Genomic DNA, 142,326 nt, shown 5'->3' on the forward strand with positions numbered 1-142,326 from the left:
ATCTACCTTCGGCTACGAGAGCGAGCCGTCTATCATACCCAAATAGGTGCTATTCCGATCCTATCACTGTGCGAGAAGCCCACTATGTCTTCTGATTGGGCATAAAATTAAGGGAGCGGCTTGCAGGCTTGGCTTATGTTAGAGGTAAAAGTGGAGATTAATAAATATCAAGCACTAGTTCTGTCAGAACTTTATTATTCTAGGGATTGTAGAAGATATTATAGTATCTCCTGACGTCCTAGAATCTCCTAATATCCTAGTATATCCTATTGAGCATCTTCTACAAAGTACTACCCACCAAATGGCCTATTATTCCAGCGACACGCCTGATCTAGTCGATTTGACAGGGCCATATGACGATTCACCATCCTCCTCCTCCACCTATACTACTGGCCAAGGAGCAGCACCGACAAGACCCCCCTCAGCTTATACCGAGCCATGACCTGCTTCCTAACCCTATAGTATAATACACCAACGAGTGGCAGGTAGAGTTCGCAAGCGAGAGATAAAGAGGACTAGACCAGGACACATTACTAGGCCTGAGCCACCACAGCAGGCCCCAACTCTTATCCACTTCTGTCTCTGGCGAAGACCATCACTGGAGAGAAAATCATGGACGTTTGAGGAGCTTAGTGAGTTAATATATCGATGTTATTTAGTTTAATCAAGGTAGGTTTCAATTTGCTAATAGACACTTCAATATAGGTGATGTTTCCCAGTGGGTTCCTCCACAGACAATTTACGGCTTTAACGACTTTATTACAAAACATCTTCTGCCTGCGCTTAGTCCTGATCTCGGGGTATACTCAGAAATGTCTACTGATCGATATCAGTTAGCTACAGGCCTAAAAGGTCAAAAGGGCAAGAGGGAGCCATATATCCTATCCGCTACTGAAGATTACATGCGATGTACTACAAATCTCTGCGAGTGTTTTGATTTGGCTGGTGGAGCTCGTCAGATTTATGTTGTTATTATACGTGAGGAGGAACAGCTTCATATCAAACCTGAGCCTATAATGAGCCGCGAATCGAGCTTGGCCAGCGACATTAGCAATTGCACGACCCTCCCACCACCAGAACAGCCGGCTACTGACGCTAGGAGAGAGGCTACTTTAAGGGCTACTCCTCAGCGGCAGGTTACGCCACATCAGGATACACCGCAGCTAAGAGATCCTTCAAGTACGCTGCGACGTGGTGGTGCAAGACGCAGTGGCACCAGAGGCCCTCGGGTAGAAGCATCACCGGCTATATCACCACCACGTACGCGTAGTAGGGCCTCTAGGGGTATGAGGGCAGGTTAAAACTATTCAGAAACTGCATATTTGGGCGATTTTGAGCACCTACAAACAATCAGAGTTAGTTAACTCATAGTATAGTAAATGAGAAGGCAGGATTTTAAAGATATAGTTTTATGCATCTAGAATTCCAGAGGCCTTGGTCTAACTCTGTCATGACCTCTGAATAGAGGCACACTTTTTGCCCTTCTCCAGAAATACTTGCTTAACATATTTTGGCAGAAATATACAAGCCTAGGGTATGAACCTTCCATATTAGGGCTAGTGACCTTTTCTGCCGGCATTATTTGAATTTTGGCCCCAACCTCTCTATCGTCTGCCGTAGGTCGGAGGGCCACCCGTGCTGGAGGGCCACCCGTCTCCACAGACGCGTCGCGTGTAGCAACCTCCTTTTTGCAACCATCGCGATGCCACCAATTCGCCATGAAAAGCGACAAAAATTGATTGAACAAGAGGGCAGAATGGAATTGGCCATCCAGGCCCTAAAAAACAAAAAAAATTTCATCTATTCGTGAAGCTGTGCGGGTTTTCGGTGTACCGCGTACAATGTTGCAAGGACGGCTGAATGGTCGTACCTATTACCTAATTGCACGTATAAATAATATGAAATTGACCGTAATTGAAGAGGATTTATTGGAAAATTGGATACTGGACCTTGATTTACGTGGTAAAGCCCCCTCGTATGCTATAGTAAAGGATATGGCTAATATATTGCTTGTAGAGCGGCCTTACACTAGTAGTATTATTACTATGGGCAAAAAGTGGGTATACTAGTTTGTTAAACGTTGGGATGCCCTTAAATCTAGGTTTTTACGTCGATATAGTGTATAGTATGTCTTATGTAAAGATCCGAAGGTTATAAAGGAGTGGTTTTGCCTTTTGGCCGATAAAATTGCTAAATATAGTATACTCGACGATAATATCTACAATTTTAATAAGACTAGGTTTGTAATAGGGATTACTAGTACTTTAAAGGTTATTACTAGTAGGGATTTCTATAGGAAGTGAAAACTCCTATAGCCTAGTAATCGTGAGTAGATAACTACAATTAAATATATCAATCTAAACAAAGTACTACCTCTAACTATTATCTTTAAGACTACAAACTTAATATTAGGCTAGTTTAATACCATACTAAGAGACTGATACTTTAAAGTTAGTAATAATAGATAGATAACTAATTCTATAGGTCTCTTATAGCTTAAGGATTGCTTTATTTTGTATATTATTAAGAGGTAATATAGTACCTATTCGCTACTAGTTATAGATAGTTATAGGAGTTACCTTACCCTAGAATTTAATATAATCTGCATAGTAAATAATATTATTATAATTTATATGCCTACGCACTTATTATATCTATTATAACTACTAGATATTAGTTATTTTAGTATATTAAAGCACTTCTATAGCCAATATATATAGGATATAGTCTGTGTAAGTACTACCTATATTAATAAGCTTAATTTCCTTAATATCTATCCTATATTATATATAGTAACCTATAGAAGCTCTGTTATTATTATAAGCTTTACAGACTCTGGTATAATACTATATTTACTAGAGAGAGTACTACAAAAGCTTAATATACGCCCTCCAATACCTATACTACCACTATCTCGAGGTAGTAATAGTAGCCACGAATTTGTGCTATATACGTTATACAAATCAGTCTATTTTAGACGTTAGATATCGTTAATTTAACAACGAATTAAGCAGGCTTTATTTATATATGATAATAAAATACAACGACAACTAGAGCAACTAAGCAGGGGGGGCACAAAGTATAGTAAATAAAGTAGCTATTATAGTAGCTAATTATATGTATGTAATAGCTGAAAATGCTAGAAAGCAACGCAATTATACAAAACCTAGTACCCAATTAGCCTATGAAGGTAGTATTACTGTGGAGAATATGCAAATCTGTCTACAATTAGCACATAAGACCAATATAGCCACACTATTGGCACCTCCACACACAGCGAGACCGGCCAATGAGAGGGTGCCACAGTGTTGTGGTAATTGTCGTGTGGAAGGGCACAAGCGCAATAGGTGCCCGCTTAATAATAGCACCTAGTTTTTGCAATTTAATTGGCGTTGGTTGATTTATTCGTATAAAATATAGTGGTGGTGGAGATGGGTGGCCCTCCAGCACGGGTGGCCCTCCGACCCATGAAACACGTTAATCACCCCCGGCACTTCTAAAATACTAAAACATGCTTCCAAGCCGGAATTTTTATATTGACATATATGCTGCGGCCTTTAGAACGATTCCCATGGCAGGCGTCATGGGAAGTATGTTTGACATTACCCTCAGTCGGATCTGGCTGTGTTACGTCAGTATTGCGCTTTCAACTTTGGCTACACCTTTTACATTTACGAGAAAAGCTAGCTTTATCATTAAATATTGTTTTCCTTCCAATTAATGCTCTTTTAGCAGAGGAGAAGGTACTTTTGCGACAACCGACGTCATGATGAAGTTCACTCAAGTAGACACACTCAAACACGATGTGGGGGCAGTTTTGCTGAATTTATACCCAGCTGTTACCAGAGCGCAAATTTTTGGCCTCTTCAAATTATTTTTCCCGACACCCTACCAAATATTATCAATCACGCCAAGGCTGCTCAAACCCACCGAGACTTCAAGTTTGTCAGACTTCCGGACTACCACGAGGTCCTAGACAAGACTTTCTAAGCTGCCAAAGCTTTATGCTAGTAGGCCGAGCATCATGGAAATTGCTACTCAATCCAACATCCAAGAGCTTGAGACTGAGGGGATAGTTTACGAGGAGTCCGAAATGGCTCTATTTCTCGCAAAACTCTCATATTATTCCACAAGAGATAGATCTACGGCGCCCGTGAACGGGAACGTGAAATCGATTTCAGCACAGCAGGCAGAAATATTGAAGTCCTGGGAAAGAATTCAGCTATCTATTCAAATGATAATTGCCAGAGGACAGCGTCCTTCTCAGCTCCAGAAAGTCCAACTTGCCCAGTATCAGTGGAGGTTTCGCATCCTAGAAGGCCTTCTGGAAAACCAAGGAAAATCCCCAAATATTTGATCGACTAGCGCAGATCACTGACATTCCTCTTTTATCAGTTAATTTTAGTCCTTCCTATATCTATCTTTCAGGTCAATTTGAACTCTTCTCTAATCCTAGATACCAATGTCACAAATTTGAAACTCATATTGAGGCTACAAGGGCAGAATTTATGCGTTCCCTGTCATTTCTTTAAGTATACCTGTTTATAGGGCCTTTGGAAATCAAATCGGACACTGATTATTGCTTTGAATATTCGAAAAGTGGTGGATTTGAGTATATCTACTCGTCCGTCGTTGTGATTTGAGTTCAATACTTACTAGATTCATTAATATTATACTAAAGGGAACGACTTTCTGATGATAGATTTGATCAGTATTGATTAGAAATGTGAATTACAAGATGAATCAAAAGTGTGGGTTATAGTACGGCAGTCAAAGAGGCTCTCGAGTGATCTCTAGACATAATCCTATCTATCGCTTCTCGTCTGACCTCGTGCTTGAATAGTATTGGAACCCTATCATGGGAATAGGTCGAGGGTTCGGCAAATGACTAAATAAATGCATGAAATTTCAACAGAAGGAATTACCACAATCGACAATTCTAGAATTCTGGAATTCTGCTTCAATGTAACTAATGTTATGAATGCCAAAACATATACTGCTAGAGAATCATATATGCGCAGATTGTGCCAATTTCAATCCACCCAGGGATTTTGATCACCGTAGAGATGTTACTAACTGCTTTTTAAAAATTAATACGTTGACATTGTTGAGTTTGAAATCAGCCTTCGTCTGTCGTCTGCCTCATAGATCCCGCCACGGAAAATCTCATTGGCTATCTATGGTGCCTGGAATGTAACATAAATGCACGTAGAAAGGGGTTGAACAGCATTTCAGCGAGTCGGAATATCACATTAAAGTGCGCGATTATGTTCGGATCCATTGCCGGTCCGCCGCTGTGAAACAGTGAAAATACCTTGCGCATAGAATTAGCGTATCGGAATGGCCGGGTAAAGTCCCGTAGAGATTTGTCAAAATTACCGCGGCCGTTGTAAGTGTAACCTGCTGGAGGTTGCGTCTGTCACTTGGACCGACATGTAAGCTTTCGGGTTCTCGAGTTTTCTGGTTCTAGCATGTAGCCAAGACCAATATATAGCTTGTTTATAAAATCCGTCTTTGATTTATCTTGCCATGGGTCTGTCATGGTATGTGATACACCTGACTTTCTATTGACAGTGTTTTAGCTAGACATGCATCTACTCTTGTTGATTGACCTCGCTACCCTGCAAAAGTTAGTAGTAATTTTGAAATAATGTAGTACATGTATTTTCCATGCCCCTTCCAGATTTTAGTAAAGGCACTGAAACTAGAGTGCAAGAACCCGCCTTGCGTAACTTCCATCTACCACAGCCTAGCAGGCTATATCTCTCGATAAACAATTACAAATCGACCTGGGGGCTGTTAAAGACGGAAAGCAAAATCTCAATGACCCCTCAATCCCAGCCATTATCACGCGCCTATCCTACAGCAGCATCCATCGACTCTCAGAGCCATATTATTGCAAGATTCAGACGCGCAGTGACTAAAGCTGGTCAGGCTATCATTACAGAAACAGTAAGAATCTATTTCAGTATTGTGAGCATGCCAATTCGTGGTCCTGGTTCTGTCCAAAGCTTTGTTATAATGATCGCTTTGTGTGATAAATCTGCGAATCCTCTTGTCGTCCATATCGGTGGTCAAAGCTCCCACGGGTTTATGAGCTTTGTTTCACAACAGCTATTCAAACCGAAAGCCTTTTCAGACATCCTAACAAGTGACTAGGCGGGAGTTCTAATGAATAATATTCAAATTGCTCGTTAAAATGTTTGTAACCTTGTCGCGGATGATCCTGACGTACTCCCTTTGGCTATTTCAACGGTATTTGGTAAGCTTCGTCGCTTCTGGTGCGCTTTCCACAAGCTACAAGCCCAGAATAAGATATTCATCATTAAGCGTGACCTGGAGGATGAGGAAGTTAAAGCACCGACTAAGAGTCGGAAAACACTCCAATCACCCAAATCAGCACCAACGGGGAGTCTCCCGTTACAGAAAAAATTCCTGCTAGTACTACCATAGTTATCTAGTAGCTCCTGGTATCTCCTAGCGTTTGGCGCTACAATAATCAAGCGGCGGCACTGGAGACTTTCAAGGTTCTGGTCTGATCCAGGTGCAGCTAGACTCCATGAACAACCTTGGAATTTTACTCAACACTACTGTAGGCATCTTCGAAGATCTTACTTGATTTCACAAGGTCTTAATGTAGGAACGTGATAGCATATGAAATGGCTGTGTCTTCGCCGAATTGGTTGTTCCTCGAGCCAGCACTGACTTTTACAAAGGGCTTCACTTTCCGTCGTTAGTGTTCCTACACAAGCGCGTGGTTTGTACAAGATAAATAGTTTTCGACAACTCTATGATGGTCATCAACTCATATCACGGCCCCCTTGCATGACTTGATACAGCCTTTTAGTGCACACTATGTCACCTTGTGACTAGGAGATGAAAGAAAGATTATTGGTGAAAATTTAGATTCACAGAAAGTCTTTGCTGTTTCTGCATTTCTCTCCATATAAAAGATAAGCTCCATTATTACCCCTCCCACGACGTCAGCAAGGATTCCAGTCAGTTACAGTACTCTCTTAGGCTAAAGATCATATCTGTGCTACTAAATATGCTTCTATCGGCCGGCGCTCACTTCCTCGTTTCTTTCTCTAGGGGCCACGGGGCAGAGATCAAGTGGGGCGGTGACCTTTGTTCGATGAAGAAGCAAAGGGAGACAATAGGCTGCCCAAGGCCCCGTAGCATCTTGACAGCACCGCGAGTGGCAATACTAGGCCAGTCTCATAAGTGGTCAAGAGGTCATATAGAGACAGCGATCATTGTGCGTTTATTTCAAGAAGAGGTCTCAATAAAGTGTACGCCCGATGGGAAAACCCGATTAACGTTGACCGAGTCCGATCAGGCCATTTAATTTCCGGTGCATGTCATCAATAGTCTTTTGATTTGATGAACAACAACAATAGACAGAACCTGATCTATATTGAGAGGGAGGGAAATAGTAGGATTGATTCTTGCTTTTCCTGCGGTGAGTTTGGTCTCGGTGTCCGTGCATGGTGCATCCACCTGATTCATGAACCAATCCGGAAGATGAGAGTCAATATTCAAAGATTAATATTTACCTTGAATGAGCCAGCAAATGTAAATTTACATTCAAGTTCCATCCCAGGTAGCTAATTCTCGTTCGGGGATGAGGCTTCGGGAGTGTGGTTAGTACTCACTAGTAGCTCTCTCATTCGAACGAGCGGAATATTTCACCAATTGCCACAAGATTCATTTGTTGTCAAAGTATTTTAAAAATGTGGAATAGTCGACCCCATGTGCCTTTTGGGCGATTCAGCAAGTATTGGCATTGCTAAGTTGGTTGGTCCAAGCTAATAAAGGTTTGCTCCATACTAAAAGACCAGTTGGGCTATGCTATAATGCTATGATCTATTATTTTCCAATACCAAGAATGGTAGTGTAAGTGCGAAAAGGCATGCTCTAGGTAGATTCAGTCAACCTCCAATTGACTCGTCATCGAATTAGTCGACCATCCAGACTGAGATCTCACGAATCTGCAGTCTATGAAGACAGCTATTGTTGGCTTATTCAATTTAATACACTCCATTGAGCCACATAGTTCAATGACTATTGTGGAATAACTAAGAGGAGGTTGCTACTTTTATCCACCTAGGCAAAGGGGGGGGTCTCCAGTGAGAAATCACTACATATAAGAGAGACAAGTGACTCTCGCATGACTTGTTGCAGAATACAACATGGAAATTTAATATCTCTGATCGAGGCTATTAAGCCGCCCATCCGAAGGACCGGCAGGAATGAGCCATGCATCTCATACGCGCGAATTGATGATCAGACAAAGGGTGCACGTTGCAGATAGTGCAGATCACGAATTCTCTACATACCGATCGACACAAGCCATGCTCGGAAATTCCCCTCAACTTCACAATGTCGGTGTGAATCTTTAGACAATCTCGACAGGGGGCCTCTTGTTGGCCAGGGATGTGATGAGCCTCTCTTAAACAAGTAATCCCTCTGGCATATTTTGTCTCTCATTGAGAGTCACAACTCTACTGTCTAAACTCTCCTACAGGCTGTGACTGATGAACAGTGGATCTACATATTTAGCTTTTTGTGTCGTACATCTTATCCCTGTTACTGCAGTGGTCGGGGGTGGTACGCAATTTATCTGACTTTGTTAGTGTCTCAAACTCTGGTGATATGTAACGCTAATCTCTCCGGATTTCCGTATCAAGGATATGGTCACACCGTACCCTAGCATATGGTTACATCTGTCAGTTACAATCACTCTCTCCCTAGAGGTTTTCACTTGGTTTTAAAGCGATTTAGTTCATCAACAGTGACACATACCCGGAGGGTTTTCAAATCGTACTCAATAGCACACCGTACGAATCGTTTGCTCAATTCATGCTTTCCTCGGAGTAACTTTTTACATGGTAACCTCCTGACACCTCATATCGAGATATGTTTTAGTGAAATTCAAACCTTCTATCATACCTTCCTCTTAATCATTGTTTGCTTGTACTGTCAATCAGGGCTCGAAGCTTCAAAAGCTACCTCGGTAATTGTCTTCGTTTATAAGGATGAAAAATGACTGCTATATTGCCCGGGAGTTTGGAACCAAATCAAAATGGAGTGTGAAGTATTATAGGTCCCAGGTCTAAGCGATCTACTCATTTATATATCATGTTTTTGTTATAGCAATTGCTAGTGATGGTGAAGTTGAATCTTTATGACAGATTGGACTGAAACTCCCAGTTCAACCGCACACTGCACAACCACGCTTCTAAATTAGTACAAGAGAGAAGAGGGCTCCATATAATAGACCTCGTGATTCCCTTCAATACAGGTACATGACGTAGCCGTAGCATACAAATGTTCAATATTTGCGATCACAAGCACTATCCTTCTTTAATCTCGCTACTGAGCTAGGTAGCTGGTCAAACCTCTCTCATATAATTCAGTGAATCTGAGCGTGTTTGGTCTGTCACATACAATTTGTCAATTAGAATCAATGTAAACATCAGGGATTTCATATACGGGGAGAGCGGAGGAAAATACCTCGATGGAATTGATAATTCTTATTCATAAACTCGGGATCAGTCTGGTTCTATTATAACATATTTTCTGACAAGAGATGCAGCCATTCAGCCGCGTAATCGCCTTAGAAGATTCCGGGATTCTTTCTCTATCACTCAAAATCTAGGCCTTTTTATGGGAACTCCAATACGCAGGAACATACGGCCCTTGCAAGTAATTATCTACGATCGAAATCTTACATTGAATCATACATGGGTTTTGGTTCAAAAATTGAAATCCGGTTATAGTGACACGATTATGATCGTAGTGTGAGTATCTTTTGTTGTATCTACAAGATATTAACATCAAGGATCCATCATTTATTCTCCGTGCCCTTTATATCAAGGCCTGATATGATAGAGCCACTCGGATTACAATTAGTAACAGCTAAGTCGAAACTATCACAGATACATCTCAAGCTCTAAATAGGCTGAAAAAAACCCCAAATTTCCCCTCCCATTACTTTCAACCTGACGACAGTATCGGACTCATGAGTCGTAACAGTAATTGAAATTCAGTTCATTAGTGCTCTTTTCAGTTTTCAGGAGGGTTGCTCGGGCACTTGGAAAGTTTCAGTCTCTGCTCGTCCAAAACTCTTCCTCACAGCCAGAGTTTCCCATGTACCATTTTAAAGATTCTGGATCCCCCAGTAAGGTAGAGTGAACAAGACTGGCTGTTATACTGTGTCAAGGCAACAATGTAAACAAAGCATTCATTGGAAAGAGCAACCTAGCTCTATATCTCTATGAGATTGAAAATATGGCTAGTAAGCGTTCATCTCCGTGAGTCTTCTGGGGGGGTTCGGCATCCCATATCATCATCGGCTAGTCTAGAAGGACTTGGGGTATCATTTCTTTCAAGTTAAACAAAGGAAAGCAGATAGATATCAATTTTACTGGTCTGGATGGTTACTTCTACCCGAATCATCCAAATATAGTCGCTCTTACAATTGTTATTCGTCCTTCGTGGACATGTGAGCCAAAGTTAAATCCCTTCCGCCAGTTTAGTCATATCTACCGTATTTACTCGCCGAAATGTCCAAGCCAGGATCAGTTGGCCAGCTCCTCAAAAAGGCTTCAGGAAGCCACGTTAGCGAGCCTTTCTCGGTTTGACGGAAAGTTGTCTACAGGCTTGGCCGCACTTACCGCCCATTAGGCCATTATGATCAGATTTGTTCCAAATGACAAGTTATCAGTGTCTGCAGATTATTTGAATAGTTCCAAGCCACACTTGAATACGACAAGATATGTTCGATATCTAGAGCTACAAGAGCCATGAACAAGATGTGGCATCATCAAGCCATCTCCAGGGCCCGCATAATTCAAAGAGGGCATAGAGAGAAAGCAGAAATCATTAGTATGTCAAATTGAAATCCTAGAGGAAATTTACAATAATCCTTTGTATCATAGGTCAATTTGTGTTCTAGAGCGGGTTTATTGCAACCGATCAGGAACCAGCTGAGCTAAAACCCGATGAGAAAGCAGACGAACATTTCACCACTCAACCCCAGACATTTCGAATATTTGCGTAAACAGCCAGTCTGGCGAAACGCGAAGAAGACATATGAATCTGAGATAAAAATTATAATCCAAGTTAAAAATTAAAATTGCCGAAAGGGCTATGGACGTCTGAATTGTCCTCGGGGACATTTCAGCGTCGTGGCGAATTTCTAACGTTCCGAACATCCGCAATCGCACCCGTCCTGGTATGGTGTAATAAATCTGCATTTTCCTGTTATCAAAGCCCGACCTCTACACCATTGCCTATATACTTGTATGCTGGGAGGACATTCTGTGTGAATCCTCACGTCTGGAAGTGGGTCTCTCTTCTGAACATCTTATCTCGGATTCCCAAGTTGTGTTACCTCAACCTTAAAAGAGAGAATGGCTCAAAAGGACAGCAGGCCACTCTTTCTGTATCAGATCTGAGTTTCTATGTTTGAATAAACTCTAGAAGCTGTATCTCAGCCACAGGCTCATGTTGCCTTAGCATGGACGCTTTGTCTATTTATACAGCCAATCTTCCAATTGAAACAGGATAGCTCGAAGTATGAAGCTTTTTTGTCTGCCATGCCTGCTAATAATCCGATGACCTCTCAAAGGATTTTGAATGTGCTTTAACATATAATGAGCGATCTTGTCAGTCGCTCTTGTTGTGTCGCTCCTTGGCTCGTGATCTAATAGACAGGAACACCCGTATAGATAAGGATATCCGGCATGTGGCTTGAAAAATTAATTCAACACATTTAGCACGAACTTGCGATCAGAATCCATTAAGTATTGATAACAAACCATAAGAATAAGCATTCAATCCTTTGGAAATTTCAATCATAATATCGTTCTCCGATACTGTTGTGTTGTTTGTAATTGCAATATTTCATCCCTGAGGCCGATGACCAGATTCCTAGACTCGTCGATTAATGTCTGACTGACATTTCCATAATTGCCGATGCGTCGCTGGGCTACAACTGCAGCATCCAACTGTCGTGACTTAGATTCGATTTTCGAACAGATAGCGCATTTCTTCAAATCATATTCGGTCCCATGGATAAGTTTGATACCACATCTCTTTCCTATGCGATATTCGAAATAGCATTGGTTAACAAAGCTTGTCCAAATCCAGTCACCACATAGGAAGATCCTTTGATTGAAGAAGCACATTACGGGGAAGGTATAAAGGTATCTGATATTAAAATGCCAGCCGAGTCGTATTTCAAATTGGTTTGTTAAGATAGGCTGCCTTTGGGAGCTAAGCTTTTACCTAATAGTCCTATGGTTAAGGCCTGGTCCGATAGACTAGACAGAGTCGTATTATGCGTTTCGAATTTCATGGAGGAACCGTCTTTTTAAATCTGCTTTCTTGTTGACTGTAAACCACCCACTGCGGATAAAGTGCAGTACGCAAGCCATTTTAATTTGCCATCAAGCGATCGTGCTGAAATTCAAAGAACCAGATTGCGATTCTCTAGATCGACTAGTTCTGATTGGTTAATCAGTCGTAAAGAAATAAACTTAGACCACGCCACAAAAAGGTTCGGGCCCCAGGAAGCGTTCTATTCATTTGAAAGCATCGTATACTTACTGGGATTTCATTAAGCTCCCATACTACGTACATCAACCCTTTGGAGAGCAGAGAATAAGAAAATATTTGTCACTCTCAATTTATCTTTCACTCATGATCCCCAAATTAAAAGCTATGCTGCTGCAAGCAGCCGAAGATATTAGCTACCTGAGACAATATCCGTGCCACCGCCATCGTGCCGCCCTTTATTTCACTACGTGACAAAGAAGTAACAGCCTCTGGATGGAAACCAATCTATAGGTTGCCTAGAGTTTGATTACAGGATACCAGCCTCCGGATACAGCTAGTTTGATTGTCTTTGAAGACATATCTCAAAGTTCTATCTTAACGATAGATTATGTAAACGAAACAGCCATTGAACTATTGATTTTCTACGCTTCTGCAAGCGAACTTTCAGAGCAATTGAGAACGAAAAAATGGCTACTCAGCTACATTTTAATTGCCGCAGGCGACGATGATGTCGTTTTGGAAGTACTTAATATGAATCTAGAGTGACCTTTGGCTACATGCACACGAAGTTGAATATTTCAAGAATTGCCCTCTGGAATGAAACCTCCGAATTCATCAAAGAAAGAAATAGTCATACGAAATCAATAACAGATAATAAGACAGTTTAAACAGCACGTAGTACTCGTGTGCCGGTAAGTCTTGAGAGTATCTGTTAGTCTCAAGTAATATTCTCAACACATGGGGGTTGAATGATGGGTGGATGACTTTAATGCCAGGATTTGGATTGAAGTTACTGAAAGCTCTGTTAATGAAACCAGGATTTCTTACATTCTGTCAATCTTTATGCGTCCCGAATAGTAATTTAACTCAAACTCAAAATACCTGCCTAATCATAGAGAGCTTTCTTCTCGGATATTTCCCACGACCTAGTATACATTATATATCCCATCAACTTTCCACACATACTACTCAACCTGAATGGCTCTTTATCGAACTCTTTGTAATACACCCACATACCTCTCAATTAGTATCACAGAATTACAGACTCCAATTGGGATAGAAGTGATTGAGAACAAGAGTCAATATGCGCAAGGGTATATTATAAAAAGGCTTGACCGACAGTTGAATATCATGATTATCTATCGATTATCCCCGGTTAGCTTATAAGTTCGCATTGCAAGATTCAAATACCGATGCGAAAAGTAACAAATAGCGTAAGAGGGCTTTCAATTATACGGTATTGACATCCGAGGCCTTTAGAGGCCGCGCTCAATTTTCCCAGTGGCGACCATTAGATGACCGCCTTGATTAAATATCTCTTGCTGGCTCTGCTGTTTTCGTTTTTCAGTCACATGTAGAGTTCACCGCAGACTGAAGTTTCAAGGTCACGATGTGTGACACCGGTGATACATCACCTCGCTTACCTGCTTGCATACGCACACAGGTATCTCTTTAAAAGGAGGAGCTGGATCCTCTTAGGAGGACCAGCGATTAGTCTGAATATCATCATACCCATATCAGGCATATCTCACATTCTTCACTCGTATCCTTATCGTATCAGGACGCCCTCCGGGGATTGTCCTAACATTCTAATCGCTTCATCTCGGATGCGACCGTCGAGTTGAGAATGCCTTTCACCCGAACCCGTGCCCGGCGTGCATCAGTGGAGGACGAAGTTGATTCCTCGCACGCTCGATCCATCTCGACACAGCCAGACACCCCAGAGGAACCCATCATCGCAGTGGCCCCTCCGCCGAAGCGTATCACTAAGCGCGACCTGAACAAGCAACGAGCGGATCTCGCGAATTGGGACCGCTATGTGAAGGCTCAGGAAAAGATACGCGAAAGGCAACAGAAGGTGCTGGATATGCGCGAAGAACAACAGAGGCAAGAGGCGCGACTGGTAGCCATGGGCCCTCTTGTGCCTGTGCCCCATGGATCATCGTCCTGGGACCCGTCGTGGTCGCAGGAAGGAAGTACTACACTAGTACCACCTGCTCGAGTTCCGTCTCCGCAGCCGACGGAGTTTTCGATAGCTCCAAGCACCATAACCGGGCTTAGAACTCCAAGGAGCGCAGCGTCTTCTACAACCACGAAAGATAAAGTGCCGCCGCTACCCTCTATCTCTCCATTCACTGCCAAGGACCTTGCAGACTGGATGCGTTTTAAGAACCAGATGGTGGTGCATTTCCTACGTCATGAGACCTTCTACCAGCTAGACCGAAGAAGGGTCGACGCAGCTGCGGGGCTTCTAGATGAAGAGAGAACGAGCCAGTGGTTAAACTACCGAGAAAACCTCGCTCGTGAGAACCTCACCTGGCGAACCTTTGAAGATTGGGCTACCTCTCTTGTTGCAGACCCCAATATGGTAGCGAAGGACAGCGTCGACGAATGGTACCGTACTAAGCAGTACAAGAACCAGAGCGTCACCGAGTACTCCACTAAGCTAGTGCAGCTGGAGAGACTCATGCGGCCGGAACGCACGCGTGAACAGAAGATTGAGAGGCTAAGGTCGGGTCTTGTCGAGGAAATTAGCGTGGAAGCTCGCAAGTATGTCAATAAACCAGCAGAAAGCGACGCGTACAATGCCTGGCTGCGTTTCTACGAAAAGATCGAGAAGCAACTCCCGGAAAGGCAGACTGCTATCAAGAAGAAGGAGCACACCTCATATCAGCCTGCTGAGAGGCCTTCGAACCCTCAAGACCAGCACAAGAATGACCGCCAGCACTCCGTCAAAAAGGGTCGTGGAGGCTTTAAGGGGTCGTCCAACCGACCACCGCGACCAGAGGAAGTGCCTAACACGGGTGAAAAGAGGAAGCGGGACGACGCGGAAGACAGGAAGCACTGCACACATTGCAAGCTAACTGGACACACTGAGGATGTCTGCTACAGGAAGCATGGATTCCCTGCAGACTGGCCTCACAAGTCAAAAAAATAGATGACCTAGCACTGCAAACCGCATCAGTACTAGGTCTCGTCGTCGCACCGTGGCGGAATCTTTCCTCTGCCCTCGCATGTGAAATCCTCGTGGCTACGCCCGCAGGATGGCAGTGCGTGTGGGCACTAGTCGATTCAGGAGCTCAGAAGAGTTTCGTCAGCCAAGAATGGGCAAAGAAGCATCTGCGCGCCGCGCAGGAAGCACCCAGGCTCGTCACTGCAGTGGACGGCCACCAGATCAAGTCGTACGGAAGCAGGGACATGGAACTCCAGCTTACCGACGCGTCAGGAGCCATGTGCAACGAAGATGTGACGTGCGAAGCAGTCAAAATGCAGGGATATGTCATTATCCTGGGCTATGACTGGCTGCAGCACGCCAACCCAGACATCAATTGGGCGCTAGGCACCTGGCTCTGGCGATCTCCGTCTTTGTAGCAGAAGGAGAACACTTTTATTGCATTTTTGTCGATGCCGGCAAGATACGCAAGGAGGTTCGTCGAGGAGGAATGCTTGGCATCCTATGGTGCCAGCCTTGGGGTGATTCCATCCACCTTAATATGATATATGAGGGAGAGGCTCTGCCACCAGAATATGAAGAATTCGAAGACGTTTTTGATTCGGATAATGCTGACAGATTACCAGAACATGCCTCTCATGATCATGCTATTGACCTGTTCCCAGGCAAGCAGCCACCACACAGGCCAATCTATTTATTGTCACCCAATGAGTTAGAAGTGCTAAGAAAATACCTGCAGGATAATCTCAATCGAGGTTGGATTCGTCCATCTAAGAGTCCAGCAGGTGCTCCTATCCTCTTCGTACAGAAGAAGGATGGCTCCCTCCGACTATGCGTCGATTACCGAGGGTTGAATGAGGTCACGATCAAAAACAGACACCCGCTACCACTGGTACAGGAGAGTCTTGATCGCCTCGCAGGCGCGAGTATCTACACAAAGCTAGATCTCAGAGACGCCTATCACCGCATCCGTATCAAGGAAGGTGATGAGTGGAAGACCGCGTTTAGGACGCGGTACGGACACTATGAGTACTGCGTGATGCCTTTTGGATTGGCCAATGCACCAGCAACCTTCCAAGCTTACATCAACCGCGCTCTCAGCGACACACTAGATGTGTTCGTAGTGGTGTATCTGGACGACATACTCATCTATTCAAATGATGAGGAGTCGCACCGGCACCATGTAAGAGAGGTACTATCCAGGCTCAGGCACTATCAGTTATACGTAAAGCGTTCCAAGTGCCTGTTTCATACCACAAGTGGAATTCCTGGGGTTCATCGTCACACCAAGAGGTGTTGAGATGGACAAGAGCAGAATTGACAGCATCATAAGCTGGCCTGCACCTCAGAGTATTTTTGATGTGCAGCAATTCGTTGGCTTTGCCAATTTTTATAGGCGTTTCATACGGCACTACAGTGTTAAGATAGCTGCATTGAACGACCTCATCAGGGGCCCTGATGTACAGAAGAAGGGGCGGAACAAGAAGCAGGAAGGTTTCATCTTCACTCAAGCGGCCCAAGAGGCCTTTGAGGAGACAAAACAATGCTTTAAAGACGCCCCTGTGCTAGCCCACTTTGATCCATCGAGAGATTCACAGCTAGAGACAGACGCATCAGGGTATGCTATCTCTGGAATCTACTCACAAAAGCAAGACGATGGCCAGTGGCACCCAGTCGCTTTCTATTCAAGAAAGTTGATCTCCGCGGAGACGCGCTATGAGACTCATGACCTGGAGATGCTAGCTATCGTCAACGCTTTCAAGACGTGGCGCCACTACCTAGAAGGGACGCAGAAGCCCATGGTAGTATGGTCAGACCATGCAAACCTGAGGACATTCATAAGCACCAAGGAGCTATCGAAGCGGCAAGCACGTTGGGCCGAGCGCCTCGCTGCCTTTGATTTCGTTATCCTCCACAAACCAGGTCTCAAGAACCCCGCGGACGCGCCTAGCAGAAGGCCAGACTATGCTCGCGATGCGCCCTCGCATCAGGTCGACCCATACCAGCAGAAGCTATTTGAGAAGCTGAAAACCAGCCTCAAACAGGGACCACTCGCAGACGATGACCCTGAAGCGCCTACAATGGCTGCTACCCTAATACAAGGCCAGGAGTGCCAAGCTGTTGGTGGTATCGATAGCCTAGAGCTTCTACCCACCCGAGCAAGGGCCAGACAGGCCCTAGCAGGAGAGACAGCGCTGAATGCCACGTCTACCGCCTCTATGGTTGAATACATCCGCGGAATGCAAGCTCAAGACCCGCAGCTGCAGCAGATTAACCACAAGATAGGGGCAACAGGCGGCGCAGGACGCTTGGGAGGCACTCCCTGGAGCAGGTCAGAAGAGGGACTACTACGGTTTGACGGCAGGGTTTTCATCCCCCGTGAGCCAGCCCTTATTGCTGAGATCCTAAAGGTGCACCATGATGACCCGTACGCGGGCCACTACAGGGAGAAGCGCACATATGAAGCTATCCGGAGCAAGTACCACTGGGATGGTATGCGCCCACAGATCCAGGAGTATGTGAGGCAGTGCCACACCTGCCAGCTCGATGCGGTGCATCGACACAAGCCATACAGCTTACTGGAACCACTGCCGGTGCCTCAGCAGCCATGGCAGTGGATGAGCGTCGACTTCATCACCGGCCTGCCATCATCCAAGTGGGATGGAAAGACCTACAATGCCATTATGGTCGTGGTCGACCTCTTCACAAAGCACTCATTGTATGTGCCTACCACCAAGGAGCTAGACGCCGCAGGCCTAGCAGACCTATTCTATGAGAAGGTCATGGCCCATTACGGTATGCCTGAGAATCTCGTCAGTGACAGAGGAACCCTGTTCACGAGCGAATTCTGGTCATCCTTCTGCCACCAGCTGGGCACTCGTCGTCGCCTATCAACTGCCTACCATCCACAGACAGATGGGCAGACAGAGCGACAGAACCAGACGCTGGAGTATTACCTGCGACACTACGTGTGCTGGAGGCAGAACGACTGGGCAAAGTGGCTGCCCCTCGCACAATTCGTATATAATACGACGATCCACAGTGCTTTGGGCATCTCACCTGCTGAAGCTCTCTATGGCGCACGACCGGAGCTACGTACCTCCGTGAACAATCCTTCTATGCCTGTTCATGCAGATGCGAAACACCGCACCACAGCTATTCAAAGCCTCCGCAGAGAGCTGGAGCACCGTCTCCAACGCTCAAAAGAGAATATGAAGAAGGCATATGACCGCAAGCATCAAGAGATGACGTTCCGCATCGGAGATTGGGTGATGGCTGATAACAGGCACATGGATCGGGACCGCCCGAACGAGAAGCTTGACCACAAGTATATGAGACCCTTCCAGATCGCCGGCCTAGCTAGTAAACAGGCTTATAAGCTCATCATAATACCCCGCTACCGCAATATCCATCCGACCCAGCACGTCTCGCGTCTTGAACCGTACCAAGGTCCTCCCGTACGGGATGAGCACACTGACCCTGTAATGGTTAACGGTGTACCTGAGTTCTACGTAGAGTGTATCTTGGAGGCAAAGCGGTAGGGCTGAGGAGTACGATATCTGGTCAAATGGAAGGGTTACAGTAACAGCGAGAATACCTGGGAGCCACGCTCTAGCATGGAGGATACAGAAGCACTAGAGATATTCGAAGGGCAACAGGGACAGTCAAATATGAATCAACCAAGAACCGAAACTGCAAAACCCCCCAAATGGCCACGAGGACGGCCTAGAAAGGATGGTGAACTGCCAAAAAGTGCACCAAAGCGACGTCGGGGACGTCCACGCAAGCACCCAAAGCTACCGGTATAGGCTCATCCATCTTTCATCTACCATCCAACTACCAAGCACTTCGGGTCGCAGCGCTACGAAGAAGGGGGATAATGTTACGCCAACCATACAATGAGGTGTAGGAGATGCGGAGGAGGTGCCTATCCACCACCGGAGCCGCTTGTTGATACATCACCTCGCTTACCTGCTTGCATACGCACACAGGCATCCCCTTAAAAGGAGGAGCTGGATCCTCTTAGGAGGACCAGCGATTAGTCTGAATATCATCATACCCATATCAGGCATATCTCACATTCTTCACTCGTATCCTTATCGTATCAGGACGCCCCCCGGGGATTGTCCTAACAGAACTGAAGGAGTGGTTAAATACCACTAATACCTTTTGGGATAGGATGTTCATCATCCGCTCAATTCCCCTAGTATTCGTATGGTATTCGGGATAGACTCGGAGTTATGGTGTCGTAACACACCGCATCGGCATGATACAGACTCTCGAGGGCGTTCAACTGCTCTCATAAAACCTTCAATCAATCATCTGATTCTATTGGACATGTTCAGTACTAGCCAGTACATTAATTCCTCATCCTGACATAACCATCAAGAGATATCGCGATTGAGCAAGCTGAAGACATCAAGGTCCGACCTTCACTGTCAAGAGCATCAAACAGAAGGCATAATCGGCTCGAAACAGTATTAGCACTTGGTATGGAGTCCTGGAAACTTGCTGACCTCATCATAGCCTTAAAAAGAAGGTTTTCGAGGAATGTAAATGGCTAGCAGGTCGATATAATCCAATCCAAGACAGGTTCCTCAATTGGGAGCTTCTTTTCCTTGGGTATCCATGAACCTAATGGTCCTTGGCACTCTGAGTGGCCGTCCTGAAAGATCTTGGATGTTTGCTGTATGTGCTGTTTCAACGCTGTGGTTGAATACCGTGTTGATATTCTTGTATTCCTGCTGTTCGGCCCTCCTTTCAAATTGTATGAGTTAGGAGTCCTAGACTTCGGCAAAATGGGTTATGGGTCGAAGGGTTGGACCCATAACCCATCGCCAAGAACCCATCATTTAGAGTTTAAGCATAAAAATGCCAAGACTTGCCTAATTAGGCCTCCTTATACAGGTTTTATACAGATTTTATGCAGGATGGGTTTTTGATGGGTTTTATGGGTGCTTGGCATGCCAAGAAATGCCAAGAATGGGTCCAAAATATGGGTTCTGCCGAAGTCTAGTTAGGACCGACGCTAGTTATATCACATGAGGTAGCGTCAATGCGACCCTCCGTTTAACTTCGTCGCATCGATGCCCCTGCTAATAAATCATGGATCAACGTATCTGCTACGATAAGCCCAGAATGAATGCCCGATATGTGATGTAAGAGACATCTGCACCGCCCTGTAATACCGCAGCCATGCAACGTCAGCAGATCCCCGCCTCGGACCGGACCACTACGAACATCCATTCGATGCAGAGATGGCAGCAACAGAAGATTTACTAGGCCGAGGCGCCCGTAGACACCGCCACCCAGTTGCTGCAGTATAGAGAACGCCTCGACTCTGCTCCGCAATTGCCTTCGCAGAGCCCGGCTCCGTCGCAGCATGACCTCTCGGGCTCCATCCGACGCCCCGCCAGTGACTGCCATAACTATTGTCACTAGTGATTGATTATAAACTACTACCCACTAGACCGGGTACGGATTCGTATTATTGTCTAGTGGTAAACGAAACCTGGCCATCCTCGTCATGGGCTAGCTAACTTTGGCCAGGTGTTACGTTTGTAGAGACCGCCACAAACGTGGGAATCAGGTGCATACGGGCGCGCCTGTCTGGGCCTAGCAGCTAAAAGCTAGCCGATTCTGCATAATCAGGCATCTGCGAGTCATTATCCATGCATGCATTCCACCACCTATCTGGGCATTGATTAATACCGGGTGGTACGTTCGTTCGCCAACACACGTCATGGACTTGTCAGATGCACATTTGATGTATCTTTTGGGGCAAATTATTTTCCTGTCATCTATTAAACCCCGGGGCTTTCCAGAACTTCTATGTTTGCCCAATTCCCACCACCTTGATTTTTGATTTTGAAGTCTATCTACAGCCTACATCATCTGTGTACACTTACTTCACTACCGCTGCCGGATCACCGGATTAGCCATAACCAGGAGTTGAACTCTCTTGCATATTGTGAAACGTAACTGATTGCCAATTCCACATAACATGGCATCAAATGCAGGCGAGAAGAGCATTTCCGCTTATAGAGAGGCTCGCTCTACATTGGAGGGGAAGCCTCTTGACGCCGAGCAAGTTCGCAAGATGGATGCATATTTCCGGGCTAGCATGTACCTTTGCCTTAGAATGCTCTACATCCGTGAAAATCCACTGCTCAAGGAACCACTCAACGTGGAGTATCTCAAAGCTCGGCTTTTGGGGTATTGGGGATCCGATGCTGGCCAGTCTTTCACTTGGACTTATATGAACCGCCTTATCAAAAAGTACGATCTTGATGTCCTCTTTTTCTCTGGCCCCAGATATAGTGCTCCCAGAATTATCTCGCAGTCCTATCTTGAGGGCGTCTACTCGGAAATCTATCCTGATAAGGCCGAGGATACAGATGGTATAAAGAAGTTCTTCAAGCAATTCTCATTTCCTGGTGGTATTGGTAGTCATGCGACTCCTGAGACTCCAGGAAGTATCTACGAGGGTAGTAAGCTAGGATATTCGATCTCACATGCCTTCAGATCCGTCTTCGACAATCCCGATCTCATTACGTTGACCATGGTTGGAGATAGCGAGTCGGAGACAGGTCCACTAGCGACCAGCTAGCACAGCACAAAATTCCTGAACCCAATCACTGATAGGGCCGTTCTCCCTGTCCTTCATCTCAACGGATACAAGATCAACAACCCCACAGTGCTTGCACGAATTACTCATGAGGAGCTGTCATCTTTGTTTGTGGGCTACGGGTGGAAGCCTTACTTTGTCGAGCGATTTCAACAGCATGCACCAAGCCATGGTAATTACACTCGACCAATGCATCTTAGAGATCAAGGAGTACCAGAAGCAATCTCGAGAATCCGGGACACCATTCCGACCCCGCTAGCCAATAATCATTCTTCGTACTCCCAAGGGATGGTCGGCCCCACGCGAGGTCGATGGCCATCTACTCGAGGGCTTCTGGCGCACGCATCAGATTCCAATTACCGACATTCGCACCAATCCGCCTCATCTTAAATTACTAGAGACATGGATGTAGAGCTACAGGCCAGAGGAGCTCTTCGACAAGAATGGCAAATTAGTTCCGGAACTCAAGGAGCTCACACCCACCGGCAACTCGCGGATCAGTGCCAACCCCGTCAGCAATAGGGGTCTTCTACGCCAACCACTCAAAATGCCGGATTTCCGAGATTATAGGTTCATGGATATTGTCCCAGGCTCAACCATCAAGGGAGGAATAGCCAATATGGCCAAATTCCTTCGTGATCTAGTTGCCCAGAACATAAACAATTTCCGGCTCTTCGGCCCAGACGAGACCAAATCCAATAAGCTTGCCAAGGTATACAAAGCAGGCCAAAAAGTCTGGATAGCAGAGTATTTTAAAGAAGATAAAGACGGAGGAAATCTGGCCCCCAATGGCCACGTGATGGAAATTCTTAGTGAACACACTTGCGAGGGGTGGCTAGAAGACTACATTCTTTCAGGGCAGCACGGACTACTCAACAGCTATAAGCCCTTCATCCACGTCATCGACTCCATAGTTAACCAGCACTACAAGTGGATCAAGAAATATCTTAATATGGAATGGCAATCTAAAGTTGCCTCTCTTAACATCCTCATCACCACAACTGTCTGGAGACAAGACCACAATGGCTTCACCCATCAAAACCCAGGATTCCTCGATGTGGTCGCAAACAAGAGCCCTGAGGTGGTTCGAATCTACCTCCCACCGGATAGAAACACTCTTCTCTCGATCATAGACCACTGTCTCGACAGTGTCAACTACGTGAATGTCGTCATCGCCGACAAGCAGGAGCACATTCAGTTTTTGAACATGACCGAAGCTGTCCAGCACTGCACCAAGGGCCTCAGAATCTGGGACTAGGCTAGCAATGACCAAGGCGCAGAACCCGACGTCATAATAGCATCTTGCGGTGATGTCTCAACTCACGAAGCCTTAGCCGCCACCACGCTCCTGCACAAGCACCTTCCACAGCTCAAAGTCCGCTTCGTCAATGTGGTGGACTTATTCCGACTGATCTCAAGCATACACCATCCACATAGCCTATCAGATAAGAGGTGGAAAGCCATCTTCACCACCGACAAACCCATCATCTTTAATTTCCACTCTTACCCCTGGCTTATCCACCGACTCACGTACAAGCAACCAGGCCAGCATAACCTACATGTGCGAGGCTACAGAGAGAAGGGCAATATCGACACTCCGTTTGAGCTGGCTATGCGCAATCAAACTGATCGATACAGCCTTGCTGTTGACGCTATTGACTTGGTTCAACATCTCGGCAACACGGCATCTGGTGTGAGAGAGAGGCTGATCAATGAGCAGCTAGCGGGCAAGGCCGAGGCGTTCAATAATGGACTCGATTCTGAGCATATTCGGAACTGGAGTTGGCCTTGGCCGAGAAAATAAGATGTTTGAGGTGATGGAAATGTTATGGGCAGAAAGTGGCAAGAGATTGAAGTGAAAGAGTTGTCAGCCAAAGACGCTTTTGATAAACAGGCATGATGTCGATCAACGATTGGAGATCCATATTGTTTCGAAACGACCGAATGTGCGTATATAAATGGTTTTTTCACAATAGCGTCAAATAAATGGAGATACATAGCCTTCGAGACCAACCTGTACCCAGTCCAGTGGGTAGTGTTTTATAATTAACTAGAGTCGCGGGTCGGGTTTCGACCCTGGGCCCAAAATACGCCAGGGAAATTAACTATCAGTGATATATGCTATATTACAGGGCTTGATATATGTTGTAGGTCGTATTACAGATGTAAATAACCGGATATCCTTCTATATCTCTTCGCCAAGGGAATGGCAAATGCCCATATTAAATAGCATTCATGAATATTCTCCCAGTCAGCTCAGGGCTGGTATTCTTTTGCAGAGTCCGGGTTGTCACAACTTGTTAAAGAAATTTGAGACTACTGATTTAAAGGGATATTGTAAAAAGAGATTGTAAACTTCCGACATATCAAAGCTAGACAAATAATAAGTGCTTCGGAATCACACTCATGCCAACCTCTCATTCCAGAGTCAACTTCTGGCTATATCCGATTGGACCTGTGGTACACCATTGGTGTATGCGACAATCCAAACTTCACTACACAGACCATATCAACATTAACATCAAATTTTCATCAAATTTTCATCAAGGCAAAATCAAATACCGATTCTTACCCTGGACGAACTAGCTCCTTTGATAGCCTGAAAGTAGCTGTTTCTTTCACAGTCTCCGCAACGCCAATAAATTCCATTTCCTTCCAATCCCGAGTAAGGAAAAATCCTGTTTTCGGGGTGTCAATGTTCCATGACAGCTGCCAAGTTCGTTTCGATTTCATAATGGGGTCATTAACGACAATACCAAGGGCGGCAGGTGCAAGTGCGAGGATGGAGAGGAATGAGAGATGCATTTTTGGTCTGAGGATACAATTTAAAGGTAAACAAGTCTTCGTGCTGCTGCTGAATGTGTCGTAGGAGCGGGGATAGTGGGAGTTCTTATAGTGGTCATTCAAGTGCAAGCTAGCTTCCTCCAGACTCTCATCATGGTCTCGTTCTTGGTACTTGTACACCTGCCACGTAAGTGTTCGCGGAGTAGGTGATATCTAAAATGACTTATATTAGTTGAACCCTGCATCGAGTGTACAAGCCAATCAATCATATAGAGTCTACATGTCTCGTGTGATACTCTGTGCATTCAGGATATGCAATAAACTCACATAACACGATTGGGCATAACTAGATAGAAGTTTATTGGTCTAAACCTCGGCTCTTTTATTTGATACTAGATTGTATAATAGTAGAACATAACATGAATTTCGCTTACGTGCATACATGCATAAGTTGTCGGCTATTATGCCCATTTTAGAGTCATCGCATGATAATGGCATTGCTTTTACATATCTTGTCTGCGATTGACATATAAGTAGACCTCGAGATAGAACCGCAAGACCCGCGTACCGCCCCGCCCCGCCCCTCAGAGAGGCGGTTCTTGGTCGCGAAGTTTAGACCCACGGGGCGGTTTGAGGACGATGAGAACCGACCCTCCAAGGTTGCGGGTCGACCCGGCGGGTCTATAAACATATCAAACATCTTAAGTCCCGTAATATGTATATCTTATACAGAACGAGCCTGTATTTTTTTGTATTTTGTTTTCAGCCTTATACCCAAAAGTCAGAATCATGGTCTATGCCCATAGCCCTATATGCGTATTATAAAAGGTTTTATTTAGACTAATCCTTTAATAAGAGTTCGATAATTTTTACCAATTTCTGCCGAGCTAGCTAATATGATTCCGTGTTTCTGCTAGTTATATATATAATCCTCATCCCGTCTTGAGCGCTTTGGAACGCGCCTAGATAAATGCCGCTGGGTGCTACTTTCCTCTAATAAGTAGTTATTATTAGGTAGAGGAACCTCATTAGTATCATCCAGTTGGATAAGACTATCGGATATGAACTTGGCTCTTCTCTTCCCAAGTGTACGCTCACTGACAGACGTAGTAGAATATTGCGTGGCTTAAATATCTTTAATAGTAAGAGAATCTTCCTCGTTATCACTGATTGAATTAAATCCTTCGTTTTTCTTTCTCTCCGCATCATTTCGCTCATTCTCTGCTTGCTTTTCTTGTGTATAAAGGTACTCATCAATCCAAGTAAGCTGTTCTGATTCGACATTAAATCTTGCTGTACACATAAACATCATCAAATCTTGGATTGTCTGTGGCTTTAGTGAGCCCTGTTGGTAGTGACAGATATCGCGGGTAGAGTTAAATAACCGCTTAATACTAGAACCACTAGCTAGAATAGTGAGGATGTCTTGGGCGAGGCTTGCTAGAATAGGAAATTCCTTTTCGTGTTCCTTCCAGTACACTAGAGGAGTTGCATGTATAGTACCTAGTAAGGTTAGTATAAGGCAAACCGCGGGAGTATATAAGAAGATAAAGAAGTGGAGGGATTGGCTTACTACTTCCAAGATACCGCATAAACTTATCTGTAGTAGTTGTTTCAGACTGAAGAGATTCGATAGGTGTTACAAGGATATTAATGTCAGATATATTGTTTCTCATGGACTGGACGGTTGACGGAGACCGTTTATAGCACTCTGGGTAAGGTTGAATGTAAGTCTCTAGGGACTTCCTGTAGCGTGGCGCCCAGTGAGGCTCCTAATCCTTCCCTAAGAAGAATACTAGCTTATTCCTCGGCCCTAGGATAGTGGCAATTACATAGAGATTGCCAGGAACATTATCAGTTTTCCTATAATACTCAGCCAGCTTATCCCGTACATAATCTAGCACCAACTTCATTATTTTTTTCTAACCAACTCTCTTCCGTGCTAGCTGGGCTTTTACCTTATTAATATAAGTAAATAAGGTATTGTAGATACTGAAGACATTATGAATAGTAATATCCGTAGTTGCTGAGAGAGATAAAGTGAATTTAAAGAAGGGATAGGGAATTGAGAGAAATATAATTAACCTATCGCCATTCATCTTTATCCATCTTTATGTCGGTAAGGTTGAATTCAGCATAGAATGTATTAAAGGCAGACTGTAGCCACCGGGCATGTCGGAGTATTAGGAACGTTGAATTCCAGCGTATCCGAATATCTTAGATTGGCATAAACTTTGGCTCTTTTGTCTGAAGTTTCACAAAACTCTTACGACGTTGTAGACTTTTGTTGATGTAAACGGCAATCTTACAAACCTAAAGATAATAGATAGTTAGTAACTTAGCGTATGGAATAGAAGAGAGGTAAGAGAAGACTAGACCTTATTAAGAGTAGCCACGATCTTTGTATTCTCTTAGTGAGCCCTAGTGATAGTATCAGTCCCTTTATCGGCCTATTCTATCTCTTCCTAATCGTTCTGTGGGTTTGCATCCATCTGACTAAGTAGCTCTTTCAGACTAAGCTGTATAACATATGTGATATAGGGTATCCGAACAATCGGGATATGGCTAGGTAGCTCTAGACATCTAATAGCCTCTTGAAGACTATCTAGCAACGTACTGTTGTTAGATGTGTTATCAGTAGTAATAGTTAACACCCGGTTAGTAATCTTATACTTCTCAAGAAGATTCAGAAGAACGGTACTTAGATAGGCCCCCGTATACGACCTATATAGTGGCTTAAAGCCAAGTAAAATCTCACAGTAGTTCCATTCTTGGTCAAGAAAGTAACCTGTTACCGCTATAAAAGACTGTCGAAAAGGGGAAGTCCAGCAATCTAATACAACAGAGAGCTTTACACCCTAAGGGAGCTTATAAAGAAGAGTATACTGGTGTTGTTCCACTATCTCTTGGAGATACCGGCGGACTATAAATGCGGAAGGGATTTCGGGCATAGACGGAGCAAGCCGTGCTATTTCGATTAGGGTATAGAATTCAGGATGTTCAATAAGGAGGAATAGTAACCGTGAGGCAGTAATAAATATAATTAACCTCTCTATCTAGGCTTACTAGATAAAATGTAATCTTTGGGGTGTGTGGTATACCTAGTGAGAGATTTCGATAATATTAGTAAGGAAAAGAAATAAGGATAGGAGTTCTCTATACCCTGTTTAATATTATCTGTCTAATATCTTACGACCGAGGTGCTAGCTTCCGACAATTAACCCCTTATATATAGTGCTTGTTCATATAGGTTGTTCCCCGGTGGTGATCGGCAGAATGAGCCAGGATATAGTTACAGGTCTTACACATAACCTTAGGAGTTCTATCTTAAGGAGCTACAACCTATTCAAAGTGATCCTAACACCCTAACTAGTACTTAACATCGAAAATATTCCGTTTTATTTGACTTCCAAACTCAGTCTGTAGCTACTATATAATAAAATCATCATTCATCATCTCTGTCCAGAGGATATAGATCTTCTGTTTAGTAGGGCCAATACATTAGAGTGTCTTAGGGATCAGAGAAGGAACCGCCGGTTAGGTAAAGTTTATGTTAGGGGCAGAACTTAGCATGTCGTGCCCGTTGAGATTGAATGGACCATTAGATAGAAGTAAGGAGAGGGTATCTACTGGGTTATCGCCAAAAATCGATAGGGGATAGTGATCAGAGAACTGAGAGGTCTGGCTCTGTGGCATTTTAACGAAATAAGTATAGAATAAAAGGGGGGAAAGGAAAGAAAGGAGCATAAGAGATGTGCTCGAAAAAAAATAAGAATCAGCTACTATAGAGCAAACAATAGGACTTAGGAGATTTAGATAGATAAAATCTATTTCTATATAGTAATTGGATAGAAAGACCCACTATATTGAGGTTCCCTGCGGTCCAAACTGCAAAGAACCACTAAGAACCTCGTATAACTACAGGAAGAACCGCAAAGGACCTCATATACCCACAATAAGAACTGCAGAAACTGCAGAAAGACCCTCTATATAGTCTATATTACAAGTAAGACCCTCAAATTTCACTAAGTCCGTTCTATAAAGAGAAGAGTACAATCGTTCGACATAGATTACTAGCTTATATTTATTACAGAAGATAATATTTTTTTAATCTATCTATTATTAGAGAATGTAAGTTTTAAAATAATATATAATATAGTCTGTTTAAATCCTAAATAGAGTTTTAGGTATAGACCGAATATATCTTATGAAAGATGGTGGTAGTGCACTTAGGTTTAAATATATATTTCCGAGTGTGTATACCGAATAAACTATACCTTCTATTAAAGCTCACAATAATGTTAGTAATATACTCTATCAACAGGGCGAATTAGTAATTTAATAGTAAATAATCTATATACAATTAAATTTTATCTAATTTCGAAATGGTTGGTAGTTATTTTGGATGAATAGAAGGGTTAAGACAAAACTATGTTTAATAATAGTAGATAATAAAGATGATTCATCAAATTATGCGTCCGAAAGAGGAAACTTATAGCAAAGTTATCTATTCGCAGGTCTATGAGGGTCGATCCGCTTCCGAACTGTATAGACCCGCGGGGCGGTGTGGTTCTACGAGGGCATAGGTTGCGGGTCTGTGAGGGGCGGTTTGTGGTTCAAAAATTTAGAACTGCCCCGCCCTATCTCAAGGTCTAGTACCAATGTAAGGATTATAAAGAGTATTCGAAGTTGAGCTACATTACCCGGTTTTCTATAATTTGAATAGGGTAGCACCTAATTATATTGACCTTAGTGGGTCTATTTAGCTATACTACGTTATCGACAGGACGCCCAGGAAAATTATAATTTCGCAAAATCGACAGATTAACAATTATAAATAATATTTATTAAAGGCTAGGAAAGCAAGACTCTTAAGTTAATTATTTTTTAGTGGGGATTTCTCTCGAAAATTCTCTACAGAGCTACCGTAAAATAATAGAGTGTCTGTTAAGGTAAGTGGCTACTAAATTTGCGCTCTTTAGTGAATGGACGGAGAAGGGCCTCGCTCAGTAATCTGTATGCTAAGTAATCTTATTTAATAGAGATTTCACTACCTAGACCTGCTCTTCATGGTTGGGCAGGTACAGCATATAGGTGAGCTAAAATAAAAAACAGGACTGAGATATTGCCAATAATTACAGAGACTTAATGGATACTTATGGAAAATATATATTAAAAAGGTATATGAGAAGCAGTAGTACTGTACCATAAGCTCTCCCATGTGAAGATAGCTTGTGGGGTGTCTAAATTATTGTTTGGCTTGAGAAAGAAGGGACTCTTATATTAGAAGAGCGAGTATAGGGGTTGTATGGATAATAATATACAGACTTATAGCTTTTGTTTATTATCTGTTATTCCAAATATAAACTAGGACTCCTATAAAATACAGTAATAAATCAGGGGTAAAAGAGTCTAAGCCTAAATATGGAAGGTAATCCTAGGTGGGGCTGTATTAATAACTATGGCTAACTTCAATAAATGTAAAACAATGACACCGGCCTTTAGTTAGACCTGAAACCAGGTAGGATATTTATTGTAATATAAGGCTGGTGCAGATCAGGAACCAAGTTGAACTATCGAAATTAATCCTAAGATATCTATACAAAGAATCAAGTTAATTCCCAATCAACTTATTCTTCTCGTTGTTTATATATAGCCTAATGTTTCCCTCTGAACAATAAGATAATTTATACCTCAGAAACCACAATAATAGTAGGTAGTACCAACAATCTTACTATCCATCCCACCCTAGTCTAAAGAAGCTAGAGAGACCTTTAGATACTTAGTAAATTTTCAAGTACAGGTTTATAGTTCTCTGTGCAGTGTAGGTAAAGATAAGTTGAGTAGTACAGTATCCTAAGATCGGGAGAGGGTTGATTATAGCTGAATATGTACTTAAATTCCATACTATATTCAACTCTATGATTTTCCTAGTAGATCCTTTGTATCAGGCTTGAGAGTATTCTATTGGCTAATTTGGCTTCGTAACCGAATCACGATTAGGATATAGATCCTTAAGTAGGGGGGGTACTTTAAGACTTTCAGGGATCCTATCAGAGCCATATATATTTCTCAATCACTTATTCCAGTATTACTCTTTCTTTCGCAGTCTCTATCCCTCTTTCAAGCAAATAGTATATAGAGAAGCTATAATATATAAGGTGTGAAAGTCTAAGCAGTCACACCCAGACAATAGTTCGACAAAATTGGGCCCTTGTAAGTTTACAGTAATCAAGCGAACCTTATAACATCCGATAAACCTAATCAAGTTTATATTGTTTATTATAAAGTCATAGAAGACCGCTTTAGATACTATGATTTAGCACAGCTCTAGATACTGAAGATCTAATTTAGTACTAGCAAGCACTTGTAATAGTGATCCAGATCCACTTAAACGAAGACTCGAAGTGTATTTAAGTAAATCATAAAAATGCGCCCAGAATTGCACTTTTGAATCTTGCCTAGATGAAGGAACAAAGGGCAGTTTAAGATTTGATAAGTGAATTAAGTGTACAGAAATACCACAGTCCCTCCTAGCCTTCAATATATCTGAAATAACTTGGAGATAATGCCGAATAGTGTGCTCTGAAATAGTCTGATCTATATAAGATGCTACCCAGTCATCCTTTTTCAGAGTTAGGCAGAAATCCAAGTATAGCTCTTTTAATTAAGGAAGTCTCCTAAAGGTATTCAATAAGGAATTTGAGTCCTTACAACTTTCTATAATTGTATACTGCTCCTGGTATATACACTTAAAAGTATTATACACCAGCAAATATAGAATGTGTACCTCAGACAGATGATTAAAGTTGGTCTCTTTTTTAGCAATTTCAATATAGTCGTCTGGGTTCAACATATTTTCCTTGAAAAACTTTAAGTCCTATATTTCTAGGAAGATATTAGTGAATTCACAAATATATATTGTAAGGTGTGTACTAGGATACAGTAGCTCTAGGACCTTATATGTAAGAGATACTATATAACAGCATAGGTCAGAGAGTAAAAACTCTTGTAATACGTTAAATCTGGAACGAGAAAACTGAAACCGGACGTTTCGGAAGATGTAGGGCAAAGAAATTTCTCTCAGTTTTCTGCAAACTAGTAACAGATTTTTCACGTGCTTATTACGGAGATAATTCGTGACATATATCTTAATTTCTGTAGAAAGAAGTTCGATAGTAATGGCAGGTAGGCTTGATCTTTTCATAAATGCGTTTACAATTGATATATAAGATACCACTGAAATTTATGTTAATATATCGAAACTTTTTATAACCCCGATATTGATGGAATCTCCGTTTATCAGCTTACCGATTGAATTTTAGCTGATGAATTAAATACTATTCTGTTGGAAAATTTATAGAAATCTTTAGGTATCTAGCGAATTGTAGAAGCAGTTGAGATTTGGTGGAGGGGTATGTTGGCGTAGGAATATCAATTGATCCTAGATAATATCATAATTCGCCAAAAACTCACTGATGTATATACTGACTAAGATCGGCTGTGATCAGGATCCTATCACCCGTTTTACAATAAACATCACCCAATGTAATAATAAACGCGGGACGTATGGCGCTTAATACTTCCTTTGATCGAAAAGCCAAGGGCTGTTGCCAACTTGGTATTCTGTAACAAAAACATTTACTCTGTTATCCCACAGAAACTAAACCTTTAATGTTAGATGTTGTGATATAAGGCTTATGCAGGATAGGAACAAAGCCATAATATCGGAAATACTCCTAGGTTGCCTATACAAAGAATCAAGGTGATTTACAATCAACTTAGTCTTTGTATTGTATATATAGCCTCGTGTATCACCTTAAGAATAAATAACATAATTCATACTTCTAAACTTCGACAATCAGCAGCTGGTGTAAGATGAGTGTTTGCAACTTACATTATTTGCTGTCTAGATAAGAATCCAGATACCAGTCACAATACAGTATTCCCGATCGAACTCAATGGAACGGCTGAGCAACGGCTACCTTTCACTACCCCTTTATGTCGGCGAGATTCCTAGTAACTGAGAGTGATAAAGACTTGCTGCAATATAGTCCGTCATCAGCACAGCCAAAAAAGAGACGAAGTAACAGGCATCAGCTTAAGCATATGTGCACGAGGACCTGGGATCACTTAGTAATACGGGGAATAGATATAGGCCTTATCCTTTAATATATAGCAGTTTCGTCTTTGCTGTTCGTGCGACAGGCATATCTTCAACAATGTCAGGATAAAGTATTACTGGAGGAGAGGTTATGATATCTGGTATAGATTAAACTAGGAACTAACCTAAAACGACTGCTCTTGCGGTAAGAGAGACCTGGTAGACCAATACTGCAGCCAGGCTTGTCGCTTACTCAGCTATAACCAAGGCTTGACAGTGCTGGCTCTCAGCCTGTCGCCAAAAGCTCGATTTATTGTTGATTGATATATATTATTCCCGGGCAAACTGTGGTCTTTCTTGGTGTTCGTCGATGCTACTATTCTCTTTATTGTCGCTGGATGCTGTGATAGCTCACTCGGCCTAGTATGGGACCGGATGATGTTGTCGTTGAGGCTTCGAATCGGATACGGGACTAGAGGTACATGGCCGTCAGGATACGGAAGCTAATATAATGACAGTTAATCTTTGGTCGGACAGTGTGAACCTGGGAGAGATGAAAACATGCTGGAAGCCTACTATCTATGAAACTTGTCCTATGACTAGAAAGAAGTACTAGTAATCTTTTCTGATGAACAGAGAGGACGACAGGATAGAATATTAAGTATATAATATCTACACTGAGATCCAAAATGCATCCCCGGCCATGGAAGTAGGCTGAGGCAACGTACCATGGTCACTTAGAGGAGATCGAGCGGCTTGTGATCGAACGTTTGCCTTCTTATACAGGGAGTCGTTAGTATAGGATGAATACTCTCTAAATTGCTGCTGATAAAAACTTAGGTAGTTAGCTATTGGTGTTCGCTGCATTCTGGCATGATTGAAGCGACTGCGTAAGGGATGACTTCAATCTATTATTAATCATCAGTTGGCAGCTTATGAAGGCACTTTATAACTCACCGTGCTCGCAGTTTCGATTATTATCGAGATCATCCAAAGTGCGTCAAATGGTTTCCTAGAGGGATAGTAGAGGAAGACTGATACTGAGCATTTTCTATATCAGTATGATTTCTAATGACAAGACAGCTATACTTACTTACTGTTCAAAGACGTCAGTATCGAGAAGATATCTAGTATAGTACCAGAGGTCAGTTTAATTACAAGTGCAAGAATTCAAGGTCAGTTCATACTAAAGAATAGGCGGCATAGATAAAAGGTGTTCGAAATTCTTTGAATCAGAATGAGAAAAGAATGACTGAGAACCACTGTTTTGCTAGTGAGGAATTCGGGTATTTATAGCATTGTAGCCCGTCATTCTGCTTACGTCGACGCAATGATCGCTGTGAATTGTGAAGGCACAAACACTGACAAACCTTCAATTGCAGCTCGTTCAACATTACATTATTGATTTAACGCTGCGTTCGGAGGTATTGCAATTTATTTTTTGGTAATACAGTTTATAAAAACCCTTTCTCGCTATTGGAACCGTTTAAACAGTCGTAGGGACGCCGCAGAAAAGTATCGATAACACATTTCATCAGTAACCATCATAAGTCCGTACCTTATTGCGATGGCCAGGGCGGCAACAGATCATATCATTTCATTTCACTCACCGATGATGAGCGCTTACTTTCACTCAAAAAACCCCTCATCAATATTATATACAACTAGCTCCTTACCTATTTGGCACACATACTTCTTTATCTGGGAGCCCTCATCATTGGGACCTACAGTATAATTCTGTCGGGATTAACTATTTGATATTATCATCCAACAATTCCTAGGGTGTTCTGTACACGTAACTCTTCATTGCACATTACGCAATAGACTTTAATTGGCAGGCCTTGGAAATACACGAAGGGGAAGGTGATCAACTAATTTTCTGAGCGAGTTATCACGTCGATTATGTTTCGGTAGAACAATTGTTTCTGCCATCAGCCTCCTCTTTGCGTAGTACAATACCCACATCGATCCCCAGGGAACTAAGTGGATACAGGAAGGTAGATACTACTACAAGGGAATATTAGCCAATCAGTGCCATGAATGGCCCACAAGTCTTCAGTGAAGTGATTGGCTGATATCTGACTATAGCTCCCAGGAGCCTATAGGTGGTCAATATTAATGTTATAATTAGATACTACGAATACGATATCTGCCAAAGAATAACGAGCCAATCGGTGCCATAAATAGCCCACGCGCACAACATAGCCTCGGTAGATATAATTGGTCCAAGTTTGGCTATAAGCTCCAAGAAGCCTGGGGCTCCCATTCTACCTACCATAATTCGATAGCGCTAATACAATAATACCCCCAACGTACCCATATCTCCATTCTTATAAGCCCGAGATAGAAATGACATCATAGTCTAACCGTTCAGATTCATATATAGCTTGTGCGGATATATTCAAATACGAAGATTATGAGTAGACAAGATCAAACTCTATCGGTACTTTTCATAGAGAAACTTCAGATCCTTGGTGCTCTCGAGTCATATTTGCTCATACTGTCTTCTACATTTATTATTATTTACTCCTAAGAGTATGTTTTGGTTTCGATCATAATAGAGCTTCATACACCTACCTCAGGAGTAATAATTTAGCGGAATCAGGTCTACATATACTACTACCTATGTTTTTCGGTGGAAATAACACTCCGCTAAACCCTATACCTTGTAAAAGTACCCCTGTGACCAATAATTCAATGATCATGTGCACTCAGCAGAAGTTATTTAGAAAACAAGCTTTATTTCCGCCACAGACGGCTTCAAGCCCACAGAAGCCACTTCTATACAAGAAACTTCAGAGATATCCGCGGTCATAATTTGCCCCTCTGGAATATGCTGGACCATATCATCATCGACCATGACTTCTAAGCCGTTGCTATTTCCCCATAGGATACAAGCGATAAGTCTTGGGTCAACCAACATCTTTTCACAAAGCTTTTCTTTGAGATCAAGAGATGTTCGTTCCGCTAAGTAAATTACATGATGGTAGCTCGGGGCCAGCTTTCCATTCTGATTAATCTGGACATAAAAGCATGCGACTGTGACAAGGTATGGTAAGTAAGAGGCAACGAAATATATTCTGAAGTAGCAGTACGAACCAGCTATAGATGACAACGTTACAGGAGATACAGAGTTCTACATATCTCCAGCAGGGATACCTGGAAATTCAAGCGGATATTATATACTGATAGGGCTTTAATAACGATAAGATCGCACATTCAGCTCTATCGAATATCGAATTGGAGCCATGGTTACGTCCTCCATATGTTGATTGTCCATGTATTCATTTTTGATCAGATCATCTATTCTACGTGGTAAAGTGACAGAATATAAATCCGGATCATCTTGCTCGGCGCCACAAAATCCTAGAACACTCACTTAACAAGCCGATGAAAATAATTTATATATTAGAGCCAATTCGAAACGAAGGTTTTCGGTCGTCGGGGGTTTCCACGGTTTCATCAACGACTTGCCCTTCCGAGGCCAATAATTAAATTACCCACAGTTCCTCAAATTGTTGTCGTGAATTAATCTGACAAAGTCCGAGCCTAGTTCTCTGTCGGTGATCTATTGATTAAGCTTTTCGATTTTTTTCTTGATGTGTGCCACGTCGTTCGATAGTTTTCACTCAGCACCATGGTCCCGGAAAAGCTTTATCGCACAATAGCACATTTCTGAGTCATGCTCCGTGGTTCTTTTCACGCCTTCTAGTCGTAGGAGTTCCGTTTTCGTACATAGCCTGACTGGTACTCCTTTAACCCCTTTTAAGCGACTGAAGTCAGTTGACAAGAAATTGAACCTTAGCGGGATAAGGCATTCGGAGACTTTTCTCATTGGATCAGCTGTCCAGGTGACACAAAAACCATCAACATAGGTCTTTTCGAGCCAAATCTGGTGATACCCCTTACACCCAGCACTGTCCTAAAGAGGATCAATATATTCAACGGCCAAGAGCTCACTTCGGCACTTATTTGCTTCATTGCGGCCTCTACCATCTTTCCACAGTTGCCAAGATACAACTAGGTCTGACCGCTGATCTTGTTCTTCAAAAGAGACTCGCACGAACATTCTATATTGAACCAACGCAATATCCCTAATAGGTGGCTTAGAATCCGCCACCTTAAGGCTATAGGTTTGGCCCTTATTGAGGTAGGTCACCGGGTATTCATTAATATATCGAAGCATTGCTATTGGTGCCTGCAGAGTAACAGTGTAACGAAACCTATAAAGAAGATAAGTAAACAGAATAAATAATATACTGACTATTCTCGTACTTTCCCCCGTTATCATATAGCGAATCTCCACTCAAGTCTACCTCGGGGGTAGCTAAGTCAAATTCTAGAGTTTTTTGTTAGATAATATCACTTGTAGGACCGGAATAATCGAGGCTATCTACTACAGTATAATCTGAATCGTGTTGTAAGAGAAACCCTAGTGTATAGTTCGGGTATTCTTGTCGAGTTGCTTCCCCATACAGCCAATTTTGAGTCTGAGCCAACAGGGTAAAGCAGCCAGAGCCTCCCCAAAAAGTCGGCGGATCATATTGAATTAATGCGTCAAGTAGCAGTGCCAGTGTTGTGTTCCACTCTATCATAGGGGAGTGGAGGTCACCCGCTTTATTGTAGAAGACCGCGCCAGATCCTGGTAAGCTACAATTGTAAGATGTCTTCTGTTTCTTGGAGACAACTGCGGGGGAGAAGGACTCAGGGGTATTTGAAGAAATAGAGGAGTTGTTCGTTTGCCCCAATATTTGTCCAGAATTCACATTGTCTAGCTGCATAGGGCCAAAAAGCCCAGTGTCTTTAGCATAGCTAACAGGTAGCATTAGATCTTCTGCATTAATAGGAGCGCTCCCCTTTCCAATTTTACCATCGCAGCTCAAAAGTAGGTCACCAAACTTCTCCTTAAACTGGTCGATGAAGCTATTGTCTGGCTTGCGCATGATTTTACAATATGGTTGCTGAGCAAGAAGCAGCGGAAATAGAACTGGCCTAGATAGGCAGTTTTAAATGGCAAGAATGATCGGACTTGAAATAAACACCGTCGGTTGCACTAGGGGTATAACATAATTCTTAGCACAGAAAAGATTGGACAGATTTTTACGGAATTACCTTCCATCCAATAGTAGTGAAGCTGGAAAAGCAAGATGGTGACTAATGAAGGTCATGTGATAGCATTCTACTTCCAGTTAGGCCTCAGCAAAACCCGCCCGCGAAAACCCAGCCTGTTGGTTTATGTTGTTTTATTAAGTGATGCTTCAATGCTCATGTTATTGAGGGGAGTTGATTGTGTGTTGTGTTGTTGGATGTGTTATCTGTGTTGTCTAAGATACAAGTAGACTGAGTCAAGTATATATGTATGCACGTGATCCCAGCTTATCATTATCTCAGCAACCGGGATATTTCAACACTCCCACTCACTCATAACCTCCGCCAGAAGGGTATTGGCGATATCTCATCACGGTTGCCAGGCCCCATTAAAACCTCCCAAAAACCAATGGTAAAAATAGGGGTGTTCACGATAAAACGATAATGCGATACGATATCGATATCGACGATAATTATCGTGCGATACGATATTATCGTTACGATAATTGTCACGTGCGAGTGCTGGCCAATAAGAGAGCACTATTTGTAGCACTACCCATCTCCATGTTCAATATATATATCTGGTGTTGCTTGCCAGTAGTGAGTGCCACTGTGTCTTTGTAGTGAAACTTTCTACTGTGTACCATATAAATTTGTCTGGCAAATGGGGGAAAGTAAACCCTAAAGAGCATCTATAAACTCGCTGATCTCCTACAACCTGCAATTCGACAGATTTTATCGAATTCATGGTAATTGAATACTTTATTGGTGACCTCTCGCAGTCAGGATTAGACTGCGGCATATCGTACGATAACGATAATAGATCATTATCGTTATCCGCTGGAGCGGATAGTTGGATATCGATCTATTATCGTTATCGTTTTGCGGATATCGTACGATATCCAACAAATATCGTATGATATCCAACAACTATCCGCGCTAGCATAAATTTCGCTTATTTACCTATTGCAAGGTAGTCAGGGGATAGTTATGCAGCTGACAAACTCTTGGTTTTTAAGTGTTTTTTAACATGTTTTGATTTGAGTGGTATGCAAAGCGTCTTTACTATACTCTACATATGAATAATCCAAAATTTCAATTGTATTAATAATAGGAACATCCGGTAATAATGATTAGTTACATTCATTTATGTAGAATCGGTTGCGGTTGTGGCTAATTTGGTTTTTACATTTGGATACAGTTTGATTTATTGAAGATATATTTATCTTACAACCGGACTTAGACACTTTTCCAAGTTAACCATAGATCAATAAACTTCAATCTATCACGTGGCGGATAATCGGCCGATATCCAACAGTTATCCAACAGAATATCCACTTTTATTAATATGCAACCAATTAGTATCTCCAATAAATTTGAACACGTCGAAATCGTGAACATGTAGATGTTTGCCTATGCCCCCTTTTTTTCGGCTAAAAAATAGTGAGTCTCTTATACTGAGCACATCTTGATCCTATCTTTCCTTCACCTTTATATCTTGGACTCTACAATGTCTTATTCTCAGGCATCAAGCTCCCAATATAACGTGTCACAAGATACTGATTTATTATTTGACCCAGAGCTCCTTGCATCAGACAGTCTCTCTGAGATACCAAGCGACCAATTCCCAACAAGACCTACCTCAATTTTTGCATCTCCCTCTCTTCCCGTACACCCTATAGTACCAGATTCACTACAGCGTGTTGGCAAATCTCTGCAACAATCCTATATCCTTTACCCGGGAAACAACATAGATCCAGAAACAGCACGTATTCGACAGCAGTTTGTTGAATGGTGGCAACAAACACAGTATGGCCAAGACCAGGAGCTTCAAAAATATGTTGCATGGGACAGCAAGCAAAAGAAATCATATGTATAGGATTCATTTGAACAGGTTACTTATGCAACAACAGGAGAGCCTAAGGTCATATGTGTTCGTTGCAAAAATTTTGTTGTTCATCCAGGATTTCGACGTTCTAGTCCTTCGCCTATGAAAAATCATCTGAAATCTGGCCGCTGCAGACTGTAGTCAAGATCTCTACGAGGTATTAATGAGATATTACAAGAGATAGTAAGATATTATCTATTATCTATGATTATATACTAATATTATTCATTCGATCTAGCCTCAACGAGTACCAGCTACAAAGTTTGATCACAATACCTTCCAACATAAGATCCTGAAATTTGTGACAACTACAAAACTCTCATTCCGGCTTATTAAGCATCCCGAATTCAAGGAACTGATAGAATATACTCGATTTGCTGATCCGAATACCGACCTATTGATACCCTCTACACGTACTATTCGGCGTCTTTTGCATAATGAGGTCCAAACAAAGCAACAGAGCATTCTCCAACAACTGCCTCCTTGTAGCAATATAGCGATTGCTTTTGATTGTTAGACATCTCCATTTCAGCAAGCTTTCATGGCAATTACAGGATACTTTATTGATAAGGACTGGAACTATCGTGAGGTTTTACTTGGGTTTGAGCATATTCAAGGGTCCCATACAGGAGCTAATCTTAGTAAGGTTGTGCTTCGGATTTTTGATGAGCATGGTATCACTGGTCGGGTATCATCAATCACGACTGATAATACATCAAACAATGAGACTATGGTTCAAGCTGTTCAGGATATATCTCAGTCACTGACCTCAAATAGAATACCCGTCTTTCGAATTCCATGTCTAATACATATGATGCAATTATGCCTCAGAGATCTCCTTACTACTATCAAGGTAAATCCCAAAAATTCAGAGACTAAATCAGAGTGGTCAGATATACGAACAAAGTCTCTTCAAGCTACTCTGGGACAACATACAAAGAATATCGCTATGACATTAAAGAAGGTAAGTACCTTCCATCCTTAACCCAATATTTCGGCCAAAATATTATCTCTTCTATTTTTTGCCTTATTGTTAAACTGAATCGAATTATTTCTAGATCCGAGAGCTTGCTATCTTTGTGAATACAAATCCCTAACGTCGAGATGCATTCAAGGAGCTTCAAACTAGTGGTTCTACACTTCTGTTGATGCAGGATGTGCGTACACGCTGGAACTCAACATTTCTGATGTTGAACCGGGCTCGGAAGCTACAGAAGGATATCTATCGATATTGCGAGTATTATCAATATCCTCAATTTCTACTTGATACAGATGAATAGCGTCAAGTTAAATATCTTCTGATAATCACTAAGCCCTTCTTTGAGAAGACCAACATACTATCAAAGACTCGGGATATAACAGTTCATTCTGTATTCAGTATATATAATCAGCTTTTTACTCATCTTGATAAGACAAAAGAGAAGCTAGAACAGAAGGCTGTGCCCTGGAAAAAGAAGATGCTCAAAGCGATCTATTCAGCACAGAAGAAGCTTACCAAATACTACACAGCAACAGACAATAATCCATACAGTTCAATTTATGCAATTGCGACTATATTATGTCCTTCTAAACGGCTTCGATACTTCGATAATGATGACTGGCGAGGCAGTAACGATGATAACATCCAGGTAGACTGGATGAAGAAATATCGAGATATTCTACAGAAAGAGTTTGATCGATACCAAGAGCGGATCCAGCCTCAAAGATATTCCACTACTGAGCAAGCCCAGCAAGGTATAATTGATAAGAATGATGATCTTACTCTTCTTATTGATCCACACACAGCTCTACAGCCAGATGTTGATCAACCAGTCGATGAGGTTGCTGATTATCTATCACAAGGTAAGTTCTCTAACTATACAACTATTTATTATCTACTCACTATCGTAATAGGGCCTTCAAAGGGTAATCCTCGCAGATTTTGGAAAGAGCATAAGCATAAGTATCCAATGGCACGAGATATTCTCGCAACGCCTGCTAGCGGTGCAGGTGTTGAGCAACTATTCAATTATGCTCGCGATATCTGTCACTACCAACGTGGACGTCTCAAACCAGAAACCATTCGAGAGCTGATGCTACACTCCTTCTCATCTAAGTTTGAGCTACAACAAGCTGAACTTAATAGGATCAAGGAGCATCTTGAATTCGGAGATGCTCTTCTGCTGGAGGAGTCATGGAAGCCTACAGTACTATGCAATGAGATTGTTCCAATAAGCGACGATGAGGAAGAGGGTTGTAAAGAGTCAGAGATACAAGATGATTCCGATATTGAGCAAGATGCATCCTCAACACAGCCTGCTACTCAGGGTCAACAAACACAACGAAAGCGATCATATACTGCAGTTACACTCCATGATCTTAGTGAGGATGATCAGCCCCATTCTTTGTCGTTGGTTGAAGATACCCAGGTTCGATCAGGGAGGATCGGGAAACAGCCAAAGCTGCCAGCTGGTTTTGAGATTGATAGGTCATAGTCAATTCTGCAGAATTGATTTCTTTGAGCAAATCTATATATGAAATAAGGGACCAGCTTCCTGTATATATAATATTAGCCTTCATAAGTTATTCAAAGAATGCATTAGTGAACCCGAGGAGCCAATCCCTTGATCCAAGATATTACACAATGAATACCACTCAAATACCAGAGAAAATGCATAATCTGTGCAATCCAAATTAAGCAGTGCTTCTAGGCATGTTTGTCCTGTTTATTATCCGACGATTATCGTACGATATCCGCAGTCCAAAAATCTATTATCGTATCGATCGTCTGCGGATAGTTGGATATCAAATTACTATCGCTATCCGCAAAATATCCGACGATAACGATAATTATCGATCGATCGTACGATAGTGCCGCAGTCTAGTGAGAATGACGAGCGCAAGGCAAATTTTTATCCGACTTGAGAAAGAAAGCGACGTGCCGGCAATAGAAGAAGTCACCTCAACCGCATTTATGAATGCCGAGCACACAGACCACAACGAGCAATTCATTGTCCGTGGCCTCCGCGAAGCGAACCATCTATCAATCTCGCTAGTCGCCGAAGACGAAGTCACACATACTATCGTTGGCCATGCTGCAGTCTCACCTATAAATATCTCGGCTGGCTGTGAAAAATGGTACGGGCTAGGGCCAGTGTCCGTTTTACCTCAATATCAAAGAAATGGCGTGGGGTCGTTGTTGGTAGAGCGCGCGTTGGCAAATCTTCGGAGTCGCCATACGGCCGGTTGTGTTGTATTAGGAAACCCGAAATACTACACACGTTTTGGTTTCAAGGCAGTTCCTTCTCTGCAACTACCTGGGGTGCCACTGGAATATTTTATGGCTCTCACCTGGCGTAAGCCAACACCTACTGGGACTGTATCATATCATAAAGCTTTTGAGGCGTCGGCATAGCTAGCATTAGTGTGCTCTTTAACATTTTAAGAGATTTACAGTCTTCTTTCAAGAATATATTATATACTAGTTAATACAATTTGGGCTACTTGTACATCATTGCTGTATGGCTTGAGAAACAAACGGTGAGTGTCTGAGGAGTAATCTGTTTTCAAATTATAGTGTTTGGCCAATGGACGTTTCGGCAAGTATGGTCTGCCCAATGCCGGAAACTGTAATGACGGTAATTTTAGTGATCTACAAGAAATACATCAAGAAAAGATGGTGGGACTTTCTCTGACCCAAGTCGGTTTAGTGTGACCTGAGTGGGGGGGCACTGGGACAGAAAGCGTGAGTGTCCAAGGGGGTAATGGCTCCGGATGTTTACCCAGAGATGAACCGGCAAAAGGGATTAACGGAAAAAAATCGCTGCATAAGTGCTTGCTTGGTACTTTTCGAGATTTCAGATCGTAGCGAGGTATTTTACATGAGAATATTCACAGTGACGCAGATAAGTTCCGCACTGTCTATCGTTATCTACTTGCTCTCCCTCTATTCGCAATAGGCTTGACCGTGCTGATCGCTGGAAATATATTTTCAAAAACCAACGTTATTTGCAGGGCCTCTGGAATACGATATTTTATACAAACCAACACCTTGACAATAGCATGTTAGACAGAAATTGATGCTAGTGGAAGCAGGAAAACAAAATATCCCAACATCAAAAGCAGGCTAATCGATAAGTCTGCATACCAATTTATCCATACGAGGTTGGGTGTTAATATTCATCACCGAAATGATCAATTATCATCGTTGAGAAAAAGTTAAATGATACCGCAGAATTTGTTTTGAATAGTAAAAGCTCATATTTATGAAAGTTGACACAATGCGTTGTTGGTGTTTTGATTTGCTAGCTGCGTCACGAAGGTTGAAGCGAAGGTTGAAGCGACGTTGAAATCCAGGAATAAGACTTCGGAATAGTTTTCATCGAGATAAAAACTGTTAATCCAACAAAATTAGCACATAGTCAATTTAAAACGGTTCAACAGGCTACAATCTGAGGGAAAACTCGGTCGGGCTCTCGGTCACAGCTGCGCGGGCGACAAGGCGACCCCAGCACTACAAATATATCTCACAGACCTCAGCACAACGATCTCTTCGAAAACACGCCGCAGTCAGCCCAAGATAAAGAGTTGAGAATTTTCTCTTCCACCTTCCTATATTTCGTACTGACAAGATTGAATCCTGGCCTATGCCATGTGCCAAGACGAGATGGCACCCAGTAGCACAGGTCTGCACCGGAATTTAGCCTGCACCTCGGACCTTCTCTCTGTGGTACGGACCGAACCTAATCTCTCATGCTTGCGATCGTATTGACGCTCACAACACCGCCTCTAGCTTGTATATGCTCGATAAAGAAGTACGTTCATAGCAGGTATGTGCATCAACCCTAGCACTTGACACCATGCTGACGGGAATATTCCTTGAGAACCATGTCTGTTTCTATTGTTCCCACGAATAGAGTCGATGTCTCTACCTTCCCTGGATTTGCGGTCTTACTCGGGTTGTGAGAATAGTGAGTGAAGCAGAATCTCCAAGTAATCTCTACTGACTATTTATGATAGATCGCGCCGAAAGCAGCCTCGCACGTTGATTGAACGCTGGCATAATAAACCCAATTACTCTGCGGAGCTAGTGGTAGGATCTTATAAGTGGGGCTTCGTGGGTCGGGCATCCCGGGCTGACGATTCGCTAGGTAGGAAATACTTCCGGAACAAGCTTCGCGCGGTTGGTCAATGCTCCCGATCCTTTCCACTGTCACCAACAGAATCACTCGCGGCAAAGTCCACGCCGGCACATTACCATCTTTGTTGCCTATATACATGGCCATGAAGTTGGATATTGGTTCCCAGTTAAGACTTTGTCTATTATAACCTAGAATGAATTCCTAATGTTTCTTTTTCTCTGCAGGCTCAATGTCACGCCCGACGCGACCGAGCCGGGCACGACGTGCTGCATCGCGTGAAGTCACCGCATTGCCATACACCCACCCGCCTTGCTCGAATCTAAACCTGCGGCGCACGAGCCCAATGGTGCCGGCCATTGACGCTTTGTACAGTCGCGCTCCCACCGGCCAACGAAATTTGGTTGGAACATAACCGCTCCGGTCGGCATGTTGGGCCTCAATTCAGGAAGGCTCGATACTCTTCGACTGGCTAAAAGGTAGTACTGCCGAAGATGTATTTGCGCCCCATGGCCTTGCCTTTTCAATATGATATTAATAGCTATCATACGAACAGCCACCCGTCCTTCGCATGGCTCCCGACCATTTGCCGTCCCTGCGTCCGATGAAACCCTCTTTGATTGACCGGATTTGCCTCCGTCTTGGACCGAGTGAGCTGCCATCCGCTTCATGACTATTCTAAAGAACTAGTACCGAACTGCAAGTAACAGTCAATTAAGTGGGTAGAAGGCTATACCCGTTGGATACTGAACTGAATGGAATGCCAGTGAACGTTGGACAGGCTACATAGATGGGTTGATTCTAGTATACAGACGGACGTCTACCATCGACCTTGTCCTGGCTGCGGAAAACTTGACAGAATCTATGGTCAAGTGTGCAATACACGGGACAGAGCACGGCTCGGACCACCGCGCTATTGGAACCATTTTCGATACCCCGTGGCCGGTTCCACAACACCAAGAACTACTTCTGCTGGAAAATGCGCCATGGAAGGAAATCAATGCCAGGATTGCGAGCACCCTGGCCGTAACTCCGTCGAAAGGCACAGTGCTGCAGAAAACGGACCGACTCACGTTTGCGGTATGGGAAGCGGTGCACGCCCTGACTTCAAAGGCCAAAACGTCACCACACGCAAAGTGATGGTGGGCAACTGACCTGACACAGCCCCGTCACGTATACATGTACTGGAGAAATCACGCCCGCTCTGAGCGCCGGGCGGAGCGAACGTACCATACCTGGAAAAGATGGCCGAAGGTGCGGCCAAACAATATCACGATGCCATCCGGCAACAAAAGAAAAGCACTACATAAGTTCCTCGCAGACAACTAGAATATAAGGAAAGCCGCGAAACAACCGAAGTTGGGAGAGTGTGCAGCACTCGGGAAGGTACCGCACCTCACCAGAGCAGATGGAGCTACCACCACGATCATAAAAAACAAGCGGAAGAAGATTGTTGGCCAGATTCTTCCTGCCCATGCCATATGACTTTGACGATGAAGGGACTAGACCACAAGGAGCGCCAGTAGAGGTGCCTGCCATCACTATGGAGGAGGTAGAACGGCCGCTGTTGGAGGCAAAATCTTGGAATGCGCTTAGCGAAGACGGTCTACCGGCGATAGTTTAGAAGAAATATGGCCTACGATCAAGGATAGGGTCCTTGAACTATTCCAGGCATCGCTGGAAGAAGACAGGTTACCCAGGCAGTAGAGACATGCGCAGATCGTACCGCTCAAAAAGCCGAACAAGGAAACTACCCCATTGCCAAAGCATAGAGGTCGATTTCACTCCTAGCGACACTGGGAAAGATACTGGAATCGGTGGTTGTAGAAAGGATCTCACACGTAGTAGAGGCTTACGGCTTGCTCCCGACCAGCCACTTCAGAGCCCGAAAGTAGCAATCAGCGGAGCAAGCACTCTTGCTCTTACAAGAGCAAATCTAAACAGTGTGGCGTGGCCAACGGGTGTTGAGCTTGATCAGCTTCGATGTCAAAGGAGCCTACAATGGGGTTGGCAAAGAACGATTGATCCAGAGGATGAAAGTGCAAGGGATCCCAGAGGTCCTGCTCTGGTGGGTCGAGGCGTTCTGCTCGGAGCGAACGGCGACCATCCAAATCAATAGGCAAGTATCTGAGGCCCAAAGCCTCCCACAGGCTGGACTACCTCAGGGTTCCCCACTGTCTCCAATCCTTTTCCTCTTCTTCAACGCAGATCTCGTGTAGCGGCAGATCGACGGCCAGGGAGGAGCAGTTGCTTTCGTGGATGACTTTACCGCGTGGGTGACCGGACCGACCTGTTGTAGTTCAGAGTGTTGTAGTTCAGAGGCATGAATTGTGTTATCATTCTAGTGGGAAACATGAGGCTATATATACAGCGAGAAGATCAAGTTGATTTCCAATCAACTTGGTTCTCCGTATACATACTTCAGGATTAATTCCGATGGTTTGGCTTGGTTCCTGATCTACACCAGCCTCATATCAACAAAAGGAGCTAAGGCAGAGAGTTGGGGATGCGTGTAGTAGCGTATCGGGTCTGCTGGGAGGCTCAAAAAGATGTAAAAAGGCAAACCAGACAACGTCTCGAGGGTGAAGACGGTCCAGGCCGTATTGGACTTCGCCGATGCGTCACAACTGTTTCGCAGCCGCCCGCCACAAGGGCAGCCTAAAGATGGGAACGGCAATTAGGGCCACGGTAGGCCGTGACGAGGCTCTAAGTTCGTTATCAAGACATTGAACACTCTACATGTACGCAAAGGGATATATATAGTTGTATGCTGCATATCACCGTCGAGGTGAGGGGTCAGGGTTAAATCATCATCATCATCAGCGAGTGCATAATGGCTGGACATTTAGGGTATGCTGTATGCCATTTGAAGAACATATCATCCAAATTATAATCCATTGATCTGTTTTGCCGTCCGCGTGACCAATTTATTTCACAGAATAAACTACTTTAAAACGGTGATGATTGATTAGTCTGTGCTTTTCTTGCGCCCGCATCCGCACCCGCGCCTGCACCCGCACCCGCACCCGCACGTTCGGTTGCAGCGTGTTCCTTGACCCTCTGATCCTCCCTCCAGATGCTAACGCATCTTTACTTGAGGCAACCACCCACAGCTACCTTATGTGAGTAGAATATGTATATATAAGGGCAAAATAGCACGTAGTCTAGCCTTGAAGCATTGCCGCCCTCTCACCAGTATTATTACGCAAATTTCTAGTAATGATTAATGATCCGCACAGTTTCATCCCTGCTCTCGCCGGGAACGTTGCCATAATAACAGGTGGCCACACAGGACTGTATGACACCCTTCTTAACATATTTGATTTATTTTCTCTTATATCTGGAGATATGGCCCTAACTTCTCTGATGCAACAGTGGCTTCGGCACCAGCATCGAGCTTGCGAAACACGGCGTCCGTGTGTATATTGCCAGTCGATCCGAGGCAAAATTCAGAGATACGAAGCAGGATATCATTGCCGAGCATCCGGAGGCAGATATCCGGTTACTAAAGTTAGACCTGGCCGATTTGGACAATGTTCGTGAGGCGGCAGAATAGTTTTCTCAGTTAGTCATTACCTACGGCAGACGATAGAGAGGTTGGGGCCAAAATTCAAATAATGCCGGCAGAAAAGGTCACTAGCCCTAATATGGAAGGTTCATACCCTAGGCTTGTATATTTCTGCCAAAATATGTTAAGCAAGTATTTCTGGAGAAGGGCAAAAAGTGTGCCTCTATTCAGAGGTTATGACAGAGTTAGACCAAGGCCTCTGGAATTCTAGATGCATAAAACTATATCTTTAAAATCCTGCCTTCTCATTTACTATACTATGAGTTAACTAACTCTGATTGTTTGTAGGTGCTCAAAATCGCCCAAATATGCAGTTTCTGAATAGTTTTAACCTGCCCTTATACCCCTAGAGGCCCTACTACGTATACTTGGTGGTGATATAGCCGGTGATGCTTCTACCTGAGGGCCTCTGGTGCCACTGCGTCTTGCACCACCATATCACAGCGTACTTGAAGGATCTCTTAGCTGCGGTGTATCCTAATATGGCGTAACCTGCCGCTGAGGAGTAGCCCTTAAAGTAGCCTCTCTCCTAGCGTCAGTAGCCGGCTGTTCTGGTAGTGGGAGGGTCGTCTAATTGCTAATATTACTGGCCAAGCTCGATTCGCGGCTTATTATAGACTCAGGTTTGATATAAAGCTGTTCCTCCTCATGTATAATAACAACATAAATCTGACGAGCTCTACCGGCTAAATCAAAACGCTCGCAGAGATTTGTAGTACATTGTATATAAACTTCTGTAGCGGATAGGATATATAGCTCCCTCTTCCCCTTTTGACCTTTTAGGCCTGTGGCTAACTAATATCGGTCGGTAGGCATTGCTAAATATACCCCGAGATCAGGACTAAGCATAGGCAGAAGATATCTTGTAATAAAGTCGTTAAAGCCATAAATTGTCTGTGGAGGAACCTACTAGGAAACATTACCTGTATTAAAGTGCCTATTAGCAAATTGGAACATACCTTGATTAAATTAAATAATATCGATATCTAAACTTACTAAGCTCCTCAAACGTCCATGATTTTCTCTCCAGTGATGGTCTTCGCCAGAGACAGAAGTGGATAAGAGTTGGGGCCTGCTGTGGTGGCTCAGGCCTAGTAATGTGTTCTGGTCTAGTCCTCTTTATCTCTTGCTTGCGAACTCTACCTGCCACTCGTTAGTGTATTATACTATAGGGGTTAGGAAGCAGGTTATAGCTTGGTATAAGCTGAGAGGGTCTTGTCGGTGCTGCTCCTTGGCTAGTAGTATAGGTAGAGGAGGAGGATGGTGAATCGTCATACGGCCCTGTCAAATCGACTAGATTAGGCGTATCGCTGGAATAATAGGCCATTTGGTTGGTAGTGCTTTGTGGAAGATACTCAATAGGATATGCTAGGATATTAGGAGATTCCTGGACGTTAGATAATACTAGAATATCTTCTACAACCCCTAGAATAATAAAGTTCTGACAGAACTAGTGCTTGATATTTATTAATCTCCACTTTTATCTCTAACATAAGCCAAGTCTGCGAGCCGCTCCCTTAATTTTATGCCTAATCAGAAGATATAGTGGGCTTCTCGTACAGTGATAGGATTGGAATAGCACCTATTTGGGTATGATAGACGGCTCGCTCTCGTAGCCAAAGGTAGATCTCCATATATGGGTGGGTGCCATCTCGTGCTGGTGGCCTTTCAGGGTCAAACTGTATTTGTAGCAGCTGAGTATGGCACTATTCTATAGTATGTATGGGGAGATATTCGTTAGCATCCCAGCCATCCACGTTATATTGTATAGCACTAAGCAAAGTAGGGTCAAGCGTATGCTGGTAATTCTTGATATCCTGTCTATCAGTATCCTGCCCTGGATAGTAGTAGTTTATCTATGGCTTGCCTGGAACACTATAGGGGCGTCCTTTCTGCTTCCTTATACAATAGGAGTTCCATATCAGTATAAATTCTGTGTATGTGTCCTTAATAGAAGGTATATAGACAACAAGAAGAGTAATCTGGTTAGGGATAGTCGCCTGAAAGTGGCCCTGGTCCTGTAGCCAAATAAAGAGCTTACGCCACACGAAATTCATAGAGCTTGTAAGCTGTCCCCACTAGGACTCGATGCGTTGATTTTAGACACTACGGCTATACCAAAAGCAGTCAGAAAACTGAAGTATTGGATCAATATCAATGGCTTTCCATAATGTATAGTGAGTATTGGCGATCAGCATCGTCTCAGTGCCTAGGTTGGAGCGGATAGTGCGCAGTTGGAAGCCAGTAGCCAATAATGTATCTATATATTGACGGAGAACGCTGAAACTAGTTCGCGTGCTTATACCTAGGGTAGACAGTCAGATACTCAAAGACCTTAGAATGACCCTATAGCGGTGCGTATACCAACATAGAACCAGGTAACATAACGCGAATATCCATCAATCACAGTATATATCTCGATCCTATAAGGCTCTAGCTTCATATATCCATCAATGTGCTATACAAAGTTTGGCCTAGGGCATTGATAGGCACCACGTGACCTCTGGAGATTGGTCGAACGACGCTCAAGAGTATCAGGGCGCAAAGAACACTAAATATCGAAGATTCGGTCTCTTGCATAGATATGCCTATAACGGCGTAAGTGGGCATAAAGGTGACCCCGTCCGTACTCTTCAATAAGCCCAAAGCCTTGTTCCTCCTCCAGTACCTCTAGTATCTTGTCCTTCTGCTGACGCTGCTCGTCCTTATCATCAATGCGAAGGCGTATACTAAGCCGCCTATGGATTTGCTTAAGTGAGTTATTAGAGATAGGAGTGCCATCACGGGTGAGAACTTCGAGTATCTCTTTCGGAGACAGATTACCCTTACAGATGAGTGTCTTGACGCGTATTTGTAAGGGTCTGTTATTGGTGATGCCTGTGGGTGCTCGTCGCTGGATACACCAGGCCTGCGTACGGCGCTTGAATGTTCTGGGAGAGATTTGGAGACCATGATTTTGGTGCAACATGTCTAGTATGACATTAATAGGCGTATTTTGGGTCAGGAGAACAATGACTTGGTCCTTATAGGGCTCCATGTTGACCTGGGGTCGTCCAGCAGGCATGGTAGAAGGCCAGATTTGTCAAAAACGCGTATCTTAGAGATTTGAGCTCTCAAAACTGGCGAAGATTCGTAAAGATTAGTATGGTGAACCAAAATCTGGAAGAATGTTGGAAAATCTGGCATTTTGGAGGTTTCGGTCTAACTGACCAACACCACTCTATCTATAACGTACCCCCACTGCGCTATTGATAGAGCATACGGAGATCTGGTTGGTGGTGTACTTAGCGGTCAAGCCAGGCGGAACTCATCGCGGTGAGGCTAATGATTGGGTCAGGAATTTTGGCCCCTGCCTCACTATCGGCTGCCGTAATTACCGACCGACCTGTGGTGTGTGTGAATATTGCTCTGGCTAATGAAGGTATAGCCAGGAATCAAGTCTTTATTTACTTATCAATAATGCTGGCGTATGTTATATCCCTATCCTCATGAGACATGACTTACATGCTCTAGGTTATGTGCGTTCCGTACGAGGAAACAAACTAAGGATTTGAAATACAGATGGCAGTATGTATATCCCATACGATAGCTTTCTTGGAGCAATCTTTGATACAATTTAGGTGAACTATATAGGTCATTTCCTGTTCACAGAGCTCCTTCTCCCAATGCTCCAAAGAGCTACAGAGAAGGCCGACAAGGGAAGCGTGCGCATAGTGAATGTATCTAGCGACGGGCATGCTAAATTGGCCCCGAAAGAGGGTATAGTCTTTTCGGATATGAACATGAAGAACTTTTCTGTCTGGGCTCGGTACGGCCACTCTAAGCTTGCCAACATATTGCATACGAAAGAACTGGCCAAAAGGTACCCCGACATTCTTACATTTTCTTTGCATCCGGGAACAGTGAAGACGTATGTAAACTTTCCCTGTCCAGTCACCCAGGACTCGGATCTAATGTTACTTAGGAACTTATCCGCAGGGCCAATCTCATCAACACCGCTCTATCGGCTGATTAAACCGCTTATCGAGCTAGGTACGCCTGGCCCACGGAAAGGGGCAGCGAATATCCTCTTTGCTACTGTGTCGCCCAGCTTGAAGAGAGAGGCCGACAATGGAGCATACTTGTTGCCAGTTGGAAAGGTTTCGGCGCCAAGTAAAGCTGGGTCAGATACAAAAATAGCGGAAACCCTCTGGGACTGGACGGTAAAAGCCCTCAGAAGTCGGGGGTACTGAAAGGGGCGGATCATGTAGCATCTCATCTACTAAGCCCGTAATCGATGACCTGCCAATACAGCAAGCACATTATCATCTCCACCAAATTTCTTCAGCAGATGAAAGTATCTCCATCCCTGGCGTATAAGTGTCAATTCTTCGCAATCGATGGCTGCCAACACCATCCCTGTGCGGCTAATAAAGGCTACGCACTCATCATGATGATCTGACGCTGCGGCACCGGTGAATGCAGCCCAGGTAAACACTTCCGGGGCTTTACGGATCCAGTATAAAGGCTCTATTTGCGCCAGGTGTTTCAAAAGCTGTCGAACTTCGTGATTGAGAGTAGTGTATTGAATTTCCTCGCGGTGCGATTGTCGACGAAGTATTTTCCAAAATATTTGGCAGCAGAGCTGGCAGCATATATTTAGCCTTTGATGCGTTGAAAGAGGGTGATTATATTCGGCCGTGCCCATCGAATCACTTGTTGGTGCATTGGAGAGCACGCGCTCAACTTCAGCAGCAGTGCTACAGTGTTCAACCTGGATTAAATGACCCAACTGCGAGATGGCTTCGTAGACGTCCAATATTGCATCCACAGAACCCTTTTCAAAAATTGATTCCGTATTGCTAAGAGTGGCCCTGGACACTAAATTTCGAATCAGGGTATTTAGGCGAATTAATTCAGAGTATAAGCAATCCCAAATGGGGAGCATGTCGAAGATGCAGGCAAATGATATCATTACTCTAGAGATGTGATTAATAAACCGATCAGCTCGGAATTTAATAATGATCACATACATTTTGATGATGGCAATCAGAGGTCCTATATCGTCGCGGAAGTTTTTCAGTGCGGCAAGGAGCATCTTTACCAAGCCTTTTTGGTGAGCAGCTGCTGACCCTCGATCAAGTGAGACCATCTACAGCCCATCATGAGTATCTGTTTCACATATCTTGTCATGCCAAAATATACTAACACTAGAATATAGCAAGGGTATTACCGCTCCAATTGTTCCATAGGTCAAGACTAGCTCAGCTTGTGCTAACCGTTCATTGATTAAGCGGATAGCCCAGGTCTGATGATACAGGGTTAGCGTGGTATTCGGCCGGCCCAGCAACATGTCAATTGAAGCGGATGCACTGAACAATGTGGCGTGGAATAGGCATGGATCGGACATGGTGTGCAGCATCCACTGCGAACGGAGATGGTGGGCCAGGCTGTCAGCTACCACCGTACCCGAGGGTAAAGCTATAGACGTGAGAACTCCAGGTTGATGAGTAAATATCGAATTCAATGAGTGACCGTCGTATGACTTACAGAATTGTATTAGGTCCGACATGTATGAGCGGTATCTAATAGGAGATTCGAATGCCATTCCCATTTCTGACAATAGAGAAAAATCTAATAGTGGCTGGAGCTCGTATCTAGTTGCTTCGGGATTATCGGGTGCAATGAGTGGAGCTTCGAAGCTATTCGTTCGGTATATACAACTGGTGCCGACTCTGAAAGCAAATCGCGTCAGTCTGATTCTTGAGGACCAATCATGGCCACACTCGGCCGTGTCAGCCAATATTCCGACTATCCTAGATATACCTCACACAGCGAGAGCAACTTGGGATGATACGATCACATCTACGTCGATGCACCGTACATGACATACACGTGACCGGCCACACGCTTTCCACCAATGCTACTGGTTGAGTCGGCTGGGCGACACATTCCGATGGCGGGACTGTTGGATATTCGTAGGGCCTATCTAACCTATTCGATACGCTGGGTTTAGTCTTCATGTTATGTGTACCCATCTTGATCCTCACTATTGACGTTATCGGCGGTCAAACATACTTCTTGCATCGAGAGCAAATTGGAAGCCGCTTATCGCATCGTCGCTTGCCCGACTTGCAGGTCAGACAGGCCAGTCCAGCTCTGGCATGTTCAATTCCCACAGCCATTTCTCTACAAACTGGACTATGAAAATGAACGGATATCGATTGATATGCCGAAAGTCCCGAGAAAGTGGTTAGTGGAGAACATGGCAGATTGGGATAACATGTCCTCGAGGAAATGACTTAGACGGTGAAGAGTTAATCCGTTCCCACTGATGCCAAGACCAATCACATGACCTCTCTCTGGCTGTATCTAGGCCTCGCCAAAACCCGCCCACTGCTAGACCTGTACATGGCCCATGGGCCGGCCCATTTGGGTCGGCCCATATCCCATTAATGGGCCGGACCAAAACGGCCCAATGGCCCAAATATAGGGCTTTTTCTAGGGCTAACATGCATTGCATAAAATATGAAGATTAAGCGAGATCTTGGCTGTAATGCTGTGGTTTCGATAATAAAGTGATTCTGTGATACAGTAGTGATTTTTATATTGAATCAGATACAGTAAGAGCAGAGATGTGAATGAAATTTTAGATTATATTAAGTAGTATATCCCTGTAGCCGTATCGAAGGTATCCGGGCCCTCCCTGAAGCACGCTGAGTATTAGATTGCTTAGGTAGTAGAGGCTCTTCTTCCGCAGAGCCTCCTGCCTCATCTGATGTCTCCTCTTCAGCTTCATAATTATCTCTTTTTCGCTTTGTATGATGCTGTAGAGGAGTTTCTTCTCCTTCTCCTCCTCCTCCTCCTCCCTCCTCCTCCTCCTCCTCCTCCTCCTCCTCCTCCTCCTCCTCCTCCTCCTCCTCCCCCTCCCCCCTCACTAATCTCTATAATCTCCTGTAGTATATGCTTTGTGGTATCCTCCTGTTGAATATCTATCTCGTACTCTGTTTTATATTCTCGTATAAAAGCAAGTTGCTCCTCCTTAATATCAAATCGATTAGCATACATTAGCAGTATGAGATCCTGAATAGTCGTTGTATGGAGAGAGCCGCGGCGATAATGACAGATATCGCGGGCAGAATTGAATAAGCGCTCTACACCTGCACCAGTAGCTGGGACAGAAAGCATGTCTCGAGCAATTGCTGTAAGTACTGGGAACTGCTGCTCATGGTCCCTCCAGAAATCAAGTGGGGAAGTGAGTATAGTACCTATTGAATGAATAGTTAGAGAGGTATGTATTGAAACTGTGTTTTGGGAGAATACTTACCCCCTTCAGATACTGATGGAGCTCTGAGAGTGGTACTGCGGGTCGAGCTCTATAACTATCAAGTAATATTTCAATCTCTTGAACAGGCTGTGGGTAAGAAGGCCCTTCAGATTGTGAGCAAGTATCATGGAGTTGAACTTTATAGGCAAGAATTTGCTGCTCGAGTGCTGCTTTATATTTACCTGCAAAGTCCTTATCTTGCTATTTAGGGGTCTGAAAGAGCTTAAGCTTATACTGCGGCGCTAAGATAGTTCCATTGGTATATATGTTGATAAGCCCTGGAGTATCAGTCGCTGAGTAATAGTCCTTGAGCTTATTTCTTGCTTTATCCAGTGTCTGAAGTATCTGATGTTTCTATAAGTATGACAGAGTGACTCCCTTGGTTCACACCCGTTGGCCCTATAATTCACTCCCATACAACCTTCTATCGGCAGCGACTTTCTAGCGAACTCGGTTATGATGCGTGATTTGACACTTTGATCTTCCGATCGATTCCTGTCCTCCATAAGGATTGCCACATTTCACCTTTGGAGTATTCGATTAGCTTATAGCCACGTTTGGGAGGGAAAAGTTATCTTTATATCGGCGGTTTGGCAAAAAGGTCAGTTGGTTATTCTATCTTCCAACTTTGAGAACGTACTCCTTCTCTTTACTTATGATGTAGCCTATGGGGGAAGCTTTGAAACGCTGTCTGCATTGGCCACAGGTAAAACAGTTGGATATACTCGATCTAGCACCAATTGTCAGCAAATGGCGTAAGGTGGGTGTTCGCCACTGACCGTGCTCGCGGCCTACATGAGAATCCCAATACCAGCCACAATATACTATCCCGATCAGACTTGTAGGAACGGCTGAAGTAGTGCTGTGTCTCACTGCTTCTCTATATTAGTAAGACTTTTGGCGACTGAGGGTTGTAGAGACTTGCCGTTAATGTAGTCTGGTATCAGTGAAGGCCAACTAAAGGTGTAGCGGGCTCAGCTCGATTATGGGTGGACGATGGCCCAGGATCACTTGGTATTACTGCAAATGAATGTTGGCAATATCTGCTAATGTATATCTGTTTTGTCCTTGCTGTTCGGATAGTAGATAAATTTCCAAATATGCCAGGACAAAGTCCCGTTGAAAGAGAGAATTGTGGTGTTTGTCCCGGGTAGACTAGGAACTAACCCGAAACGACTGCTCTCGTGGCGAGAGATTTGGGGTAGATCGAGCACTGCGGTCTGCCTTGTTACTTGCTTAGCTGCAACAAGGGCTTGACGAAGATATCCTTCAGACTGTGGCTAAAAGCTTGATTTATTACTGGTTGATGCTATTCTCGGGGAATCTGTGGTATTTCTCGGTGGTTATCGATGCTACACTTCCCTTTGTTGTTGTCGGATGCTGTGATCACTCAGTCGGCCTAGTATGGGACTTGGCCATGCCTGTCGGGATACGAAATATTTCTAATGTAGTGACAGTTAACATTTGATCGGACAGGTTGAATCTAGAAGAGGTGATAGTAGGTTGGTACTCCACCATATGGCCAACTGGAGGGCATCGAGCCTTTATGAATTGGGCCCGCTAAACGCGCTAGGCGAAGTGGCTTTGTTAACCGTGTCTTCAGAAACAACAAAGACGCAAGTGTAGTGAGATTCAGTAGCTTGGCCATTTAGGCTGTGGAAGTTGATTTAGTTTCGAAGACGAGGGGAATATAGCTCTGTCAGGTTGAGTGTAAGATTGAAGCTCGCCCTATGACGAAAAATAATTATCAGCGATCTTTGCTGAGGGACAGAGAGCTACGAACGGATTAGTAATCGTGCGGAAATTGAGATGTAATAGCTAGCATTGGGAATGGGCAGGGCCAAAGCACAAGTGTGACTTATAAGACATTGAGCGACTTGCGATAGAAAGTTCGCTATCCTATATAGAGGATCTTCAGCACCTGATATCTGCCTTTTAAATTGCTGTATTATTCAAACTTACGTGATCACTTATTGCTGTCCGTTATAGGGGACTGTATGGAGGATGGCATCTATTTATTATCAATCATCAGTAGGTAGGCAGCTCATTAAGGTAACTTGTAACTCACTGTGCTCGCAGCTTGGACCATTCAGGACCCCGAAAGGTTCTTCAATGGGTGCTCAGCAGAATAGCGGAGGCGGGGCTAATATTAAGCATCTTCTGCATTAGCATAATTTCAAATGACTGGGTAGCTACACTCACTATTCGAAGACTTGATTATTGAGAAAGATTAGGCTATTGCGATATAAGAGGTTAACTCATTTCATTGTATAGTTTGGAGGTCAATCGATACCAGAGAGTAGCTACAGAGACGAATCACGCCCGATATTTTTTCACCCAAAATCATAAAGGATGCTTGTGAACGACTGTTCTGCTGGCGAGGGACTGGGTATTTATAGCAATTTAGCCAGACATTCAGTCTGTGTTAATAAGATCATCATTATGAATTGTGAGGGCCTAAGCTTAAACTACTCTTCAATGATAACTGGCTCAATATTTCATTACTGGTTCGAAGCAGCTCTCAGAGGTATTGTATTTTACATCTGGTGATCCGGAACATACAAAATATTTTCTGGCTGTTCGCTCGTGTAAACAGTCGTGACGATGCCGTAGAAAATAATTGATGACAGTTATCACCATTCACCACTATTAGTCCGCACTTTATTGCGACAGGCGAGGTGACGAGGTTATGTCTTTCATTTCACTCACCAGTGATACCCGTTACTCCACGCAACGAACACCTCATTAAAGACAGGCAAACACTATACCATATTGCGACCCTAGATCCCTATTAGCCAGACCGTAGGATTCTTTATTGCCTAACTCGTATATTGGAGAAAATCTATTACACCTATACAATATCAAGCAGATACAAGCTATGGTGCAGCGTGGGACTAATTCGCTTAGCCTAAATCTCGGGAAAGAGCTCCTTATATCGTGAGTGATCCACTAGATCGATTATATTTTCGCAGAACAACTCTTCCTGCTATCGACCTTGTCTTTGCGTATAGCAATACTTACATCGATCTCCTAGGAACTAAGTGAACACGAGAAGATGGTTACTGTACTACTACAAGGAAACATTAGCTAATTAGTGTCACCAAAGGCCCACTTGCGTATAATTCTTTAATGAAATGATTGGTTGATAATTGGGATGGTTCTCAGGGGCCTATGGGTCGTGAATATTGATGCGATCATTGGCTACCATTGATAGAGTGATATTTATGGAGGAATAATTAGCTAATCGGTGCCACGAATGATCCATATGTGCTACGAAGCCTTAGTGGAATTGATTGGTCCAAACTCGGCTATGGGCTCCTGGGAACCTGAACCTGCCATTACACCTACTATAATTGGATAGCCTGTCAGTAATACCTACATAGAATTCCCGGGAACTAAGTGGATATGTGAAATTGGGTACCGCTGCAAAGAGATATAAGCTAATCAGAGCTATGAATGCCTATAGACGTACAAGGCCTGAGTGAAATAATGGCTAATATCTTACCCTGACTCCCGGGAGCCTGTGGTCGTCAATATCAATGCTATTGTTGGATGCTATGGATACTAATGATATATGCCTAAAAATAATGGGCCAATCGGTGCCGTGAATAACTCGAATGCACTAACACCTTTAGTCTGCCACATAGAGAAGACTGCTTGGATGAGCAATTTGACTAAATAGAATAGATCTTTATTGTTTAGGGGTATGAATTGTCTTATTAGTTTTTGAGGGAAATATAAGGCTATATATACAACATAGAGCTAAGTTGATTATAAATCAAATTGATTGTCTGTATAGACACCTCGGAGTTAATTTCGATGGTGCGGCTTGCTTTCTGATCTGCACCGGCCTAATATCATAATAAGTCATATTGTAACCCTATTTATCAACCAGCCCAACCACAGAATTAGAGATGTTCATTCGAGTCTTAGTATCTACCTTAGAATATCATAGTAAGTATATCGGACCTGTCTAAAAGAGGTCAGGCTGATACAAGCTATGATACAGCGTTGTATATAGTGATCTGTATAGCCTTATCTCATAATATATTCCCTTGTTCTCCCGCCTGATCTTACTGTAGCAATCTTCTTTTCTTACGTTTCTAGAAATTTTGTAGATTGACAGATGGCTTTAGCATAAGAGCTATAGAATTTCTGCTGTATTCGACCGTGACATTGTAATTATCTGAAGTTATATCCATTCCCTGTATTAAGCTATGGACAGGGAATGGAACAAAGCGGACTGATATTTTAGGATCGTAGCTCTCTATGGGTTGTCTTTTACTAAGCCCCTTAATGTAAAATCCTTCTTACGTGGTGTAAATTGAGCTCACACGAAAAAGCTCCAACCAAGCTTTACTGCCGTTTCACTCTCCTTCCTTGTCATTGGAACTAATGATATGGTTGATTCAGCATTGACAATTTGAATTTGCTGATCTTTCGGAATGACCTAATTTGTTTTAACTAATGATATAAAATTGTATTTACGCAATAGACTGGTTGTAAACCGCCCGCATAGTACAAATGATGAGCTGGATCTAACCTATGTCAGATCTCCCATAATGTAAGCTTAAATGGTGTTTAAATTACTTCAAGAGCAATATCCTATTTTCTTGAAATCGCGCCAAGGATAGCGGCTCCTAGCAATATAAGACCCATGTTTGACAAATAAGTCAAGACAATATGCAGCTTCTTCTGCCCTATATAGCACCTTTTACTAATAATAAGCACCATGCCATTTCGCTGAGATAATCCAAGAAAAGCAGGAAAGGAGTGATGACATAAATGTGATCTAGCATAAATGCCCCAGTAAATATAACGAAAACCTTTGGCACTATAGAAGCTAAAAGCATATACTCGGCATACGACACGTGCTGATCGCTGTATAATGGATTGCTGAGCTACTGACAGCCGATGCGGAGAAACCAGGCCAGTACAGTACATATCGATTAAGTAGGAACAAAGTCGCACCATCGGAAATAATTTTCGCAGTATCTATTTGCAGAAGAAAATTGATTATAAGTCAATTTGGCTTTTCTGATATAAATAGCCTCATATATTGCTCCCGAAATAACACTTCTGTGAATTGCAAATGTATATGGTGGACGTCCTCCCTGGGTATTGCCTCGGTGACTGTAAATACGTCAGGTTTGCATCAAAAGAGGCAAAAAGGGAGAAAAATAAAAAGAATACTACAAGTCTCCCACCTGAAATGACGATAAATAAGATGTGAACTAAGGTTCTTATGTAGCCTCTAAATCAATCGCTTTTCTACGGTCATTATTTGTACTAAACATTCTCAAAATGACTTTTAGCCCAGAATAAAGCTACCGGACGGATATATTTTATTAATAAATACCCAAACTCATCCAGGTACTAAAAGGACCGAAAAACTAGAGCCTCTGTCCAAGACACTCAATAAATATAGGCAGTAAGTAGGTGTGAAGTCTAGTTTTCTGATAGAAGAGCAGTGGCCATCAAGTGGTTAAGAAAAAAAATGATGACGATATAGAGTGCAGCGACAAATCCATGTGTGAGGAAACTCGATATTGAATACCCTGTGCTTTCAATGGCTTAGTCTTATTATACCTTACAATTAGTTAGTAGTTGGGTCTTGGGATCCGTCAAAATCTGGGACGCAGTTATCGGTCAATGCGCGCGGATATATTGATGACAAAAAATGTTAAACTATTTGTGCCCGTAGATTACAAAAGCTAGTTATTTAGCAGACTAGGGAGCTTGTGGTGATTGGCTTGGAAATCCAATATGGGGAACTAAGATTATAGACCATATAAAATACCTGAGGGTTATATTATAAAGCTAGCTTGTCTAACAATCCTGGTTCTTAACTGTGAGCTTCGCCCCGGCCGGTGGATAAGTGGGCAACCTCAGACAGCCATGTCTAATAAAATGTCTACGGTTCCTGGAGCCTGAGATCAATCTTAAATTCAAGTTTCGACCCGTGCCGAGAGAGAAGGTTCCTGCAAAGCAGCCAGGCCCGCTGCGAGGAGGAATCCTTAGTGGACATCTCACCTATCCACCGGATAGCCTTTTTGACCTTCTTGCTGATGCCGATAGTAACACGGGAATTCAGCAGATCTTGATTGAATACCGCAATCAGGAGTACACTGGTCGATTACATGATATAGTGGAGGACATACCACTATGGAGTGACCCTGTACAGCCAGGCTACGTCTACCTTATCGGGCAGGAGGTTGATCATTTGTATCGCCACTTGAACGTATGTGGTCGCCAAAGTTTCGCAGATAGGCCCGGGTCGTGGCAACCGAGTAAGACGACGAAGACAAGACTGTAAGATGATTAACTTGGTGGTATAGAAACGGAAAGCCAGGCCGATGCGTTGAAGTACAAATGGCTGAGCTTCAGCTAACTCTGTGGCATGGAACTCAACTGGCAGGTGTGAGAACCAACTGTCGGCATCGTTATTAAAAGTTGAAATCGCTAGTTCAATCTCAAGCTACGATCGTCGCGCCGCCCCGGGAGCGTACAGAGTATCAATAGCCTCTCGTAAAAGAAATGACAAGTCCACCATGTATAACAGCGATAGCAGGCTATAAGGAGGAGTAGGAGATAGGACATGAGCAGATTGCTTATCTGCCACTTCTGTGTTCGACCCATACTCTGCTGGATTTGTGTGATTCAAGGTGTGCTCTCGCGCCTGTGCTGCGGGATCCTCAGCAAAAACAGAGGTTATCAGGGTATTCCGGGATGCTTGATCGGCAATACGCTGTACCACACGCTGAACTCCAAAGTCCTCTTCATAGGGAATAGGCAGCGGTAGTGTGCAGTTAGATCGTCCGATTCAAGGCGGCTGGCCCATAATGACGTATAGGACCGTGTCCAATATGAATAATGCCCACTATGCCCGGTATCGAGTCTCTGAATAGGCCTCGATAGTATCGTTCTGACTACAGTTAAGTCCCATCTCCATAGCCGATCGGATTGCGACCGCAAGAAGCCTCGATGACCTGAAGGAAAGGTAAGACCAGAAGTGAATATAAATTATTAGCAGCTGTATTTAAGTGCACATGACATACCGATAGACCTGACCAATCGAAAGGAGGTAGAAGGCAGTCAAAGCCTCGATCTGCACTTGCTGTAGATTGAGATCGTCTGAAAATATACTGCCGCTCATGCCCAACCACCATGAGCGCGAAAAGTATACCTTATATTGATCATGATTCCCAAGAGACTGTTCGTCCACAAGTAGCGAATGCCTCGCTGAAATGGCCATTATAAGGTTTAGGATTGCCAACCATCGTTTCTCAGGTCGTATATTCCGGTTCGAGTAGAAAGAACGGTATTGGTGTAGGAATGTCGTCTTCTCGATGAGTGGGAATGTTGAGTGCACAGTCTGGAAATAGCCGTCGACAAGCTGGTCCGTAAGGTGTTGGTGAGGGTGTCCTAGCAGATCCACGTCCTCGAGGGGTACGATATTCGACTCATCTTGAAAGTAGTTCACAGAAGATATAGAAGAGGACTCAACATTTTCTTCACCAGGAGCTGCTTTACCCAACTCGAGGTCGCGGATAAGTCTGTATAGCCACACTCTCTCTGAATGCTCGCCCACATAACCCATGGCCTGCACTCGTTGGTCGCAGTTGTAATACTCTTTGGCATACTCTATATCTCCCAGACAGTTCGCATTTTTGACCTCTGCGTGAGCAGAAAAGGGCTTCGAACCCCTCATTGGACCTTAAAATGGTAAGACGCGGATGCAATACGCAAAGAAAAACGAGATTGTTGACTTGGCTGAGTAGGTGTCGTTTGGATCGCTCTCATAGAATTCTTTGGCTGCAAATGGAGAGCAGATAGACTGGCGAAGAGATGTCTAGGGATCAATGAATGGCCCCGACGAGGAGAGTTGTGGGATTGTCAATAGTGATCACGTAGGGTGTGTAAACGAAGCAAATACTCTTGCGGCGCTGGAGGGCTCGGATATTCATTCCGCCAGTTCACGCTGATAGTAAGTATGCTTGGACAAATTACGCCGCACCAAATAATAACAGAAGATGGTCCATATTGCTGCCCGCGCAGTCATAGATGGAAGGATTCCCAGGATAATATACAAGCGAGGGCTAAGGCCTCAGGCGGTGGTGTTATGGCTCCAGCCCTTTCTTTCATGCCTTATTCATAAGATATGCAATCGAATTGAATTGGAGATTTGACTCAAGAAAATATATCTACCAATGCAGCCCTGTCCACAGCAACACCGCGGCTCCAGGACCACCGGAGATAAGTGAAAGTTAACACTAGAACTTAGATCTCAACATTAACTTTTGATGGCAATTTTGACCCGTGTAGTGAGAGAATATCTATACAGACAAGCTAGGCTCGTCGTGAGGATAAATCGTTGATGGACATCGCTCACAACCAGCAGATGGCCTTCTCGACCTTCGTAGCAAGGATGGTGGCCTCGGTGGATCCCCGTTGACCTAGTGCAAAGAGCTCGACCAGGAGGACGGTAGTGGACTGCATCATATAGTATACGACACACTACCAGGGCGAAACCCCGTAGAGCCAGTTCACATCCGCCTCATCAGGTAGCATATCTAGCATCTGGCATACGGCTTGTACGCATATGGATGCCATAGTATCGCACACGGTGCTGGAGGTTGCACCGGGGGGGTTGGCGGGCGAGGTGGCGGAGGCAGGGCTGGGTAACGACTAACTTAGTGGTGTAGAAGCGGAAGCCTAGGCTGATACGTTGGCGGATGGAAGTTTGTTTTATGTCTAATGCCCCAAAGTTGAACTCTGCTGGAAGACGGGAGAGCTAATTGTCAGTACTATTGTTAAAAGTAAAGATAGCCGCCTCTATCTCTGGCCAGGATCGCCGTACGGTCCCGGGTGCGTATAGGGTTTCGATTGCTTCCCGTAGCAGAGACGCCAAGTCTACAGCGTATAAGAGGTATAGGGATATATTTGATTTGTTAGCGTCTATCATTCCTTGAGGGGTCGCATCGGTCCCATTACTCGGTCCACAGTTTGTTGAGCGACTGCGTTCTGCTGTAGTCTCGCTCAGTCCTGGGGTCCTGAGGTCAGTAGAGAGTAAGGATGTAAATAAAAATTTTCGAGCGTCCTGGTCGGAGATAAATTGTGTAACTCCCTCCTCCCAAAGGTTGTCTCCGTGGAGATATGGGAGGGGAGTAGTGCAGAAAACCTCATTAGTACTGGGTAGTCGGCCAGTTACTATATACAGCACAGTATCCAATACGAACAATGCCCACCAAACGCAGTACCGAGTCTCTTATGATATATAACTAACACTATCACTCTCAATACAAAGATTGAGGCCTATAGTCACCGCTGACTGTATTGCGATCCCAATGATTCGCCATAACCTAAGGGACAAGAACCAGTTAGGTAAACCTATTTAAACAATGGGATAACTAAATAGGCCTAATAATGTACTGATTCACTTAACCTATAGACAGAAGATAGAAAGTAGCTAGGCCTTCTACCTGTACCTACTCCAGACTTAGATGATTCAGCAATGTAATATCACCCATGCTCAGCCGCCATACTCGGGCAAAGTATGCCATATGGTCAGTGAAGTTTCCTTGAGGTTGTCTCTGGGCTAGCTCAGAAAGTCTCACCACGATGGCCAAGACCAGATTCAGCACAGTGACCCATCGCTTTCCAACTCGTACGTTGTTATTCGAATAGAAGGACCGGTATTAGCCTATAAAGGCCTCCTTGCTAATAATGGGAAACTTAGGATACATAGCTTGGAAGTAGTCTTTAAGGAGTCTGTCAGCAATCTGCTAGGGCGGTCAAACTAGTATATCGACATCATCAAGGCTTAAAATTATAGTGGTGTCTTGGAAGTAGTTGACGGATGATATCGAAGGTCGAGTAAGGCTTTCTCTGATAGTTCTGCTGTCTTAATCGAGATCGCGTTTGAGTCTGTACAACTATACCATCTCCGAATATTCCCCCACGAAGCCTATCACCTACGATGCTAGATCGCGGTTAAAGTCCTCCTCGATATGGGATACGGCGACTAGGGAGTTGTCCCTTCTCCCTGTGCGAGATTCTATGGCCTGACCAGATAATAACTATACGTCAGAAAAGTAATAATAGGAGTTAGGGATGGGTAAGGGCAGTAACCTCATACTCTGACTAATTTACCACTAAGTATCTCGTCAACGCGCTAGGCCGATAAGGAATCCAGGTAGGGGTTCAGTTCTTGTAGCAAGTCCTCATAAATATGAACCTACACGGTCAAATCCTTGACTTCCCTAAAAATCGGATTAGATAGAGGGTTAGGGGTCGGGGGTGACATTCTGCGAAACATTAAACACACTTGAGCATCTTTTCTTGTTTCCGGTCGCTGTAGAAACACCAGATATGAATATCCTGGCAACGTTGACAGGTGGGACAGTGTCCACTGTATTTAGTCTTCTGCTTGCGATAATTCTTGTATGCTCTCCCGACACGGCTACTAGCGGTATATTTACTAGTGTATACAGAACGGGGAATGGCAACTTTCGAATTTAAAGGCCACCCGCCCGGGTGGGGAACCAGAGATTCGTCGCTAGGAATGGGCTTGATATTGGTCTAGAACACAGACAGAGACGGCTGCACAAGTCCAGAAACGGCATCATTGCAGCTAAATGGTTCTAACTGGCTTTCCAGGGTCTCTAAAGCATGTTCGGGATCAGACAGATAAGGGTGGGAATTGTAACTCATTATGTTGGGAGGGGGTGAACTAGTTGGCATACTTGTGGGAATGGGGGAAAGGGCATATAGCAAGGACCTTTCTAGCCTAGTGTATTTAGAAGATCAAACATAAAAAAAGAACAAAAAAAGAAAGATCGTAGGAAGTAGTAGCCCCAAGCACTAAAAAAGGACAAAGACCAAGTATAGCCCTCTTCCTGTTACTTTTTGAACTTATATAGAATCTGACCTTACATAGAGCAAAGTGATACACACCACGATATGATAAAAGAAAGTGTTGGTTAGGCCTGCGATATAGGACGCTATAGTATGCTGGATATGACAGCTGTATCTTTTTGCCACTGATCCCCAGCCAACACCAAGTCGTATAGCACCCCACTAGGATATTTTCCCTGTGCCTGTGGTGTGCTCTCAGAAGCTTGGAAATGCACACCGTGTTGCTATTTATTCACTTTTCCCTACGAGACTCGCTACTGCAGAGAAATTGGGCGGTAAATGACGATAATCGGAGTTAGTCTAGTAACGCAGTATCGAGTAGCCATAATAAACAAGTCGTGTTGCTATGCTCTAGTGATTTTCTAGGATTCTATGAACCTAGGAAGTGGTCGAGAATCGATTAATTAAAGATAAGATTCTCTGTTCTCTTTAACTAATAGGTTTGTTGGGGTATTACTTAACCTTGATTTGACAAGTCTGTAGCCGAGCCGACCCAGTCGGAATCTTCACCAACCCTATATAGCTACCCTGTACTTAGCTCTGTATAGTATCTTCAAGAGTGGTCTCTTACCCACTTAGTGCTTAAAGAAGCTCTGTACAAGCAGCGAGTATTTCTTGACTTTCTGATAAGGCACATCTTACCTCGTTCTATTTCTGGGGCGTGCTCATAAACCAGGGACACAGCACATCCCCCTAGGATTATAGTATTGGCGAAAGTCATAGCAGGGTTTATGACCTTCGTCACTTAGGACTGATTATCAGTCACTACTGTATAGCGGAAATCCAGGCCAAACTGGCCCTTCTTGTTCCCTTAGATAATGCTAACTGTTACAGAGAAAGACTAATTCACGATCGAGCAACCCTTACCCCCCAACACGTTGAAGGGATATACCCTCCGTCCAAATCACAGTCCATCCAGCAAGCAAGTCCTCCAGAAGAAAGAACAATTCTCATACTACACAGGCTTTTCTATAATACCATCAAATTACTATAGAGTTGCGAGTCTACTCAGCAAACCAGTGGAGTTAGGAGGCACTCTCATACTACAGGTCGGTAATCTTCTATAGTTGAAAGCGCTATACAAAGCTCCTTTGGAGGATAAGACACTATAACTGGTGGGATTGTATAAATAGTTATTAAGCTTGGAAATACTTATGCAATTTGCAAGCAACGGGATCTAATAGGTTAAGGAAATAGCCGTTGAGATTTGCCTATCGGCGTCACGCCAAGTATTTGTCCTTCAGTGAGTTAGTTCCACTTTTATCTTCAGTCATTCATAAACTATCCGACTAAAACTGATATATTCAGACACAGGATACATCATGCGATCCTTGTCGCCTTGTAACACGAACCGATCACAATACTCCATCGCGACACGACGAGGGTACAATCCTTGTGTACCTTAACTCGGCTCCGACCATCCTAAGTATATCACCCTGATACAAACTCCCTTCTCCCGTCCGTCCAAAACGCCAAAAGATCACATTTAGACTGATAATATATTGCAGGATGGATCTTCAATGGCCACTTTGATGACTCGCGGTCTTGCGACCTCAGCGATACAGTATTGTAGTACCTTATTCTTTCAGTTGGCCGGAGCTACATATATGGAACTTGACTGATATCTGTCAATTCTCTATTCTAGTTTAACCAGCTAGAGGGACTATATACTGCTGTGGCGATAGAATAGGGGCGTTTGAGTGTTAACCCCCCAGAAGATCCAGACCTATACTATATTGCTGTATTCCATCAAATACCATAATCTTTCCTTAACAAACCTATTACATTAAATATGACTGCGTTGTGACAGCAGATACGCAGTGCTATTTGGGTGAGTGTTGTCTAAACAAGCTAGGCCGCCACTGAGTTACATTATCAGTCATTGCTTTAAACCTTCATTATCAACACCTAACCACAATAGGACAACGACTTACCGGGGCCCAATAAACGTTATAACAAGTCTCTTTGGTCTTTCCAGATTGTTATCCTCCATTGTTTAAAGGCTACTGGGTGGCGGTCATTGTGTTATTCCTCCCGTCTCTATTTCGCTGTGAGAATTTGTATCGAGATGAACATAGGCAGTCAGAATCGCTCAACCTATACCTGACAGGGTGGACCTTATTGACGGCATATAGTGAACTAGCGTCCAAGCTACCTATCTAGTCGAAGTCATTCGTTGGGTCAGTATTATTTATCGAGGTTCCAAGGGGGCGGGTTTGTAGCGCTCCGGTCAGTATAGGGGTAATTGGAGTAGGTATGACCGAGCTCCATAGAGCTTCAGTAGCCTTACTGGGATAGACCTAGGAGGAAGCAATCGTAGTTAGCTTGATCAGAAATCAGTTCTGGTTACCCGTATGACAAAGGGAAGCGACACTACTGCTCGGGAGATGGGTAGCATTATAAAGTCGATGAATGCTATAGGCACTTGTCCGGAGAAAAAGTCCGCGCTTATCTATCTATATGCTAGCAAAATTTGGTCTGCCCGTTTTTCTCTCCGGTTCTCAGCTGTGGTAGACCACACATTTCTAGAGCCTTAACCTCTGATATTTCTAAGACTCTTTTAAGGTAGTGGTTTGGGTGACGATTGTGACTCTAGTTATTGTCCTGGACGTACTGACTATAACCTCTATTCTTGTTGGCCTATTGTAAGGGGCGGAGATTCTGAACTATACAGTACTTGCCTAAGTATTTCAGAGCTTTCACTTTGTTATATTGTTCCAGAATTAAGCTGCTTGGCTTCCTTAATGCCAATGACGGAAACTACCGGCTAGTAAACCAAGTTACTAGTACTACACTTGCTTTCTGAGATGACGTTCTACTAGAGCTGATACTGCAGGTATTTCTACTTTATTTTGTCTACCCTACGTCTAATACCTTCTTTCTTAGCACTTCTGTGGCAATATTCTCCCTCCCTAGACTGTAACTTGCCCTCAGAACATTTGTTTAAATCAGGCCTAGATTCGGCTTTTTCTCTAAGAATTTGGTTTATGGGCTGTGTACGGAGTCCTTTTATAGTATATTATCTATTAATACGTCTATAAAGGAGCTAAGGAATACTCTCTATAGTAGGCTCTTAACCCAAGATTAAGTGTATCTGTATCTGTAAGACTGTCGAAGATAAGATTTTGGCAAAACTTTGCCGATAATTAAGTTACCGGCAGTTTTCTTTAAATAATATATGTCTTGAATTTCTCTACCTCAGTGCTATTTCTTATATTCTGCCTATTAAGGCTCATAAATGTACCCTAACTAAGTAGTTTTACTGTCGGCTGCCCTAAATCCTCTCTTCTTAGTACAACTTCAGTTTTAAATCGCTAAACTAGTCATATACATATTCATATTTTCAAATGGGGTATGCTAAATAGCAGCCTGAGATAGGTGATAGATACAGAGATCACCGAACTCACTACCAAACTCCCCATTCACATAGCAGATAGAAGAACCAGAGACCAGTATAGTGAAATAATAATTAGCATTCAAACTGAACCAATAGTTTCCTTGACCGTCAGGGGATACTTGGGGTGTTAGGGGCATAGAATATGGTGCTTGTTGCTTCACCAACTGTACTAGTCCCACCCTACCAGGATCCTAGTTAGTATAGTATCCCTTATAGATATAGCTTAAGCAAAAGTAGTACTAGAGTAATTAGAAATTTTATTAAAGTTAGAGTTACGATACGTTTTAATAATAATATGGTTCTAGTGAGAACCTGATACAGTTTAATGTATTTTGGGCACGACCCGAGAAATATAATATATGTTGGAGGGAAATATATTTTGACTTTCACTTTGCTAACCCAACTCTCTAGAAAAAACACCGTTCTACCTTTATTTTACAATTAGGGAGATAAGGTAATATACTCCCCCAGAGTATATATATACTTTCTTGACCTTTAGAAGTTTCTATTTAGATTCTGAATATATATTTTCTGTACTTCCGCTCACTTATAGATAACATTGGAATCTCCTTTCTATTTAGGTCTTCTTTTCTCGCCTTCTGTAGATAAAGCACACATATTAAGTAGTATTATAAGAAGTTCTATTTTTAAAAAGAAAGAAGGGGAAATTTTTAAATAGTAGGGTAGTTAGAAAACTTCTTGCTGTATATAATGCAATATATTCCATATTATAAATGGTGATTCTTGGGCAAGCTTGTTACAATAAAACAGAGCTAGGAAATCTGAAAGTATCACTGTTATCCTTTAGATATTGGTATCACTTTAAGATTAGCAGCATTTTTTTATTGGTATTCTGCTCGGAAAGGAACGTGAGACAGGCGGACGACTTACCATACACCGGAGCCGGAGCTGAATTTGATTTGGGAATCTAACTTAATACTAGATAGATGACCTAAAACCACCTTTTTATACTTAGAAGAAATTAAGCGGAAAGCTTAGTTTTACTAAACATACAACTTAGGTTGTGAAGACAGATTCTTGTTGATATAATAGTCAGATCTTGATCTCTCGCCCCCAACTCCCCTCCCGACCTTATTGGAATAGTCTCTTTGAGGCCCAGGGAAGCATATGCTTAAGACATAAATGACCTATTTTATCTTGTTTGGCTGTTAGGGTTGTTGTTTGATAAAGTTAAAGATCTGGCTATGGGATACACCCGATTGGATAAAGGAAACTATGCTGGATATATCTGCGTCTTTGCTGTGTAAGATAATGCTTAGTAACTGGATAAGAAGGAAATGGTAGTGCTGAAACTCTGTCTCTATATTCTCAGAGGGGACAATCTGGTTGTCTGCTGCAGTTGCTCCAAAGCTATTTTTAAAATCCAGGTCCGGCTCAGCCTTTGATCTAGGAAAAAAAAGTCCCTTGTACTATCCGAGGCTAAGGGAGTTGGTTAAAAGGGATAGAAAGAACCAAAATCTGTACAGGATGGAAGATTGGGGCTGTTTATCTTGATTCTACTAGTGAGACTTTTCGTCTGAGTTTATCTCTGGCTAAGTCTTCTTTGCTGTCAAGATTGCTAGCAGTGATTTGAGCTGATATGTCTAGGTATTGGGTGCTGATTTACCGGATGTAGTGATGCTTGAGAGATTATATAATTTGGATTATTGTAGATTTGGCCGCGAGAAGTCTATGTGAGACTGGGTTGTGGACGATGTATGTTTCTGGATCGGACTCTTGTATATGCTTTTCTGACGAAGATAATTAGTACTTAGGAATAATGAGAATAATGAATTAAGAGGGATGACGGGAATTAAAACTGAGATAGGAGACACAAATTCGGAGACTTGTGAGAATGGGAGAGGGATTAAACGGTTAGCCTTATAAGGATTGTGTTAATTGATTTGTTGTATTTAGGCTACTCTGTCTTCCGGTATCAACTATGAGTGAAATACTGTTAAAAGGCCTGAAGAGAAAGAAGACGACTGATAGAAGGTGGAATATTTCGAATTCTTTACAAAGCCCTTTGTTTATTTTTCTTAAGTCGATGTTCGGCCTATAAGCTGGGTGGGGTGTCTTCTCCTGATCGGAACAAGTGGGTCTGTGTCTGCTTTACCTGTTTATTTGCTAAGTAGCCTCTTTAAGATCTGGGAAACAACACCGGCCAATCGTGTGTGCCATTCCGCTGTGATAAAATCTCAAAGTATTAGTTGATTCGCCTCTGGATATTATCCTCATTTTATCCTGGTTCTATAGTACTAATAGGTTGCTATCTATTACTAGTAATTAATTTGCAAGGAAGATAGTCCCAATGTGGCTTAAAGGATTCTAAGATAGGACTGAATCAGATTAAAATTTATTTTATACTTATATAGATGAAAGTTAGAAGTCGACGGCAACCGGTAACGATGGATTGTATCTACCTCACATAGAAGACGGCCCTATATAGGGCTAGTGCTCTACTCACTGAAGAGCACACTATACAACACACTATAAAGAAAAGTGCCAAGACAAACATCAACAGAATACCATATCCGAGTGGACGGATATAGACCGCCCAATCCACAGCGGAAAGATAGAAAGTACCCGCCGCCGGAAGAGTTCGATTAGGCCTTATAATAGAACCACACCACACCTCGGAGGTATAGTTCGACCCGGAGGTTCCACTAGTGATATTGTAATTTGTCGATTTGAAGGAGTGGTTAAATACCACTAATACCTTTTGGGATAGGATGTTCATCATCCGCTCAATTCCCCTAGTATTCGTATGGTATTCGGGATAGACTCGGAGTTATGGTGTCGTAACACACCGCATTGGCATGATACAGACTCTCGAGGGCGTTCAACCGCTCTCATACACCTTCAATCAATCATCTGATTCTATTGGACATGTTCAGTACTAGCCAGTACCTCAATTCCTCATCCTGACAGTTATGAGCCCGGACTGCCTGACTGTCTGAGAGATATTAGACCATCTTGCACTGTATCTCGCAGTCAACGAACCCCTGAAGCGCCCGGCCGGATACCCCTGAACGCCTAGCCACCGCTTGTGAGCTCTTACGTTCAGCACACCGAAGATCCGCGCCGACGAGAAACCTTTGGAATTGTTATAAGAGGAGAATCTGAGTATCTGAGCTATATCCTGTGCGAAGATGTCCGATATTACGAGGGAAGATCTGATGCAGGTCCCGCTTGACCAGAAGCTTCAGTCAGAAGCACAGTGGAGGGTCTGGATAGGCCATATCAAGTCAGCGGCTGTTGCAGAAGATGCATGGGATTACCTGGACCCCGAGAAGGCGGATGATGAGGTCCTGCAGGTTCCTGAAGCTCAGGAAGAGCCATCGTTACCTCGGGATAACCGCCACCGGGAGAAGGACATCATGGAGCTAGACGATGCTGAGCTCAAGCGGTACACGTTAGCCGTTCAAGCGTACGATCGCCGCGATCAGCGCCGACAGAGGTTGCAAAAGACTATGTCACGATTGAATAGCCTCATTACCCGATCGCTAGCCACAGAACACCACTATCTTGTTGTAGGAGAGGACTCACCACGGAGGAAGCTAATGAAGCTGTCCGAAACGTTTAAACCGAAGCCTCACAATCGTCAACAGCAGCTTCGCCGTGCTTGGAGAGAGATGATCAGACAGAAGCCACCAGGTGATACTGATCACTGGTTGACTCAATGGATTAGTCTATTTGAGGAAGGCAAGATCGCTGGCATACCTGATTGCTCTAGCGGAGATCACTTTGCGATACGAGACTTCCTTGACGCGATACAACCGGTTGATGACACCTGGTGCACGTCCTGGCGTGGGAAACTGGTAGATGAGGAGAAATCCATCACATTTCATGAGGTTATAGCTAGCTACCGCAGTCGCTGTGGGGATCTCGCGGTCTCTAACGGGCGGAGGCAACCGAAGATAGCTCTGGCTTCGTTAAACGGCGAACCTGAAGCTAAGCCTGCTGAGAGGACATACCGCAAGAAGTGTCCATGTGGTAACACTCATCCCCAACATCACTACTCTAAATGCTTCTATCTCAACGAGTCAATTCGACCGGAGGGCTGGAAGCCACGGGAGGGTACTCTTCAACGTATCCCTGAGTGCATCAAGCAGATGAGCCCTCAAGATCAAGAGAAGATCGCCAAAATGCAGCAGAGAAAGACTGAATCAGCTCACTTAGCTGGTACAGCTCCGACAGAGGGATCATCCTTGGCCTTCTATACAAATGATACTGGAGCTATCGTAGCGTCAGCAGTGGACGGCAAACCTCTCAAAGACAGTTGGATTCTTGATACTGGCGCCAGCTGCCATATCTGCAACGATCTAGAGCTGTTCATGACCTATGTACCACGGAAAAACATAGTTAAAACCGGTCAAACTGAGACACCACTTCTAGGATATGGGCAAGTTAGGATCACTGGGAGGCACCCTCGTACGGGTGCTACAGTGCCTATCACCCTAGACAATGTGCAGTACTCGCCTGGCTTCCACACAAGCTTGATCTCACTCTCTATAATTGAGGATAAGGGCTTTTGCTTCAAATCTAATAAAAGAGCCATCTTCAAAGGCCCTGAAGCTGTTCTTGAGGTTGAGAGACATCACGGCCTCTATACAGTCAACTTTAACTCGAACCATCAAACAGCGTTCTCTACACGACATTCAGAGAAGTCTCTCCTCTCAGTGGCTTCGGCGAGGCGCTGGCATCGACGATTAGGCCACGCTTTTGACCAGAAGATTGAGAAGCTGCCAGTGATGGTTGATGGGGTCAAAATTGAGGGAATCTGCGAAGATAACCGTCACGATAATCCTGAGAGATGCGAGGTCTGTCAACTGACTAAAGCTAAGCGTCAGATCTCTCGGAGAACTACTGGCACACCGTACGGCAAGTATGGTCGCATCCACTTCGATCTTGTTCAAATCGACCCAGGATATAATGGGGATCGCTGGATGACGCACTTCTATCTTGAAGGCGTACGCCTCCACGCGACCTACACCCATGAAAAGAAGAACGGCTGCCAAGATGCGGTTAGTCAATTCGTTGCACTAGCGAAGAAGCAGTGGAATCTTCCAATACGGGCCTTTCGATATGATAACGAACGCTCTGCTGGGCGAACAGTGGAGGATTTCCTATCCAACGAAGGCTTTATCATTGAGCACAGTGTAGTAGGCACCCCAGAACAGAATGGATTCGCGGAGCGATCTGGGGGGGGGTGGTAATCACTGTGGCTCGTGCTCTTATAGCTGATGCAGGCCTTCCGAAGAATCTATGGCCTGAAGCTGTGAGAGCTGCTGTATGGATCATTAACAGATCGCCCACGAAGCTATCAGACGGCCGGTGGATAATTCCTTACCAAGAGGCATTCCTTAACCAGCCACAACAGCGTGTTAACCTTGCAAATCTGAGGATCTTTGGATGCAGAGCGTATGTGCGGAAACAGGGTATTCCGAACGCCGCAAAGATGGAGACTCGCGCCGAGATAGGATATCTTGTTGGCTATGAAGCCTCGAATATCTGGAAGGTTTGGTTTCCACGCAGAGGAGCCGTACGAGCAGTGCGGGATGTCATCTTTGATGAGAACGTGTTCTTCAACGCTCGAGAGCTAGAGAAGGAGCCTGTCAGCGATATCTTGGAGTCAATGCCATGGGTGGTCGAAGAAAGCGAGGATACCAACCAGGATACCTCGAGGATATACCTTGATATGCCTCAAGCAGTTGGAAACACCGCGGACTCGCAGGAGACGGAGCCACAGAGGTCAGCTAAGCCTTCTCAGGAGAAAACAGCTACCTCGCAGCTAGTGGAGCCTCAGCAGATGATATCACTGTCACCTACACCTTTACCAGAGCAACAACCTCGTGGGGTGCCACTAGATCCTGATCCTCAAGATCAACCCGCTGAGCAGCTTCAGAGAGAGCTCGTTACGGCCGCGCCTACCCGAGAGACACGTACTGCACCAAGAGATATTGTAGGGAACGTTTCACCTCGCAATATCGTGCCCGGCTCACGTATGCGAAAACCTAAAGACATGAGCGATTGGGCTATGTTTGCAGGTGGTGATGATGAAAACCAAGAGGGTATACTCGCTGCATTCGCTACTGGAATCAATAGCTCTCATTCCTACACAAGATCTCACTGCGATGAGCTACCGCCAGAGCCACAAAATTGGCGAGACATGATGAATCATCCATTTTGTGAGGGCTTCCTAGCTGCTGCAGGCCTTGAAGTCAAAACTATCGAGCGAAAGGGCACTTTTGAGGTCATACAGCGTCCGAATGATCGCAGTGTGCAGGTCCTTCCATTGAAATGGGTGTTTAACTATAAGTTCGACAGCGATGGCTATCTAGCTAAGCTAAAGGCAAGAATCTGCGTACGAGGAGACCTTCAGACACTCACCGCTGAGGAGAAATACTCGGCCACTCTCGCAGCGCGCACGGCTAGGGCTGTGTTCGCTATGGTCGCTGCGTTTAACCTTGATACACACCAGTTTGACGCTGTCAATGCATTCCTCAATAGCTTACTCGATGAAACGGTTTTAACGGAGATGCCCGAGGGATTTAGACAGTCTGGTTATTGCTGGAAGCTCCTAAGAGCTCTCTACGGCCTACGGAAATCCCCGAGGCTCTGGCAGCGCGAGGCCTCAAAGGTTCTGACTACCCTAGGTCTGACAGTGGTTCAGGAAGATCTCTGTCTCTTCGCAGCAGATGGAATCATCGTATTCTTTTATGTAGACGATCTAATCGTCGTCAATCACCCATCTCAGCGCCAGCGCGCGGCTGAGATCAAAGAGAAACTCAATATCGCGTGGGAATTGAGAGATATGGGCGAAGCAGAGTGGTTCCTAGGGATTCGTATCGTCCGCGACAGACAGCAGATGGCCCTCTGGCTCTGTCAGGACTCATACATTTCCTCTATGGCAACCAGATATCATCTCACCACCCATCGTCGATTTGATACACCACTAGCACCAGCTACATTGAAGCCGTATGCTGGGCAAGCCACGAAGGAGCGAATTCATGAGTACCAGGAGAAGATAGGTTCAGCTCAGTATGCCACGACCATCACACGACCAGATGCAGCCAAGGCCACCTCGGCGTTAGCTCAGTTTCTCACGAACCCGGGCCCGGAGCATCTGGAAGAGATCAACCGTGTGATATCCTATCTATATCACACACGTCACCGCGCCCTCACTTTCCGGCCGCGCCGATCTGACGATGCAGAAGCTGTCACTTTATTCAGTGATGCCTCGCTCGCTGATAACCCTGACCGGAAGAGCTCGGAGGGATATCTCTGTATGATTTTTGGAGGACCAGTCGATTGGAAGGCTACCAAACAGCGTACAGTCACCACCAGCACAACTGAAGCGGAGCTACTGGCAATCTCCGAGGCTGGCAGGACCATGAGCATGTGGAAACGTCTCTTTGCAGCTATTCAATTTGACCCAAAGCACGACCTCGCTATCCGATGTGATAATCAACAGACGATCAGGCTTCTCACCAAGGAAGCTCCACAACTGCGCACGAAGCTTCGGCACGTCGACATCCACCACCACTGGCTCCGCCAGGAGGTCCAGGAAGGCAGGATCCTCATCAAATGGACTGAAACGAAAGATATGGCTGCGGATGGACTCACCAAACTACTGCCGCGCCAGAAGCACGCAGAATTCATTCAAATGATGGGCATGGAGGATATTGGAAATCTGCTAGAGTAGCAGGAGGTTGTTAGGAATTGCGCGAACGCTGAGGGGGTGTGTCGATTTGAAGGAGTGGTTAAATACCACTAATACCTTTTGGGATAGGATGTTCATCATCCGCTCAATTCCCCTAGTATTCGTATGGTATTCGGGATAGACTCGGAGTTATGGTGTCGTAACACACCGCATTGGCATGATACAGACTCTCGAGGGCGTTCAACCGCTCTCATACACCTTCAATCAATCATCTGATTCTATTGGACATGTTCAGTACTAGCCAGTACCTCAATTCCTCATCCTGACATAATTACAAAATTGGCCAACTCATTACGAAATATTGAAATTTCAATTTTTTTTCTTATTTCAATTATATTTTAAGGGGCTGGTGGCTGCTGAGTCATCAAGAGCGGTAAATTCTTCCAGCCAATAGGGCTAATAACTTATAATTCTGCTCTCCTATTCTTCAAATACAGTCAACTCTCACTTATTACACACCCACTCTTAGCACACTCCCGCTTATAGCACACAATTCGCTTAGACGGACCCACTTTTTCTTGATTTTACATACAAAACTCCCACTTTTAGCACACTCACCCTTTGCACACAATTTTCATCCCATATTTGCTGAGTCATCCGCTTAGTCAGTCATATCAACCAATCAGAATGCCTGAAATCTCCGATCTTCCACCTCTTCCAACTGTCAGACCAGCTACACAAGCTGCTCTACCACCAGCAAAGCGTGCTCGATTAGGCATATCAGATGCCCAAAAGCAGGCATTACGTGCCTTTTGGTCTAATTCTAGCCCTAGACCAACCCAATCCGTATGTGTAGATTGGTTTTTGTCCCAATTTAAACATAAGATTAATCGTACAACGGTCTCAAGAATTCTATCATCTCAATATGATTATCTTGATATAGGGCTTACTAAGACAAATTCACGATTTTCTTCATCTTTCTGGCCTATTCTAGACCAGAAGCTTTCGAATTGGGTGAATAAGCATATTAAATCAGGGTTTCCAATCACTGGCCCTTTGATCCAGATCAAAGCAAACGAGCTTTGGTCTCAGATCCCTAAATATCGAGATCAACAAAAACCTGCTTTCTCAGAGGGTTGGCTTACGCGCTTCAAAAACCGGCATAATCTTCGATATCATACTTTCCATGGAGAAGCTGCTTCAGTCCCATCTTCTGTACACAATCATATAAAAGAAATTCGTACGATATACGATCAATATAAACCATCTGAGATATATAATATAGATGAAACTGGCCTATTCTGGAGGCAGATGCCAAATGGGGGTCTTTCCCATAGAAAAATTGCTGGAAAGAAGAAAGATAAGACTAGAATATCTCTTATCGTTATAACAAATACAGATGGATCAGACCGATTACCTTTATAGTTAATTGGAACTGCAAAAACACCACGTATGCTCGGGGAGTCAATTTCCAAGCTCTAGGATATGTCTGGCATTAGAATAAGAAGGCGTAGATACGTCAAGACATTATGAGGGAATAGTTATATGCTTTTTATAGGCGTATTCCTATACATAAGAAAGCATTATTACTTTTGGATAATGCCTCTCCATATATTACTGGTCTGAAGTCTATCCCACCACCTGCTCATATTAGGGTTCTTTTTTTTCCCCGTAAATGCAACTTCTATATATCAACCTCTAGATCAAGGGATTATTCAAAATTTGAAGCACTATTATCGGAAGAAATAGATGCGCTGGATGATTGCTATTCTTGATCGAGGTCTTGATCCACAAGATCGTATGAATATATCTTATACACTCTTTTGGTTAACCCAGGTTTGGAAGAGCTCAATATCAGATCAAACAATTGAGAATTACTTCAAAAAAAGCACTTTAATACATTCTGAAGATGAGACCAAAGCTATCCAAGATAAGATAGAAGCTGGTTTTTAACCAATTCCTGAGCCAGGGTTAACTAGTAAGGTTCAAGCTCTATATAATAAAGCAGTTGAGAAGCTTGGTCATAATGATATCATACCATTTGATCAATTTTTGAACCCTATAGAGAAAGATATTATATATAAAGATGAGACTGATGGGCAAGATATATATATTGATATAGAGAGCTCGGAAGCACAAGATATTGAAGAAAATGGGCCTCCACCAGAGATTCTGTCCAATTCTGATATAATGGGTCATCTACAGGATATATTACTATGGGTTAGAAGCAAGGAAAAGAGCACATCAGACCATATACGTCAGGTTAAGAGCTTAATCAGCAAGTTTGGCAGGATTCAGGTCGAGGAGAAGCGTCAGGTGACCCTAGAGGATATGGGATGGAAGCCTAAATAGGTAATGGGGCTAAGGGCTAGCTAATTTATTGATTATGTCATCCTCTCACTTATTGCACCTCCCGCTTATTGCACATGATTTTCCTTGGATGGGAGGGTGTGCAATAAGTGAGAGTTGACTGTATGCTGTAGCTCCTGGCAACAGGTGTCAGAATATATATCTGCAATACGTATAGGATGTTCTAATCCCTTTGTAATTGCATTATCTTGGAAATGTCTAATCACCCTTTCGGAAAGGTCTCCTACTCCGAGCTCGAGCTTCAAAGGTGCTTTGAAATTATACAAGGCGATACCAAGGTATTGATTGATTGATAGATCTATCTTATAATCCTCTGATCTCAGCTAGGTACCTTAAGCAAAATGCCTCGGATGCTTGAAGATTCGCGCCAAAAACACGACACATCAGAGTGAGCATGTTAATAAATGTACGAAAGCACAGGCTCTGATGGATCCTGAGACCGTCACAGGAAAGAAACAGAAGCTGCTAAGCTTTTCTGCTTCTCAGCTATCTTGAGGTATTGATTAGCTAATAGCCTAGGTCTGCTTTACTGGGGCTAGGCCCTTTAATCTCTTCAAACAGCAGGAGATACAAGATCTTATTTATACGTTAAGCCCAACGTACCAAATCCCTTCCCGCTAACGAATTGCCGATGATCTGCTAGATAAAGCATATAACGAACTATGGGCGGAGGTGCTAAAGGAACTACGGAGAACCGAGTTCCTGAATATCACAGTGGATAAGACCACTAACATCCGATCCTAGTAGGTGATTGTGATGACTATAACAATACTAACGAAGTCATGGTTTATCTACCTAAATAATATAGAAGATAGGACTCTTGATATCTCTGCTATTAGTAGTTAGATCTTGAACAGCCTCTAACATCTCCTACTATAGCTAGATAAAATACTTGACTGGAAGAGAATTAATTCTATCTCGACGGACACATATACTATTATGAAATCGGTCTAGGAGAAGCTAGAGAATATACCAGAGCTTAGACACTACTTTATAATTCCTTATAACTCTTACGGACTTTAGCTAATTATAAAGGACGTTGTTGATTCTAAGAGTTCAAAAGTTCCAAGGGCCAGTGAGGTATTTAGGTTAGCTCTTGAATTAATGGTCTTCTTCCACCACTCACCACTCAAGTACACAAGAATGTAAGCAAAGCAGATTGAGAAGTAGGGTTTTAGAAAAGCTCTCATTTCGTCGGTTATCACAAGATGGGGAACACAATATACTATGCTGGCCTTACTTCATAACTGCCAAGAAGCTATCTGTGAGTGGACACTTACAACTCCTATAGCTTCGACTGCTAGGGGACAAGGGGTTATTCAAATAGCCAACTCTCACTCGTTCTAGTGGCAACTAAAGGAGTTGATTAAAATCCTCAAGCCCCTATATATTACCCAAAAAGAATCTGAAGCTCGGAACTCATCGATCATAGAGGTAACGCAGCGGTGGCTAGATCTTCATAAAAGTCTACGAACATTGGCATCCCAGACATCTCTCAAGGATGACTTCTTATCCTATTTAGATAGCACAGGCTGGCAAAGTCGAATACTGCATCAGCTAGAGCCTATTCACTGGGTAGCCTATCACCTGGACCCCGCCAGAGTCCCTAGGAAAGTTGACCAGAGCTCTCGAAATTATATCGAAGGTGTACTACAGCCTCTTCAAAATGACGACAGAAGCTCGTCTGCATGGCATGAATTTCTTTCATTCAGGCAGAGAACGGGAGCGTTTTATAAGGCCTCTTACTGGAAGGCCCAAAGTCCATCTCTATTCTGGCTTGAAGCAGTACGTTAATACTGGCGGTGATTAAACCAGAGTTTCCTTATAACATTGTCTTATAGGAAGATATCGCTCCACTTCTTGCACTCTTTACTCGTCGCCTCTGTCATACTGTGGCGAATTCAGCAACAGCAGAGAGAGCATTTTCACAGATGAACCTTCAGCATACAAAGGTCCGAAATAGGCTCGAGCCTCATCACGTTGAAAAATTGCTCTTCGTACAGATCAACAAACGACAATTTCGGGAGGAACAGTCTCCTAAGGTCACGCAGGAATTACTCCTTGAAGAAGAGGATGACGAGATAGAGAGGGTTTTACAGCGAAAGCAAGTGCAGGATGACCTAGAAGGGGGATCAGATATATCATCCAACCCAGCGCTAGATCTAGTTCTAGACCAAACACCCGATCCCAACCAAGCATCAGACCAAGCACCAGACCAAGCATCAGACCAAGCATCAGACCAAGCACCAGACCAAACACCAGGCCAAGTACCTGAACAAGCACCAGATCAAGGATCAGATCAAGCACCAGACCAAACACCAGGCCAAGTACCTGAACAAGCACCAGATCAAGGATCAGATCAAGCACCAGATCAGGAATCAGATTCAACTCAGATCTCTGAAAATATATGTGCACCAACTTCGGCACTTATTTCTGCATTGAATTCAGCGTTGACCTCGGCCTCAGTGTCAACGAATCCCGCCCTCGTCACTGCGTTGAATTCGAGACTTAATTTGTTGAAGTCAACTTCAGAGCCTTCCCCGACTTCAACGAAGCCCACAACAAGTTCAGGTTCACCTCATCCTATACGTACGAGGTCGAAGCGTTCATCTAAATGGCCTCAAGGAATTGCAGATCATTTCGAGCGGCCAACTCGGCGGCAGCGGGGGATAGATAACACCTAATGTCGATGTCACGCCCTTCATATTCGAAAGATTTGATTGGTAGAATGTAAGATAATAGTTACTATTTGGGACTAGCGCAATTTCAAGATTTCAAAGCCCATTTCAAATTACATTTCAAGAGGCCAAATTTCAGAAATTTTGAAATTTCATTTTGACATCCCTAGGTTCCACAAGTGGTGCAAACAGGAATTATGAAAAAAATACAGTCGTATAGCAGTGGTATCGGACAGTTTTATATAGTATCCGCTAAGTATATAAAGTATTGATCTATAGAGACGGGATTAATCATGCTTAATTACAATATGTTTAGTTAGTCCGGCCAAGAATTACTGGTTTTTCATTATAGTAAATTTATGCTGGCGATGGTAAGAAGTTGGTGGTGTGCCTGCCTGACAAAGATGATATGTTCTATTCGGGATTGTTGCGGAGAGCCCCTCCCCCTTGCGTCGGGTCCACGATATTCCGTGCTTATAATCGCACACAGATATTGCTCGTATATCCTCTCCTTCGAAAGGAACATTGCCGTTTCGAAGGAGAGTTGGGCTCTCTTCGCAGCGGTTTCTTCTTCAAGAGTTCCTCTTGCAATGGTGCGACATAGTTCCGAGGCCCCCAGTACTACTCCTGGGGGACAGACCACCCTGGGCTCCTCGTTCTATCCACCGGAGTATATTTGGAATTCTCTCTCTGATACCCAACGCGATTCGTTTATGTCCACAGTGTCCGCTTCCCTCGTTGCGGGCGACGGGCAGCGTAAGCGCCCACGTATAGATCTCACCACAGAGGAGGATATCGACGACGGTAGGGTTCCGTCTCTTGTTTTGCCAGTCCTCCCCCGCTTCCCCGGTCTCGACCGTGCTGCCATTATAGCCGTTTTTGAACACACCTTCCGCCCAAAGAAGGACCTCATAAAACTTCGCAGCCCCGAATTCAAAGCCTCGGCACCGGATGGCGAGTCCTTCGACTTGAAGTCCACATCGTCTGGCCTGCAATTCCGCAAGGTGGTTTCAATCAAGGACTGGGGTCAATCAAGGACTGGGGCAATGACGCATCCCTGTGGGCCCACTGCTTTAGCAGTTATATCGCCATCTGGTGTGATTTCTTCGCTGCCAAGCACTCACTATGCATCAGTGGAATGGTCCTTTTCCACCGCCGTATTTGTGACCTTGCCAGGGCATATAAGTGGCAGGAGTGTATCCTGCAAATGGCCTTAGACCACCATCAGATGGTCGTCGATAAAGGCGACCTTGCCGTTTCTCTTGGCGACTGGGAAATTGGGAAAGCTCTCGAAAGCTCCTACCTACGCCCGGATAACGTGCTCCCAGCAAAGACAGCGCCGACTACCCCAACCACACGGTCAACGCGCTCAACCGCCGCCTCAAACAACGATTCTGTCATCTGTGAAAAGTTCAACTCTTTTGCTGGCTGTCACTGGCGAACATGTCACCGTAGGCACGTCTGCTCTAAGTGTGGCAACGAACACTCTATGATAAGCTGCAAAGTGAAACCAGCGAGTTAGGACCACGCCGCGGTCTGCCTTGATATATTTCAAACGCTATCACCGCCAACCAGCTGGCCAGCCCCGCGTCCCAACACCTCTATCCAGTTTGAGATCTTTGACTCTTCTCTCCCGCCCCTGCGTGATTCTGCTTCCCCTTTTATCAGTTCAGTGTGGGAAACTCTCCTTGAACGATATCCTGGCGATCTAGGGACTATTTGTAGCGGTATTCTCACATTCGGCTGCCGCCTTGGTTGTACGGGCCAGCCGACAGACCGCCGAACATCTAATCACCATATTGAGGAACCCTCTATTATCACCCAAAAGCTCTCCGATGACCTGTCAAATCGTCGAGTGCAAGTTTGCACTGGTCCCGCTGTTGTGTCCCCACTAGGGCTCGTACCTAAACAAGACGGAAGCTGGCGCCGTATCCATGACCTTTCCTACCCGCCAGGGTGCAGTGTCAACGAGTCTATCCCGGCTATCGCCTCTGCCATACAATACATCTCCATAGATCACATTTTCGAACTCACCTGCACCTCTGGACGAGGATGCTTTATCATCAAACGCGACATCAAAGATGCTTTCCGCAATATCCCCGTCGCACCGGCCGACCGGCCTCTCCTAGCCTTTTCGTGGGATAGCAAGACATACATGGAATGTTGCCTTCCATTTGGTCTTGCAACTGCACCCTTCATCTTTAATCTCTTTGCTGAGGGTCTCAACTGGCTTCTGACTGCCTACTTACCTGGGGCCTCTATCGTCCATTACCTTGACGATTTTATCACTGTTTTTCCTCCTTCTGTAGGAGATATCTCTCAGGCTATCGTCGAGTTCAATACCGTTTACATTCCTCTTACAGATGCACTAGGCATCCCAAGGAATAACACCAAAGACGCCGCGGGTACCGTGGTCAATGTGCTTGGGATCGAAATCGACACAACACTTCTACAGGCCCGCATGCCTCGCGATAAGCTAACACGCGCATCTTCCGAGGCCGCGTCGCTATTACAGCAAAATCGTGTTTCGCATAAAGCCTTGCAACGTGTGATCGGTTTCCTCCAACACTGCTCAATGGTCATTCGTCTTGGCAGACCCCGCCTCCAGTCGCTCTACAGCGACCTCGCATCTTTCCCACCTCACCAGCGCTCTCTCCGCCGCCTATCCCATGATAGCCGCGAGGACCTCGCGTGGTGGACGGACACAATCCCGTTTTTCAACGGAATCCATTTCTTTAAGAAGAGCCGCCCCCTAGTTGCCCTCTACACAGACGCGTGTGACTCCGGTCTGGGCCTCTTCTTCTTTTTTGCGCCCTCACGGGACTCCGCCGGAGACTGGTTGTCTGCAGCACCTTACCTGCCTTCCACTCACGCCGCTATTGTGGACGCCTCCTCCGTCTGCGCTAGCGAGGCCCACATCAACACCAAGGAGGTTACCGCAATTCTGCAGGCCTTCCTTCTACACAGCCTCCATTGGGCTCATCATCGTGTCCTCGCTTTTACGGACAGTGCCGTCGCGTTCCATGGCCTGTCTAAGCAGGCACTCCGCGGGCCGGCCCATCGCCAACTGCTCATGCTTTTCAGTATAGCAGCCGCCCTTGACATAGAAATCCAGCCACACTGGCTACCTTCATCAGAAAACCTGCTAGCTGACGCATTATCCCGTTCCGACTATGGTTCCATCGCTGACATTTGCCCACAGTGGACGAGCTCCTTTCCCTTGCTCCGCCAGCCTGGTTCTCCAGCCAGCCTATTTTCGTGAGTGCTGGTCATGCTAAGCTGGTCTGGAATGGTCTGGCAGAGGGAACAAGAAAAGGGTACCGCTCCGCACAGCGCTCATACACCCGTAGCTGCGCCCTCAATGGATTACAGCCATGGCCAGCAACAGCACCAGCGATCTACACTTGGCTCACGGAACGACTGCTGGGCGCAGGTGGGAGCCCACCAGTGAAGCCCGATACAGCTATGTCTGAGCTCTCAGCGCTCCGCGCGTACCACGTCGACAACGGTCTTTCCGATGCAATTTTTGACCTCCACGCCAAGCATTTTCGTCGTATGGTCGATGGTGCTCGCCGGCTGCAACCCCCGCGCCAAAAGCGGGTTCGCAATCCAATCCCACGCACCTCAATTATAACCCTATCAGGGAATATTTCACATCTACCTGCCCAGCCACTGAGGCTCTCAGGGCCCCAGAGAGACGATCTCAATCTTGCCGTGGCTGCCCGGGTTGCCTTCGCCGGGTTTCTTCGGTTCGGGGAATTTACATACTCAGCTGCTGAGCATAGGAATACGCAAATCTTTGTTGCTACTAAGTTAACCCGGGGGGATATCAGATTCTCCCCTACCATGGACCACGTCCTCCTCACTTTAAAGAGAAGCAAGACCGACCGAAACCACGAAGGTGTTAATATTGTCCTTGCAGCGACAAACGACGCGGCCTGCCCCGTTGAGGGACTTTCTAAGCTATTCCTTCATGATTCACAACCTTCAACTGCTCCTTTGTTTACGCTCTCCTCCGGGCCATTCACCTCAGCCGCCTTTCAACGCGCCGTTATCTCCAAGCTCAAACGCTCTGGGGAAGATACCACAGGACTAAAAGGTCATAGTTTCAGAAAAGGGGCAGCCCAACACGCCCACGATTCGGGCCTGAGAAGTGACCACATTCAAGCCCTCGGAAGATGGTCTTCCGAAGCTTTCCGTCTTTACTTCACGACGCCCCCAACAACACTGTACACCTGGAACCGTCAATTCCAGACCGGTCATCCAACTCCGGTCTCCTCTTCCTCACCACCAGCCCCTCCACCATCCTTATTTGGCCCATCGGGTCATTTGGGCCCGCCTGCAGCCCTCGCGGCGCTGTAGTCTTCTGTCAAGGAGACCTACATCACCATGTTCGGACTGCAGGTGCCCCGTACGGGCCAAAAACATCTCACGCGTCTTCATTGTAGCAATGGTTGGAATAGATGATATGTTCTATTCGGGATTGTTGCGGAGAGCCCCTCCCCCTTGCGTCGGGTCCACGATATTCCGTGCTTATAATCGCACACAGATATTGCTCGTATATCCTCTCCTTCGAAAGGAACATTGCCGTTTCGAAGGAGAGTTGGGCTCTCTTCGCAGCGGTTTCTTCCCGCCCACCGCGGAACCCTCATGTATGTACTAAGTATGCTTCCGCATAGCTTTACTTCCTCCTGAAATATACGGAGTGCTACGGGCCCGCCTGCAGCCCTCGCGGCGCTGTAGTCTTCTGTCAAGGAGACCTACATCACCATGTTCGGACTGCAGGTGCCCCGTACGGGCCAAAAACATCTCACGCGTCTTCATTGTAGCAATGGTTGGAATAGATATATATATATCTTCAACAATTCAATTGCATGTGATGCGACCGACCATCACCACACTGCATTTACGAGATATTCCATGTGTATTACTAGAATTATACAATGCATAGGCTATAATAGTGACCAATACTGAGCCATTTCAAAACATTACCTAGAAGGCAGTATTTTTTTAGGAGTATATACAACAGAAGAACATATAACAGGGTGTATATTACGCGTAGTGACTCAGGCTTTTATACAGCCGAAATAGGAAAATCTTGGCAAATTTATGCAAATACGGTTCAACGAGGTTCGAACCGCGACAGAACCGCATAGAACCGCGGTGCGGTGCGGTTCTTATATTGTAGAACCGCAGAACCGCGAGGTTCGGTTCAAGGTTCTAGATATTGGAACCGGAACCGCACCATTTCGAGGTCTAAACATAGGCAATCCATCGAAAAGTAAACTGTATTTCGTTCTCACCACAAGAAAAGCTTACCTAGGCTATATCGATGTTTCGAGGATCCTTATCTACTGAGCCTTGTTGAGACATCGCCAAAATAAATAACAGCCAAAAAACGTGATGCCGCCTAAGGCAACGTCAATTCCTTTTCGTCACGGGCGGCCGGGGAAGCAAAATAGGTGAGCGGAAATGGAATTCTTGGAGCGGATGACAGGACCAATAAGAATGCGATATGACATTTACCGTCTTAAATTGCCAGTCAGGTAGGCAGAGCGAGTAGAATACAGACAACTCGGAGATGGTACGGGTTTTATACTATATCCCAGTTGGTTCAATCATCAGAATCATTGGTTCAGGGTCTCTTTGTTACTTCAATCGAAGGGGGGGGCATCTTCTATTTGTTGACATACTTCAGTAGAACCGAAGGTTACAGTATGCCAGTTTGTGGACTTCGCTGCATTTTGCCGAGGGTCCAATTCATAAGGTGGCCTAGAAGCAGGTCAACGATCTCAGTAACCATCGCGAGGCAGGTACAGCCTCATCCTCAAAATAGAGACTTAGTGGCTTGCTCAAATTTTAACAGAAGAATTATAAAACATCTTAGTATGATGCTATAAAGGGCTAGCAGATATGTGAACTAGTGATGATGCGTGGATAAGAGACAATACACAAAGGTGGGATGATGAAAGACCAACAATGTGATGTATTGAGAAAAAAAACCAACCTACATAAAGCGGCGGCGTTGATAGCTTCAAGGGCAGCAGCGGATACCTGTTGCGAGGGATTTTCTCTCCGCCTCAATTTTTTTTTTTTACAACACCCTGCTTTTGTTCCCTATCTATGGGATATGTCCTAAGTGCATTAATCGAGACATACATCGGAATATAACGCCATTCCAGGTAAAAGATTGATACTTACAGGCATCCGAACTTTATAGGGTTTCGTATTAGCCCATCTTATTATACCATACTAAACACCTGTGCCGACAGTCATTCAGCACATATAACTCACTTCGTAAACACAACAGACACACCAGATCGTCCTCTATCGGCCAAGAGGCCCTACTAAAAGACCTCGTCGGTTCTCCAAATACCCAGGGGATAACGCTACCGCCAACCAACATAACCTGTTCCGAGAACCTCTGGGGGGTACAAGTATCGAGTATAAGGTTAGGGTCTTCTAGCAAGAGAGTTAGAGCCTAATTAATACATAATAGAATACCACTAGTACTGCCGGCCGTTTGACGATCGAGGTCAAGAATATCCTACACCTGGGCTCGTCTATCGCAAAGCCAGCTCTCGACCTGCTCGACTTATGTTTTGTGTCTTTGGTAATATTATGTTGTCCAATCTACCGGGAATATCCGACTCCAGAACGAGCAATGCCAACTTTGGCTATCAAACGAGGAACTAGAAGCTGAAAATGGCCTTCTCCTGCAGCGTTATAATAAGCAGGCACTAGTACTGGGGGATCGTAGGCGGGCAGCCCACACTAATCAGGCTAGAGTCATCTCAGTGTTACGCCCATATGAATAGAATTCTGACCAGATGAATTGTCCTTGATGTATCAACAAACGTTAGTGAATGTGCAAGAAGGCAAGGGTACTGGATGTCACATTTCACGGGTGCACTTCGTAGCATTAGCCATTTCGTAGATTGTTAGTGCTATATTCCCAATCGGATAAGCTTGAGCTTTCATAAGCGAATATTAAGCGACATCTTCGATATAGTAGCTGAGATAGTCGAAAATAATTGTTGGGCTTCATTATAATTGAGCAAATTTAACCGTTGTGGCAATCGACTGGCCGTACTTTATGAGGCTGCTTCTGCTGATAAGTTCGTGGCGTTCGGTGGTAATATTGAGGAGGGAGTATTCAATCTAGCACTAATTATTAGCAGCTTACGTAAGGTGGTCATTCGCCACTTACCGTGCTGATGCCCTAGATGAGATCCTCTGATACCAGCTATGAACAGCACCCCGGTCGGGCTCTTGGGACTCGCCGAACCAGGGCGGTGTTTCACTACTCTTCTATATCAGCATGATTTCTAGTAGCTTAAGGCGGTACAGACTTACCGTAAATATAGTCTGGCATCAGCAAAGGTAAGCCAGAGACAAGCTAGCAGACATCAGCTCGATCCCATATACATGAGGGCCCGAGATCACTCTATACTACGGGGAATGGATGTAGCCATACCTGCCAATACATAGCTATTTCGTATGTGCTGTTCGTGCACTAGGCAAATCTTCAACCGTGCCAGGACAAAGTACCACTAGAGGAGAGATTCATACTATTTTGGCAAGAGTAAACTAGGAACTAACCTACAACAACTGCTCCCGCAGCGAGGGATCTAGCATAATTCCAGTGCTACAGCCTGGCTTATCGCTTGCTCAGCTACAATCAGGGCCTGATCGAGCTGGCCCTTAGCTCGTGGTCGGTAATTTAATACATTATTGGCTAAATCGGCTTTTATACAAACCATGGTCCCTCTTGATTGCCGTCAATACTAGGCCTCTCTTTATTATCGCCAGATACTGCTATAGCTCAGGCGGTCTAGTATAGGACAGAGTCATAGCTACCGACGAGTCTTCGGATCGGACGTGGGCAAGAGGTTCATAGCCACCGGAATACAGCAGGTTCCTAATACAGCAACAGTTAACCTTTAATCGAACAGTGTAATACTGAAGAGATAAAAACATTTTGGAATATTACCATATAGCTAACAGCAGGACATCAAGCCTTCCGGGATTAGGCCCGCTAAATACGCTATCCGAAGTGGCCGTATCAAATACGTCTTCAGAAACAACCAAGGCACAGGCATACTAGGAGTTAGTGACTTAGCATATTAGGCTAGTGCACCTGGCTTGGTTTCAAGGATGATAGGGGATATAGCGCTGTCATGTCGAGTGCAATATTGACGTTCGCCTCATAGCAAGAAAGAGGCAGCATCAATTTTTTTGCAAGAACGGGGAGTTAAAAATATATAGTCTCTGCACTGGAATTAAAACTTAGTCCTAGACGTTGAGAATAGGCAGTAGCAACGTATAGGGCAACTTACGAGATAAGGGCTGGCTTATAGTAAAATAATTGCTTTCCTATACAGAGAGTGATCCACACAGGCTAACTACTCTCGAAACTGCCGGAGTGATTGAAACATACTTTACCAGCTACTACTGCGTGTGACGTTCTAGTTCAATCAAGTCGACTTGGTGGTGGCTGATTTCGATATATGATAAACCATCAGTAGGTAGCTTATAGGGGCCTTTCGTTACTTACTATCTTCGCAACATAAGTTGATTATCGAGACCATTCCAGGTCCGTTGATTGAATCCCCAGAGGAACAGCTAAGACAGAACTGATATTCGACATTTTCCATGTTAGTATAGTCTCAAATGATCGGGTTACTAAACTTACCTGCCGTTTACAGATTTCAGTATCGAGTATAGACAGACTAAGAGCAATATAACAGATCAGTTCGATCACAAGTACATAGCAGTTTGGGGTCAACTTAGTCCGTACTGGAGGAGAGTAGCTGATAAAGTCAAAGTATTCAATATTCTTTGCCCCATAATGACAAGAGAATACTTAAGAACGATTTTTCTGCTGGCAAGAGCTCGGGTACTTATAGTATTACTTCCAACCCTTACTCTCGAGTCTATATAATAACCCTTACGAATTGCCAGAGTCTCAACACCACTGACCCTCAGATTTCAGCTGGTTCAACATTTACCTATTGATCTGATGCAGTATTCGGAGGCATCGCAGCTTTTTCTTGATGATTAAGTATATAAAAACCCCCTTCTCGCTGCTGGCACCGTTTCAACACTCCCGGCGGTCCGCAGAAAAATGCTGACGATGTATTTCAATATTCATCAATATAGGTCTGTACTTTATCGCTACGAGGTGGCACAACAGCGGCCACCACAATCTCAGCCACAACCTGTCTTATCGCTTACTCAGCTAACATCAGAGAATGAAATAACTGGCCTTTAGAATATTGCCAATGGCTCGTTTCAATTTGCTGATTGATGCTGCTCGGGAAAATAGTTATCTTTTTCTGTGGCCGTTGATTCTTGGTTTCTCTTCGCTGTCGCGGATGCTCTGATGGCTCGCTCGCTCAACAGTAAGGTAGGCTTATGGCCACCAATAAGCCTTCGGATCGGACGTAGGGCAGGAGGTTCATAGCTATTAGAGTATTACGAGTTACCAATATATTGACTATTAACCTTTTTTCGGATAGGGTGATGCCGAAGAGATAAAATGAAACACTTTGAAGCTTTACCATATGGCTAAGCAGAGGGCATTAAGCCTTTCTGAATTGGGACTGCTAAATATGCTAGGCGAAGTAGCTGTGTCAACCACGTCTTTAGAAACAATAAAGATACAAGTATAGAGAGATTTAGTGGCTTGGCCCATCAGGTTGTTAAAGCTGGTTCAGTTTCAAAGATAAGGGGGGTACAAGCTCTGTCAGGTTAAGGGTAATATAGACACACGCTATATAAAGAAAAAGAATTATCAGCGATATCTTCTAAGGAATGGAGAGCTACGAACAGAAAGCGTTCGTTTTGAGATCGAAAATACAGTACCAGGCGTCGGGAATAGGCAGAGGTAAAGCACTAGCATAACTTACAAGAAATTAAGTGACTTGCAATAGAAAGCTCACTATCTCCATCCTACAGAGAGGGTCATCAGCATATAATATCTACCTTTGAAATTACTACAGTCTTTGAAATTACGTTATCACTTCTTGCTGTCCGCTATAGGGGACTGTATAAAGGATAGTATCTATTTATCATCAATCATCAGTAGACAGTTCATAAAGGCAACTTATAACTCACTATGCTCACAGCTTGGACTATTTAGGATCCCGAAAGTTTCTTCAATAAGTGCTTAGCGGAATAGCAGAGACAGGGCTAATATTGAGCATCTTTTGCGTTAGTATATTATCAAATAACTAGCAGCTCCACTTACTATTTGAAGACTTGATAATTATAAAAGGTTAGACTACCAAGATACAACAGATTAGTTCAATTTATTACATAATTTGGAGGTCAATCGATACCAAAGAGTAGCCACAGAGACGAATCACACCCGATATTCTTTCACCCAAAATCATAAAGGATGCTTGTAAATGACTGTTCTGCTGGCGAGGGACTGGGTATTTATAGCAATTCAGTTAGGCATTCAGTCTGTGTCAATAAGATCATCATTATGAATTGTAAGGGCCTAAGCTCAAACTACTCTTCAATGATAACTGGCTTAACATTTTATCACTAGTTCAAAGCAGCTCTTAGAGAAATTGCATTTTGAGCCTAGTGATCCGGAACATAAAAAACTTTTCTTAGCTGTTTGCATCGTATAAACAGTCGCAAGAATACCACAGAAAAGAATTGATAACAGTTATCAATATTCACCACCGTATGTCTGCCCTTTCTTGTGACGGTCGAGGTAACCAGATCATGTCATTTTATTTCACTTATTAGTGATAAGCCCGTCACTCCACACAATAAATACCTTATTAAAGACAGGCATACACCATCCTATATTGCGACCCTAGATTTCAATCAGCCAAACTGTAGGGTTATTTATTACCTACTTCACATATCGGAGAAAATACGTTACACCTACACAATATCAAGTAGATACAAGCTATGGTACAGTGCGGGGCTGATCCGCACAGCCCACATCTCGCAAAAGAGCTCCTTGTATAGTTAGCAAGTCACTAGATCGATTATGTTTTCGCAGAACAACTATTTCTGCTATCAACCTCGTCTTTGCATATAGCAATACTTACATTAGTCTCCTGGGAGCTGAGTGGACGCAGGAAGATGATTACTACAAGGAAACATCAGCCAATTAGTGTCAAAGGCCCATATACGCATAAGTCTTCAATAAAATAGTTGGTTGATAATTGGGCTTAGCTCCCAGGAGCCTATAGGTCATAAATAATGATGCAATCATTGGATACCATTAATAGAGTGATATTTACGGAGGAATAATAAGCCAATCGGTGCCACGAATGATCCACATATATCACAAAGCCTTAGTAGCTCTGTAGCCCACTATTTTTCGAAGCCCGTACATTCCCTAATACCCTTCCCTTTCCCCTAAGCCTAGAGGTAAATCTTTTTTATTTTGATTTTGATTTTGATTTTTTCACTCTGGGCTAGTGGGTTAGTTTCCTAAGTTCTTGTGCCTGCCTTTTCGTCAAAATAGGTGTGCTAGCACAGAATCACTAAGCACATATCCCGGAAAGTCCATTAACAGCCTTGTTACTATGCTGGCTTTGTATAAGAGTAGTCTTATAAATTAAGCTTAAGTATATTCTGTGCCGTTGAAAGCTTGCCGTCCGGTGGCTTCAGTCTCAGTTATTTTAGGAGGAACGGACCCTTGGTGTCACATATAGCTAGTGGGGACATCGCGAGAGTTTCTTTAGCTGACTCCATGATTTTCGCTCAGACCCACAAGAGACGATATTTGGGACTGGGTATGCGCTACCATAGCGAGAGTATAGGCTTCCATGGTAATCTGGGTCAAAGGGTTGCTATCAACAGAGTCAAGTATAGATATAGGTATAGTGGGTTGTAGTGGTTGTTACATCGTGCTACTTTTGGCCACTGGGAAGATCTACTTTGTATATAAGCCTTTACATATCGCAAGAGTATGAAATGACGACTGGCTCGATAAGATGGTATGGTAAGAAATCTCGTATGCTTACCTTCGAAACAGAGTATCCAGCCTCAGCAAGAACCTTCGATTATAGACAGAAGTACAGCAATCTAACTTGAGGATAAGATTAGCGAAGAAATGGCTAGGTATATAAGGGTATGCTTCTGCAAAATCGTTGTATGAAGCAAGTGGATATAAAGAATTTCAAATTAGAGGAGATGGCGTGCGGTCAACTTGTAAATTCAGACAGTATAAGCAATCAGCGGGAGAGAGAACCGACGATCACAGTGACAGACCCTGCATACCACACCTGCTGAGTAGCCGCGGTTTACTGATTTGTCACCAAAAGCCAACCATTCCTGGAGCTCCATGGTCACGTGTATTTACGGGACCCGGGCTTGGTCCGGATTCCAGAATGCCCGGCAGAAAGCACTCAGAACCGTCACAACGAAAACTCCTGCTATATGTGTTTGTATCTTAAAACTAGTGCAAGCGTATCTTGATGCTGTTTAAATATTTTGAGGGATTTCCTGTGGGTGGGCCGCTCTCATGATATTTTTGTCGATGTAGATCTGATCGTTTGTTTAAGTGTACCTCCACATATGGGAGATATTCCTGAAATACTGTGTTCAAACGGAGATGCCCACTTTCTATACGTTTAGGAGCCTACAAGCATTGAGGTCGACTAAGGAAAAGTAAAAGGGAAGCCGAATTTTGGAGTACATGCTTGGGTTTGCCACGTTCAGGTACATCGCAATTTGTCGATTTGAAGGAGTGGTTAAATACCACTAATACCTTTTGGGATAGGATGTTCATCATCCGCTCAATTCCCCTAGTATTCGTATGGTATTCGGGATAGACTCGGAGTTATGGTGTCGTAACACACCGCATTGGCATGATACAGACTCTCGAGGGCGTTCAACCGCTCTCATACACCTTCAATCAATCATCTGATTCTATTGGACATGTTCAGTACTAGCCAGTACCTCAATTCCTCATCCTGACACAATTCAATAATTTCCCGAACGTAAAATCGGACCGGTCCATGAGCCGCGCCTTACGAGAACTCAATCTGCAAGACTTTTTCCACCTCCGAAATCAGGTCCTTCTCGATATATTCTATGAGTCTTCCGATCACGTCTGGAAGTGTAATCAATCATTGGTTCGGTGGATTACGGAGAGGTAAATTAGGTAAAGAAGCTTGAAACGGAGTAGTTTGCTGTGACTGTATTTGCTTTATACTTGGCTTGGGAAGGGTTTTCTGTAGGAATCTAAGGAGACTACAGAGCTTCTCCGCGCCAGGACTCCCGCCGATGCAGAGGCAAAATTCGATAGCGGTATAAACCATCTCAAGCAGACTATCTCTGTCTTGGGTTAAGCGATGAACAGCAGTGTGGCGGATGCTCATGATGGAATGGCGCAAGTTCTGAACAGGGGTGATATTTGTACAGTATTACTTAGTCGAGATCTTCGATCAGTTCTTAGCTAAAAATTTAAAGAATTTATATAGCTCCAGTGCTTTGGGGCATGTCTAGCCAATAGCTAAAGACTGTGGTAGACGGCATTTTTGAATAAATTAGAAGGCGGAATGCTCGAGGTGATGTTGTAGAGTTTGGAGGATGATATACTACGCTCGAAAATGGATAGGCATTAAAGTCAGTCCTAGTATAGGGAACAGAATCTCTACGAACTCTATCACCGTAATTAGCGAAGGCACTCCGACCTTTAGCTTTAGCTTACCCTTAGCTTTTAATCTCCGGCAATATTCCAAAAAGCGTTTTAAAGACCTACGATAGTCAATTATGGAATTATCCAATTTTGAGAAAACCCCGAGGTTATTTACTAGTAGCGGATTGATTATGGAGACCATGAATACTAAGCAGTAGCGGAGTCTCTATTGGGGCTCAAGAAAACCATATTCCGACAGCGGAGTCGGTGTCGACATATCTTCATCGATGGTACCTTTTCGGCCGGCTTGTGGGTGTGGGCACACGAAGTACCCTGGTCGTTCTGTACTAGTAAGTGAAATTAAGATCTGAGCGGCAGGAGGCGTTGCAGTGACTGCGACTTGCGGCGGAAAATATGTCGGCCAGGCTGAGGGAAAGCATTTTTTTCTCACGGAGGTGAGAGCAAAAATTTTGCTGGTGAAGATTTCTGTGGGCGGGCAATTGATCTGCTAAGGTAAGTCTTCTATGGAATGACTCTATATATTAGCTGTGTGAAAACCGTTTCACATCGTTGAGCAATGTTGAGACCAATAATTCGCAAATCGATTGGCCACGGTGTGAGTGAATACTGGCAGACTTTTCAAGCTACGATGATTAAGCTGCCACAGTGAGTAGTCCATGGAATGCCACTTCGGTCTAAGCCTCATACCAACTGTGTCGAAGGCCGTTTGACCAAGGTGAATCAACGTTGATGAGAGGAATGATTTGTCACGCATTGCATTATGTCAACCACGGCTCTAGGTGGATCTAGCTAGTCCGCCCGCTCTCCACTCCAAACTCTTGAAATTTCTTATTTCAACGTTGAATTAACCGCCTTAACACCCAGCAAAAAGGCGGTCGCTTAGTGCGAATTTCGAATGAAGATCTCTGGGCCCAGCAAAATGTACGTAAGTGGTCGCTGCCGAAAAACGTACCCGGAATGGCATAAAAGACGCTCTTTTCCCGTCGAAAAGAAAAGCAGGGCTTTCCTCCTCACACTCCCGAGCCACTTGGGTGTTCTTTGCAGGATAAGATCTGCGTTACCAATAACTCTTTGCGGTATAGGCCCCACGTATTCAAGTCTGCCTCGCAGGGGGACGCTGTGTTACCAAGGGAGACCCGCAGGAGAGTGCTGCGTCGACAAGTTCTCCCTCGCAGCAATGAGCCCTGTGATTGTAAGAGTGTGCTCCCTCGCAGCCAATGAGCCCTGTGTTGTATAAATGTGCTTCCTCACAGCCAATGAGCCCTGTGTTGTATAAATACGCTCCCTCACAGCCAATGAGCCCTGTGTTGTATAAATACGCTCCCTCACAGCCAATGAGCCCTGTATTGTATAACTGTGCTCCCTCACAGCCAATAAGCCCTGCGTTATATAAATGTGCTCCGCAGGGACGCCTGCGATATCAAGAGTCTCTGCGCTGGAGACCGCCGTGATACCAAGTTCTCCCTCACAGCCTTGAGCCCTGTGATTGTATAATCTTGAGCTTCTATGCAGCCTTGAGCCCTGCGTTATCAAATTTGTGCTTGTTAGGCGACCTGTGGCGCCACGGTGCTCGTCCTGATCCTCTGGCAATTGCAGGCACCTCTTTGTAGTGTCAGAGACTAGTATTCGGGGGAGTGACTTGAAGAAGCCAAGACCTGCTCTAAAGAATCCATAGAAATTAAGAATTCGCTAAGAAACTTTGTGTTTTATATGATTCAGCCTGTTTGTAGAGTTCACTATTCGTGTTCTTGTTCACGTAGGGTATTTTTTAGTCTTAAATCACGCCCTGGGCTTGGAGAATAAGTATTGTCTTTTATGTGGTGTAAATTAGAATATTAAGTCATGGGGCCGGTTGAGATCTTGGTGTATGATAGCGTGGTGGCCAATGTGGGCGACGGCTGTAATTTAAAGTTGTCTCTATTGGTGGGAATGCTTGTGTTTTGCCTAGGAGCGGCGGTAGAGTTTGTCCGGAGATACGAGTATTATGGACATCGAGAGTGGAATATGTTGAGGGTAACGGTTAAGGGTGAGGGGGAAGATGAGGGTTGCAGGTGAGGTTCAACGGTGATTGATGGTGTGTTGGTGTTGAGGGCTGGAGGTCAGTAAGGGTTGATGATAACAGGACCGGACCAGTAAGTCCACATATTAATGTGCAGTGTGGCGCGATCGCTGAGCGGTGAGGTGGCCGCTACCGGTGATCTGACCACCCATTGCCGTCCAACAGATTATTTCCAGCTAGCTTATGTCAAGAGCTAGGGCCACTTAGGAGTCTGAGAAGAAGAGACTTCTTTCGAGAGGGTTTGGCTTGTAGGAGAGTCCTCTCAAGAGGAAATCAGTCACAGGATGGCCTACTGAAGAGTATAGGCGACGTAGAAGGGTATATGTCATATAAGCTGGCTCTTTGTACTACTTCCCTCCTAGTCCAATCATTCTAGGCCTAGACCAGTCTTGAGATAGCCTAGAGAGCCATGCTGCCCTAGTAAGTATTGTTACCATTCGTATATCCGCTGTGCAGAAGGAGTGTGTCCCCGTAGTTTTGATATAGAGTTTGTGCAGGACAGGGCTAAGCCGCACCATAACTTGTATTTGCCTGCTATTGTGTAAAATGTGCTTAGGCAAAATGTACTTAGCTGTGATAAGATAGATATCAAATCCGAATGAATATTAATAACTCTGCGGTTTAGTTAGCACGTAACCAGAGGCGCATCTATAACTTGATGTTTATATAACATGGAGATGGGACATTCATCGAGAAAGATATTGTGCTCATCATCGGTGAGTGGAACGAAATGGTATAGCCGCTTGCTGCCCCTCCTGTCGCACTAACGTACAGACCTATGTTGATGAATGTTGAAATGTGTCGTCGGCGCTTTTCTGCAGTATCGCTGTGAGTGTTGAAACAAGAACAATAGTGAGGGAGGCTTTTGGATATACTTAATTATCAACAAAAAGCCGTAATGTCGCCGAATACTGCTTAAATCAATAGTTGAATCTTAAACCAGCTGCAATCTGAGGGTCAGTGGTGTTGAGACCCTCACAATTTGCAGCAATCATTACATTAGTGTAAGGGTAAGGGCTGGGTACAACTATAAGTACTTGAGCTCTCGCCAGCAGAACGGTCATTCTTAAACATTCCTTTATTAGCCTAGGGCAAAAGATATCGAGCACTTCTCGATTTGTCAGCTGCTGATAATTGGTACGAGACTGAGTGTATTCAACGGTAAATTGCTTTGGACCTGTCCCAATGCAGACGGCAATTCTAAGCTGCCACCATGGCTTGCTTTACAAACGAAGCTGGCAAGCACATTCTCATCGCTGGAAATTCTGTGTAACCAACTGACTATGTTGTCAAACCGCTGATGCGAAGATGACTGCTTCTCCCCAAACTATGCTATGCTTAATGCAGCCGCAAGCAGAAGAATGCTCCTTTCTCGTGTCGCTACCGAACGATGCGGACTTAATAGCAGTATTGTAGTTCAGAGGCATTAATTATCTTATTGTTCAGAGGGAAAAATTAGGCTATATATACACAACGAGAAGAATAAGTTGATTGGAAGTCAACTTGGCTCTTCGTATAGACAATGCGGAAATTAATTCCGATAGTACGGTTTGATTCCTGATCTGTACCAGCCTCGTATCATACCACAAGGGAATTTGTAGGGGACAGCTGCGATACTAATTGAACTCTGCAGGAGAGGGCTACGTTAACAAGTTCCCACATAATGCGTCGCTTTCCTGGGTTTGAGTGGGAATTCCTGCTATATCCTCTATATCAACGGCCATACAGGGGTCCTACACTCAGCGATATTGTCCGGTGTTATCAGCAGGGTCAAGCACAAGGACCCTTAGACATTATCTGATACTCCCTACCACGGAAGCCTACAACTAAATATTTTGCTATTCCAAATATTACGGAGAAGATTCATGGCTATTACCTTATCCGAACATGAAGTTGGTAGTATATTATCACCCTAGTCCTATGAAATCTGGGCCTTACATAAGCCTCTCCCACAATCATAAAATATTTCACTAAAATCGAGACTGAGCCTCTATACGAGTTGATTTTATTACCTATCCAGAAGCAGGCTGATCTACCTCAGCCAACTATGACGGGCCCTTCAAGTCTCAATAAGATAGATGCCCAGTACCAGCAAGCAATATACAGCCTCTTAAAATATACGCGGGCTGGGTGAATAGTGGAAGCCAGCCGATCACTACTAAAAATTTCTGAGTAGCTTATTACTAATGCACGTGATCTTGGTAGGCTGAGCTCCTCTTCATTATTTGACTTTTCTTTGAAAAGGTACAAACTCGATTGGGGGGCAAAGTTGGGCAAATGAGATAGCTATCATACTAATCGTAATCAGGAATAGGCCCTTTTCTTACCCCAGGTTTATTTGGCTTTGGCCCTTCTTTTCAAGGCTATAGGCACGTTTCATACATACATCATTGGATAGCCTGTTTAGGAGGTAGTCTGACGGAGAAGTAAGTGACTAATCGCTTTTATAGTATTACGTAGGACTTCTACAGGACGACCCACTTCTATATCCTGGTCATCTGCAGCTCTGGAATAACCTTAACCTTTACTGGCTCTGCTTTTATCAGAAGCAAAAGGATTTAACCCAGGACTTGATTGCGAAGGGGGCACAGTCGGTGCAAGCGATGCTATTGAGCCAGGTTTACCTTAAGGTCATAGGTATAGAGTTGATCGAAATTTGTGACCAACTTAAGGCACACAGTCTCGTCGATTACTAAATGGGCATTTGGGAAGAAGAGATCCTCTACAGTAGATGGCTTTCCCTTTTTCAACGGCTTTAATACCCCGGATTTTAATCAAGACACTTTAGTCCTAGATCAATACCTGGATCTGATGGAGAACAGACCCGAGCTCCTCCGCATAGTGGATAAATGACGAATGTCATTGTCTTCCGAATTATTTCCCGGGAGGTATACTACGTCCAAATTCCCCTAGAAAATCTTCCTACTCTCCATCTGCAGTGAAACCTAGCAGCCCCCAACCCAGTAGCTATAGCAACGATCGACAAGTTTAAAATTATCAGTACGCCCAGAGTACCAAATTACTTCGTTTAAATGCTGTGATAATATAATTGGGATTCATTCTCTTAACTTATAGCGTTGAAGTGCTGTTCACTAGAGAATTCGAGTATAATATGCTGCAGGAGGGAGACTGAGGGTAATTAGCGCGACGCTGTCGATAGGACCACTAGGATGTTTACAGGCAAGTTAAAATATGTATCAGATAACTAAATCGCTGTACAATAGAGGTCTGCCACTGTAAGTGTGTGAGAATACGTTATTCTGTTATTAGAAGCGAATTCGTGTCCGGTATATTGTAGATCGTTAGCACCCGAAATCGGCTGCAAGATTTGAAACTGAAATGCCACTCTCAAAGCTATATAAAATAGCTGCTTGTTAGCTAGGGGATAATTCAGCTTTTTTGGCATATTTTCCAGATAAACGCTGACCAAAAGAGACTATGTAGTGGTTGTGGAAGAGAAAAAAAAGTTAGGGGGCCGACGTATAAAAGCGCTCTAGTGTGGTGCCGGACTTATGGGGACACTTTATAGGGTAACCTGACTATGTAATACCAGTAAGGCAGTAGCTATCCAAACTCGGATGTGAGATCGCAGATGAAAATTGTTTCTGAGGAAGAGTCTTCCTTGACACAACTCCCTCCATTACCCGTATACGATATGTCCCTGATATGAAAGTCTATCCAGTTTTGATGCTAATGATAGGAGATTTGTAGCATCACCGCATGTATTTAAGTGGTCAAATGAGGAATTAACTGTTGTGATTTATTTTTCGTCCCGACAAATTCGTTCTGAAGCACTTCGATGCCTGTTGTTCCGTTGAGGCTATATCCATTCTACTCGCGCTATTGAACGTAAACTCGTCTTTATAGATTAACAGAATCTATTTCTGAGATCTTCTAAGGGGTGCTGGGATTTGATTGGTGTTGACTACTGGATGGATGACTTGCTTGGATCCTCTGAGTTGGTGAATCAAGAAATTCAATTATCACCGGATGATGCGGAAGACGTGGAACTTGTAAGCTGCACTATTTAAGCTGTGTTTACATTCTTTTAACTGCCTCCTACTCGAAAATACAATCAATCAATTGATGAACACCTGGAAGCATTTAAACGCGACCTTCGTTTTGGGGGGTGTTGGTATCACCAGCTAGGTCCTGTGTACACAGTTAAGTGAACAGTTTATGCTTCTAAAGCAAAGGTTGATTGATTCGTGTATGATAAATGTGTGTTTCGGCTCAGGTTCGAAGTACCCCTGAATCCCATAAGCCGGAACCGCAGCTTAGCGCAAGGTTACATACACAGAAATGTGATCTATCAGACGCTGGCTTGTTCTGATAGAGGGATATATCCCGACAGGGGGAACCTGTTGGAATATTTAACGCAAATAAAGTAGTTTTCGAAATCTGTTATACCTCTACACACACTGGAGTCCTATCCGCACTTACTAAAAGTTTATGGACTAGTATGAATTCCGAGTGAATGCGATCAAGCGGAACCAATTTGGGATAAAAAGATTGATTGATTAAATCGAAATAAGCATGCGATCGAGCGCAGGTTGAAATACCTCTGTACGTGTGTATACTTGGTGGTTAATACACCGAGGTTACTAGGGGAATCAATATACAATACAAAACACAAAGAAATGTGGGTTCCTTGGTAATCAATTGATTACTAGTTGTAATTTACCACTCCATGCGCCGACAAGTCCTTTCCCGGATAATATATTTGTAAAGGGAGAGATTTGATTGGATGTTTCTAAAATTAGTTTCTCTACCATCCATCGGGTGTTAGTCTGTTGGAACAGAAATGTACGTCCAATCAGGTCCATGGATAGTTGTCTGTGTTGAGATAGGTAGTTTTAATGTTCTTATTTAGGTTACTATTAAAAGTGGGAACCCCATCTATTTAAACATCCATCGCTAGTCCCGCCATAAGCTTTGACCACTGCGATACTCAACGTGCGTGAATGAAAAGTTCATATATTCATATTCACATTACTTTATTCCTTTCGGAGCCCTATGCACGGGCATAATTCCAGCCGTATCTTATAATACAGGCTTCAGAGGCAGCATTACTGAGAGAACGACCGGCTGTAAACAAGGGAAGAGCAAAGTTAAAGTGAAAGTTTTGCAAGAGAGTCACAAGATGTTCAGATTTAACAGAAAATGCTTTCTCGATTTACAATAGCTAGGAAGACGTAAGAAGCCAAATTTGTAACGGAAGAGTATACCAATATTCAATCGCCGTTGCTAAATAAATCTTAAGTGGGTGGAAACTACACTCTATCCCATGGCGACACCGTTTTTAGTATTATAGACGTATCATCATCTACTAGAGGGTGTGTTGGTCCAGAAATACGCCCAGAAAGATCTATTTTTGAACAGTGATAACAAAGTCCTTTAACATAAAACTTATAATCCTCTATTCTGTAAGCCCCTTAGCAATCCAAGGTGCTAGAGGATAATGATAAGGGGGACCAATAGTCAGAGGCTAAGACCAGACACAGGACAAAAGAAGCATCGTCAGGTAAAAAAGAATTGATATTACGTGAGAAATAAACGTGTAGCCACTGCGGCCGGGCTCTTTCGGTCCCTATATACAAAACTCCCGAAATATGACGGGCAGACTGAGGAATAACGATGACCCCTAGCAGCCAAAACTATCAAAAGGCCGCCCGATCATCCTCCAATAGGACGTATATGGCGCAGGATCAATATGTGTATAAGTTAGTACTGCTATACAAGAAACTCAAACCAGAATGTTACTCCGTTGGTATGTAAAGGACGTACTTCCTGCTGCCTTACAGAGATAGGCGACGTAGCAAGATAAGATTTAAGGCCATTACTGCAAATTTGGACCATAGAAGTCCCTTATATTGGGGTCTATTATGTTTGGGTCTATGCTGTAGTGTGGATGTTGCGGATTTAAGTTGTTAGGTTGTGCTGAGGAGTGGGCGGAGAGGACTTGGTCGAGAAAGTTGCGGATTTCGTCTAGCCCGGCATTACCACGGACTGTCTGAACTATAGTCTGCAGGGAGGCAGCATTGCCGGTGCGTATAAGCCTAAGGAGCGATTCGAGGATTGACCTAGTATCGTCCAGCTCCTCCTGTATCCTTCTCGCGGAGGTTTTCCGATGCTTGTCAGACAGTTATCTGTTACGTATCTATAGCCATAAGTGATGTATTCCGTACACGGCATGCCGGTGTACTAGAGAGCGGATGAAGGGTCAACACTCGAGAAAGTCTATATAGCAGAGGAAAGAATGTAATGAGGGCAAAATGAAGGGGGAGAGAGAGAGTGAGAGAGAGAGAGTAGGGTAAGGGAGAGAAGGGAAAGGGGGATGGGGGATGGGAGGTTGTTTGTACCCTTATCCGGTGTTTTTGGTACTCTTTGCACGTTGTGAAGGCCCTTTTTATCTTGGTATCCTCTAGAGGAACGCTAATAGTACCTTGCCTTTGGTGGTAGCTTGTCATATCTTACACAGTCAAGTCTTGATTTTGTCCCTCCCACCCCCCTATATATATAGAAACCTGTATTGCAATATACAGATATATTGCCTCCCTACAAGGGAGTGCAGACGGGCCTTCTCTGATGCTATAGTCTAATGTGTTTACGTATAAGACCGCAGCGACAGGTGACCTGTTACGGCCAAACTGTACACTTTCCAGTTCCCATCTTGACTACGAGAGGTCACTAATAAAAGACATATTTTACAATCGTTCTCAGCTAAGTTTGGTCTGGTCAATAGATAATCTACGCTAAGGTCTTAGCAGTGCGGCCGAGAAAGAGCGTCTTAGTGTGTACTGGCCAAGTCGATTTCGAGAATGCCTGTACCTAACTCTGAGAAACCACCTAATAGATAAAGAGAAGAGACTTTAAATTATTAAATACTTCGTCATAGGAAGTTATGGGTGAATATATATCTAAAATTCGTCCAATTACAGGTAGATCAACCACTATTGGAGCATGCTTAGGTATTATACGAACACACATATGACTATATAATAAATATTTACCTTGCTTATGGAGACCCGATTTTCTATATTGTTTCGAAAGACGATTATGATCATTTTGTTGATCAAGTCTATTATAGAAACAATATGTTGATACGAAAGAATAGCTCAGGAAAAGAGAAGGCATAAAAGAAAGGAAGAAGAAAAGAATAGGAAGAAAAGAATAGGAAGAAAAAAGGAATCTAGAAAAGATAACGTTAATGCGAGAACAAAACTCAAAGACTATTAATCTTCCTAAGTTAAGAACCATCCTATAATAAAGCTTCGAAACTATAGGCTACAACCTAGCATGGATAGCCACTCAATTCGCCTTCCCTAGGTTGTTAGGATATTAAGACATTGCTGCCGGCAACGACACAAGCCTTTTATCTTTATTATTTGATGAAACCATATTAGTTGCCTGTTGTTGCCTGTTATTGAACATTACTTACAGTATCTTCACACAGGACCCTTCCCGTTATCTGCTCTACGTACCGCTTGATATACCCCTCACACTGTGAATGCTTGAGTATTTCAAGTTATAGATCCAACACCTCATATTGTAACCTTTTGGTGCCAGCCAATAGTTCCTTATTCCTAGTAGCTTACATTTTCAGAGTTAATTCGTCCTGCTGGTTCTGCAGTTTTCTTTTTTGACAGCATTGTTTTGCTGCTTAACGATTACGTTTGAGCAGCAGTTCACGATGGGTAATGGACATTAATAGTTTTGATGGTTGCATGGTTGATTCGGTATTGGAGGGGAGGCTACTATTTATCTGTTTAGGCTTTAGCTTAGTATATTCGATAGAAGTGATGGAGCTTTCTCTATCCTTATCCGGACCGGTGGGTTGTGTTTTTATATCCAAGGAGATATATTCTTCTGCGGTCTTCAGGGTTTCGGTCTGTCTTAAGGCTGATGGTGTAATGTACGATAGACTACATCTCTAATTCTGTAATATATTCTGATTGGGTTGGAGGGGAGAATATAGTTGTATTGATGATGCCTCTAAGCTGAACTTTACTGACTTCAGGAAGATCTGATTGAATTCTACCGGTGACAAAACTGGCAGTGGCGAAATGAGGGGTAAACCGCAAAAGGAGTTATCTTGTGCCTGGGTAGTGATGGTGTCGAATGGGATAATGTTCACGTCGTCGGGGTGTAGACTGTTGATACCCTTAAGCCATATAATGTTTCTGAGATTCCCTATTATCATCGTTGCTGTTTCCGACTCAAAATCTAAAAACTTACAGAGAGCTCGGATTATTATATGCTAGGTTTAAATAGGCTGAAGAATCTTTTGATTTACCTGGCTATATAAGTAGTTCACGGAAGAACTAGCAATATAAGCTACGGCGGAATTTCGTTAGATATGTACTAGTTTATTGTAGATAGTGGACGAAAGTTGCTGGATGAGCCAATAAATCTACAACCATTTGTCACGTCATCGTACAAAATAGAATTAATTATTTGTAGAGAGGCAAGATTTCAATCCAGGAAAAACACGTCCTTGAATTTCCCCGCACTGTCCAGTAACTCACTCTCTTAGGACTTTCACAGAAATCGACCGGATATTTAGGCCATTGAGTGAGAAGACTTGGGAGCCTAGTTACCTACCTCGACCCCTTAGAGTTCGCCTTCCTACTAGACTAAAATATAAATATATATGTATTGAGCCTAGTAGGTGGGGTTTACAATCAATCACGGAGCAATACACAGGCTACAGCAATTATATATTTCCATGCACACACATGTAGGTTTTAACTACTAATTTCCTGAAAACGAACTTAGAGCTTCGTCAAATCTTGTCGTGACTGAATTGCCGTTCGCGTTGTTAGGCTGCCCTCGTGGCGCGTGGCTTCGAACTCGTTGTGATGCCTCGGCGAAGTCTAGAACGGCCGCGACCGTCCTAGCCCGGGACATAGCTCTCTAGAAAGTTGCTACAACATCGAGCCTCCGTCACAAGTGATGCTACGAAAACGTAAAAACCGTGAGGGGCCCACATGAGCGTGTCACCTTCAGTTTATCTATTGAACTACAACTCCAGGGTGTGGAGCAAGAGGTGCAAAAACGCCAGCAGATGAATGAAGCTTTCCAAAAAGCGCTCAGGGAAATCGGGGGAATCATTACTCAAGTCGCGGACGGAGACCTTTCCACAAGAGTCCAGATACATCCACTCGAATAGAACCTATCATCTTCGTTCCGTCACTAATATTTCAAAGCTGATGTACAATGTGAAATAATGCTGTCCATCAGCTTCAATCTGGTATTACAGCAAATTGTAGTGTATTCAATACACTGTATATAGTTATAGACTTTTCTGAAAAACTCGACTATGAGCTAGGGGTTGCATGACGGCGCAATCAATTTAGGTTGCCAATTCAAAAACTATGTTAAAGTGTGTGTGTATCCTTTCTTTACACCGGTTGCTCCTTTGTGCAACATTCCCTTGGTTCGAGCTTTGTCACATGCTCTTTGGCGATATGCTGTGTCTGTTAGCAGGATACATAGCCGTAATTTAATGTCGCACTGTTACTTACATTATTGGCGCTAAAATAGGAAACGAATTATCAGAATATCAACGATAAAAAGTTCATTCTTTCTATTGATATCACCAGCTAGCTACCATGTACCGTGTACATAGTTAAGTGAACAGTTTATACCCTTAAGCAAAAGTTAATTAATTCATGTATAATAGATGCAGGTATGTATGAGGCCCAGTCCAAAATACTCCTAAATCCCATACGCCGATACTCGGTGGTCTCAACACCGGTGCCGCAGCTTCGCGCAGGGTCACCCAGCACAGAAATTTGATCTATCAGTCGCCAGCGGTAAGTTGCCGCTAGCTTGTTCTGACGAAAGGATATGTCCCGACAGCTAGTAAACTAGCCATCGAATGGTGTCAACCGAATGATCAATATTAATGATTATTTATGCTAAAGACTGAATGAGGGTGCTATTGAAATACCCTCAGACTCAGTGTCCCGTTACTCGGCGATTACAACGCCAAGATATCAGCTGAGCTTAGAATTGCATATAATTTGTATGGGAACGTGGATTCCAATGCGACCAATCGATTAATAATGGTAAGTTACCACTGCATATCTCAACAGGATCCTATCAAAAGCTTTATCAAGATATTCAAACACTAAAGAGCCTCTGCGGAACTGAGCATTATTCCATACAGTCCAAGTAATCGCAGGGGGCTAGGCGTTAACCTATGCGCAAGGATGACTTGTACGACACGGACACCACATCAGAAGGGGATATGTTTGTACGTCTTTACGGTCCCATCGGACCCACCGGATGAACGGATGACTTTCTACGAAATAACATCGTGAAGAGATTTTGATATAGTCCGGAAAGCGGGATGTGAGCCGGATCCTGCTTCTCGAAAGTTTTTGGGGTGTGTACCTTCCTAAAATATTGTAACTACGCACGAACGCAGCGCTAACGCCCCAACAACAAATTTATTCGCTACCACATACAAACCGATAACAGAAGGCAAGCTAATCGTCGATGATAACCCCAAATTCTGAACAGCGTTCCAACAAAATCGTGTCTCATTCGAATCATCGTTCAAGGAGTTAAACACGAGGTGCCGACGCCTCCACCCGTATGCGCGAACCTCAGATCAGTCAACTTATATGGCATACTGCATTGCACTTTACTGCTGAATAGGGGAAATAATTTTGAAAAAAAAGAAAAGAAAAATCTGGCATTCTACTTTTTTTTTGTTGCCTGTAGGAGTTCCCAAATCTCCTGGATTTCAATCCCCGTCCTAGTAAACATACCTTAAAACGATTGACCAATGACGTCAGGAAACTTACTTCCAAGATTCCCTGATAGTATCTATCTATTGAGACCAGCTAAGAGCATACAGACGGGTGCATTGAGAGCGAATTAGAACAAAGGGAATCAGTTCAGGATAAAAAGACTGATTATTTGAAGAGAACGCCATGCAATCGAAATGATGCACATGTTGTCATACATTGGTCAAATTCATGTTTTACATGGAACTGATACAAGTTCTTATCATGACCCAAGCGTGTCTAGTTGGCTCGATATTAGGATTAAGGATTGGACAAATGTGGTTAGTGTGAAGAGCACGATACTACCAGTATCTATGACCCGTCTATACTGCCATGTCCATGCGTTTTAGTGATCGGACAAAGGTTTCAAGTCCTATCACGAACCAATGTAAACACCTTCGAATCTCTGGCCTCTTCTTAACTTTCCTTTAGCCTGTTCTATTACCAACCCCGGCCTTTTACTTACCTTCAAAAGTTCAGGGATTGTACTTCATGGAGTTTTTTTCATATAACCCCATATTTAGATATTCTTTAGTCGCTTCCACTCAAAGCTGCCACTGTTAAGATAGGATGTGTGCAGGAAAAATGAATACACCAATTATAGGCGTCTTAAAATGAGTGAATTGCTGGCGTTTAAGAGTTAGGATAACCCCTGATTGGAAGAGCACTCTATGTTCTCTATCATGACAGATAGTTGTAATAACAGTAGGACATAATCCTCCCTAAGAATACACGAGTATGCTTGGGCAGTGCAGGGGGTTTCGGGAGCTCTCAGCGTAGAACAGGGATGAGTCCTCAGCACTGAGGGTGGGGGGTATATGTACGAGCCCCATACATAACCTACACTTGTAATAATTATAGTCCTTCCTCTGGTCCATTTTGAAATAGTGTCTCCGCAGGACTTTAGCTCGATTGAGACAATTAAAAAGCCCAGAAATACACCCAGATAAATCTCGATAATTATTTTCCTGTAAAAGTCCTGGAGTAAATGTTCCCGCAATCGCTACATTAGGAAGCTTTATCCTGGACCGGTGACTATTTAAGAACACGAAGTTGCGCACGTTACTATATTAATATCAATGTCCCTTACAACCTTCCTGAATTGCTCAAACTATCCACCCAGCCTAATTCCAACATGAGACTCTCACAATTTATTCCCCTCGCTTTCCTGTTGTCATTTGCAGTGGGACAAGACCCCAATAACCCCCACAACATGACCACTTGCCTGGTGAGAGACTCTAATACATTAAGACTCACCGGAAAAGGCTTGCTTACCAAATACATTATAATTAGCAAATGTGCAATGAGCAGGCCGCTGCCGCTGCAGGATGTACCTCCTATCTCCAGACCGAATGCACTTGTCCGAGTGTCCCATTCCTGAAGGCCCTCAACAAGTGTCTGGGAGCTTCCTGCTCAGCTTCTGATGTGCTATGTATGACTCAATATTCTTTATGTGCCATTTCTGAAGATCATTCTTTGAGCTGAAATCCTGACTGACTATTAAAAGTGTCCCTAAAGTTACATGTCAAGGAGTGCGGAGGGCCAATTGTGTGGCCCGAATAACGGAGCTGTATATCTGCTCTTGACAGAGACTAAGTGACGAAGGCATATGTCAGGCAGTGGAATGTCCGTAAAGATTAGTACTAATGGGCCACTTGATTATACAGAAATGCATGAAGATGTATCGATTCATTGAGAGGTCTCTGGTTAATGGTATCCTACTCCCCCGTACTTTCGAGATTTCCCTGGTTACAATATATCACATAAAGAGGAATGGACGGATGTTTAATGACTCTGTCTCTAGGAAGCCTAGTAGTAATATCCTGGGTCCTCAGCAGATTTCCAGGACTAATTCGCAATGATCGGAGGATGGGCCAACAAAGTGACCTCATTCTCGAAAGATACGACCGTAATAGCCATTTCTATTCCTCTGTAATGGATTTTCCTGCAAATGAGATAAAGATAGATTATGTATTTTTATTTTTTATTTTTTTGTCAGGATAAGGAATTGATGTACTGGCTAGTACTGAACATGTCCAATAGAAACATATGATTGATTGATTAAAGATCAGAGTGGTTGAACACTCGTGAGAGTCTGTATCATCTATAGACCTGGCTACGACCCTCCGCATGGGTCCCTACCCCAGAACCTCGAACCTCCCCTCTTGAGGGGAGGTTCCAACCTTCCGACCCTCAACCTACCCTGAGGATCGTTGAGGTTCAGTATGCGGACCCTCGGCGACCCTCAACGACCCGCATTTGCATAAATTTTCGACGCCTTACCTCTTTCGGTTGGATAAAATTGATGATTCATCTATGTTTTTTATAGCTGTTCCGTCAATTTGTAGATATTTTACTGAATACTCCATCAATATAGCGAATTATAAATAAATATTCATGTAAAAGTAAACCGTAGACATGGTCACCCACAGATTACAAGTAATATTTGATGATATCGATATAGGGGGTGGTCAGTGGCGGTTGTCGACAAAAATGCATGTAAAGTTGTAAATATATATATTGCAGATAGTGTAACCTATGTGTATCTTCATTTGTAGAACCACTGTTTTTTAAGAAAGCTATAAAAACGTGGTTCAAATAACCTCATTTTTACATCATTTGAGCTGTTATATCTTCTTCTATTACTTTTTCTTCAAGAATTCAGGACAAATAATCTAAATATGTTGTAAATCCGGTTCAAAGATTGCAATTATTGGACTTGGTCGTTCTGATCAAGACTTTTTCTCAACTTGAGGGTCTCTTTTGAGGGTCGATGCGGGTAGTGAGGGTCCCCTTGAGGGTCGCTGCGGGTAAGCGAGGGTCTATTTGAGGGTCGCTGCGGGTAAGCGAGGGTCTATTTGAGGTTCATTGAGGTTCGTTTATTATGCTAGCCAATCAGATCTAGCTATGTGGAAACAAAAGATGATAGATCAATTCTAGCATATAGAACAGGGATGAACGGATGCCCCAAGAATCTTGCGTATCTTTTTCTACAAATTAAACAGTAAGTTCCTCACTCTCTTCTTCCTCAGTCATAGTACTATCTTCTAGTTACTAAATCTGTCATGTCGCAGCTCTCCGATGTCTACGCATTATCTAGCTTCGATGGGGTGCAATTAGACATGCTACAATACCTTGTTCCTAACGATTCCCTATCCCAACGCGAAAGCCAGAGTCAACTACTATCCGAAAGTCAGTTTGGATCAGTTCCAGACCTTCTAGACCTTCCAACCCATCGATCGCGCGTGGCACCTTAGGCCCCAGACACTCTTATACGAATCAAACCAGACCGTATTAATGAGTACGTTGTCTTTACAACTACAATGACCGCAGAATTTATTCAGTGGTGGCTTGAAACCGACTTTGGTAAGAAGAAGCGGATCAACTGGGATGTGAACTGTCGTGCAGAGTGCTGGAAAGGGTTTCAACAAGTTGCAAATACCAAAGATGGGAAGCCAGGCGTTATATGCAAACGGTGCCGTACAATTCTTGAGCACCCAACTACCAACCATACTGGAACCTCATTGATGCAGAAACATCTCGATGGGCTAAGGTGCCGACAGCGAATACCGAAGAAGGGTAATATCCAGCAACTACTTAGTGACGCAGTATATTTGAACCAGCCTATATTTAATATTAATACTAATACTATTTTCACTATTATTTAGGCTGAGAGAAGACTAGTGCCTACCTTTACCCAGTAAATATGGGAGCAGAAGATCCTAAACCTGATCACTGTATTGTATTTACCCTTCCTATTTGTCGAATATCAAGAATTCCACGACCTCCTTTCCTACGCACGGCTAGCACCCACACTACTAAGTGTTCCATCAAGAAAGGTGATTCGTGAGCGCCTTCAGGATTTTGTTATAGAATATCAACAGGAGACACTACAACGGCTTCCATCTAGTGTAAGAATGTCGATTGCGCTTGACTGTTGGACTTCTCCATTCCAGCAAGCATTTATAGCTATCACAGGATACTTCCTAGACCAGGAATGGGAGTATCGCGAGGTTCTCCTTGGGTTTAAGTTAATATCTGGATCTCATACTGGAGTGAACCTCGGTAGGGTTGTTCTCCAGATCCTAGAGAAGCACCAGATCGCTGACCGTATACTGGCGGTGATAACTGATAATGCGTCTAATAATAAGACACTTATTGCAGCGGTGAATGATTCGACTAAGACGCTACAGCAAGAGATAGATTCTACAATTATCCAAGTGCCCTGCCTTATGTATGTTATTCAATTGAGTCTAACTGATTTACTTGGTAAAATTAAGGCCGCCCTGAAGAATAACAACACCGAGATGGAATGGTCTGAAGATCGTGTACATTCACTTTGTGTACGCTAGCAGAAACATGAGATCGCCGATACTCTAAATAAGGTAAGCTTAAAGCTTCTATTTACGAATTATAATCCAATACCGATAATAATCCTTATAGGTTCGCGGCCTTGCAGTTTATATCAACGGAAGCCCTCAACGTAAAGAAGCCTTCTTGAATCTTCAATCTAATAATGCTGGGATAAGGCTTCTTCTAATCTAGGATGTCCGTACACGATGGAATTCGATATTTCTGATGCTTCGGCGGGCGAAAAGACTTTATGACATATTCGATAAGTACTGTAAGGACTATACCCAAACCCATTTTGTATTGAGTATTGAGGGGTGGCGGCAGATTGACTATCTACTTTGTATTCTCTAGCCCTTTTTTACGCTTACTACGCTAGTTTGTCGTACTAAAGACTTGAGTATCCACCTTATCTTTAGGATTTATAACAAGCTTTTTGATCATCTTGAAAGATTAATTCGTTAGCTTCGTTGAAAGAAAGTTCACTGGAAATAGCTGATGCTTTCCTCTCTTGAGGCTGCGAAGGAGAAACTGAAGAAATACTATGGCGAGACAGATGATATCGAAGGTAATCTTTATGCAATTGGGACGATCTTAGCGCCATCAAGTAAGATGGAGTTCTTTTCAACAGGTGATTGGGACCTAGATCCTGAGATAGGAAAGGACTATAGAAAAGAATACCGCAAGAGTCTTCAGTCTCTTTTCGAGAGATATAGCCAACGTATACCATTAGATATGATACAGCCTAATAGCCAGTTATTAATAACTGAATCGGAGCTAGAGAGGGCCCTTGACGGTGATTCTTCACTACGATCAATTGCTCCACAGTACGACGAGCTCACCAAATATCTCCAGAGTGGTAAGTAAATAAGCCTATGTGATGAATTATATAACTAACCTTACCTGATTAGATACTATTAAAGGATCTGTTCGGATCTTCTGGAAAGATCATCAGAGAGAGTTCTCTGTTCTTACAAGTATTGCCCGTGATATCATGTCAATTCCAGCAACTGGTGCCGGAGTTGAGCGTCTGTTTAACTCTGCTTGGGATGTATGCCACTACCGCCGGGGTCGTTGAATCCAGAGACTATTCGTGATATTATGTTGTATATGTGTATAACAAAATTTGATATTGAGGAGGAGCAGCGGCTGATTCTCCAAGAGTATCTCTTAGACTATGAGATAGCAGCTTCGGCAGAAGTACTTGATGTCCAGATATATACCTTCGAGGCTATCAGTGATGACGAGGAGGAGGATATTGAGTTGTGTCTTGATACACCGGCTGCTGTATCAATTATGCAAACAACCCCAAACGTACCGCCACTCTCAGCGGTTGCCGCTGGAAAGCGGCCTGCGGTCACTTCTGGTGATAAGGAAGATTCTGATGCCGATGGATTTGTGAACCCGGAGGAGAATCTATTATTATCCTTCCCTAATACGCAGCATCGTGTATCAGGTAGGATACGGAAGAAGTCGAGACTACTGGATGGGTATATAGTTTGACTCTTGGCTTGTTAGAACTATGACTAGACACTATGCTATAGATGTAATGTAAACCATTCAAAAATTAAACCCCTATTCGAGGATGAACCTATGGATGCAATAAGGAGTGTATCCTCCTGTAAGGCTATACAATGATGAAGTTTTTAGTTTACAATTACAATGAAATACAGCTTGTTTCTACATAATTTATGCAATTGACGCCCAGTCACGTCTTTTACCTGTTTGTTATGTTTGACGACCCTCAGGGTCCCCGCGGGTAACCCTCATGAGGGTCGGCCTGGGTACGACCCTCCCCGCGGGTCCAGGTCTCGGACCCTGACCCTCCGCATGGGGAGGTGAGGGTCAGGGTCGTGGAGGGTACCCGCGGGTTCTAGCCAGGTCTATCTAGACCATTTTAATTAGATCTCAAGACTACAGTATTATAGCCTCAGTGGCTCGGATAAGTCGCTATAGACAGCTCGGTAAGGTAAAAATAGTGTAGGTCAAGTTTTGGTTTTGACTTACCTTCGGGGGTGGTCCCGGCCTCCTTTTTAAACTACATTCTGTCTATTCTTATTATACTGTCGTACGAACCTGTCTAACCTAGCTCCTAATACGTATCTGCCAGATCTATACCCTAACAATATATAAAGATAATAATTTTGATAGCCTAAAAATATTCTTCTATTCAATTTCAATCCAATTCAAGATTATATAACCTAATTCAGCCACACTTTCGAACGTAATAGCATAGGTGTTCCCTCCATCAGGAACCAGAATTATCCTAACAGTTATACCAAATATACAAGAGATATAGGGAACGCAGTAAAAGTACCTATATACCACCAGAGTAGATACATCACCTTACCTACCTGCCTCATACACATACAGGCATCCCCTAAAAACGAGGAGCTGGATCCTCTTAGGAGGACCAGCGATTAGTCTGAATGTCGTCATACCAATATTAAGCACATATTACATTCTTCACTTATATCCTTATCATATCAGGACGCCCTCAGTAGATTATCCTAGCAGGCATCCTAAGTTGGTTACACCATCACACAGCCCCTAGCTAAAAAATGAGTTGTTTCAGAAATAAGACTACATACACAGGGTATTGAATAAACTACAATTCTCTATACTACCAGATTAAAGCTAATAGACTGCATCATTTCGCACTATACATCAAATTTTGAATTAATAAGGGAACAAATATCTCCACTATAACAATAATAGTGGCTACCGGTAGCAGCTATTTCACCGCTAGACAAACAAACCGCACTATACATCAGCATATAGACTCACTGACCAGGCCCCATCATCACCGATCCTCACCCTCAACTCTCACTCACCATTGATACACCATCAACAGATTATCAACACACTATCAACCACCATCAAACCTCACCTTCAACCCTCACCTTCAACCCTCACCCTCAACATATATCATCCCTCCTCACCGTTAACAATACTTATATCTCACTACATCCAGACAACTTCCACTGCTACTAATAGCCTACAGAGACAAGTATTCACACCAATAATCACCACTTGAGATTTCAGTGGCCACCCAGATTGGCCACCATACTATCAGACACTAGGATACTGACCACTCCTATAACTCACAACTCTATATAATATATAGAGAGGAGAAGTTTATCTCAAAGCTCAGAATATAATTAAATATTATACGCAAATTACGCAAACCAAGGACATGAATAGCGGCACCTACAAACAAAGCTAAACAGCATAATTCACAAAGTCTCTGAGAGGATTCTTGATTTCTATTATCCTTTGGAGCAGTTTTAGCTTCTTCAAGTAACTCCCTCGAATATTAGTCTTTGACACCACAAAGAGAAACCTACATATCACCAGAGGATCAGGAGGAGCACCGCAGCACCACGGGCTGCCTAAACAAGCACAACTTTGATAACATAGGGCTTAAGGATACATAGAAGCTCAAAATTATACAATCACAGGGCTCAAGGCTGTGAGGGAGAAACTGGTATCACAGCGGTCTCCTACAGAGCGCACTCTTACAACACAGGGATCATCGATACAAGGGAGAACTTATTAACGCAGCACTCTCCTACGGATATTTTTTCATCACAGATCCCAACTACAGAGTTTACTTCATAATACAGCACTCCCCTACAAATAACACTTAATAACGCATAGCCTACTCTACGGACAACACCCCAAGTGGCCTCAGAGTATATAAGAAGGAAAGTCATACTTTCTTTTTAACAGAAAAGGTACGTCTTTTATGCTGTTTCGAGTACGCTTTCCGACAGCAACCATCTGCGTGGAATTATACCAGAGCCAGAGATTTCTATTCGCGATTCGTGCCAAGCAGCCACAATTTTGCTAGGCGTTAAGGCGGTTTATTAAACGTTGAAATGATAATTTTTAAGCGCTCAGGGTAGAGGACAGGTAGAGTGGCTGGATCCACCTAGAGCTACGGTTGCCGTCGGGCTAGGCCAGGAGAATTATTCGCCTCACTAACATTATTAATCTAGGTAAAACAGTTTTCAATTTAGCTATCAAGTCGATCTCCCACAGCATCGAAGTTACGTTTGTAGGCTTTTCCATCCTAGCTAGCTTAGTACGTCCTTTCAAATCTGGACATACATCTACTCTATCCTTACTAAGTCTATCTGATATAGTGCTGAGTGAGCAAATCTCCAGTTATGTTAGAGCTCAAGTGACTCCCTACTAGACTAGCCCAAGCTTAATAAGCCTGCTGTGCATGCAGGGGGCTCTTCTCCCAGCAGGATACACAAAAAGCAATAGCTAGGTTGCACCTATCACTAGATGCAGACTTGTGAGTTTAACTGTGAAGCCAAGTTTCTGCGAGCTGTAGATTGGAACAATTTGTCGATTGAAGTAGAGAAATATAATCTATCAGACACTAGTTTGTTCTGATAGAGGATTATGTCCCGACATTCAGAAAGCTAAGAGCTTCAGTTACTGCTTGACCAGGCTAATCACAAAGATCGTTCTCAACCATGAAGCTCTTCTGCAGTTATCTGTTTCTACTACCCACGTTCTGATCCTTCTTCGCCATGCACAGAAGTTCCTGCAGAACGAAGACGTGTGTATTTTTACCCATCACGAGCGCCACCTATTGGAGTTACTCGGCTACGCTGTCTGGCGGGATCAGGCACCAGTTATCGATACTCGATAGGATAGATAGACTGATTACATTTCAAATTTCCACTTCCCAGGCTGCTGTTCGCCTACCTTGCATTATATGGCGCTTGTTTTCATAGATACTAGCTAGTTTCATACATTACAATGTATATATTGATAAGCGGTGTTATTTTCTAGCCAGTCTGATGTTTTCCCGAGATATGGGTGCAATACAGCAAAATACGCGACTAGGCCAAAAAGCGTACACACACTAAAGAGCGCTTTTATATAGTATTTTCTGTTCTGATATACATTAGGAAAGAAAGAATACAGCAATGATCCGTTGATCAAATATTACCGTTCTATTTGATATTTCATCGTATCTCGTGGCGAGTATGCATAGATATCATATCGGTCTTCACAATACAGTGCAGCAATACAGAAATCTAGCTATCCAAACCAGGGCAGTTCTCGCTCACCTTGGCGGTAATAGAAGAATAAGGTGAAGGATCAGTCCAGATAATATTGAAGCTATACATCAAGTTAGCAGATTGGCTCCAACTCAAGGCTTTCACAGCTGGCACACATACCTATCATCAGGATAATTCGGCGCGTCTTTATCACCAAGTTTCTTAACAATATCCGTCAAAGCATTATGCTGCCAGCAAATTAGAATATTGCCAGTTCCACTATACCCATCGACCACATCCTTCACGCAGTCCGGATCATCCCGCTCGCACGATGTATCGACAGTCAGACCCAGGTCAGTAGCCAGGGGCTGGACAGTGTCGAGAGGTCGTTGGCGTTTACCATCTATGTTAAATCAGCACTGTTTCATGCTTTGCTCTAGAATAAAGAGGGAACACACCGCTCTTAGGCATCTGGGCCATGATATATCCGATGTCATACTCGGAGCTCGATCCAAAGACATTTCGCAGACATTGTGCACGCTGCACGCCCGCGACACTGAGTCCATTTCCGTCTTCAGGCTTTTCGCCGTGGCGGATTAAATAAACCGTTGGTGAGCTTGTTACGAGCGTTGCGGCTGCGAAGAGGGAGATGAGGGATAGGTTGACCATTTTGCTTGTTTGCCTCACTTTGCGACCAGAGAAAGAATGATTGAATCTGAATTTTCTGATCGAGCCTGGAGTAACTCAAGTGTGATGAATGATAGATATTTATATTTTTCCGCTAGGTTCCTGCGTTAATATCCGATCCAACCAAGGTTGGCCCGATGCACAACTTCCGCGTGAACCGTCTTGGCCGGTCACCCGAAACGTGAACCTTGTTGGCCGGTCAAATCCCATGGGGCCCCCGGGGGCTGGGTTGGGCCTTTTGAAAAAACCCATAAACCGTCAAAACCCATCGATGGGTTCTGCCGAAGTCTAACGACCACCTACACCATCAAACAACCGGCCAAATAGCAGATCTAGCCAGTTTACGCCAACAACACCTAAAATTACAGTTCAGCTACAGAAGCAAGCCTTAGTACTTCAAGATCTATTAAAATAGCGGTCAAATAGCCCTCTGAGCCCATCAAAAACTATGCTAGACCAGATCATCAAAGATCACTACATAGCACTACACAACACCACTCTACTAGCACAAGAAAACGCTACTCCACATATAGCGAATGAGAAAGTAGTAAAAAACGTAATCAGTCAAATACGCAAATACCCTGCGAAGCGGGCTTAACTGTCGAAGAAGGTCTACAGCTAGTTACGCAGCTAGACTTGCTAGCAGAAGTACCTAGTTTAGATTCCCATATACAGGGTGAATTGCCTACTCAGGCAGATCAACCAGTGAAGAGAGCTCCGCCTAGGTGTAGTGGGTATAGGAAAATTGGTCACAGGAAAATTCCACGTAAAAATCGCTATGTCTAGTTGAATGAAATGGTGTTTGTTGTGATAATCGATTTTGAAATTCAATGAGAGGCAGGGTGATCGGGACGGCCGGGTAATCGGGACGGCCGGGTAATCGGGACGGCCGGGTACTACGTTACAAATATAAAGCATGATGATAGGCGCTCCACCGCTTTCAACAGGCACCATCTGTGCGAGTTGGGAAGCTGTTCCTATTGGGAGACTGAATCAATCTTTTGGGTTGGCCGAGTATTGGACTGGGCCAGTAAAGTCGCAGCCCGTGCAATTTCAGGTCACGTGTGGGATGCAGGCCTCTGCAATGGACATGTCACACTATGGTACTGTCTCTTATCGATTTTCTGGTCATGCGGGTCATCGATGTCCAAGCCAGGTTCTATCGGTATGGATACAGGATGGCATTCCGACATTCCTGCATCCTCCAAGAGCTTGTCAATGAAGACGGGTTGTGGCAATTGATGCCTGCTTCTGTTTGTTCAACCCGGAGCCCAAGGTAGTGCTTCATCTTGCCGAGGTCCTTAATAGGGGTTTTTTGCCCATTTCGGCGAGGACCCATTGTATTTCGGCGCAGTTAACCCTGATAGTTCGGGGGTTTATGGGCAGTGACGTACAGTTTCAGCTTTGTCCTTTGAATGAATAGTCTAGTGTCATAAGAGATAAAACTCAGAATCCAATTGCCTCCAGCTTCTCCTGAAAGGTGTCGTAGAGGGCCTGACCAAGCTTGCAGACAAGAGCTCCTCTCCCGCTTTTCTCAAAGCCATGCGGCTGGCGCATGTATACTGAATTTGTCAGTTTCACATTCAGGAATGCTCTGATTGCACCAGCCTGGGCGACGACGGCCGCTGCTGTGTCTACCCAGAGGGTTTGATACCCGTTGGAAATATTTCCACAAATTACCCACCGCGTTTTATATCGCGTGTTGCCATCAACCGCCTGCTTCTTCGTGAATACCCACTTGCCAGGATAGGGTGAAGTCCAATTAGAAACAGTTCTTCCTAACTCTCACAGGTTATGGCCTTACATTGAAAAGTCCCCTACGCTACATTGCTATATCTTGAGGAATAACTCGGTCAAATCGGTACACCAGGTTCACCCTATCTTGAACCTTTGTTTGACGGCGATATTTGGAGGTTATCTCTGCAGCACACCAATCATGCCGCGAGGAAGACAGCCCCTGAATCTTAAACCTGAATACGCTCAGACAAACCCCTGGAATGATGGTACTGACCTTGGGGATGGAAGAATCCACCCACATCTCTGAGGCGTGAAATGCCTGATGCAGACATCAGGGCAATATTGAGCCAGCTCACTACGAGTGCTTCAACACTTATGCGGAACCAGACTAATTTCATGCACAGCCAGGCAGAACAGCATCGCAGGCTTGACGCATTGTCCCAATCGACATCTCGAGAAGCTCTCAAACCACCATATTCTTCGCCAATCATAGAGAACAGACTGGGCTTAGTGGCTTGCCTATATGTGCACTCGACAACCTTGATGTCATAATCCATGATTTGTATAACTTGATTTCGGAAACCGGCTATCACGGTTCATCAAAACGAGGCTGGACTATTTCTTTAGCGTCCGAGGAGATGGAGAACCATTTGTCAATTGAGGCATTAAACAATTGACGTGAGTCCTTCAATATCGTTCCATCACGCAAATATCAAAGAAGGAACACCGGACATTACCTCCATTTCACCGCATTTCGAAGGACCAATCGAACCAGCAATTCCTCGCCGTTCGAAACTCAATTGATGTTTACACACTCACCACCAATGTACCATTTAAGCCTTCACTCAGGACTCCACTACAATGGCGACTCCGATAGTCGCTGATTCATACTTAACCTCCGACAAGCCCATTCCGACTGGCTCGGCACAATCCGCATTAGGCACGTAAATTCTGTTGAATGACGGCCCGGAGGCTTTCAGGTGGTCTTTTCAACGCCATTCGAGTTCACCATCTTACGTGAGGTAAGAGACGATATGAATTCAAAAGCAGCAGCCTGATAGGGATACTTTATTGTACAACAGGTCGCGTGCCGAGCTCCCGGTCTAAGGTGCCGGACCAAGTGTGTTCAGATGTAGCTGAGGCCGAATATATATACCTTCGGTGAACGGATCTATTGTCATTATACTTGCTACAGATATATCCTCACAACAGCTCCTCTCCCTTTAGCATATAAAATTCCTTGTTCTATTAAATCTTCCCAGTCAACTTAACAGACTGACCACTGACCGCAATGAACATCTCCGTTCGCTCAAACTGTATCCATCTCGGCGGTGGAGATGCCATTCTCAGCAGCAACTCTGTCCGCTATGACCAAGTAATGTATGCTTTGCTTGCAGTTGTCATTACTTTTGTCAGTCTCAAAAGATTCACGGCTGGCTGCGATTTGTTCTGGCGCCTTGTTTGGTCTATTGAGGGCATATTGGGCGGTGCTCCTCATACCCTAACCCTTCCTGGTCCGCCCGGTCTTCCGTTTGTCGGCAATCTTCTTCAAGTGAGCTGTTTCGATCGTGACGTTTTTCGCTTGACTGACTTTTGCTTCAGCTGGAGAAGGGCCATGTCCAGAAGATCAGCGAATGGACCAAGTTGTATGGTGATGTGATCCGAGTGTCCTTGGGGAATCGTGAGGCAGTGTTCATCAACAGCCATAAGGCACTGGCGCAGACTGTTGTCCAGCAAGGGCCTGCTTATCAGTCGCGTCCCACCTTTAAGCTATTTCATAGCGACTACGCCTCCTCGGGTATCTGGACCGTTGGTAGTGAGTGTTCTTCAACCCTTTGCTAGTAGGCCGATGCTCACTCGTCATTCTCCCATAGCTTCACCGTTTAGCGAGCGCCTAGTCCGTACACGCAAGGCATTAACTTCTCAGATTGCTCCTCGAATTCTGCCAATCTACACCCCAGTCATCCATCCCAAGCTCAAAAGGCTGCTCGGAGAAGTTCTCGAGATCAGCCAAGGTCCTGCACTCGACATGGCTGAGAAGCTGCATCGTTTTGGTACGGGCCAGGTCTCGGAGCAGTTGATGGGACAACCACTTGACGAAGAAACCGTGGCATTGCTGGCTGAGAATGAGACCAATATCTGTGAGTTCCCCTACAACGAAATCGACTTTCGTGTACTGAACCTATCTACAACCCCAGTTCGTCAGCGCACCATTGGCTCACCACTTCGAGACTATGTGCCCGCCCTCAGTGCTGCCCTCCGGGTTCGCTATGCAATTGGCAGGATTCTCGGTATCCAAACATGGGCACATGATGAAAAGACCGAAAAGGCCCGCGAGTTCCGAAGATTGCAGCAAAGCTACATTAGCAAGATGATAGGGGACCTCAAAGCGCGCGTAGCAGCCGGAGACCAGACCCCCTCGATCCTAGGTAACATCTTCCGTGAAGGAACTTTGAAAGAAGAAGAGATTCTCTTGGCCGCCTACACGGGCAGTATGTCTTGTTCTCCTACCCCCTATTCACAGTTGAAAGCCCCCTCCTCTAATGATATCACTCGTCGCAGTCGCTGCCGGTGTCAACCTGGGTTACTCGCTGACTTGGATTATCGGGTACCTCGCCAACCGGCCAGACCTTCAGCAGAACGGGTTCGAGGCTATCCAGCAGGTGTATAACGGCGAGCCACCGCAACCGCACGAATTCGACCGGGTCGCCTATATCAAGGCTCTACATACTGTGCGTAAACCCGACTCCCCTTTAATCCTGACAGTAACCAACTCCAAAAAACTACACAGGAAGGCTCCCGGATCTTTACACCCGTTCGTCTCGGCTTCCCCCGCGAGACCCTGGATGGTGCCAGCTACGGGGGCCACAAGATTCCGAAAGACACGGTAAGCCACATGATCCTGTAGGATATATATGCTCCCCAGAACTCCATCATTGACAATCCCAGCTCGTCATCATGAACCTCCATGCAGGAAACTGCGACCCCAACTCCTTCGACCGCCCCGATGAGTTCCTCCCCGAACGATGGTTAGACGGGCGCAAAGGCCGGACCGACCTTCCGGGCGAAGGAGGCGACAAGCTCGGTGTGCCACACTTAACCTACGGTGCAGGGCGTCGTGTCTGCCCTGGAATAGACAGTAGGGCCTTTTCCTTCCTCCACCATTCCATCCATCACCATACTGGCCCTGGCTTACCTTGACCTTCCTATAGTGGCAAACCGCGGCCTCTATTCAACACTCGTCCTCCTCCTGTATTTCTTTTCCTGGGAGCGCCAACCCCTAGGCGAAGAGGCTAAAAAACACGTTTTCCCGCCGTTTCGCGCTGAGCGCGAGTGTTCGCTTGAGATGGACGCTATTGCTGATACAGCGACGCCGACGGAGGCCCAGGCTATTCCGTGGTCGGCTGGGATTAAGTTCCATTGTCGGGATGCGGAGGGGCTGAGGGAGTGGCTTGCCTCTCCAGAGCACTAAGCTGGGGTGGCGTCTCTTAATCTTGCGAGAGCGTAAAGTTGTGAGTGGTTATATTCCAGTTGCATTATAGCCTAAGTAAGACGTAGTTATGATGCGAATAAATGGAAAGTGACTTTATCAGTGCAAATTTGGACTATGAATTCAAAGATGACGGAGGACAACCGGAGTTGATTCATTATCGTGATAGATCTCGGGACGTTACATAAATCGGAAGCAGCAATTCAGCGAAGTCGGATTTAGAGTAGGACCAACAAACTATCCAATATTGACGCATTCTGCGGAACCATAGAGGGATGTGCCAACCTCCTAGAAGAGCTTAGCTCACCGTATATCCCGCCTGAGTAATAGCTATGCACTATATCTTGTGCTCCCGTGGTGCTTAATTCAGTCTAAGAACTCACAAAACTTTCCCGTCTAGTCATGCACACCAGAGCCTCGTCGAGACACTTAGCTTTGAGGTCCCAGCTTCACACGGTACTATACGTTTCTGAGTGTGACCGCTTATACATGATTGAATGACTCAGAGCCTGTTATAGGTGGCCCTAACCCAAGGGAGCTGGTGCAGTCTAGTAGACTACATAGCAGTGAGTAGCTCTTGAGTATAGGTAGTATTCACCCTACCAAGTAGACTACAAGCAATTTCTTTCATATAATAAATCTCAGATTTTCAGAAGTTCTAAGTTTGTACAAGATCTATACCTAGTTTCACTTTTAGATATTAGTATATACTATAGTAGTCGTATAATTTAACCCTAAATTACCTGAAGCCCCAGAAATCTTTTAACAGAGTATAACTGGGAGGGCTTACTTTTCTATTTTTAACCTAGATGAAAGTTTTTATAATACAGTTAATAGTTTTATATAATCTCTGAATATATATTACTACTTTATAAACTACTTTCCTAGTACTTTATAGACTTCATTAATTTAACTACTATTATAGAAACTAATATTCTCTCCCTTATCTGAAAAATTTTTACTTCTCTTTCTACCTTACGTATTCTTATCTATTATAACCATTAATCTATTATATAACCATAAGACCTGAGGTCTTACAAGCAACAAGGAAGGTCTGAATAGCTTCAAGAAATACCTATTAGGTAATAGGTACAGAAGATTGGTGATCAAATAAGTAATCAATAAGAATAGTGTTCAGAATAATTAAAGATAATGATTTTTTTTTCAAGATTGATAGGGGGAAGGAGGCCCTAAACATATTAAGTAATATTTTTATAATAGCACTTTATTTCTTTGCTATTAAAACCTCTCTTATTTAGATTTAAGGGGTTCAAATACATCTAAATCACTTGGTATGCCACCGCGGAGACGTGAAGATATCCGTAGTAAAGCTTTATCTTGGACTTTATGCCGAAGAGCCATTACCTCTTCAGTTCGAGCAGCGATCCAAGCATCGTCGTCAAGAGGTGTCGTCTGTATCAAATCAGATTTGAGTTAAATTTTTGAGTATTCAGAGACTCACTTTGCAGAGATGATCTGGAGAACAAAATTGTCTGCCCAATAATGGCGTTGACAGCGCTCGCAAGATCCGATATCGATTGCCGAAGCTGCCTGGCATTTTGAAACGGAGCAGCCCCAAAACTTGAATCTGAAGGCATAGGTAGTCATTGGCAGGGATATATTATCCTCTAGGTTCTCTTGGCACCTGGGCAGATAAATCACTCGATGATGATTACAAGGTCTGGTCACTAATTTCCCTCCTAGGAAGCGAGAGCGAAGTGACTGCACTGGAGCTGAATGTGAAAGTGCGAATATTTCAGGATGGTAAATATGATGATCACTGCTAGTTATTACGGCCCGTTGTGCTCTTTTGGTTTCAAAATTCACTTTGCGGTGAGGTAAGATCCAGGAAAAATTGACGCTGGGTGCGGGATTACTCTGTTGGGCCATCCGAATTATCTGTGCAGCTTATTGCAGGTTCCGAGAAAGCCTTGCCGTGTGCAGAAGCACCTGGTCAGAAAGTTCGAGGATAGTGGTGGATTTGAAGGTCAGGAGAGGCTGAGGCAGTGCCTGCAATGCCCGTCAAAACTAGGTATTTATCTTGTATCGTTTGGCTGCATACTAGTTTAAGACCCCCTACTGATTTATACACAGTGTTTAACTAAATGTTGTGTTCTCAGTAGCCCCGCAATTCAAAAGTAAGGGTGACTGGAAACAGTCTTGTTCACTATCTCTTCCATACAATCCCAATGTTCCACAATGCAAGAGCCAATGGTTCTATAAACATCATAAACATTGTAGGGTGCCTGACCATCCGTCAACGCCTTGATGTGAATTGTTGTGTACTCCGGGCCAACCATCACCCTCGTGACCTGTGCTGAGTATTAGTACATCGCTCCCATAAGTTTCAGAGAAGAACCAATTACCTCGAATATGTTCCCTTTTTGGCCGAATAATGGCTTCAGGGCTTCAATAGCTTCGTTCCTCCCATCAAGGATGTTTGGGTTATGCTGGATATAATTTGCTGCAACATATTGGTCAAAAGCCCCCTTGACATCTTTTTCGATGTAGAAAATATGTGCAAACCGATCCATTGCCGCCTGTAGGTCATGCTGATCTAGGAAAACGTTTGTAGTTGTCGGACAAATGAATTTATTAATGGAATTCATTTTGGCCCCTTCTGAACGAGGAAAGTAGAAGGCAGATGTGAGCCCGATACATATAGAACTTAAATATAGAACGAAGAATGTTAGGGATAGCATGATTTCCAACCTTGGAAGGCGATATGCCCAGTGTGAGCTAAATATTTCGTGAAAACAAACTCTTGATTTTTCTTTACTAGTGTATCTATTCTCCTTGATTCGCTATCTAAATACTCTTGACCAGATTGCCGAGGTGGACCAAGGACGGAGGTGAGGTGGGCACTAACCAGTTAACTAGTAGTTAGTCCTTCCGATGTGGACGCGACCGATGTGGGCGGGACTTGACTACTACTAGTTAACTGTCAGTACGTATTCAGTGCGCTACCTAGGCAGGGCTTCGCAAAGCCTACAAGTGATCCCTGATCAGTGATATTTCAATATACAATAGATTGTCCTCGGTCCCCGAAGTCCAGAATAAACTAAGAATCGTAGAAAAATTTCCAAAGTTATCTAGTACTGCCAGGTAAACAACATCCGTGGGCGTACGCTATTACCAGCCCTGTAACTTTCTAGTTCTACCGGCAAACAATCGAAGTATTAGTATAGCATTTGACCTAGTCCATAGGTAAAGGTACCAGTAGCAGGTCAGTTGAGGCGTCTAAATATTCATAGTACGATTACTAGTACACTGACCGCGGAGTGGTGGTGTGAAATTCCCGCGGTCTGGGGATTCCCCACAGTTTTCTCGGGCCAAATTCCGCAGTTGTACCCATTTGCATCCAGTTACATCATAGCAAAGCTTTGATTCACCGAGGCCCGCACTTGTTTCCATTCCTAGCGCGGGTCGACCAATGTCAAGTGGAGGCGGGATCAGCATTCCGCACTCCGCGCCCATTCGTCGGCCAATGTTAATTGGTTTGAATGCAATAATGAACCGCGTTAAATAGGGTAACTCTGGCGGTTGTCAGGTTCCCCGCGATTTCTGATTTAAATAGTTGGGAGGCTCCCCTTCTTCTCGATTCTCACACCCTTCGCCGCCATGACCGTTCAAACGCTTGCAATTGCTGTGGTCACGGTCGTTTACCTTATCATCAAATATCTTAATCGCACCGATGTCCCCAAGATCAAGGGTCTACCGGAGATCCCCGGTGTTCCCCTCTTCGGTAACCTGCTTCAACTTGGAGACCAACATGCAACCGTCACTGGGAAATGGGCAAAGAAGTTTGGCCCGGTCTTTCAAGTGCGCATGGGAAATAAGGTATGGAAGTGATTTTGAATAAAAATCGCCGAGGGGTAACACGCTAACTATAACCTAGCGAATTGTCTTCGCTAACAGCTTCGAATCCGTGCGCCAACTCTGGATCAAAGACTCATCCGCTCTAATCTCACGCCCGACATTCCACACTTTTCACAGCGTTGTGTCTAGCTCCCAGGGCTTCACGATCGGAACCTCCCCGTGGGATGAATCTTGCAAGCGTCGTCGGAAGGCCGCCGCGACAGCCTTGAATCGCCCTGCAGTGCAGTCATACATGCCAATCATTGATCTTGAAGCCAACTCAAGCATCAAAGAATTGTACCGCGATAGCAAGAATGGCACCGTCGACATCAATCCCACCGCCTACTTCCAGCGATTTGCTCTCAATACCAGTCTGACTCTGAACTATGGCTTCCGCATTGAAGGAAATGTGGATGATCAGTTGTTGAAAGAAATTGTCGATGTCGAGCGTGGAGTGTCCAACTTCCGTAGTACTTCCAACAACTGGCAGGACTACATTCCGCTATTGCGCATATTCCCCAAGATGAATAACGAGGCTCAAGAATTCCGGGCCCGCCGTGACACGTACCTGACCTACCTTCTCAACATTCTGAAAGATCAAATTGAAAAGGGCACAGACAAACCTTGTATTACCGGAAACATTCTCAAAGACCCCGAGGCAAAGCTAAATGATGGTGAGTATTTATAACACATGCATACCTTTGTTCCCTCAAAGTCAAAAAGTGATTAACCAATATTTTTAGCGGAGGTGAAATCGATCTGTTTGACTATGGTCTCCGCAGGCTTGGACACAGTCCCCGGAAACCTGATCATGGGCATTGCATACCTCGCATCCGAAGATGGCCAACGAATTCAGAAGAAGGCCTATGACGAGATTATGAAAGTTTATCCGGACGGAGATGCCTGGGAGAAGTGCCTGGTTGAGGAGAAGGTCCCTTATATCACGGCCTTGGTCAAGGAAATTCTGCGATTCTGGACTGTCATTCCAATCTGTCTACCCCGAGAAAGCACCAAAGACATCGTGTGGGATGGCGCGACCATCCCAGCTGGCACCACCTTTTTCATGGTAAGATCCTCATAATTTGGCATCTGATTGTCTTATGACACTCTACTGACACCTGTGAAGAATGCTTGGGCGGCAGATTACGATGAAGATCATTTCAAGGATGCAACAAAATTCATTCCTGAGCGCTATCTCGATCTTGGTGAAGCCCCTGGCACTCCCCATTATGGTTATGGTGCTGGATCTCGCATGTGTGCCGGCTCACATCTCGCGAATCGCGAGCTGTTTACAGCCTTTGTGCGTCTGATCACTGCTTTCCACATGCAACCAGCAAAGCAGACAAGTGATCGGCCTATACTCAATGCAATCGACTGCAATTCCATTGCGACAGCCCTAACCACAGAGCCAAAGCCGTTCAAGGTGGGCTTCACAGCACGCGATCCGAAGAAATTGGAGCAATGGATAGATGAGAGTGACGAACGGACGAAGGATCTGTGATCTTTCCTGCTTTAGTTTTAGTTTCGTCATTATTCTATTTGCTATTTTTTTTTTATCTCAGCGAAGGGCATTTATTATACCTTGAGGATTTCATTAGACGGCATGTGTGTTGTATATTGTACTAGTTAGTTAGTGATTTGGTCAAAGTGGTACAAGTGGTACAAGTGGCCCACAGTAGAAAGTCAAAATGCGGTGTGAAAAAAGGGGGAATCAACAAGGAAATAAATGGAAATAAATCATATTAACATTATCTGAATAATCCTTTCAATATAAGTGGCTAGGGTAATAGTAGCATAGATTCCCAGATTCTGCCAATAAAATGCGTCATATACCCATATATCCATTAATTCATCAATCCATACTTAACTACTAGTAAAATTGAACCACGCCAAGTCCGGGGAAAAGCGCCACCGCGCGGAATTCCCCGCACTTTCCTCTTCGCCCTTTTTCCAACCTTCCAAGGTTGTCGCTATTGCTCATTCTCATTACCACACTAGTGCCACACTTGTGCATCACCTCTCACCTATCCCCTGTTTCAAGATTGCACAGAATGAATCTTCTGCAGACTTCTGCAGACCCTGAGTGGGACAAGGTCACCGCAATTGATGATGCGCAGGACGAGAATGAGCCCGAGCGCCCGCGCAAGAAACGTCGCAAGTACATTGCAAGAGCCTGGTATGCTGCCCCTGTGGCCATGTGGTTCCGCAAGTCTGAAATCGCAACCCTCTAACCGGTAAACCAGCAACGAATGCAAGCGCCGAAAGATCAAATGCAATGGACAAGCTCCATGCCAGCGTTGTGGCCGACAGCGCCTCGAATGTGTTTACGTCGAGAATGCTCAGCGCGATAGTCTCAGTGAGCACGAGTATGTCACTTTTCACTACTAAAAGCATGGCAAAGAATATCGGGAAAGCTAATCATGCCGACCGCAGAAATTTCGAGCGACTCTTTGATCACATGAGATCAATGCAAGACCAGATTGCCAATCTGTCTGCGGCTGTCCGGTCCATCGCCCACAGCTACAGTTCGCCCATGGGCGCGAGGCGTCCGAGCATTCTTGGACCGGGGGGAATGGCATCCGACAGGCTATTGTATTCACAGCGAGGACTTCGGCGGATGTCAACCGCTAGAGAAGCTTCTTTCCAGGGTCCGACAACGTCTGCCTTTGGCTTCGATCTCGCGAAATCGAGTTTGCAGCGTCGAGGTATTGTGGAGCATCAAGAAGAGGTAGCCGAAGAGGGAGATTTCGCGCAAGAACCATCTCCACTGGCGTCACCATCTGCTCCACACCGTGACATGGAGCTCCGTCAGGCAGTAGACCCCCTGTGGGCTTTACCCAAGGCTGAAGCACTCCGACTCTGCCGAGTTTATGAAGAGGAGATGGGGATCATGTACCCAGTCTTAGAACTGTCGGAGCTCTTGGACCAGGTCGATATCCTCTACGGTGTCATGGACCAGACACTGGGTTCTAGCATTCAATTAAATGAAGCTCATGCCCTCGACCAGGAGGATATCTACATTCTTCGCCTCGTGTTTGCATGTGCGCTGACCGCCGAGGCTAGTGGACGCAGTGAGCAGGCCATTTCGCTTTTTGACAGTGTGAGGGAGGTGCAGGATAACTGTGTCTGGGGCCCGCCGGAGATTAAAAGCATTATTTTCCTTACGCTTGTGGTTTGTAGAGTCCCGAAACTATATTGGTCCATTCTACTTACATTTTTGCAGTCAATATTCTATTTTCAGATGGACGAGGAGACTCTAGCGTGGCGGACTATTGGAATTGTGGAACGCATGTCTCTGGAAAAGGGCCTGCACCGCCGGGAGACACTGAATCAACCCGCAATCCTAGCTGCTGGAAAGAATCGCATACTCCGGCTCTTTTGGTCTATCTACATCCTCGATATGCGTTGGAGTTTTGGAACTGGCATGCCTTTCTCTCTGGAGGATAGTGATATTGACCCCTGGCTTCCTGAGCCCGAAGAGAAGACCCCATATCTTCGCGTTATGATTCGATATAGCCGTATGGCTGCCAAGGTGTGGAAGTTTATCTCTGCTTTCAACAATACAAATGAGATCAAAAAGGATGAGATGAACTACCTGGACTGGCAAGTATTGAACTGGGCACGCACGATCCCGGACTCATTACGACTTGATCACCCCGGCACTCCGGAGTCCAATACTGCTCTGAAAGGTCCACGAAGCTTCCAACGACTTCGTGCCCTACTTTATTTGCGTGCAAATCAGCTACGAATGCTGATACATCGACCAGTCCTGCATACCGCTGGTCACATCACCCGATATCCTGGCGAGGCCGAGACAGTGGTTGACATTGCAAAAGACACTATCAGATTCATCACCCGCCTCAATGAGACTTCTAATATTTATCAGCTTCAACAAGTGGCTTTCAACTGGTTCCTGGTATCTGCATTGGCCGTTCTGTTCCTCGCCGTTGCGCAAGCTCCGGCCCAGTTCAGCAGCTCATGTAAAGAAGAATTCTATTGGGCATTGGAGCTCGTCAAAGGATTTTCCACCAAGTCGTACATCTCCCGGCGACTCTGGAGGTCCATCCGAAGTCTTCGTCAGCTCGGGCCTGAGCTGGGACTCGGGGTACAGAAACTTCACCCAGCAAGTCGAACGGGTGCCGAAGATGGCACTGGTAGAACATTAAATCCGCATGGAACATCTGTCCCAGACACTGCGTCTAGCAACTATAGCCAAACTCCCCTGGATGGTGCACAGATGACCCAAGAGCTGATGGAGTGGTTCGAAGCGGTGGGAAATTTGGAAGATCAAATCATGGGAGTCGGAACCGGCCCGGCGGTGGATGACGGTTCCTGGCAGCAGATGCCGAACGGTGGCTTCATGTTTGATTACGGAGCAGGGCTGTCAAGTGTTATGAAGGATTGCTTTTAGTGAGATCGTTCAGTGAATTTCTCATAGCACTAGAGGACCTTCAGATCCCCGAAGAGCGCTTTATTTCCCAGCTTTATCTCAATTTAACGAGGCCAACCTGAATGGTTCAAGTTGATGAGTATCCGAGTCCCTCAAAAGATATTTTCTGGGAGAACGGAGTTAATTTCGTGAAATGCTCTTAAATTTAATATATTATGTACCTAGGTAGCTGATTAAAAATTGTGATAATATGTAAATTCCTTAACTTCTCAGGTTTTAGGAAATTCTCAATCCATCCTCCATGCGATCTCACGGCTAAATGATACCGGGCCGCAGTCTCTGTAAATCATTAACGGTCCAGTCGGTAATCAGCATATGTCCTGGCTCATGCGCAAACACTAAACCATCTACTTTTGCTCCAGCAGACTCAACCGCGATTTGTGGTGTCACCCCACACGCCTTTGAGAGATAGTTAGCAGTTGAATTGGATAGGCGTGTACTTGTATTAGCAGAACTTACCCAGAAAACAGGTATTTCTCCCTCTTCAAAGACCTGTGGCTGGCCAAAGTCTGGTTGATCAATATCGGTGATACCCAGCTCCTTTGCTCCATCCCATCCCCAGGCCACCGGCTCGCCGTGGGTTGAAAGGAATGGTCGAGTGACCTCCCGGACGTGGGCAATTTGTTCTAGGCGATAGGGCCGCATCGACACGATACAGCGACCACCTGTAAAAACCCCTGCTGGAAGGAGTGGGATCGTTGACCGGTACATGGCAACAATGGATTTGGATCTTTGATGTCGTGGCTGTAAACCAGCAGCCGTCAACGCGTCCTCGAAGGAAAATGAGCAGCCAATCAAAAACCCTACGTGGTCGGAAGCCCATAGGTCACAAATATCTCGACGACTTTCTATATATTGACCGTTTAGATACACACGATACTTGGGAAAATCGGTGCGAATGTCGAAATCGGAGGCGTGGATACATCCGTCAGGCTGAACGGCGTGGGGATCCCCAGGAAGCGAAGTTCTCCCTAGCAAGGGACATGAGACTGGGTTACGCAGACAAAGGTCGTGGAAATCAGCAGCATATTTTGCTGGCAAGACGAGAAGATTAGCCTGCAGATATCCGGGCGCGACTCCGGCCGTGTTGGTGAGACGATTCTCGCGACATAAAAGTCGAGCCTCTTGCGATGTGACGATACTGCCCATTATGATGATGGTTGATAACTTGAAGTGTATAGTTCTGCAGACCTGCCGGTGATACACTCTAAATCAACTACCTCGGTTATCAATATTTCCTCCCATCTTCATCCCATTCCATCGTATCTCCTCCGTCGGGTTCCACTTGCCGATGGCCTGGGGAAGGTCGGGGGTTCTCCGCAATCCGGTACCTCAATCAGTCATTATTGGCCAATAAGAATATGTGCAAAGGGCGGGGACCTTATCCTGCCCCAAGTAGAAGGGATCCGCATGTCAAAGCGGGGTCAAAGAAGGGAAGCAGTGGCAAATCAGGCCATTGTTGGTGGTTGGGGTCTCTTATCATCGCTTGCCGTCGGGCCGATCCAAAGGGCATCGGCGGAGGAAATCCGGACTTATCACAACCCCAACCTAAGGATTGTATTATCTTGATTGTATCTCTGCAGAGATATGATAAGATTCTCCAGCTAGTCATTTTCAAGTAATTTATTATACTTGAAACCTCAATTTACCGTTGTGGCTATCTAGTCGCTCCACGCCGTTGCACGACCCGATTTCAAGGTTGCGTTACGAGGAGTATCTGACTTCCATCCCTTTCTTTGAAGCTGATTGTTTCATCGACGAAGAGGATTCACAGATGCATCATACTAATACACAAGATGAGGTGGCCCTTGAGGGGAGGCTCTCCGTTCAAAAAGAGATCGACCGTGAAATGACGGACGAGACCTGCGCTGGTGAGGCCCTGGACGTGGTGCTTGACCCGCAAAAAGAGCAAAAGCTCTTAGTCAAGTTGGATATGGCCTTTGTGCCCATCATCATGCTTACTTACCTATCCTGCTTTTTGGATCGTTCGAATATTGGTACGACCTACACTCAATATTTTCTTGTCCATGAATCCAGAGCACAAAACTGATCGAATGACAGGAAATGTCAAGGTGGCCCACATGCCGGAGGATATCAACGCTTCGGATAGCGAATTTTCTATCGCAGTCTCGATCTTTTACGTTACATATGTAATTTTCGAAGCTCCCTGGGCTGTCTTGATGAAAAAGTTGACCCCGCGGAATATTCTCACCGGTCTCTGTATCGTATGGTCTTTGACAACAATTTTCACGGGCTTCATTGAATCAGTGGGCTCGCTTTATGCGACTCGTCTGATTCTGGGTGCCTGCGAGGCAGGGTTATTCCCATGCCTCAATCTATACCTGACAATGGTATACCGACGTGAAGAGCAAGCCAAACGTGTATCCTATCTGATGAGCTGTGCGGCTATATCAGGTGCTGTTGGCGGCCTTCTTGCTTATGGACTGTTGCATATGGACGGAATTGGAGGGAAAGCAGGATGGAGGTAAGTTTAGAGATTAACTGAAGACTGGGAAACGAAAAAGAAGATCTTGAAGCTAACAGTGACTGAAGATGGGTTTACATTATTGAAGGCCTCTTCAGTGCGGCATGTGCGATTCTGATCTGGTTCGGTCTGCCGAACAACCCAGCAGAGGCTTATTTCCTCAACGAAGAGGAGCGATGGATGATGCGTGTGCGGAATGAACAGCGCCGCAAATACATGGGGAGTGATAAGTTCAGTTGGGAGGAGATGCGAATTGCTCTGCGTGATCCCAAACTCCTTTTTTCCGGAGTCATTCAATTCTGTCAAGATATCCTATTGTACGGCTTCAGCACTTTCCTACCCACAATTTTGCAGGGTATGGGGTACGATTCACTCATGAGCAACGTGTTGACTGTGCCGGTGTATATCTGGTCCGCACTCATCTTTATTGCGATTGCGTTTTGTTCCGACCGGTATTCCAAGTTTGCTTCTTATATCTTCACGACAAATATCTTCGGCATTGTCGGGTATATCCTACTACTCACAGTCGAGAATACGGCAGTACAATACTTCGCAACCTTCTTGATCGGCATCACAACCTACACCGCAGTCGGTCTGAATGTTGCTTGGTTGAACGTCAACATCGCACCGCAATATCGAAGAGCACTGGAGATCGGACTTCAGCAGACAATTGGAAACTGTGCCGGAATTGTGGCAGGCCAGGTATATCGACAGGCCCCATATGTGCTTGGGAACGGTTTCTCGTTAGGCTCGCTGGCCGTGGCGCAGATCACCGTGACCGGCTTCGGTTTCTACTTGCGGCGCGAGAATATGATGAAGGAGAAAATTATCAACGGGGAGAAAGAAGATACTCGTCGCGTTCAAACCGGTGACGGTGCTGTGGATTTCAAGTACATTTACTGATCGCTGGTCCTTGAGGATATTTAAGTTGGTGACGCGGCGGTCATGGCAGTCTCACTCGCTCATTCCAACAGCAACGAAAACATTGGAAACTAGGTATACTACTAGTACAAATACATGCTCATTATTTGTCCGCGATTGGAATACGCACGTGGCTGTAGAGAGTGACTTTTTCCAGCCATGGTCCAGCTGGATAATACTTGCAAACTCGAGGCAAATGACGTACACGACCCTAGTATAAAAAAAGACCGCCATAGCCACTCGACGCTTGACTGAAATAAACCCATCCACACTATTTATTGCTATATATCAAGATCCTCCTTTCTGCCCGAACAGAACCAACGCAGCCCGACAGAACTACGAAATGGGTCTTTGCATGTCATTCCCACGTCGCCGACACCCCATGGGCATGGGCATGGGTATGGGCGGATTCGGCCCACCTCCGCGCAGACATCACTATGGAGGTGGAATGGGAATGGGAGGAATGGGAGGCTACAGGCCCCCCTCCACGTCGACACTACGGTGGCGGGATGGGCATGGGTGGCGGGGGGTTTGGACAAGGAGGTTGGGGTGGACCCCCAGGCGGTGGTTATGGTGGTTATGGTGGCGGTAGAGGACCCGGAGGAGGATATGGGGGAGGCAGAGGACGACGATGTTAAACCTTAAGAAGTGAAGGCCGATGATACAGGTCGCAATCCTTGAAGATGAGCCATTGTCATCTTCCGCCAGGGTTTGCACGATCGGGTCTCATTTGTGGGAAGGCTCATTCTTCGAGGGCCGTCACTTGGAATGCGGATGTGTCGGGAGAGTATAAGTTGTTACACGAAATGTCACACAGCTGGTTTGACAGAGTTAGTGACCATGACTGGGACTGAAAGATACCTAGGCATCATGATACCTAAGAGGCTGAGTTCTGGAGGAAGAGAAACAGAGAAAGTTCATACATAGAACACAATTTGGGGGCATTTCTTCAATTTTGGATGTATAAACTTGCCAGTCCTCATCTTCTTTCACTCGCAGTCTGCATCGAAGACTTCAACTCCCTTGTACCATGTCTGGAGGACACTGCCATCCAGCGGCCTAACTGCATTCCAATTCATACCCAGAACTACAAAGTCCGCTTGCAGGTCAGTTCGTAAACTACCTGTCCAATATTGAGCAAAGGCAGCGAAAGCAGCTCCAGATGTGGCTGCGGATACAGCCACCGCAAGTCTCAGCGCGAATTCGGAGTTGACGGATTCTACCATAAATGGTTCGAGTGCTGAACGCCGAGTGGTAGCATTGTAGAGGTTGAGTCTAGGCCGACATGCAGGGTTCGCTCTCCCGAGATGACCATCGATGATACAAAGTCATCCTGAGAGGCGCCCGGGGGAAAGATGCGCCCGTTTATAAACGCGGTAATGGCGATGGGGCTAGAAAGAAAGATAGTAGAGAGGAGGGATAGTATGATTATGATGTTGGTGATCAACATTTGGAAAAGGCCTCGTCAGGCGGGGCGATAAGCCCTCACCACAAGCAAAGCCAACAACCGGGGTCAACTGACACGGCGATAGATACCAATACTGAGACTGGTCAATATTGATTCAAGGCGTAGGAAAGAAAGGAAATAGGAGATAGGAGATACCTGAATCATGAATTGTATGGAGCCGGGCCAAGATGATCAGAGTTTCCCCGAGGCATGGCGAGCACGTAGATGGATTGAATAGTATTTTATGCTGATATTTGGCGGGTCAATTCACAGAAATCAGAAAGAAATCAAGTTATAGATTAAGTGGGTAAGGGTGAGTGTAGAACTAGAAGTAGAAGTAGAAAGAGAAGAGGAGTGGAAGTGGTTGAAGAGAGGAAGTCACCTGCTCTCCACCACATCTTCCTCCAGGGACATCCCAAGTTCTCTCTCTTCCTCCACTCCACTCCACTCCACTACTCCACCTCCATGTATTCCATGTATTCCATGGGTATATAGTAGGCAGACATGCCTGACAATGCCACTCACCAGAAGTTCGCCACCTCCTCCAATCATCGCCGCCCTCGACGCCGGCCAGCCCATTTGCGAACCAAGACGGGCTGTTTGACGTGTTAGTCGCTTACTGCTTGTCGTTTTTTTTTGTTATTTGAAGATCCGCTGCTGACCTTACAATCACAGGTCGCAAGAGAAAAAAGAAATGTGATGAGACTCTCGCCCAGTGCCTCAATTGTGCAAAGCAGAAATTACCCTGCGTCTGGCCATTCTCTACGGGTACAACTGGGCAATCGCAACATCAGGATCAACCTCAACCGATTTCTCCGTCCAGGCAAATCGCTATTTCTCGATGGAGATGGAGCAACTCTTCGTTCCCTTCTTCCGTGCCCCATTTGCCCTGGACCTATTCACCTGCAATCACCCCCGACAGCGGCCCCTTGTTTGATTTCCTCAGGTCAACATTTCTTCCCCAGCTCATCCGCCCCGCCACCGATGGTACGGTGACCCATGGCCTGAATCGAGAAACTATGATACTCGCCCTAGGTCATCCCTTCTGTATGCATGCCCTCCTCGCATGTTGTGGCGCGGAGATGCCCACTAGTGCGGATAGCTTCCGTCAGCTCGCTCGTTTCCACTACACCAGTGCAGTGGCGGGTTTACGCGACATACTCAATGATGCCCATCTGGTACGCCGGTGGGTCGTCGCCATGCTAACTATCATGATGCTGTGTATCTACGAGGTAAGTCGGACCGACTACCTGCACCCCCTGAATGGATCCCCTGCGCGTATTCACGTGTGATTTGATTTTTCTAATTTTCGGTCGCTCAGCGTGCGAAACCGAAAGGTTCACCAGGGGTCGAAGTTCATCTAATAGGAGCAGCGAAGCTAATCGCATTCTATTCTGTTGATTCCAATTCGGGGGCCAATCCCAACCGCGATTACGACAACGATAGCGACGAAGATGGCGACTCACCTTCCAAACAAGAAGGCGCAATGCATCGCCTTGTCCGAGAATCCTTCATCTTTCATGTTGCGACGAGTTTACCCTTTCAGGAGAGCGATGCCCAACCCGCGGAGATCGAGACCGCTTTGTCGTTGGCGGAGCAGGCCATCAGCCAGCATTTTCGCCCCAACACCCTGTCCCATTCCGATTCCCCCGTTCTTGGATTCCCGCCACAGCTCTTCCGATGCATATATAAAGTGTATGGTCTTTACCGCTCCTCGGCCAGTCAGGGAGTTAGCATGGAAACACGCGGGGAGCTCGATCGAGATTTATGGCAGTGGGATCAACGTATCAAGACGTACGCCCGAGGGCTAGTCGAAGAGAACGCATCCACAAAGATGAATCGGGATAGAGATGGTCTCCAAACGACTGCAGCACCTCTTCCGCCGGCAGAAAAGTTGAATGGCCCCTGTCTGGGTCCGATGCTGTATATCCTTGGATCTCGGCTGTTACTCCGACATATGCGAGGGCTGGAGCAGGTCCAATTAACCCCGACGATCGACCAATTACTTCCAGAAGGCATGGATATGGTGCGTCAGCTACAGCCTGATGAGGACTACTACGCCGACTACTACTGCTGGCCCCTTCTCGCAATTGGAATGCATTTGAAATCCGCGCCCGACCGGGAGTTGTTGCTTCGCCAAGTGTGGGCATTCTGGACCGCGACCAACAATGGAACAATGCGGCGACTCGCCGACATGCTGGACTTTTTGTGGCGATGATTCTGGGGAAATCGATCACAAATCAGACTTGAATCGAATCGAATCCGATCATCCTTCATCACCTCATCACCTCATCGGCGTCAACTCCGCTTCTGCGATTTTCGGCAAAAGGTGGATTTGTCAGCCCGCTTTTTCTATAACAATCCGAGCACATCGCCGGGTTTGAGTAGGCCAAGATTCTTCTCCTGTATCCATCGAACATCTTGCACATATTCCGAAAAAAAAAAGACAAGAAAATGGGCTCGACTTTCCGCTCCCCTCGTCTTGTCAAGGCCGAGGGCATCCTTACTTTACCCCCGCCAACAATGGTGGTGCCGCCTTGAAACCAGACGATCCAAATACGCCAACACTGTTTCGTCCATTACAGATTCGTGATGTGACCTTGAAGAATCGCGTTATGGTGGCGCCCATGTGCACCTACTCCACGGAGTCAGACCCGAGCTCCCCTGCGGTCGGTGCGCTAACCGACTTCCACATTGCCCATCTAGGCCATTTCGCTGCCAAGGGCGTGGGCCTGGTCATTATCGAAGCATCCGCAGTCCAGCCCAATGGTCGAATCTCTCCCAATGACTCCGGTCTATGGCAAGAAGGAACGGAATCCGAACAATTCAAGGGCCTTCGTCGGGTAGCTGACTTCATACATAGTCAAGGCGCCAAGGTCGGCATTCAACTCGCCCACGCCGGTCGGAAAGCGAGTACAGTCGCTCCCTGGCTATCTTCCGAGGGAAAGAGGAGTAGCATCAAAGCTGACGAAAGCGTTGGGGGCTGGCCGTCAAACGTGGTCGGGCCGTCCGGGGGTGAAGAGCACATCTGGGCGCCGGGCGATGTGAAGTATTGGCCACCTCGGGAGCTCAGCACCGCTGAAGTCGAGGAGGTCGTGCAAGCTTTTGGCAGAAGTGCCAAGCTAGCCGTTCAATCTGGGGTGGATCTGATCGAGATTCATGCTGCCCACGGCTACCTGCTTCATGAATTCTTGAGCCCAGTCACCAATCGTCGTAGTGACAGATACGGTGGCAGCTTCGAGAACCGAATCCGCATCGTTCAAGAAGTCGCAGCTGCGATTCGAGCTGCTGTCCCAGTCGGTACCCCATTGTTCCTCCGGATCAGCGCAACAGAATGGCTAGAGGAAGAGCCGGTCGCCGCGCAGACTGGCAGCTGGGATATGCCATCCTCGGTCGAACTAGCAAAGCTCCTCCCGGAGCTGGAGGTGGATCTTTTGGACGTCAGTTCAGGCGGGAATCACAAAGACCAGAGGCTTCAACCCCATACGAACTACCAAATTGACCTCGCGGGGGGAGCTGCGCAAGGCGATCCGCGCAGCCGGTCAGACGACCCTCGTGGGAGCCGTCGGTTTTATCACGGAGGCCGACGCCGCCCGACACATTGTGGAGGGCGCGGATGAAGCCCTGGCCACCGAGTCCGTTCTTTCGGGCTATGAGCCTAAAGCGGACGCAGTCTTGATGGCGCGTCAATTTCTCCGCGAACCCGAATGGGTGTATAACGCGGCCAAGCAGCTCAAGGTTCCCATTTCGGTTGCATGGCAGTTCGCTCGCGGCGTGCTTTGAGATTGAGTTTACGAATACGATGTATATATGGAGTAGCTCGTATGGAACGGTTGGGGTACACATAAACAGGACCGCCTAGATATATACATATACGGCACTTCAACTTGAATGAATTGGAAAATGCAGGGACTCTCCTATCTTCTCGCCCCGGGCCGTCGTAACTAAATCTATCCAACCACAACAAAGGAGTCGCGCAGGTGAACGCCATACGGATCTAGGGACTGCCGATCTCTTTTATGGATACGAGTTCATTGGATCGAGGCATATCAACAGAATTGCAGCTGGTCCACTGAAACCACCACACGCCCTCATCGTGCAGCGCCAAGCTCCGAGGCCAAGCCCCGAGGTTACAACGCAATCAAAAACTCCAAATACGAAACAATCGCAGGGGGAGGAGCAGTTGAGGACGTTTAATGGGTTAAAAGGATCTTAAGTTCATCGAGAGCTCAAAGAGAAAGAAAAAAAGAAAAGGCTGGGCACTCTTCATTCTTCATCGGGGCTTGCGACATTCCACTTGCCTCCCAATTCTTTCTTGTTTCATCTCAAACGGTAGTGTACTGTTCAACGAT

The 142,326-nt window shown here is 44.5% G+C and overlaps 26 protein-coding genes across 26 annotated transcripts in view; 19 read left to right on the forward strand and 7 right to left on the reverse strand.

Annotated features, from left to right (window-relative positions):
* The window catches only part of N7533_003749 (uncharacterized protein), a gene marked incomplete at both ends in the record, with an annotated part of 1,541 nt that extends 1,436 nt beyond the window's left edge, over nucleotides 1-105 (forward strand). The window contains one exon of the mRNA XM_057100399.1: nucleotides 1-105. This exon is cut by the window's left edge and continues 677 nt beyond it. Coding sequence (XP_056960029.1) covers nucleotides 1-105 — 105 coding nt within the window.
* A 13,543-nt stretch (nucleotides 106-13,648) lies between these two features.
* Nucleotides 13,649-15,502, forward strand: N7533_003750 (uncharacterized protein; the record flags this gene model as incomplete). The annotated part of the gene is made up of 2 exons (XM_057100400.1): nucleotides 13,649-13,658; nucleotides 14,229-15,502. The coding sequence occupies 2 exons, from the start codon at nucleotides 13,649-13,651 to the stop codon at nucleotides 15,500-15,502; spliced, it is 1,284 nt and encodes a 427-aa protein (XP_056960030.1).
* Nucleotides 15,503-21,521: 6,019 nt separating this feature from the next.
* On the forward strand, nucleotides 21,522-23,949 carry N7533_003751 (uncharacterized protein; the record flags this gene model as incomplete). The annotated part of the gene is made up of 4 exons (XM_057100401.1): nucleotides 21,522-22,096; nucleotides 22,163-22,436; nucleotides 22,558-23,364; nucleotides 23,404-23,949. The coding sequence occupies 4 exons, from the start codon at nucleotides 21,522-21,524 to the stop codon at nucleotides 23,947-23,949; spliced, it is 2,202 nt and encodes a 733-aa protein (XP_056960031.1).
* Nucleotides 23,950-24,573: 624 nt separating this feature from the next.
* N7533_003752 (uncharacterized protein) lies at nucleotides 24,574-24,950 on the reverse strand (the record flags this gene model as incomplete). Its single annotated transcript, XM_057100402.1, has 2 exons — nucleotides 24,574-24,640; nucleotides 24,718-24,950. The coding sequence occupies 2 exons, from the start codon at nucleotides 24,948-24,950 to the stop codon at nucleotides 24,574-24,576; spliced, it is 300 nt and encodes a 99-aa protein (XP_056960032.1).
* An 11,708-nt stretch (nucleotides 24,951-36,658) lies between these two features.
* N7533_003753 (uncharacterized protein) lies at nucleotides 36,659-37,976 on the reverse strand (the record flags this gene model as incomplete). Its single annotated transcript, XM_057100403.1, has 4 exons — nucleotides 36,659-36,955; nucleotides 36,980-37,256; nucleotides 37,294-37,372; nucleotides 37,400-37,976. 4 exons carry the CDS (start codon nucleotides 37,974-37,976, stop codon nucleotides 36,659-36,661), a joined length of 1,230 nt encoding a protein of 409 aa, XP_056960033.1.
* Nucleotides 37,977-41,466: 3,490 nt separating this feature from the next.
* On the forward strand, nucleotides 41,467-42,483 carry N7533_003754 (uncharacterized protein; the record flags this gene model as incomplete). Its single annotated transcript, XM_057100404.1, has 2 exons — nucleotides 41,467-41,851; nucleotides 41,903-42,483. The coding sequence occupies 2 exons, from the start codon at nucleotides 41,467-41,469 to the stop codon at nucleotides 42,481-42,483; spliced, it is 966 nt and encodes a 321-aa protein (XP_056960034.1).
* A 395-nt stretch (nucleotides 42,484-42,878) lies between these two features.
* N7533_003755 (GNAT family N-acetyltransferase) lies at nucleotides 42,879-43,403 on the forward strand (the record flags this gene model as incomplete). The annotated part of the gene is made up of 1 exon (XM_057100405.1): nucleotides 42,879-43,403. The coding sequence occupies one exon, from the start codon at nucleotides 42,879-42,881 to the stop codon at nucleotides 43,401-43,403; it is 525 nt and encodes a 174-aa protein (XP_056960035.1).
* A 4,942-nt stretch (nucleotides 43,404-48,345) lies between these two features.
* Nucleotides 48,346-48,682, forward strand: N7533_003756 (Glucose/ribitol dehydrogenase; the record flags this gene model as incomplete). Its single annotated transcript, XM_057100406.1, has 2 exons — nucleotides 48,346-48,422; nucleotides 48,502-48,682. 2 exons carry the CDS (start codon nucleotides 48,346-48,348, stop codon nucleotides 48,680-48,682), a joined length of 258 nt encoding a protein of 85 aa, XP_056960036.1.
* A 2,563-nt stretch (nucleotides 48,683-51,245) lies between these two features.
* On the reverse strand, nucleotides 51,246-51,758 carry N7533_003757 (Clr5 domain-containing protein; the record flags this gene model as incomplete). The annotated part of the gene is made up of 1 exon (XM_057100407.1): nucleotides 51,246-51,758. The coding sequence occupies one exon, from the start codon at nucleotides 51,756-51,758 to the stop codon at nucleotides 51,246-51,248; it is 513 nt and encodes a 170-aa protein (XP_056960037.1).
* Nucleotides 51,759-52,359: 601 nt separating this feature from the next.
* N7533_003758 (retinol dehydrogenase) lies at nucleotides 52,360-52,926 on the forward strand (the record flags this gene model as incomplete). The annotated part of the gene is made up of 2 exons (XM_057100408.1): nucleotides 52,360-52,604; nucleotides 52,659-52,926. The coding sequence occupies 2 exons, from the start codon at nucleotides 52,360-52,362 to the stop codon at nucleotides 52,924-52,926; spliced, it is 513 nt and encodes a 170-aa protein (XP_056960038.1).
* Nucleotides 52,927-54,538: 1,612 nt separating this feature from the next.
* On the reverse strand, nucleotides 54,539-54,858 carry N7533_003759 (uncharacterized protein; the record flags this gene model as incomplete). The annotated part of the gene is made up of 2 exons (XM_057100409.1): nucleotides 54,539-54,638; nucleotides 54,752-54,858. 2 exons carry the CDS (start codon nucleotides 54,856-54,858, stop codon nucleotides 54,539-54,541), a joined length of 207 nt encoding a protein of 68 aa, XP_056960039.1.
* An 18,608-nt stretch (nucleotides 54,859-73,466) lies between these two features.
* On the forward strand, nucleotides 73,467-74,482 carry N7533_003760 (uncharacterized protein; the record flags this gene model as incomplete). The annotated part of the gene is made up of 2 exons (XM_057100410.1): nucleotides 73,467-74,416; nucleotides 74,443-74,482. 2 exons carry the CDS (start codon nucleotides 73,467-73,469, stop codon nucleotides 74,480-74,482), a joined length of 990 nt encoding a protein of 329 aa, XP_056960040.1.
* Nucleotides 74,483-82,281: 7,799 nt separating this feature from the next.
* N7533_003761 (uncharacterized protein) lies at nucleotides 82,282-83,034 on the forward strand (the record flags this gene model as incomplete). Its single annotated transcript, XM_057100411.1, has 1 exon — nucleotides 82,282-83,034. One exon carries the CDS (start codon nucleotides 82,282-82,284, stop codon nucleotides 83,032-83,034), a length of 753 nt encoding a protein of 250 aa, XP_056960041.1.
* Nucleotides 83,035-83,618: 584 nt separating this feature from the next.
* On the forward strand, nucleotides 83,619-84,245 carry N7533_003762 (uncharacterized protein; the record flags this gene model as incomplete). The annotated part of the gene is made up of 1 exon (XM_057100412.1): nucleotides 83,619-84,245. One exon carries the CDS (start codon nucleotides 83,619-83,621, stop codon nucleotides 84,243-84,245), a length of 627 nt encoding a protein of 208 aa, XP_056960042.1.
* An 11-nt stretch (nucleotides 84,246-84,256) lies between these two features.
* On the forward strand, nucleotides 84,257-86,290 carry N7533_003763 (uncharacterized protein; the record flags this gene model as incomplete). The annotated part of the gene is made up of 2 exons (XM_057100413.1): nucleotides 84,257-84,487; nucleotides 84,638-86,290. The coding sequence occupies 2 exons, from the start codon at nucleotides 84,257-84,259 to the stop codon at nucleotides 86,288-86,290; spliced, it is 1,884 nt and encodes a 627-aa protein (XP_056960043.1).
* Nucleotides 86,291-86,493: 203 nt separating this feature from the next.
* N7533_003764 (uncharacterized protein) lies at nucleotides 86,494-87,390 on the forward strand (the record flags this gene model as incomplete). The annotated part of the gene is made up of 1 exon (XM_057100414.1): nucleotides 86,494-87,390. One exon carries the CDS (start codon nucleotides 86,494-86,496, stop codon nucleotides 87,388-87,390), a length of 897 nt encoding a protein of 298 aa, XP_056960044.1.
* Nucleotides 87,391-113,442: 26,052 nt separating this feature from the next.
* Nucleotides 113,443-115,419, forward strand: N7533_003765 (uncharacterized protein; the record flags this gene model as incomplete). The annotated part of the gene is made up of 6 exons (XM_057100415.1): nucleotides 113,443-113,853; nucleotides 114,392-114,596; nucleotides 114,657-114,734; nucleotides 114,787-114,926; nucleotides 115,013-115,331; nucleotides 115,406-115,419. The coding sequence occupies 6 exons, from the start codon at nucleotides 113,443-113,445 to the stop codon at nucleotides 115,417-115,419; spliced, it is 1,167 nt and encodes a 388-aa protein (XP_056960045.1).
* Nucleotides 115,420-118,935: 3,516 nt separating this feature from the next.
* On the reverse strand, nucleotides 118,936-119,568 carry N7533_003766 (phosphoglycerate mutase family protein; the record flags this gene model as incomplete). Its single annotated transcript, XM_057100416.1, has 3 exons — nucleotides 118,936-119,020; nucleotides 119,080-119,302; nucleotides 119,358-119,568. 3 exons carry the CDS (start codon nucleotides 119,566-119,568, stop codon nucleotides 118,936-118,938), a joined length of 519 nt encoding a protein of 172 aa, XP_056960046.1.
* A 3,046-nt stretch (nucleotides 119,569-122,614) lies between these two features.
* N7533_003767 (cytochrome P450 phenylacetate 2-hydroxylase) lies at nucleotides 122,615-124,795 on the forward strand (the record flags this gene model as incomplete). The annotated part of the gene is made up of 8 exons (XM_057100417.1): nucleotides 122,615-122,875; nucleotides 122,926-123,139; nucleotides 123,198-123,464; nucleotides 123,522-123,815; nucleotides 123,886-124,055; nucleotides 124,115-124,210; nucleotides 124,273-124,462; nucleotides 124,536-124,795. 8 exons carry the CDS (start codon nucleotides 122,615-122,617, stop codon nucleotides 124,793-124,795), a joined length of 1,752 nt encoding a protein of 583 aa, XP_056960047.1.
* A 1,379-nt stretch (nucleotides 124,796-126,174) lies between these two features.
* On the reverse strand, nucleotides 126,175-126,421 carry N7533_003768 (uncharacterized protein; the record flags this gene model as incomplete). The annotated part of the gene is made up of 2 exons (XM_057100418.1): nucleotides 126,175-126,226; nucleotides 126,276-126,421. 2 exons carry the CDS (start codon nucleotides 126,419-126,421, stop codon nucleotides 126,175-126,177), a joined length of 198 nt encoding a protein of 65 aa, XP_056960048.1.
* Nucleotides 126,422-128,434: 2,013 nt separating this feature from the next.
* N7533_003769 (cytochrome P450) lies at nucleotides 128,435-130,172 on the forward strand (the record flags this gene model as incomplete). Its single annotated transcript, XM_057100419.1, has 4 exons — nucleotides 128,435-128,653; nucleotides 128,712-129,345; nucleotides 129,415-129,737; nucleotides 129,798-130,172. The coding sequence occupies 4 exons, from the start codon at nucleotides 128,435-128,437 to the stop codon at nucleotides 130,170-130,172; spliced, it is 1,551 nt and encodes a 516-aa protein (XP_056960049.1).
* A 550-nt stretch (nucleotides 130,173-130,722) lies between these two features.
* N7533_003770 (putative C6 transcription factor) lies at nucleotides 130,723-133,082 on the forward strand (the record flags this gene model as incomplete). Its single annotated transcript, XM_057100420.1, has 4 exons — nucleotides 130,723-130,847; nucleotides 130,915-131,037; nucleotides 131,105-131,843; nucleotides 131,895-133,082. 4 exons carry the CDS (start codon nucleotides 130,723-130,725, stop codon nucleotides 133,080-133,082), a joined length of 2,175 nt encoding a protein of 724 aa, XP_056960050.1.
* A 294-nt stretch (nucleotides 133,083-133,376) lies between these two features.
* N7533_003771 (DUF1445 domain protein) lies at nucleotides 133,377-134,270 on the reverse strand (the record flags this gene model as incomplete). Its single annotated transcript, XM_057100421.1, has 2 exons — nucleotides 133,377-133,520; nucleotides 133,581-134,270. The coding sequence occupies 2 exons, from the start codon at nucleotides 134,268-134,270 to the stop codon at nucleotides 133,377-133,379; spliced, it is 834 nt and encodes a 277-aa protein (XP_056960051.1).
* Nucleotides 134,271-134,970: 700 nt separating this feature from the next.
* N7533_003772 (uncharacterized protein) lies at nucleotides 134,971-136,509 on the forward strand (the record flags this gene model as incomplete). The annotated part of the gene is made up of 3 exons (XM_057100422.1): nucleotides 134,971-135,118; nucleotides 135,183-135,606; nucleotides 135,675-136,509. 3 exons carry the CDS (start codon nucleotides 134,971-134,973, stop codon nucleotides 136,507-136,509), a joined length of 1,407 nt encoding a protein of 468 aa, XP_056960052.1.
* Nucleotides 136,510-138,478: 1,969 nt separating this feature from the next.
* Nucleotides 138,479-140,192, forward strand: N7533_003773 (C6 zinc finger domain protein; the record flags this gene model as incomplete). Its single annotated transcript, XM_057100423.1, has 4 exons — nucleotides 138,479-138,581; nucleotides 138,691-138,905; nucleotides 138,940-139,206; nucleotides 139,296-140,192. The coding sequence occupies 4 exons, from the start codon at nucleotides 138,479-138,481 to the stop codon at nucleotides 140,190-140,192; spliced, it is 1,482 nt and encodes a 493-aa protein (XP_056960053.1).
* A 236-nt stretch (nucleotides 140,193-140,428) lies between these two features.
* N7533_003774 (uncharacterized protein) lies at nucleotides 140,429-141,757 on the forward strand (the record flags this gene model as incomplete). The annotated part of the gene is made up of 3 exons (XM_057100424.1): nucleotides 140,429-140,500; nucleotides 140,560-141,414; nucleotides 141,491-141,757. The coding sequence occupies 3 exons, from the start codon at nucleotides 140,429-140,431 to the stop codon at nucleotides 141,755-141,757; spliced, it is 1,194 nt and encodes a 397-aa protein (XP_056960054.1).
* Nucleotides 141,758-142,326: the final 569 nt, after the last annotated feature.

Source organism: Penicillium manginii, assembly GCF_028828005.1.
Source record: "Penicillium manginii strain IBT 31320 chromosome Unknown utg000004l:1.0-7231830.0:1.0-7236170.0, whole genome shotgun sequence".
In the NCBI taxonomy this organism is placed as follows: domain Eukaryota; kingdom Fungi; phylum Ascomycota; class Eurotiomycetes; order Eurotiales; family Aspergillaceae; genus Penicillium; species Penicillium manginii.